The sequence below is a fragment of the Azolla caroliniana genome, unplaced genomic scaffold (genome assembly GCF_043228905.1).
Source record: "Azolla caroliniana isolate FFs.n. ecotype wild unplaced genomic scaffold, voAzoCaro1.0.p SCAF_9, whole genome shotgun sequence".
Classification (NCBI taxonomy): domain Eukaryota; kingdom Viridiplantae; phylum Streptophyta; class Polypodiopsida; order Salviniales; family Salviniaceae; genus Azolla; species Azolla caroliniana.
In genome coordinates, this window is record NW_028230444.1 from 4,333,287 (window position 1) to 4,477,465 (window position 144,179).

Below are 144,179 nucleotides of genomic sequence, written 5' to 3' on the forward strand. Positions count from 1 at the left end.
GAGACACGAGCTTTCCTCACCACGGAAGCATCCACCATAGCAGGCTGATCTGCACCATCCACATTCTTAATCCCGAATGCTTGCGATTCATTATCCTTATAATTATAATTATCTCCAGAATCATGATGATGATCATCCTCATCCAGCAATCCTCCACTTCTTCTAATTCTATTGCTGTTACTAATACTACCGTAATTAGTATGGTTATGATCATTATAAGCGTTCGATAATGTTGTATGACTCCTAATCTCACTATTAATGGCGACTGACTCATTCTTCTTCTTGTTTGCATTCTCTGCATCCGCTTCCATATTGTCGTTATTCTCAATATGGACGATTTCCTGATCGTTGTCTATAAATTCAAGTCTTTTGCTTCGTTTCGCCAAAATCCTTTGATTATGATGGTCTGCAGCATGATCTTCGTTCAGGTCCTTAATGATCTCCATAGCCTTATAATTGTCTGCTCTGTTTCCACTAAATTGCAGGCACTGCAGCAAAGCCAAATTAGGATGATGAAGTGCATGTTTGATCGTTCTTCGATGTATAAAAATCAATGAGTCTAGACTGGCACACAATCTATTAATCTGCAGATTTATGTGGATTAGCATAATTACGGATAGCTAATAATCGAGAGTTAAATCACTGATACGATTAGTTAAAGATGAGCAAAGAAGGTAATTCATTATTAGGTTTCAGTGGATCGACCTTAAGTTTTGCACTTTCTGCAGCTTGCACATGATTACTCCTTAAATCCGGATCAGTTGTTATGAGATTACTAAGATTGAGGTTAGGGTTAGGGTTAGGGTTAGGGTTAGGGTTAGTGTTAGGGTTAGGGTTAGGGTTTGTATTATTAGAAGCACTCATGCGGGTTGCTGTGTTCACTTGGTCTTGTAAGTCCCTGCAGCTCTCTGTCATCTCTTCTAAGGCTCTTCTCAGATTTGTATTCTCTTCACAGAGCTTAGAGAGCTCAGACCTCATATCATCGATTACCATGACCTGTCCCAAAACTAGTGAATCATTAATCTGCACGTTGATTCATGAAGCTCTTAAGACTGATTGATTAATGCTACTAATCAACTGCATCATCCTAATGAAGCAGTAAATTGATACGTAAATAGTTAATCACTAACTGCATAGCCATTAATTATCAGACCACTAATTACAAAACCATGACGAGTTGTTGAGCTTGACAAGATACATCCTCCTCATAATTGGTGATTATTGGCTGGTGATTAGTATATCCAGTCACCCATTAATTAATTTGGATTATTTCACAGACTCACTAAGGTAAGATTAACATGGTGGGCTCAGTAAAGCTACTAATTAGTGGATAGACAGTCCTAATTAGCGACCCCATTCGACTGCTAATCTCATCATCTTCATTATCGTTATACCTGCGGATCTTGAGGATCATCACCTGCACGTTGTATGAGTACCTACAGATCAGATTTATAGATAAATAAATAAATAAATAAGATAGAATATGGATTGAAATCAAAACATCGGACAAAGATATCGATAATAATGATAACAACAACAATTGAACATATTTTCTATATATATAAATATATACATATCTATATAGATAGATAGATAGATAGATTAGAGAAAAGGAGAAGGAGAAAGAAAAACTGATTTTCGATCGAATCCTTACGTGCTCCTTAATCCCAAACTGATTAGTCTTGAGCTGCAGGGCGGGGATCGTCTGATAAAAGTCGGAGAATATTCTCAGGGGGCCATGGGAGCTCATGCCGGGCTTGATCGCGTGGGAGGAATCAAGGTGGGCATCTGGAGGATCAGGATCAGGATCATGGAGTCCACGATCATGGCGTCGATCCTTATCATCATCATCATCATCGTTGTTGTTGTTGTTGTTATGATTTCCTGCACTAGACAGATAATCTCGGGTGATTACATCCACAGAGTTGAGATTGAGATCCAGCTGAAGCTCCTCCTCTTCCTCCTTAATGATCATGAGGCGCGATCTGCAAAATTAGGGTTTTTGAATGGATCTGATTGAATGGAAATTATAAAGGCGGAGGCAAGCGTCGCAGAATCCGCGCAGAAATTGGAAAGGAGAGAAGGGGGGGATCAAAAATCTTCCTTCTTCTTCTCTCTCTCGTTTTTTTTTTTCTCTGTTGTCTTTTAAGATCAGCAGTAGGGTTTACGAGTCTTCTTCTTCTTCTTCTTCTTCTTTCTTTTCTCATCTGCGACTTTCTTTCTTTTTTTGTTGGGGGCAGGGTAGGGGGGAGGGGGGGGCCCACGGGGGTGACGTCACCCCCCGGCGGATGACGTCACCATGGCGTGGGCCAATCAGAAGCCGAGATCCGCCTGCGTGGTCAACGTGGTAGACCATAATGTACGACCATTCTCTCTCTCTCTCTCTCTCTCTCTCTCTCTAGGAGTGGGCCCGGCCGGGCCTCTCTCTCTTTTGTCCGGTCCGTCCCACGGGGGGCGGGGACCAAATTTCGGTCTTCTATCTCTCTCTTTTGTCCAGTCCGTCCCACGGGGGCGGGGGCCAAATTTCGGTCTTAGAAGACGGTTAATATATTATACATATCTTTCTTTCTTTCTCCCTATTTTGTCCCGTTCGACCACCCTCTTTCTCGACTTTTAATAACGCTCGGCTTATAAGCGTCATCCCCGACAAAATTCGGCACCTCTATAGAGCCACGGCTATCGGATTAATTACTGCTCTTCTTCTGGGTTGTCTCGCCCATCTCATTGGGGAAGGCGCGGAGGAAGGGCCCCCCAACAATGTACACAGACTCCGAAAGTTGAATCGAGTGATTCAAATGTTGATGCCTTTACGACTATTAGGCACCAAGAGCGCAATTTGTTATCCCCAAATCCCCCCAATGCAATTATATGAGAATGACACATTACCATATTTGCTTTCTTCGTCTCTCTCTCTCATGGGCCAATTTTGGTCTTAGAAGACGTTAATATCTCTCTCTCTCTCTCTCTCTCTCTATTGTGACGGTTTCTATCACCCCAACCCTTAGAATATATGGATACACAACTTGCAGAAAAGTGCCTATGTGTGTGACCAGTGGATAACTTCACACCTCTTTCTTCACATCAAACTTGTTGGAATAGAAGGTGGTAGATGGGAGAAAGCGATAGTTGATAATTGCATGTTATGCCAACTATATGAGAGGAACATAGATAGCATATTTGCTCTAAGGCCAATTAATAGAGTACATGAGAATAACATAAGATTCCTTGATGATAAATATACATACTCATGGCTAGGAGATGCCTCAAAGCATCGAGCACCTGGGGAGAAGAATGAAACACCCTCTTCTCAAACATGTAACAACTAGCATTGGGAAACAACAAAGGCTTGATTTGGGACTCCTCAAGCATAATAATACAATCTAAATGAGGTGTCTCTTACGGTTTTCGAATGGGAGTGGACATGATCAAAAAGTTGCCTTTTTAATCTCTATTTCATGTTTGTTAATTCCCATTTCTTGAACAAGAGGTTTTGGTATCATGATCTACATTGTCTTCTATAGAAACATCGACCCTGCAAGTTGTGTTGTTGTTCTTTCAAATACAATAAATTTAAGTATGTCTAATAATGACTTTCTCTCAACATTTAAATATAAATAGTTCGAATTTTTCTCTCCTCCTTGTCTCTCTCAACATATAAGTATAATCATAGAGCCATTCTCCTTCCCAAGCTTTACATATAGATGCAAATATCTACATATATAAATCTCTCTCTCTCTCTCTCTCTCTCTTCCCCTTTTTCTTTTTTATAAAGGGGGTTTATGAATTCTATGTAAAGTCTTATCAGATTTGTCAAAGTGTGGCCTAAATTTGAATGAAATACAAAAGTTATTTTGACAAAAGACCTCCAAGTATTACAAAACCTAACAAATAAATTTGTAAACTAAGGGCCTCGTCACACATTTCCCAAAGGTCTATCTGAAAATACAATCAACAAAAAGGGTGATATGCAGCTTTGAGGAGTCACAAAAGGCGCAACAAGATTCAAGGCAAAAACAAATGCACCAACTCCGCACGTTATTCATGGGAATACCAAGAATAACTATAGGTGACTAGCTCGTTAAAAAAATGGTCATGGTAATGTGAGAGTTTGACAAAGAACGATGCTTGACTAAAGCAAGGACATATATAATTTGTAGAATGATCCAATGTCAAAGACTAAACAATCATCAAATATAAGAATATTGTTATTCTCCTCGAGGGACTTTGAACAATTAGTGTGGATCTTCACATTGTCAAAATAAAGTTGTGTGCGTACAAAGTGATGATCGAATGTAGGTCCGCCTTCAAAAGATATATTAAAACCTTAGCATATGTTTGACATAAAACCTTCTCTACATAAACTCGTCTATATTGTGTAGGGGAAGGAGAAGTTGAATTTTCACCATCCAATTGAGAAGTTAGCTTATGCATCTCAAAAGGAACATTCTAGAAAGTAGAGCTTTAGCTTTGCATCTCAAAGGGATTAGACAAATCAGTTCAAGTGACCTACAATAAGCTTAACTTTGTCATTTATAATCACTTCCTAAAATAAGTGTCGGAGTTGTTACTTCCATCTAGCTCTTAGGTGAAGGTAGTGGTGGAGTGGGAAGTAACTATAAGAGGGCAGGGAAACAACTTCTGTTGAGGAATTATGTCTTCTTCTTCTTCAATGTAGGACAATTCGGAAATGAAATACATCCATACATGAAATGATAGGAAGTTATGACATAATACAAATGAAGATGTACTTTATAGGAAGTTAGGACATGTTTAGTAGAAACTTTATAAATAATTTCTATTTGATTCTATTCCATTAACAAATATTCAACCTCGAAAGATAAACAGTTCAACTAGTTGAGGTTACCTTCCCATAAGGTTGGTGCCTCTATATTTAAAGATTATCATGATGGTGATATGATCATTTCCTTTACAAGCTCATGAATTAGAGTGTAATAATAAGTAAGATGCGTATTTTTCCTACAATGGTGAAAACATGTTACATCACCCTCTCTTGTGACCTTCCAAAAAGTCCTCATGAATGTATTTTTGGAAATCTCCTTTTGTGGCCAATTAAGATACCTTTACAAATTGCATGAGATAATCAAAATAACGAGAAGTCATGAAAATTTCCCACAATGTTATCAAGGGAGTTTAACTCTCTTTCTCTAATAGGGAGGGACATCGAGATGCACTAATAATAAGCCTTATCATTTGTGCACATTATGTCCAAGCAAAGTTCTTTATGATGTCACACGCAAAACTTTATTCTCTCATCCTTAGATCATATTTGAATTTGACTCTTCCACATTTTTAACCACAATGAGTCCGTTCATAGCTTTCTCTCCTAACTATTATCGTGGAATTTCAATAACAATGATCACTAATACAACCCTTGATCATCCGGATTCATTTTATCACCTCCACCACACTATTTGAGAAAGTTTTCGACCATAAGCAAGGTCATATTTGAGCTCTAGGGATGATACTAAAGTCCATCTAGCCTCAGCCTCTAAGGATGATAATAAAGTTTATTTGTCCCTCCTATCAAAATCGTTTCTTCTATCAAACAATTTGTTTCCTTCATTGAATGTGGACTCTTGCCAATTTAAAGAAAATTTAACAACCCCTCCATCAATTGAAGCAACTTAGTGTGTTACTTTTTTCATGTGTAATCTTCTCACCATACAATAGTCCATTAATGGTGCCGCGATGGTGGTAGTTAAAATCATCAACCTTGGTGCATGGGAGTTACATAATGTTGATAAACATAAACATGCACACATACTATGTCCATATACATTATGGAGGTAGAGAGAGAGAGAGAGAGAGAGAGAGAGATGACTTTGGAAATTATTCTTAGATGACCACATATATAGTCCACTTGAAGAAATAAACCCAATCATTACATAGTTCATTAAAGAGATTCATAAAATTATGCATGGTTTCATTTACTTTTGACTCTCTTTAGATATTGTACTAGTTAGTCTTGGAATTTGAAACCAATGATGAAATTAGTTTTCATTTTGGTTAACATATGTATATATAAGATGTCATCATGGACTACGATTGTTAAAACACCAACAACTTGCAAATAATTACAATTACTATTATCATAAACGTCAACTTGGTTAATGTTGGAAGGATGTCAACTACCCATTGTTATCATTGGCATGTAACATCAAATGCATGCTATCGTGTGTTACTAATTATTATTACCATTTTATAAGTATTTTACCGAGTTATGCATTGATACACAAAAGCGTTGATATCATGAATTTTTAAGGTATTGGCTAATTCCCCAAATCAACTTGCTCATTTTCATAGGAGAGAGGAATTTTGTACTCTATCGAAGTGATCTATTCCATTTTCACATCACTTAAATTATCTTAAATTCCATTTAGTGTGTTCTATTAAGGTTGTTAAGATGACCACAACATCAATGTTTTTCTATAATTGTTTTGTCATCCACATTGCCACATTGAAGGTCAATGTAGCAATATCATGCCAATGATGTATTCTAACACATGTTGTTAGTTCCTAGGATATTTTGGGAAGGATTTCAGCTATCATGGTACTCGATTCAATACCTTAACCACTTACTTCCCAAGGGCTTCATTTATTACTTAAAGGATATGGTTATTGATTTCATCCTTTTGTATCATAGATAATGCAGTAATGGGGAATAAATTGCTAGTGTTGGCAATATCCTAAACATAGATATGAATTGTGTTTGTAATAAACATGTTGCAACTTGCAAGGGGCAAGCTTTACTAATACATGACATGTTGGTATAACATTCACGAAAGATAACCTAGGCAAACCTAACCTACGAGACAAAAATGCAATGCTTTTGCCCATAATGTACTCTTATGTTTTAAGAAATTTCCTTTGCTAAACATCGAATTTTTGAAGTTTCTTTGATAACATGTTCGAATTGTCTCGAGATAAACCAAATGGACATATAATCTTAATCTTATTTGTTAATGGCACACAATTTAATGGAACATGTTAAATTTATTGAGTACTTGGTACTGGTCTTTCAAACTTCCAAAGGAGAATACATTCCATTATATCACAAGATAATCCTCATGATCCTAGTAATGCACAATATATTGATCTAATTTACTGCCACCAAGCTATTTGCTTTTTTCATTGCTTAGAAGTTAGTAGTGATCTCTTAAATTGTTAAATGAGTCAAACAAGTTACCACATGGTATATTCTAATTTGATATAATAATGTCAAATATTTTATCACCATTAGGGCCAAAATGAAATAATATATTATTAAATGACTTCGGAATTTCAAACATTAATTCATTTGTGGCATTGCCTTTGGAAACACAAATGATGAGGATTTGTTTAATAAGCATTCCATTTTGGGAACACTTTGGTAGTATGGAATCTAGACTCTGGACACATGACCTCAAAGCTATAAGTACATTGAATCTATTCAATGAATATAACATCAAAACCTAGGTTTTAACAACGAAATTTTATTTGTTGAAAAATTGTTGGTGTGTCTATGAACTCAATTTAACAATATTATGATCAATTTTTTGTAATGAGTTCAACATGTAATACATTACAAACCACAAGCTTTACCACTCCACCATCATGTTTATATCTTAACTTAAGATTGTTTGGGAGATATGAATAAACAATTTGTTAGATTTGATTCATGCAATGATGTGGAACGACAATGCTTTAATGTGGTGCTTTGACATGCAGTTTTGTAGTATGTACTATTAATAGAAAGCGAGATCACACCTAACAACACATGCAATTAAATCACCAAAGCCCACCGACATCTTTCAAAAGAGAAAAAAGTGAATGCATCTTCACACGTGAATATGCACATAATATAATAGTTCAAACATATGGTGAAGCATTGAATTGTGTGTGTGTGTGTGTGTGTGTGTGTGAGAGAGAGAGAGAGAGAGAGAGAGAGAGAGAGAGAGAGAGAGAGTAAGTTTTATTAAAGATATGGAGAAGTAGATGAGGTGTAGATAATCAGTCTACAATAAACAAGACTAGAGCCTTTACCTATTACATTAAAATACCTACAGGCTACGCCCTTAATTACAACAATGCCTTTTGTCATTGATGGGCCTATCACTACTTGTTCATTTGAACCTATGTGGATTTGAGTGTTTATTTGAAATTGAAAGAGCTCTTCATACCATCCTTTGATCTACTCATTTTAGAAAGCATTGGGCTTCCACATTGTCCCTTTTTTGTATACCTCAATCATCCTTTATAATACTACTTCAAAACTTGGCAATATTACTCCCACACCTACAAGTCGAGTCTGCAAATGGGATATACAAACATGGGACTTTCAAATGGTAAAAAGAAGTGGATATTTGCAACAAATTTTGATATCGATTCTTCCATCTCAAGGTTTGTTCGAGTTGCCATTAAATGCTCCTTAACCACCTGGAGCAAGTTATCGAAATTGTATCAGGATAGATTAAAGGATCCACTTTTGATGGTTGATATGAGGGAACTCTATTAGTAGGACACCCGATTGTTTTGGTTGCTTCTTTGACGATCTATATTTGGTTAGTGGGTTCAAAGTATTCATGGATTACTTCCTAGTTTAACCATACTTGATTTAATGTATTGACTACACATAGTATTATGTTTAACTTGTTCCAAGGCTTTACATTTTATGTTTTCAGATGTACTTCCTACACTTATACACTCATAGATATTTTCTCATCAATGTGTTTGTAATCACTTTTTTATTATTTTATTTAACAAGTGCAAAGTGAATCCAAAATTGTTATGCAACCATCAATATATTTTAATCTTACATGGGAATATAGAGAATGGCTATTAATCAAATACCCTTTGATGTGTGATTATTTGTTACAAAAATATTAGTAGCCACAATAGTTGCCTAAGATAACTTGCCTGGCCTTGGGTCAAGGGGATACCATCATGTTATTAACATCACAATTGTCGATCAAGCATTACTGAAACGCTAGGGTTACTCCCTTTGATGTGTGATTATTTGTTACAACAATATTAGTAGCCACAACAATTGCTTAAGATACTTGTCTAGCCTTGGGTCAAGGGCATGCCTTCATGGTATTTACTATTAACATCACACTTGCCAATCGAGCATTACAAAAAGGCTAGGGTTATTCTATTAGTCACATGACCTTTCCTATACATTGAGTTGACAATAGGGAGATGAATCAAAACATGTTAGATGATCTAACAATACCAAAAAAGTTAACTCTCTATTATCTAATACAATTAATGCTTCACAATGATGTGTAATTGTTTTTTCACAGAGGAGTTTGAGCACTCATTTTAACATTCATGTTACTCGATGTGTTCTAACTTCTTATGAAGGAATACACACACACACACACACACACACACACACACACACACACACACATGTGAAAATATTTCGTATGCATCACATCTCTAAGTATGATTACCTAAATTAGATACTCAAGTACAAAAACGACAAGATGATTGTAAGAGTAAATTAATTTATAGAATGTGCACTTGGACCTAAAGATTTTATGTGGAATTGTCGTTATCCCAATACTCTACATTCATGGTGTCGAGTTAATCATGATACCATGAATACTTATGTATTTGAGCTCCGATTTTATGAGTGAGAGAGCTTGTCTTTAGTGTACATTTGTAGTTGAAAAGGAAACGTCTAGGTTGACTAGTACAAGACTAAAGTCATTGCTCTTCAATCAATCGTATTCATAAAAGAGAAAATAGAGACAAAGGTGATGTTTGACAGGTAGTAAGAACTTAGGACCAACCATATCAAATACTAATAAATATGAATATTTAGAGTAAAACGAGCCTTGTTTTTCCGTTTTTATTGTTAGATTATAGATACATGTTAGGTTGGGAGGGATGGTCCATATGTTTTAATCAATTGTTGAAGTTAGAAAATAGTAACATATATATGTATAATGTAACAATGCCAGATGATTTATCAATCTTAACCTTTATGTAAGAATTATGACTGAGTGATGGTTACTTGGTCTCTGTTTTTATCGAAAATGCAACTTGACTCTATTTGTTAAAGGAAAGTCTACGTTCTAGACAAAGATATAGATAGAGAGCAAGAGAGCGTGGGTGTCACGGTTTATCGTTACAAGAATATCCCAACGAGATTGAGACAACAATGATGCACTTGTGTCAATTGTATGTGTGCACGTCAGTGACTAATGACCGAGAAAATTCTTTTCTTTAATCAAACATGGAGTCATGAGCTAACCTATTTTATAATTATGATTGAATGATGGTTACTTGGTCTCCGTTTTTATCGGAAATGCAACTTGACTCTCTTTGTTAAAGGAAAGTCTATGTGATAGACATAAATAGAGAGTAAGATAGCATGGGCGTCATGGTTTATCGTTGCAAGAATATCCCAACGAGATTGAGACAACAATGATGCACTTGTGTCAATTGTATCAGCGTGCACGTCACTGACGGGTGATCGAGAAAGTTCTTTTTTTAATCAAACATGGAGTCATGAGCTAACCTATTTTATAATTATGAAAACAGTGACAACTCACCAAATATTATTAAAATGCTAATGAGGTCTAAGTGCTTTCATCTCAAGACCACTAAATATATTGTACTAGTATAACCTTCTCATAACGATCCTATCCCTCCTTTGTGTGGCCTATCTCTCTTTGTTTCCTCTCGTTTTCTTCAACTTGTCCTACACTTATCTTATTTGACGATGGTAGCACGATATCATAAAAAGAATGCAACGTCAACATGATCATGTTTGTAATTCTACTTTTCTAAGTCTCCCCAACAAAAGGCTTTCAAGTTCCTACACTTTTTATAATGCATTTGTTTATTAAACCCCATGTTCGTGGTTGTTCTAGATTTGATTTATACACACAAGATATGCTTATTTTGCAATTGCAACTTATCATTGTCGTATGCTATAATTTTGAGGTATTAATTGGTTCAGAAGGTAATTTTGATATTTGAGGTTAAATAAAAAAGGATTGAGGGTATTATACAAGTGTGGTCTACATACCTACATACATAACTAGGTGAGAATCTCTATCAATCTCCTCATTGTGTCTTGTTAGAGAAAAAGAGTTTTGTTGAAATTCCAATTTTGATCAGCGCACATAAGATGCAATTTTATCACTAAAAGGAAGTGATCATGTGCATGCAAGTGTTATTTATACAATATCATCTAATGACCACTAAGACACTCAAAGAAAGTGATAGAGAGGGGAGAACGATGTTTTACTCAATCATAGAGTGATGGACAAATTGGATCATAGAAATACGACAATTTCAATATAGTAAAGTCATTTTATTAGGAGCAAAAAACCATACATGACCTATGGCAAAAGCGTTTTGGACATCTCCAACATAGGCCCATTGCTCAATGCTCGAAACTCACAACATTACATATTCAAACCCCAAGTTTTATCTTTGTCATGTTTATAATTGCAAACTTAAATTTTACATTAACATCTTGTTGGCAACCTTTTTCCACATGTGGGTTGTGGAAAGTTTCTCACCACCAAAGTGCTATTTTGTGTGTTATTAGATTAAGAATGCGAAAACATTAAGGCTTTTATGATAAACCCAATACTACATCATCAATTGATTGATTTCAATGATGACAAGACAACCGTGACCAAAATACTTGAGGATTTTAAGTCAATGACAATATCATAGTTATCCATACTCACACATGATGTTGTACAACCTACTAGTCCATACCCTAGTTTAACTTTGGACTCGTGAACCTATTTAATAGAGTCAATGTGATTGTATATTGTAGGATAATAGTCCAGATAAGAACGTGAATGGTAGGTATTCATATTCACACATGATGTTGTCCAACCTACTACTCCATACCCTAGTTGAATTGTAGACTCGTGAACTTATTTAATGGAGCCAATGTGATTGTATATTGTAGGATGATGGTCTAGACAAGAAAATGAATTGGATTTGTAAGCAAAAATATCTCAAATCATGGTGTAAGACCACCCATTTGAACTATAACTATTATAGGCACATGAAGGAAGGGATTTTTCTTTTTCCAAAAAAATATTCTTCATTAGTAGAATTCGACATACATGACGAAATGACTAGAATAAAAACATTACAGTGGTTGTAGCCATGATGACCTCTGAAAACCACAACTAAGGGAAGTGAAAGACCAAAAAGGAATACCATGTGACATCTTACATGTAATGAACATAGAAATTTGTCCTGTTTGAATGTGAGCATGTCCTCTTGTTCCCCAATGAAGACAATTTTCCTTTGCTTTCCTTTAACCTTTTCTCCACCTTGGAATAAAACGCGGTGGGCCGCCTTGGATATCCCACAACTATCCTCTTCCATGTCGAAATCGACCATCTCCTTCATCTCCACAACCATCGAGAATATACTTCTATGAAACCTCCATACCATCAACACTCCGCTTTATCACAACCTTCATGTTCTCACATCAGCCATGTCGACGGTTACCACCAAAATCCTATAACAACATGATGTATTGTCCTCATCTCCTCAAGAAAATATGCTTCAACCCCCACACCATCTTCACTCATCCGTATCACAAAACAAAAATGTGCTTCATTCAGTCCGCATCAACCATCTCACCGATTACTACCAAGGTCTTATACAAACAACAACACAATGGGTCTAGAATGTTTCCTCATCTCCTCATAATATGCGTCGCCCCCCATGCTATCATCACTCATACTGATAAAAACAGAAAATCTGCTTCGTTTAGTCCACATAAACTATCTTGCTCTCACCGATTATCACTGAAAACATTTTACCTACAAAAAACAAAATGAGAATCCTCTCTACCTCTCCTTATGGAAATATGCTTCAATCCCCGCCACCATCATCACTCATCCTAATGAGAAACATAAAATCTGCTTCATTCAGTCCACATCAACCATCTCTCTGACCATCTCCCCATCTCGCCGATTACCATCAGAATCCTGTACTGACAGCAATAAATGAGTCTAAAAAAGGTTCCTCACCTTCTCATGATAATCTATTTCAACCCCCACACTATCATCACTCTTCCTGATAAAAAAAACAGAAAATCAGCTTCCTCAAGTCCCTACATTGAACTTGAAATAGAGTATACTTGAAAAATTCACACATGTAAGTCAAGGAAGAATGATGACAATGATAAAAGGCCATTTGTTGATCCAACATTCCCTAGAAGACTGCACCCCACGTGAAAATAGCCAACTTATACCTACGAGAAGCCTAAGAATTCAAAACCTAAAAACTTTTAGCGGCAACATATTCCCAGAATACATGATGCAATGTCTTAGATGCAAACCCACACATAACACATGACCGATCACGCACTGATCCCCTCAACAATTCACCTACTGATAATGCGTAATGAATCATCAACCATCGAAAATGCAATATCTTGTTCATACATTTAATTGACCAAAACTGTTTCCAAAACATCACCATATGAGAAGATGAGACATTACCTTCTTCCCAATACTTTTTTCTAGTAGGTACCGGCTCGGTCTGGCTCAACAAAAAGTTGAATCTACCAAATGCCACCGAATATGTGAAAAAAGGAAGGAACTTAGTTGAAGTGTCAGACATGGACAATTTCCAACCATAATCCGATGGATCCCACTACAAATCGGCAAGTGGCCTAGAGTGTAAAACCCAAATATGAGATGAGTAGTTAGCAATTAAAGGACTAGAATCGATAAATATTTTTTTATCTAATCTAGCAATTACTCGCACTGGCAATTGCTTTGTTACAGACATAATTGGAAACTCCTCCTCCACTAGTATCAACCTACCATTGTCCAGAACTTCATAAAAATAGAGGCCGCCATTTTGATGATATAAATGAACTCCTATAAGTATATTGAGTGTCAAAAACATACCGTACCAACTCTGAAAATGATCGAACTACAAAGTTGGCATTGTGACTTGATACACCATGGACAATTGAGAGAACATTATCTTTGCCCCTCTTAAATTAGACAACATATTCCACTGAAGTCTGCAAAAACTTTATCCTATCCACAACCATACGGTGTCATGAGGATTTTTGATCATGGTGAGAAAACCAAGTGGGATGGATAAAATGGGGATGTGCAACATTGCACATGCACTTGGAAGATTAGGAAAAGAAACAAATGTAAAAAAGGAAGGGTAAATGTAAGGTGTTAAAAGTGCACTACGAAATTTCATAAAGTGTAAATGTGATGTGCACTTATGTGCACATGCACATGTAGACTAAAGGGAGAGTACATGAAGTATGGGTGTAGTGAGTAGTGGGCATAGTGTGTGTGTGAGGAGAGGGAGTTAAGGCTCCATCAATCTCTCCTCCAAAAATAAAGGCCAAATATTCCCCCATTGAAAGAAGGGGGGGTTGACCTCTTCTTTATGTAATGTGCCTCACCCCTTACTACTATAAAAGGGAGAGAGGGGCCATTTTTGAGGGGCTTCCACTTTTGGGTTTCTTTGGGTTGCCATTAGGGTTTTCGAATTTTGGGTTTTACAATCTCGTTTTAGGGGTTTCATTCGTCTTCTTCTTCGTCTTCTTCTTTTCCGCTATCCGGTTAGGGTTTCATCTAGAGGGTTTACATTCGGCCTACACGACCACGGTTGTAATTGGTGTGGTGCTTTCCATAATGTATCTTGTCTTGCTTAGATCTTATTATCTTGAATCTTAATCACTCGAATCTTAATCTTTCTCTTCCTTCTCGATTGAACTCCCAAGCTTCTCTCCCTCCTCTTGCTCCCTAGTCCAAGACCCTCGCGGTTCCGTCCTATCTGACATGCACGCGTGGATTTTCGCTGTCGTGAAGAAAACCGGCCTTAGGAGGAATCGACAAATAAGACGTTGTCGGGAAGTTTCGTGCATGTGTGTTACTTGGGCGGGACCACGAGGGTCTTGGACTAGGGAGTACTCAAGGGATAGAGAAGACTCGAGGTTTGCTTTACGACAATACTACTTCCCGACCCCTTCACGAGCAAGGGCTCGTTGCCCTTTGTTTTGTGAGGCCGATGGCTTTCGTTGATCACGACTCGTCGACCTTTCGAGATCACCGCACGAGCCAAGTGATCAAACGGGTACAAGCAAGATGAGCACACAAGATGAACACACAAGGGGACGATAACACAAACATGAATGCCCGTACATCTTTATGAGGAGGAGAGGTGCATGGGCACGCCCGAATGCTCCCTCGTCACAAGCGTCGAACGTACGAGGAAGACACAAAACACACGCACAAATCACGGTAATCCGCGAGTACGTGTAGGATCCGAGGTAGGACCATAGGGGTCTTGGACTAGGGAGTAGAGGAGAAGGAATAAGACACAAAATGGAAGCTTAGCTCAAGAGGAGAAGAGGAAGAATAACACATAAACATAGAATAGAATAGATGGAGGCAAGATACACCCACAAGACAAGAAAATCAACATGCTATATTAAGAGTTCACAAAAGATTACAACCAAGGCTGCATATGCCGCACCAAAAACGACTACAAGAAAATCCTCACCGGATGAGCAAGTAAAGAAGTATAGTAAAACCCTAAAGGAAACCCAAGAAGAAAACCCTAGAAGAAACCCTAAAACCGAATAGAACCCCTCGACCTAAGTGGTATACCTCTCTCACTCAAAATAGGCAACCCCAAATGAGCTCCCTCGACCTCCTTTTGTAGGAAAAAAGGAAGGGGGGTCGCCAATTTTGTCTTTAATGCAAAAAGGAATAAAATTCATTAAATCACATTGCATTATAAGACTAGATTTGAACCGTGCACCTCTAGCTAGAAGTCAATGTTTTTAGGAAACAGGTCCCTCCGGATGGGAAGTGAGAAGAACCGGATGTGGAGTACCCGACAATGGAAGACCCGGTGAGAACTGGATGACGAGTATCCGGCAACGGAAGACCCGATGAGAACTGGATGTGGAGTACCCGACAACGGAAGACCCGGTGAGAACCGGATGACGAGTACCCAGCAAGGAAGACCCGGTGAGAACCGGATGTTGCAGGCCCGGTGAGAACCTCTCATATTGGATGGAAGGGACATATATGTAAATATGTTCCAGAGAGCCCATTGGGGCTATATTTGTAAATAGCCCGAAAGTCATATTAGTATAAATATGACCTAGGGCAAACTTAATAGTATGATGTAGAGCTGGTTGTATTATTATCGTTGTTGCGATAATTCAGAGCGAAACTGTGTACAGAGAAGAGAGAGAGAGAAGAAGAGGTTGTTGCCTCTGTTGTAACCGCCTAGTGGCGAAGCGAGGGAGTAAGAGGTCGTTGCCTCTGTGCCCCATTGTTGTAATCTTGATATAGTGATATTTTGTAGTTTGAGGGCTGCCGTGGTTTTTCCTAGATTTGGGTTTTCCACGTTAACATCCTGTGCACTTTCTTCTTTACTGTTTCGTGTGTAGATACATCTTACCAGATCCCTGATTTCTGTGCTTGATCCGACGTCTCGGTTGTGGCTGAGCATAGAAAAGGAAACCATATTCCTTACAAATGTGACTATCCACTAGCCCATTAACTCTCTTATATATAATGTATGATTCTATCTCTATAAATTCTTAGCTTGTCCCCCCTCTACTTTTTACCTCTCCTCTCTCTTACTTTTTACATGAGCTCACTACTCATTCTACTCTACAAAGTGCACATCACATTTATGCCTCTACGAACTTCGTGGTGCACCTTTAGCACCTTAGATTATTACCCTTCCCATTACATTTTGTTTACTTATTCTTATTACACAAATTTACAAGTGCATGTGCAATGTTGCATATCCCCATTTTATTTGTTCCTCTCGGTTTTCTCACCGTAGCCGGAAATCTTCACGACAACGCATGAACCGGCCCTTATGCGCGGGCACAAGTATTGATAAGATGTACATAATTAGGAATAGGTCGGCTGATGTAAATATACTAGGTTGTACACGTTTATTAGCTAGGAAATCGATGCGTATCTCTGTCAGAAGGGACAGAGAATAAAGATGATGTATTCAGGATGTGACGGTCCTCCCCGACGGCCTATAAAAGAAAGGGGAAAATGATTGAAATGGTATCACGTTTTGGGAGGACGAAGTGCTGTCGGACTGGGAACCGAGCACTCTTCTCGTTTTTCCTCGTTGAGCTCTGCAGGTTTTGGTCGGTTGCCTCTGCTCGAGGGAGAAGCCCGTGCGCTTCGGCAAAGGCTCCACTGTGTGCTCTGTGTGTGTGTGTGGGTGTTTGCACATGGTCGCTCATCGGCTTGCCGGTTGTAATCTCGAAAGCTTTGTATTCGCCTAGTTGTCTTAATCGATTCCTTGTTTGTGAGTCCTTTGCGTATTTGTATGTGTGTCTCGACTCATTATTGGTACGAAATCAGACGAGCGTGTGTTACTGTTCATTCTTCGTACATTGCCGCAGTAGTCGTTGAGCCGACAAGCACGTGTCGAGGATCGTCCACCCGGTGAGCTCTGCGTACCTATTTGCCAGTAGCCGGTACTTGTCGGCCCATTGTTTCACCTTGCTCCTCCCTCTGTTTCGGGTTTTCCTCGGTCCAGGGCCCATGTGGTTCCGCCTGAGTTTCCTACGCGAGAGCATAACAACACGACACCGCGACAACGGGCTGGACCACTATCCATTGCAGCCCAAGATAACCTAGGGCGTAGACCCAAAACACATGCAACTTCATCAGTAAATAAAGGATTCCATATCCACGATTGCCGCATGAATTGATGACATCTTTTCGATGGCAAGAAAACAAGTGCTTGACGAGACTTTCCCATGCCCGAAAAATTCTATTAAAGAAACGTAACGATCCAACATTGGACTTAGGCAACGGAAAATCTAAATTAAAGAACCATCTAAGACTATCATTCCATTGACCACCTACTGATGGCTTGACCTTATGTAAGTGTCGAATCCATAGCTTTTTCCATAACTCCTCTCCATGACCTATCAATAAACTCCTAACAACATGTTTGGCACGTAAGGCATTACTTTGCATAAAGGGATCAATCAAACCTAGACCTCCTTTCTGTTTAGACTGTATAAGAACCGACCAAGCTACCTTTGCTACAAAATTGTTTGAAATAGTGTTCCACCAAATAAAATTACGTACTAGACGTTGGACTTTAAGCATTATTGACCTAGAAAACAACCATGTAGATGTTATATACCAAATCGAGGACAAAAGCACCGAATTAGCTACAACTATATGTCATGCTAAGGATAGCTTCTTCGTATGCTAGTATATTAGCTTATTCCTTAACCTTAACAACAAGGGCGCAATCATATCCTCTGCATTTAATCCCAAACCCACTTTATAGCCTAAATACCTAACGGATTGACCTTGAGGTATCCACATGAATCCCGAGGTAGGTACATTAAATGGTAGATCTCCAGAAGCGACCCAAAAACCTGATGATTTATCCCAATTTATCAATGCACTTGATGCATCTGAGAAATCATCCACAACTTTTTGCACCTGTAACAAATTAAATTGTGAGGCCTGAACATGTAAAGTTGTATCATCAACAAACTCACTATCCACGCCAACATTTGCCATTCGTAGTGCTAAACCTTTAATACATATTGAGAATGTAAATGTACGAAAAATGCTTCAGATACTAGTAAAAACAAAAAAGGAGCAAATGGACATCCCTACCACACTAATCTTGAAATAGAAAACCGCCTACCAATATCCCGTGCAAATAAAAGAGAACTATGTGCGTTACGATATAATGTTGATACTCCTCGTATCTATATGTTTGGAAAACCCATCCTAAGCAGTGTTCTCTCCATAAAATCCCAGTCCACTTTGTCGTAAGCTTTTTCAAAATCAAGAAATAACACTGCCAGATCTTGCTTATGCACTTCAACAAAGCCCACCATTTCCCAAAAAAGAATGATATTATCAAAAATACTTCATTCTTGCAGAAAACAAGTATGGGAATCATGAATCAACTCCAAAAGATAAGGTTGTAATTGTCTAGCTATCATTTTTGCTAATATCTTATAAATAACATTCAATAAGGTAATTGGTCTCCAATGACGAAGCTCTTCTAACTGTCCACTTGTTTTAGGAATTATATAGATTAAACCCCCATTCCATTCTTGTGGCATATTTCCCGAGTCTAAAATTTGTTGATAAGCTTTGGTTAGTCCATCACCTATCAAATCCCAATACTGTATATACCACTGGACTTCCAACCCATCCTATCTAGGAGAAACATCCTTTGCAAGGGCTTTTATCGCTTTAAGAACATCTTGAGGACTTAATGGTTGCAAAAGACATTTTGAAAGTTGTACAAACACCCTATTTGATGCATCTGACTAGAATCAATGGTATAAGAGCCATCAAGACATTTTAACCGAGAAATCCTAGCAGTTGACTTATGATGATTATGCATTGCAAAGAACAGTTTATTGACTTTATCTCCTGACTTTGCCCATGTAGACGATATATTATGATAATTAAAATCAACAGAAACCTTTTCTAATTGCAATATCTGATTCCCTAATTGTATCACTTGGGAACTTATATAACTCGAATATGATCTTCTCTCTTGCAGATGTTGCAAGGACCTCAATCCCCTACAAAGTCTTCCTATTTTAGTAAAATACGCATAAAATACTTGTTTAGCCTTATAGTGGAAAAATTGTTGTGTTTCACTAATAGCCTTCTGAACACTAGATAGTGCGTAATCATAAGAATAGTCATATTTATTCCAAATATTATACATAATAGAAGCACAACCTTGGCTAAGAAACACATGATTCAAAATTCTAAACCTAGAATTTTTATAATGCTCTTCCAAGACTATAACTAAACGAAGTGGTGCATGATCAGAAAAGGAAAATGAAGGTAGGATTCAAATGGAGCCTCCTTTGTCCCATAAAACTTATGAGAATAAAATCTATCTAACCTAGAAAAAATGGTATGTGACTCTCTTCTATCTGATCTTGAGTAAACTAAGGAATCATGTATCCTTACAAAAGAAGACACGTGCCACAAGTCCATTAAACCCAAAGAAAAAATCAAAAGTTCCCATTCATATAATTCTGAACCAGATAATGTCTATGATGTGCCTCCTAACCTATCACACACATCCTCCAACATATTAAAGTCACATGCAATTGCCCAATGGTCAACAACCGGTAACTGTGACATTATGCTCTTCCATAATATCGTTCTGTCGCTTACTTGATTCGGTGCATAGATATTCAACAAACCTCACTTATTCAAACCTATTTGAAGAATTACATAATGAACTCTACCACAAGTCAATACTCCGTAGTGTAAGAAAGAAGACCACCAAATATCATTTATTGCAATGCAAAGTCTTGCTTTCAAACTATTATCACTAGTTGCAGGCACCCAAAACCGTCTCCACTGGCCTGGCAACAAGTTTCTATATTTCTGAATCCTTTGTTCATTTAAGTGATGCTCTTGAATAAGAACATCAATCCTACCTATCAAATACTTCCTTAGCTGACGATGGAAAACACACCTTACTTTACAACAATGTCTGCCTCCTAAGCCCCATACATTCCATGAAATAATATTTAATCTATCAATCATTCATGTTTTGCCCTCCTACTCTCCTTTCGGTAAGTGCAACGTCTCTACCCTTCCTTCCATCCTTTGAGGCCTGTAATTGTCTCTTATTTGACCAAATGTCTTTCCCAGTCAACTTATGTGCACGCACTGACATATGTTTATCTACTATAGAAACCCTATCGGAAGACCTAGCAGTTGTAGTAAAAGAAATTATATTCCCACAATCCATGTCAACATGTGCAAGGTCTACCTTGAACACTTCATTTTTTTAAAACTTGGTTAAAGCTAGGTACCTATCAACTTGTTGTACTTGATCTAAAATAAGTTGTTTATCCTTATTAAATTGATTATTAACCTTAGAAATAGGTTCTACAGTTTGTACCTTCAAAAGTATGTCTTGCGAATTATGTTCCACTCGATGTTCCTTTGTGAAAACTAGGAGGGAAAAACCGTCATCCACTTTACTAATCCCCACATCCTTTTCCACTTCCTGCAAAGAGTGATAAGGGTTAGCTTCAAGTAATAACACTGGATTAACCATCGTACTAGTTGGTTTCAAAACATGTTTAAATTTGTAGAAACTGTAGACCAACCATCATTATTAACATCTGGTCGAGTAGGTGGATGACTTTCAACATTTGGATGTTGCTTCTAACAATCTTGACCTAAATGATCAAACTATCGGCACACAAAACATTGATCAGGGCAAACCTTGATAATACACCTTTTGCACAACCGGTGGTTTATTTATAACAAAATTAGGTAAATAAATAGTTTCCGGCAAACGAATAGATCTTGGTGCGATGAACCAAACAATTGGGACCCCACCCACTCTATCTGTCCCATAAACCTATCAATCACGCGTAGTAATGACTTTACCTAACAAAGCCCTAATGCAAGGCCGTAACAACCATACTAGACTCTTGATCCTGCAATATTTCATCTACCGTAACATTATGCTACCATTTATGAAAAGAAACCCACACACCTTCCACGCCCGCCTCCTTAATCACTAATAGCCTGGCGATGGACTCCTCACCTGCAAATTCCACATGATAACATCCTCGAGACATGAACTGAATGTCGCGGATGTTATCCGCTTCCTCCAAGAAAGCAGCGTACGAAGTATGACAGAGTTTCGATCTATTCAGTTGTGAACCCTGTCCCTGCGCTACCAAGGAGAAAGCCTCCAACCGTTGTACCTTGCCCAAGATTGTAGCTTTATCCTCCTTCGACAACACAAGGTCGACTGTCTCATCACACAGATGAGGCGAAAGTTGGGGGGGGGGGTGCACTAGACTCCCCTGCTCGCGTATATGGTCCAACTGTAGATGAAGTATGAGGCTGGTCTGCAGTCAACCTCCTGCTTGTACTAGAAGCACCTCTCGTTGTGGTCATGCTGTTTGCACCACACGCAACTTGTTCGTTTTCTGTTTTCTGCATCGTTTCTCATGAAGGAAGGGATTTGCCACTTGATTATACAAGATCTAGATCACATACATGCATGTGCTTTCCCCAAACTATTCATATCCCTTAGCCAACAATAACTTTCTATATTCAATGTTCACACATGATATCGGAGAACCCATGGCCACTACATGCCCTTGTTAGGTACATGCCTTTGTGCTTCATGAAGATATTAACCCTCAATTACATATATGAAGAATCTTGACCATCTAGCCTTTCAAATAAAGGCAGATTCTTATATTTTTATAATGACCCCGAAATATTGTGAAATTACGAAAATATGCCCCTTCTGGTCCTAACCAGGAAAGAAGAGCAGAGCGATCTCCATGTCGACGACAGGGGATCAAATGGAGGGGGATTCCATAGTTTCCTCAGATGTGGTAAACGTTGCAGAGTATGAAGCTTTGGCTGCCAAAAAGCTCCCAAAAATGGCCTATGACTTTTACTCTGCAGGAGCTGAAGATGAATGGACCCTTCGATACAACAAAATTGCTTTTTCTACCATCAGGTTAGTGTTATTATTGGTCCCCCTTCTCTTATGATCATTCTTCATATGTTTTAATGGTGTTCTTTCTGATGGGACATAGAGCTATAGAATCGATGTCAATGCATATAATGTTATGCTGCTCTTTTCTGATGAATCCATAAATCCCTAGAGTGTTGTATAAATGTGATGATCTTGTATATTGTCGTATTCTGGTCGAATCATAAACAACTACCGAGACTCCAAAGCTTTATATTCATTAACTAACCTCAAAACGAAGGAAAACTAAAACTTAACACATCATATACAAATATTATTCATTGAAAGTAAAAAGAGAAGAATCATAAAAAGTAAAATAACTTGCACTCTAGTCTGTATAAGCGTCAGAAAAAACAATGATTACATGGGCTCAAATCAGAGGAAACTAGAACTTCACAATTAATATCATCACATACATGCAAGACACAGGGCTATGAACTCATTGCAAACGACAACATCACATAAACTCAAACTTAGAAACATAAGAGAGGAAAAGGTGTTACATACAATCCTACACATTTTTAGGAGTAAAATGCACAAGGCCTTGTTACTACCTATGCGAGGTTGCATTTACTCGACTTTCTTGTGGATATGCATGCAATCCTTGGTACCCAAGAGCCACGAACGAAATTGTGGTTGTTTGATACACTTGTAACACCAACTCGTCTCTATGGAGTAGAAATTTGGGGATCAAACCTTCATAGGCACAATTGAAAAGATTTGGAGAGACCTTTTGTCTCGATGATTGTCAACATGATGAAGAACAAAGCATTGGTGCCCTATGATAGAATCTAGCTGGAGATGAGAGCATCCCCCATAGTGATCAAGGCATTATTCTGATCAGTAACTGGTATCCAATGGATTTGGGTGCTCCATAAGTAAAAGTACTCAAGACTATCATTCATGTCATCAAAACAGGTTGGTGAACATGGAGATGGTCTTAGTATCCTGAAATGCAAGAATGCTTCTAGTCACATGACATAATTATAAACGTATTATCTCTATTCCAATGTAGCCTGGATTTTCCATATGTAAACACGACCAAAGGGGAAAATAATAGAGTGATCTGAATTGACATAATTTAATTGGATATGCAAGAAGATGTATAAGCCCCACAATATCTCTTGGTAGGAAGATGGCTCACTACAAGACACTCTTTTTACACATCTGGCATGATGCATTTATTGTCATACCACCTTACATGGATACACATGTATCTTATGAACTTTGTAATATGAGAGGGCAACTCGGGACCTCTTCACATCAGTTGGAAATTGAGACAAGAAAATACACACAAATCTATGGAAGATGGATCTACCAATTGTGTCATTGGGGGGTGGGATCAAAAGAACATTATGTTTTGCCATTGTGTTTTTTATGAAATGAGAGGGAGATAATGACGCCTCTTCAAACAAGGCTTTGATTCACGGTGTAAGGTAATGGATATGAAGCTCAATGGTGCTTGGGATTGTTCTTGCTTGAACACAACAGATAGAGAGAGAAGTTTTTGAAGGACGACAATACAACCACAACTCATCAACAAAGAACCATCACAATTTTCTTTAGCACCATCACCCCTTCTCATGCTACAAGTCAATCAAGAATTGCACAAGTGGGATCTCGACCATGACACTTAAAAAGGGTTATAATAGATCAGGCGATAGCAAAGTGTTTGCAAGGGGCTAGAACAGAGTGAAGTTGTTGAAGGAAAACAATACAACCCACAACAACTCATCAACAAAGAACCATCACAACTGTCCGTAGCTACATCACCCCTTTTCATGCTACAAGTCAATCACGGGCTGCACAAGTAGGGCCTTGACCATGACACTAAAAAAGGTTTATAATAGATTAGGCAATAGAAAAGTGTCATGAATGTAAGTCACAAGCATTTGGACCATGGGCCCACCACCCTTGTCTTTGACAAATGAAGGCCATTATTATTGATTCTCTTGCTTTGAAGATCTCTCCATACTAGAGCAGCCCATGCAAGAGATTTTTTTGAAGACAAAAGTTTCACTCTATCTAACTTCAGACAATACTCTATGTGCAGTTAAATTTATTTTTGTGTGCTCTTCTAGACAACATTCCATTTGGCCTCTTAAAAGATGTTAGTATCTTTGATCTTTCTTTCTATTTCATTTTGATGAATATAGACCCCTAGAGTCTTGGTAGTCAATGGTCATGATGATGTTAGATCGTCTAGGTTCCTTTGTTTTCAACACATGCAATGTTATATCTTTGACATTGTTAAGTTTGAGTATATTTACTATCGTTTTCTTTGATGAATATAGTAACCTAGAGTCGTGGTAGATGGGTCTGAGATTATTAGTTTAACATATTCTATTTAAATTTGTATGGAATATTTTCCTTATGTTGTTAACATTGAGCCCATATACGCTGTTTTATGATGTTATGTTGAGATTATATAATATTGTTTTTGTGAGGAATATATAGATCTCTATAATAGATTAGGTGTGATAACGCTGATAACTTGAGTTATGTAATGTTTTTTTTTCGGATGAATAGAGAGCCCTAGAGCTCTTGTAAATATGATGATGTTATTGTTAGATATAGCCAATGATCACCCTTGAATTGTCGCTTTATCCCCACATGTATTCTTAGAGTGTGAAAACACCCCAAATGAAGAGTAGCTATTCTGTAACCTGACCATATGGGTTGATGAGGTGTCAATGTGGGAAATTGTAGATGATTTGACAGAATATATTTAGGAAAGAGGGAAGTAGGGTAACAAGATTGACTCATCAGGTTGTCTAGAAGAATATTCTCTGTTGGCAGGTTAAGATGTACTTAGTCTTGAAGTACGTGTCAACTTTAAGATGAGTACTATCTAGCAGTAGCTTGTATCTAGGGAGCTAGGTCGTATTAAATGAAAAGTCGGTTGATAGAAAAGGAATATTCCCACTACTATCAACTGAATTGCACATTCAATGTAACAATACAACCAAACACAGAATATAAATATCTACCCTCTTTCTCTTACATTGCTGCTGTGTCAATTATCTGTGTCAACTAGTCCAGATCCCATTTAAGCTCTACATTGTAAGCTACTCGCATATGTAATAGAAAGTTTGTATTGGCACATACATCTCTGTGAGTGTAAGTCTATACGCCTATCTAGTGGAATCTCAATATTTCTAACAGTTATCATCTGATTCGATCCCATGTAATGATGTTTTAAGTTTGAGCTTATGTAATATTGTGCTTGTTGATGAATATAAAACCCTAGAGTCTTGTAAATGTGATGATATCTTTTTTCATGCTGACTCAGTTTTGATATGATGTAATGTTGTTGCAGGCTTCTTCCTAGAATCTTAGTAGATGTGAGTAGGGTGGATCTTAGCACCACAATTTTGGGTTATAGAGTTCCCATGCCAATTATGGTTGCCCCCACAGCTTTGCATAAAATGGCCCATCCTGATGGTAAATCCTAATTTACAAATCATGTAATCAATATCAGTTAATTGATAGTTTATGTAATTAAAACAGATAAAAGTCAGAGTAGAAATCTACTACCCATTGGATTTTCCTCCAAGAAGAGTTGTGTTATGTGCAGACATAACATAGATTAGGAACCATAATTAGGCTAAAAAAGAGAAGAGAGGCTATTTCTATGTGATTCGTTCTGTAAATCCCATATTATATATCAAGTGTAGCTATGGTGTCAACTCAAGACCTGGGGTTTATAGATATATAAGAGCGTGCTACCCTCTTCAATCTTGTCCATTTTCTATTCATTCCTTCACTTTCCTTCAGTCTGGCAAGCTTGAGATATTGCAATCCCTAATCCAAGGTACATGCAAACACTGTGGTATGCAGTATAAGATGCACCTAGACATATTATCAAATTGATGGGTCTCAGCAATGGGATATGAGTTGGGTAAAGAGTAATATCTAACCCTCTTACTTTGTGAAATATATCATTTGCGTTAACTACTAGCTTATTTAGTATTCCATCCCAGCAAGCTTATATCAAAGACATAGCATACCCAATCCCTGCCACGAGTGAGGCTTAATCATTCACATATGGGGAGGAGAAATAGACATGCTAGGGCTGCTAGCCCTTTAGATAAATCTAAAGCCGAGGAACAAGCAATATCACAAAGACATAGCCTAGTCGCTGCCACCACAAGAGACCATGTCCATATCCGGAATATAACTATCTGCATAGTAGATGCCCATAAATCTCTAAATGTTGATCGATCTATCTTAGGATCAATTTGTCTCTTAAATCTCATATTAAATGCGTGGACATGTGTACTCGAGAACTGGTAAGAGATGCACAGTTATAGAATGAATTGTTTTGTTTGTTGATATGGCAGGTGAATTGGCTACAGCAAAGGCAGCTGCTTCTGTCGGAACAATCATGGTATACTTAATTCAATTTGATGTTTTGTGCATAATTTAAGGGTAGCTATAATTATGTTCTAAAAAATACACAAAATTAGAGATTTATAGTCTTCCATGAGATGAATCAGGGCTTTAATTTATGTTATTTTTGAGGACTACAATCAAGCACAAAGATGGAAAGAATGTTATTGCATTGAATGATTATAACAGAACACAGACTAGATAGGAAATTGTTTTGCACTCTAAAATTTGTTCCAATGCATACCTCCGAGTTAAGGCTAGACAGTGGGGGGTAACTCATTGAACAGTGGGGGGTAACTCATTGCAATGCAGAACATGTTTTTACTTCAGAAACCTAATTTAGATCATTGTGGGATTTGCATACAGGTTCTTTCATTCTCATCTTCATGTAGTGTAGAAGAAGTTGCTGATGCTAGTGCTGGTCTCAAATTTTTTCAACTCTATGTGAGTTTTCCTATTCCACAATAACCTTTCCTATATTGAAAATCAAGCACAATTAACTATCTGAAATAGGCTGCTGCTGTATAATCTAGTAGCATAAGTGTAATCTCAGAGCTGTTGGAAGTTAAGTATGCAGTCTTAGATATATTCACATACTTTGACTCCAGAGTAGTTTATTAGATTTTTTCCGCAGTTTTAAGTTTTGAGGGTATCCTAATTATTATGCATAGGCAACTTGACCAGTCTCCTAGACTAAGTACTTAATAATAATTGGTGAAGTAAGAGATGTTGGGAAAAGAAAGATCTTCTCCTTGTATTGAGATAGCCAGCATAGTTCGTGGGAATCCCTCAGAGAAATATCGGCTCTGGTGGTGGTTGATGAAGTTGTGCACCCAGAGAATCAACCTGCTAATTTGTATTATGACCGACAAGCAGAGAGTATGTTATGGAAGCAGAAGTATCAAACTTATGTGATTGGTAGCCTAGTCTAGTTTTGGAGGACAACGAAAGAGTGGAATTTCAAGATTGTTGGCGACATTGCGTGCCATCACATCCCATCTAATCTAGGCAGTAACTCAAGGATGCCACTACAAAGCTGTTACTGTTGTTTGCTTGATCTACCCAATCAGTAAAGAAAATTCTCTGATGGTATCACTGTAGGCATTTCTGGTACTATCAATTGCATGATAAATTTTGCAGGTTGAATGTTTATGTAATAAGAATCCAAACCTCAATTAAAAATTGTTGCCATAGTCATATAAAAGCACGTGAGTTGAGTGCAGTTTGACATGGCGTCAACATGGGGTGATGGATTTCAATTTTTTTCATTTGAAGATGATAATCACACTCATCACAAATATTCCTATTCTGTTTATGAAATTTCACATGAAACACATTCTTATGATTGCTCACAAAGTCTATAATCATTTATGAGCATTGATACTCATTTGTCTCTCCTTCCATTTTTCATTTTCTCTTGAATCTTACGAAGTGTACTCTATAAACTACACCATAGAAGAATATGCAAGTAGGATATCATCAAAATGTATGACTGATAGAATCAGTCATCAAGATCCAGACATTCCTTTCAATCATTCTGGGTTAGAGCAATATATCCAATGTTTATATGAGAAAACTGGAACTGCAATGTGAATCAGGGAATGGTCAACTGTCATATATCCAATATTTATATGAGAAAACTGGAACTGCTATGTGACTCAGGGACGAGAGTATATCCAATGTTTCTATGATTTTTTGCTCATAAAATCAGGAAATCCTTTAACAATGACCTGGCAGAGGATATATAATGTGCTGATATGATAGACATCTTCAATGCAATGGAAATAATGATACTGTTCTGTCTTCAGTGGAGTACGTTGTCCCTTGGGCTAACATCAGACTTGTCAATTGGACTGTTTTCTAGGCACCTAACGTTGTAATGGAAATGCTATGCTAGAAGATGCATCATATGGTATGATATCTCTGGAGTACTATTGACAAAACCACATGCTCAGAACTATGATACCTTAAGTGGGTTGATAAGAAACAGCACTAAACCACGTGATGTCAATGGGAGCAATCACCAAATGCAAATTTCTTGCAAGAAGGTATAATGAGAACCAGATATTTGGTAATAGCCATGTTAACCCTATTGAAAAAGGAGCAACAGAGAGTGGAGAACATTCATCATTCTAATGTCTTAAGATCTCATGATCTCATGAATTATGTTAAAAGTAGTAGCAAACTTAGATCAGCCTATGAATTTTGCTTTTGATTGTATCTATGGCTTATTTATTATTTTATTCTTGCATGTTATTTTTCCTCTTGGGTTTGGTTTCTGTTTGTTCCTTTGTTTTGACATTCAATCCAGGCCTTCATCATGGACAAGTTTACCTTCTAGAAAGAAAGAAAGAAATATTAACATCTTTTAAGAGGCCAAAATGGCCTATAAGAACAAACAAGAGATTACATCTTAAGTGTTGTCTCGTCTTTGAGAACAACAAATCAAAATAAAATAAATATTACTCCGTAAATATAAAAGTAAATAAGATAAAAAGAGATGAGGGAATCAGGCACTTGGAATCTCTTTATGAGCTAATCATACACTAGTCTTTTGGGCGTTGATGATGCGAGTAGTGATGGCATAACTTTTGACAATGTTATGCATGTCAAATTGACAAACTTTTAAAAGCTGTCACTCTAAGTGGGAAGTTCGTTTTTAGGGTTTGTTAATTTTGAAGACCAAACAAGAGATTACATCTTAAGTGTTGTCTTGTCTTTGAGAACAACAAATCAAAATAAAATAAATATTACTCCGTAAATATAAAAGTAAATAAAATAAAAAGAGACGAGGGAAACTGGCACTTGGAGTCTCTTTATGAGCTAATCATACACTAGTCTTGGGCGTTGATGATGCAAGTAGGGATTGTGAGAAAAACTGTTAATAGCAGCAGCGGAAGAGTTAGAACAAAATAGACACAGCCAAGTTGTGAGAAGGCTGTTAGACAACAGTAGAAAAAATGGTTGCAAAGAGTAGAGACACAGCCAAAGAGTTGTGCTTGTTTCTAAGTAGCAGCAGAAAATAATCTCCTTACAAAAGAGGCTGGTATAAGCCTATTTATACAAAATTGGGAATGGTTGTTTGGTAGTTAAGAGACTCTTGTACTACCAAACAGGTACAATAAACTAGGAATTAAAAAGGGAATATCTTGGAAAAAGTGGAAGAGACAAAAGGCATTTAAAGCATTGCAGATTCTAGAGAGAGAAGGCATTTAAAGAGTTGCAGATTCTAGAGAGAAAAGAATCTGGGAAGAGAGAGAATGTAGTACAGAGATAATAAAGATGAAAGAGTGTAGGTCTGGAGTTGCCACTCCTCTCAGCTCCAGAACGGCGGTCCACCATTGAGTCGATCGAGGAGCTGATCAATGGCTTGCCTTGGAAGCAGCTTAGTAAATAAATCAAGCACATTTTCTTGAGTAGGGCAATATGCCAATTTGATGACTTGTGATTTTACTAATTCACGAACAAAATGGTACACTTCGATGTGTTTTGTTCTACCATGAAATGCTGAGCTATGTGCCAAGGCACGGGCACTTTGGCTGTCGGTGAAAACTGCAATAGGAGAGTCTTGCAAAACACGAATGTGAGAAAACAATTGCATAACCATAGCAACTCACAGCAAGTATCCAAGTAGGCGCGGTATTCAGCTTCCGTCGATGAAGTAGAAACTGAGTTTTGCTTCTTTGATTTCCAAGAAATCAAGCCTGAACCTAACATAAAACAATAGCCAGATGTGGACCTTCTAGAATCAATATCACCTGCCCAATCAGAATACCTTCTAGCCAACAAGCTCAATGCCGCCTCTAAAAGACTGACCATAGTCGAGTGTGTTGGCCAAATACTGAAGAACTCGAATAGCTGCTTGCCAATGACTTTGTCTTGGAGCAGTTGAGAATTGGCTGAGAATACTCACGCTATAGGACAAATCAGGCCTGGTATAAGTTAAGTGAAGAAGGGACCCAATTAACCTTCTATATTTCGTGATATCCTCAAATATGGGAGAATTGTCTTCACGAGATAGCTTTGAGTTTGGATCCATTGGACAGGAGAGTGGCGTGCAATTTGACATGCTATAGGTCTCAAGGAGCTGCCTGAGATACCTATGTTGGCTGAGAAAGATACCACCACGTGATTGATAGACCTCCATACCTATGAAATAATGGAGAAGTCCTAGATCAATCATTTCAAAGATTGTTTTGACGTCAGCGCGGACCTCCTCGATTTTAGATGCAAGGGACCCTGTAATTAGAAGGTCGTCAACATATAAAATGATCAAGCAAAGCAAATTATCTTGGGAAAAAACATAGAGATTGCTGTCAACATTACAGTTTTGAAACCCAAGAGAGAGAAAGAAGCTATCAATTTTGTCATGCCAAGCTTTGGGAGCTTGCTTTAAGCCATACAAGGCTTTGTGTAACCTGTAGACCATGTTTTTCTGCTCTAAAATCTTGAAACCTGGAGGCTGTTCAACATAAACCTCCTCTTTCAAGTCACCGTTAAGGAAGGCTGACTTGACATCCATTTGAAAAATGGGCCATTTGTTGTGAGCAGCAAGTGCAAGCGCACATTGGATAGAGGTGTACCTTGCTGTTGGAGCAAAAGTTTCCTCGTAATCCACTCCTTCGACTTGTGAGTAGCCTTTTGCCACTAAACGTGCATTGTGCTTATCCAAAGTACCATCAACATGGTATTTGATCTTGAAAATCCATTTCAGTCCAATGACTTGTCGATGTGGAGGCCATGGGATCAGCTCCCATGTATGATTCTGCTCAATGGAATCTAGTTCAACTTCCATTGCTGCTTTCCACTTTGGAAAAACAAGGGCCTCTTTCGCTGTTGTGGGTTCTTTTGATTGCACAACAGTGCACAATAAGGCAAAGTTGCATGAGTGAAGAGGCCGTTGTGACTTACGTGTTCGAGAACCAGATGTATATACTTATGAAGTTCAGCATCGGAGAGATGAGAATCACGAATGGTGGTTGAAGCCACTTGGGAAGTGGTGGAAGCTGGTTTGTAGAGGGATGGGAAACAAGTGGAGTTGAGGGAGAGGATTGAATTGTTGGCGAAGTTAGAGATTGAGTAGGAGGAGATGGGGGGCTTGAAGATGAGACATCTTCGTCAAAAATAGGAGAATCCGGAGGAGCTGGGATTTCAACCATGAACTCAAGTGAAATCCTAGAATCATCCAGCTGAGACTCCACAAAATGAACATCCCTAGAGATGACTAGGGACTTTGACTCTAAATCCCATAACCTGTATGCTTTAGATTGTGTGCTGTAACCAAGAAATTTGCATTTCTTGGTTTTGGACTCAAATTTCGTCCTTCTATGATCTGAAATGTGAACATAAGCATCACAACCAAAGACTTTAAAATGAGATACTGAGGGCGTTACACTTGTAAATGCTTCTGCAGACGTCATTCCAGCAACTGCTTTTGTTGGGCAGCAGTTGATGATGTAGACTGCTGTGTTGACAACTTCACCCCAAAACGAGAGAGGAAGATCAGATTGAGATAGCATTGTACGAGCCATCTCTTGGACTGTCCGGTTCTTCCTTTCCACGACTCCATTTTGTTGAGGAGTATTGGGTGTAGAAAATTGGCGAGCAATGCCTCGTTGAGAGCAGAAATGGTGGAAAGCTTGGGAGATAAACTCTCCACCATTGTCCGACCTTATCTTTCGAACTTTCTTCGATGTCTCGTTCTCCACGAGAGCTACCCATTCTTGAAATTTTGTGAAGGCTTGCGATTTTTCTACAAGAAAATAAACCCAAACCTTGCGGGAGAAATCATCAATGATGAGCATGAAGTAGCGTGCACCACCAAGAGTAGTGGTTTTCATGGGACCACAAAGATCCATGTGCACTAACTCCAAGATAGATGTTGCACTGTGAGTGGTTTCATGAGGGAAAGGCTCTCGATGTTGCTTGCCATGAAGACAAGCAACACATGGGGTATTGCGAGTTTTGAAAATAGGAAGACCCTCAACTAGTTGGGAAGAGGAGAGCTTTTGAAGAGAATCATAGTTGAGATGACCAAACCTAGCATGCCACAACGTGGGATCTTCTTGTGCCACCAACGCATGAGAGCCTTGAAAAAGATGAAGAAGATGAGATTTGGACTTTTCCAAGGGGCTATGGGAACTTTTTAGGCGGTATAAACCCCCTTCTTGTGTGCCACTAGCTACAATTTGTAGGTTGTTGGAGTCAATGACTTCCAAAACTGAGCTATTAAAGAAGGCTCCATAACCTTGCTTGAAAGAGCCTTGTGCCACCAACGCATGAGAGCCTTGAAAAAGATGAAGAAGATGAGATTTGGACTTTTCCAAGGGGCTATGGGAACTTTTTAGGCAGTATAAACCCCCTTCTTGTGTGCCACTAGCTACAATTTGTAGGTTGTTGGTGTCAATGACTTCCAAAACTGAGCTATTAAAGAAGGATCCATAACCTTGCTTAGTGATTTGGTAGACTGAAAGTAGGTTGGCAGAGGTGCAAGGCACATGTAACACATCTTGAAGAATGACAGGTTCTTCATTTGAAGAATTGTTAAGAAACACATTACCCACACATGAAGCCTCAATGCTTGAGGCAGCTCCTATGGATATTTGGGAGGATCTAGGTTTCACATCATGCAAAATGGATTTGTCATAGGTCATGTGTGAAGTAGCACCACTATCTACTAACCACTCATCAATGGTTGAGGTAGTTGGTCCAGCCAAATGTGAAGTATGTTCCTCAATGCCAAGGAAAACTGTTTCTTTGGCTGAGTGGGGGGACGAGTTGGATTTCGGTGTAGCTTGATTTTCGGTAGAAGAAGTGTTCTTAGCATTGTGCCTTTTCTTTTTCCGACAATCCAGCTGAATGTGACCTTTGTAGCCACAATAATGACAAGTGAGCTCCTTGTAAGCTAGGTTGTTTGGTGGTCTTGGATTGGGTTTGTTGTAGGAGTTACCATTTTGCTTACACTTGCCTTTACTTGTCGCATGTAGAAGCGTCTCATTGGAAGTTTGAGCACTTTTCTTCCTTGTTGCCCTATCTTGTAGCATACCAAGAAATGTATTCATATCAGATGTGTTGGGAAGAAGATAAATTGTGTCACAAAATGCTGAGAATGACTCAGGCAACTTTATCATTAGACGATGCACAAACTCAACTTCAGTTGACTTGCTTCCCAAAGAAACTAGTTCCTTTTTGGAGAGTAACAAATTGCGTTATTTGATCCATGATGTTGGGAGTGTCATGAATCTTGAGATTAGCTAGTTGGTTCTCAATAGCTATCATTTGAGCATGATTAGCTCGATGTTACCTCTTTTTGATGGATGTCCATAGTTCATTGGCTGTTTCTTCATCTGTATCTTGAAATTGACGAGTGATGCTAGGTTTAATATTAAACATGAGGAAAGCATGGGCACGAAAATCCTTATCTAGCCACGCATCAATCTCAGCGTTAGATGAGCCAACAACTGATTTGGTTGAAGAGGATGAAGTTATTGGTGGTTTCTTGTCACTACCATTGACTACATTCCATAAACGATGGTATTGTAGCAAGGTCTTTATTTGTAGCTCCCAATCCAAGTAATTGTTCCCATCCAAGATGGACTCTTTGGGGAGTTGGGGAATGGTTGATGAAACAATCGTGGCATGTGAGGCCATGATATCCTCCTCTTGAGCTACAACTGGATAATTTACAGCAGTTGTAAGTAGATGCTCAGGGTCTTTCTACTTCTCCCTGGATGCTAGGTGAGGCTCAGATGAGGGGAAAAGAAAAAAAAAGAACCTCCTTTGTAGGTTGGGAGGGTGGCTGCTAAGAGAACCTCCTCTATAGGGTTGGGAGGGAGGGATAAAAGAAGAGAGGTCTGTGTGCTCTTTGGCAAAAAAAAATTCAGGCTGAGGATATGGAGACCTCACTACTCTGATACAATGTGAGAAAAACTGTTAATAGCAGCAGCGGAAGAGTTAGAACAAAATAGACACAGCCAAGCTGGGACAACAGTAGAAAAAATGGTTGCAAAGAGTAGAGACACAGCCAAAGAGTTGTGCTTGTTTCTAAGTAGCAGCAGAAAATAATCTCCTTACAAAAGAGGCTGGTATAAGCCTATTTATTCAAAATTGGGAATGGTTGTTTGGTAGTTAAGAGACTCTTGTACTACCAAACAGGTACAATAAACTAGGAATAAAAAAAGGGAATATCTTGGAAAAAGTGGAAGAGACAAAAGGCATTTAAAGCATTGCAGATTCTAGAGAGAGAAGGCATTTAAAGAGTTGCAAATTCTAGAGAGAAAAGAATCTGGGAAGAGAGAGAATGTAGTACAAAGATAATAAAGATGAAAGAGAGTGCAGGTCTGGAGCTGCCATCCTCCAACAGGGATGGCATAGCTTTTGACAATTTTATGCATGTGAAATTGACAAACTTTTAAAAGCTGTCACTCTAAGTGGGAAGTTCGTTTTTAGGGTTTGTTAATTTTTAATTGACAATTGTATTTTAGGATTTAGCCTGTTCCTTTGTTCCTTTGTGACTTTTGACACCCCCTACCTCCTTCCCCTTTTTTCTCCTCTCCCATTAATCTGGAAATATGAAGGTATCTTGATTTCAGTGTATGAAAGAATTAAAATTATATATTATTTAAAATTATCAGTTGCATGATGTTCCGGATCAAATTTGAACTGTTCCATGATCAAGATCTGAACTTTGATTCATTACTAGCATGATAAGCAGATCAAGTAAAGTGCCGATAGTTATGCCATTACCATATACAGTCATTCCTTTTTGGAGATATGATTGCAGTGTTTCTTGATTCAATTTTCTATACAAGTATTGTCTTTTTACAGGTATTCAAGGACAGGAAAATAGCAGAAAATCTGGTTCATCGAGCTGAGGCAGCTGGGTATAAAGCAATTGTTTTAACAGGAGATACTCCCCGACTTGGACGTAGAGAATCAGATATAAGAAACAGGTTGTGTATTTTATTCAAATCTTTACTAGCTTCAGGCGATGTCTTCAAAATGCATGATGATGGGTTCTCTCACAGATTTATACTGCCATCCCATGTGACAATGAAAAATGTCGATGGACTGATTAATGTACAAACACAAATGGATAAGGTATTTTAATTACTACTGATGCACAGGCCTATAAGTTTTGTCTGACCACTTGTAACTCGACTCTCATTCAAGAACTCAATTGACAGTGTACTTCATCAACGAAAAAAGATCTTAAAGCATACATTTCCTAAAACTCTACAAAAGTCTAGAAAAGATTTAAAAGATTTTTTGGCGTTTATATGTTGAACTTTAGAAAACATGTCTTGGTACATTTACTTCAATTACAGCTACTGATGCACAGGCCTAGAAGTTGTCTAACCACTTGTAACTCGACTCTCATTGAAGAACTCAATTGTCAATGTACTTTATCCACTAAAAAAGATCTGAAAACATACATTTCCTAAACTTTACAAAAGTCTAGGATAGATTTGAAATATTGTTTTTTGGTGTTTGTATGTTGAACCTTAGGAAAGATGTCTTGGTACATGTATCTCTGTAGTATTAGGAAGATATGTCACTTTTCCCCATCAATCTGTGAAGGTAATCTTTACACAAAGACATGTCATTAAAGGATACATTGGTTTCTCCATGTCTTGTGAGTATCCAATCCATGATATCTTGCACATATGCTTTGAGCGTAAAATTGGAAAATTTCTTAGATTGAGTTATCTTTTTCTCATTCAATAAATGAGAGAGTACTACATAGCATTATTAAACTTGAAGAAGATTAACGTTTTTAGATTTTTCTAAGTAGCAAATTTAGTGTTTTTTCAGTCCAAAGGATCTGGTTTGGAAGCATACGCTGCCAATACAATGGACAGGTCTTTAAGTTGGAAGGTAAACCTTTTTGTATTTACTTTTTTACTTAGTTATGTTTATTTTGGTTTGCTGATTGCAAAGATGAAACTACGTTTTAAGATGTGATCTCTTGATTTGTTTTATAAGACATTTTAGCCTCTTAAAAGATGTTAATATATCTTTCTTCTTCTATCCCAAGTGGAACTCGACCTATGATAGAGATCTTTCGGAGACAAAAGCTACAATATACCTAACGTGAGAATCTTGCATGTGCCAAAAACCAGATTCTCTTGTCTCTTCTCTTTTCATCTTATTTACTTTTATATTTACTGTGTAATATTTACTTTATTTTGATTTGTTCTCAAAGACAAGAAAACATTTAAGATGTAATCTCTTATTCGGTCTTATAGGCCATTTTGGCCTCTTAAAAGACGTTAATATATCTTTCTTTCATTCTTTCTTTCTCTCTCCCAAGTGGGACTCTTTCCGGTTGGGTTGTTGACATAAGGAAATGGTTTAGAAGATGGGGTGTGGATAATCTTTTAGTGCTTTTGGGTGATGCTATGCATTATGTAATGATTGAGGAAAGGATGGTCGAATCATTAAGGATGAAATGGGAAGATGCTAAGAGGACAAAGCGAGAATACTACATTGCAAATGTCAACCCTGAATATATCCAACCTTATCTCATTACCAATATGAGTAGTAATGCTCGTAGAGCCCTTGCACTACTTCGCACTTGATCTCACAAGTTAGGTATTGAAGTTGCATCATGGTATCAAAATGTAACGAATTTGAAGACATGTAAAGTATGCAATGAAGGCATGGTAGAGGATGAATGTCACTTGCTCTTCACATGCTCGACATATAGTGCAATTCGTTCAAGATATGCTGACATACTAAGAGGAAGTGATATTTTAAATGCCATACTTAAGACACCAACTAGAAGGTTGAGCTCATATGTGTATGCTTTATTCACACATAGAGACTTTGTGCTTCAATGTATGAATACCCCTTCTTAAGGAGACACATATCAAGAACACATGCATACTCTGGTTCCATAGGTCAAAACTGGCCTCTTTATGGACGATAAAAATTCTAATTTCCATTCTGGATCAACCTATGCTAGAGATCTTTCAAAGACAAAAGCTACAATATATCTAACTTGAGAATCTCACATGGGCTGAAAACCAGATTCCCTCGTCTCTTGTTACCTTATTTACTTTTATATTTACGGAGTGATATTTATTTTATTTTGATTTATTGTTCTCAAAGACAAGACAACACTTAAGATGTAATCTCTTGTTTGGTCTTATAGGCCATTTTGGCCTCTTAAATGACGTTAATATATCTTCTTCTTTTTTCTTTCTTTCTCTCTCTCTCTCTCTCTCTCAAGGGGTTTGGAATGGCTGCCGTTTAGCTGGACAGGGAGGCTTTCGGAAGGGGTTGACAATTTTGGATCACAGATTGACCCTCTGAGCCCTTATCGAGGAGGACAGAACCCACAATAAGAGGATTTATTGCTGTTTTGTGGATTTCTGGAAAGTCTTTGACACTGTGCCATGTGCTCGGCTTATGCAATGGCTAGAAGCCCTTGGTGTTCCTACAGATTTGCAATGGGGAATCTATGCACTCTATGAATCCTTGTCAAGAAAAGTGCGGTCTTTCAAGGGTTTGTTAGAGGTAGTGGCTAGCACAATTGGAGTGAAGCAAGGATGCCCACTATCACTCACTTCTATATAGATGAGATATCACATTACATAGAGAGATTCAGGAATTATAGTGAGTGATGGGAGGAAATCGTGGAGGGGAACTCTGGCAGAAAATGTTTCTAATAAGAGATGATGTAACGTTGACCTTCCCTCTCCTTGGAGCTATAAAAGGAAGGGACAGCGTCTGTTTCGGGGATCGATCATTTGGAGAGGGGAAGGTGCTGTCGGATTGGGAAACAAAGTGTTGTAGGCTTTCTATTCTGCTGATTCGGTTAGGCGGTGCGAGGCCTTTGCTCACGTAGGCAGCCTGTGTGCTCCCGACCAAAGGCTCACGAGTCCATGTGTGTGCGTCTGGAGAGCTCAAAACTCTACTAATAGGACAGAGGTCTAAACTTGTATTCTTTCTCTGTCTTTAATTGATTGTTGGGTATTGTTGTATCTGGGTGCTCTCTTTGTGGTCCCTGCTTTGGTCTCTCTGTGTCGTGTCAAAATCCGTATCTCGTTTCTGGTGTCCAGGGTGGTGTCGTTCTTCCCTCCTCTTTTCTGCCCGTGCTGTCTTGCGTCTGAGAGCCCGTGTGCTCAACATCCGGAATCCGGTGACAGAGCCGGATCGGATATGGTTCTGCAAGCTGTGCGCTTAGTATCCGACCTCGGGAACCAGGCCAGATAGGCCGCTGCAAGCTTAGCAGCCGATTATCCTTAAGCTCCTTGGTCCGAGACCCCAGTGGTCCTGCCCAAGCCGAGTCCGCAGGCCGTGGATTTCCACGACAATGCTCCTACACATACTTAGGAGAAACATTTACAGGGCCTAGGTTCTCCTTACGGGAGGATGCTTGTGCCTGACTTTCTTGTAGATATGCAGCCCTTGGTGCTCTCAAGAGACAATGTGCACATTTGCAGTTCCAAGAGCCACAAACTAAGCTGTGGTTATTTAATACACTTGTCACACCAACTCTTCTATATGGAGTATGGATGTGGGGACCGAGTCTTAACAGGCAAATCATTGGAAAGATTTAGAGAGACCTTTAGTGTCAATGATTGCCCGCATGATAAGGAGCAAAGCATCGGTGCCCCATGATATAATCCGGGTAGAGATGGGAGCAACACCTATATTCACCGATGGATTGTTCCGATCAGTTACATGTCTCCAACATCTTTGGGAGCTCCCTAAACGAAGGTATCCAAGGTTGGCACTTATGCCATCAATACAACTAGCTGAAAATGGTGACATTCATTGTTGGTATTCATTGTTGGCATAAGTATAATGTACAACCCCCGTTCCAATATAGCTTGGACTGTCTCCATCTAAATATGACCAAAGTGGAAAAGAATAGAGTGATCTGAACTGATATTATTAACTTGGAAAACAAGATAACATGGATCAGCCCCAAAATATCACTTGGTACAAAGATGACCCACTACAAGACACGTTCTACACACATCAGAGGATGGATTCATCATTAGGCCACTCTATATGGACATACATCTATCCTATGCACTACGCAGTGAGATAGGGCAGCTTTGAACTTCATCACATCAGTTAGAGATTGAGGTATGTAGATATATATGAATACCTCTAGAAGAAAGAATTTGCCAATTGTGTCATGAAGGAGTGGAATCCGAAGAGCACTATGTTTGTCACTGTAGTGTCTTTTATGATATTAGAGGGAGATAGCATTGCCTCTTTAAACAATGCTTTGGCTTGTTGCACAAGGTAATGGAATATGAGGACCAACAATGCCTTTCTTGCTAGACCTCAAAAGACATAGGGAAAAGTTGTTGAAAGACAAAAATACAGCCACACAAGCTCATCCACAAAGAACAATCACAACTTTCTTTGGCCCCATCACTCCTACTAATGCTACAAGTCAATTAAGGGATACACAAATTGGTTCCCGACCAAGACGTAACAAAGGGGTTACAATAGATCGGGCAATAGCAATTTGTCGTGCATGTAGGCCCCAGCCCCATGGACCATGACCTTAGCACCCTTGTCATCGATAGATAAAGGCCATTATATCCCACCACCGCAGGTACTTCCCTCTCATCGGAGACCTCTCCATTCTAGATCGACCTATACTCGAGATCTTTCGAAGACAAAAGTTATAATATATCTAACTTGAGAATCTTATATGTGCCAAAAACCAGATTCTTTAGTCTCTTTTTATCTTATTTTCTTTTATAATTACCGAGTAATGTTTATTTTATTTTGATTTGTGGTTCTCAAAGACAAAACAACACTTAAGATGTAATCTCTTGTTTGGTCATATAGGCCATTTTGGCCTCTTAAAAAATGTTAATATATCTTTCTTTCTCTTCGTGTGTGTTCTTGTACTCTGGATTTTCTGTAATGTCTGCCTAATCTTTGCACTCGTCCTCTGTGTTTTTTGTAATCTGCCTAATCTATGTTTTTGTCCTCTTGACTGTTTTGCAATGTTTGCCTAATCCTGCATTTTTTGCAACGTTTGCCGAATTTCTGCATTTTTGCCATCTTGCTTTTTTTTTTCACCTTTTGTAATGTTGGCTGGTAAAATCTTTGCGTTCCTCCCTCTGTCCTCTGCGTTTCTCCGACTTAATCATCGTACCCACTTTCGTAGCTACAAAACACCATGGATTGCAAATGGAGAGAGGATGAAGATATGGATTTGAACAACCATGAAGATGATCCAAATCAATACACGACTCCCATTTCAATATAGCTTCAATTGTCCCAATCTAAACATGACCAAAGTGGAAAAGAATAAGTGACGGGGAAACAAAATAACATGGATCAACCCCACATCTTAGAATACGTGTAGAATACTTGTAAAATACGTTAAATACTTCTTAAAACTTAAAGTTTTTTTTTCAGAAACAAAATTTTTAAATTTTTTTGAAATGATAAACACTTGTTAAATACGTAGAATACATGGAATACGTCAAATTTTAAAAAGCGGCAGTTCTAAAATGTAGAATACGTGTAGAAGACTTCAAAGTATTCTAAAACGTACTCTAAACGTAGAATACGCGTTTTTTAACAACTATGCATCAGTTAGAGATTGAAGTGGGCAAATATGGATGAACACATCTAGAGAATGTTAAGAATATATACAAAACTCTAAACTCATTATAGAGATTTGAACTTGTGACCACTTCAAAGAAGATGTGTAACCTTAACCACTAGGATTGATCATATCATACATGATATCATTATAACTTCCATTATATCACCGAGAATATATATGTAATATTATGGAATGTCGCCACCTCGTATATGCTAATGTGTGATCACCTAGTGTTATGCTTGCATGAATGCCAAGTAGCAATCATATACACCTGCGAGGTAGCGAGCGTGCATGTATCTAACCATGCTATATAAACATGTGTTCAAGTATTGACCATTCCTGTTCAATGCCAGTCTTCAGCATATTCTTATAACCCTTGTTGTTATTTCCCTCTTTTCAATCTCTTCTTCCATTCAATATTGTTCTTAGCGATGGCCCTGATAGAGAAAAGAATTCTAAGTATTACAAATGCAGAGAATAAGAGAATGAAGCACCCCAAATGGATATATAGAGGTCACATGTGCAAATTAAGTGGAACAATGTGAAACATTGTACAACTGCAATGTGGGGACTCTTGAAATCTGTGGAGCTACATGTTGAAAGAATTTACCATCAACATATGCATTTAATTGAATTTATATAACATTGAATGTATTGTATCTTCTATTAATATGCTATCAAATGTGAGGTAATGGTTTCATGGGTTCACTATGTATTTTGTAGATTCTCAATTTGACTCTTGCACATTCTGTCTAAGGTTCTTCCCTCCATAGACAAGCCTCATTCATTTTCGTTCATAACAATTGTACCAAAGCTGATTATTAATTCCTCCCGTGCTAACTTACCCTGCCCACATCAAATTGCCGATGACATTTCTTAAAACATTTAATCTTAATTGTCTAAGCCATCTCATTCACGCATTTCTGTAGTTCTTTTTGTTTCATTTTCAATTTTTATAGATAAAATCTTTTTTTTGAAGAACGTGTTTTTGGATGAAATAAAAATGCTGTTTGATCCAACAGTGAACTGTTAAAACTATGAGTCATTGTTCTAAAGTATAAAAATGGTGTATGTTTTCTTTGATACTGTTCTGACAATGTGCAGTTTTTATTTTGTTTAAGCCATTTTTCCTTGTTTAAAACTTTTTCATATGCCTAATGTGACAGGATATAAGGTGGTTAAAATCAATTACGAGACTGCCAATTATCTTGAAAGGAGTCTTGACTGCTGAAGATGGTAAACGGATACATTTACATGACTCTTGGTCACATCCTGACCTTTTTTTTTACTTGTATTAGCCAATTCATGAGTTGTTTTAATGCTTTTTGGTAAAGATATTTACATTTTTAATAAAGTTCTAATATATACATATATATATATACACATATATATATGTATGTATGTACTTATGTATATGTGTGTGTGTGTGTGTGTGTATGTATTATGTACAGCATCCCTAGCAGTTCAAGCAGGGGTTGATAGTATAATTGTATCGAATCATGGTGCCCGCCAACTGGACTATGTGTTTCCAAGCATACTTGCCCTGGAAGAGGTATTATCTTTTATGTCTCATATATGTGTTTTTCTTTTTCTCTATGTGCAATCATTTGTGCTAGTGGAGGGTGGGCATGTGAGTTTAACTCCTGGCCTATGTCTTACAAGGCAAAGACATATGATCATTTATCATTGACCTTTACCAAACCAAAAGCTTCCATGTTTGCAATATGGATAACCTAAAGCTACTGATATTTGCAGTCATCATTTGTTTCTTTCTCTCTCTCTCTTTGTCTACAATGTCTGATCCGCTGCGTTTTCTGCAATGTCTGTCCTCTGCGTTTTCTACAATGTCTGATCCACTGCGTTTTTTGCCAAATCTGATTCCCTGCATTTTCTGCCAAAATCTGTTCCTCTGTGTTTTTTGCCCAGTAGAAATTCCTGGAATCTATATTGTTCCCTCTGCCCTCAGTTTTTCATACCATGTACCTGCTGTCCTAAGACAACATGGAGTCTGAATGGACAGAAAATGAAATGATGGATCTTAACACGCACGAAGAGGGTCCAGATCCATGGAAGACCCCAAGAAGATACCATCGACGAAAAGGACGGGATGAAAGCACCCCGAATAGCGTTAGAAGGGCGCACGTGGCACCCAAAACTCAGGCCCCATTCGATATTCCATTTGATGTCGAAAATGGGAAACATGATCTATTACGCCATTTGATTGCACAAGAGATCAATCTTATTAAAGAGGATATAGAAATAGTACTAAAAGAAGAAATGAAAAAGGAGACAGAGAAACAGAAAATAGAGTTGTATGCCTCTCTCAAGACTGAGTTATTAGAAGAGATGCGGAAAGACATAATAAGCCATGTGAAGAAATCACACTTAGAGCTCAAGGATGACATGACACAAAACCTTAAGATATCCTCAAGTAAGGTTGAGTAGGAACTATAAAAGTGGATTTAGAAAAAGGACAAGAAGCAATGAGTCTAGAGCTAAAACCCTTATCATCCGCTTCATGGATATTGACAAGAAAAAAACTTTCCTCTCTAAAAGAAAGGCAAGGGTGAAAAATATACCTAGATGATGATCTCACTCCAGCCCAAGTGGCACACCGCAAAGAAAACATGCCACGAGTGCTTGATGCAAGAAAGGAAGGAAAATGGGCCATATATAGAGATGGCAAGGTCATTATTACAGAGAAGAGAACCGCATGACGATATATGGCCTATGAGAACCTACGCATGAACATATGGAATTGCAATGGCTCTCTACGGACAGATGTCAGATATTTTGAAGATACCTTGAAAAACATAGATATTGCTATGTATACAGAGACTCACCAATGCATGGCTTGCAAACTCCCCGAGGTACAAGGATATAGATGGGAGTCAATATGTTGCCCCCAACCTCGGACAAGAGGAAGCACTAGAGGTTTAGGAGGAGTGGCTGTGCTATACAAAAAGGAGCTTCATGATAGAGTGCATGTTGTTCATAAGGATGTAGATGCACGCTACATGTGGATACGAATCAAAAGAGGGGATCTTAGGGAGTTATATTGCAATTTTCTACTTTCCACCTACCTACTCAAGGTTTGCACCTCTAGGCGAATCACCATATCTACCATTATATGATGATATCATAAGATTTGCTACTATGGGGGACAATACTATTAGGAGATTTTAACACACGAACCAAGGATGAACAAACAACTATGTTTAACACCAACGAGGTTGTTTATGGAGAAGTTATGGCAGAAGAGGTTGTTCTAAAGCAACAAGCTCAAGATATGAGTGCTACAATTGAATATGGAAAACGCTTTCTAGCCTTGGGAAATGCGCATGGATTTGTGATATATAATGGCTTGTCACAATGGCCTGTCACAATGGCCTGGATCAGATGCTTTGACATGTTGGAACCCAAAAGGAGGTGCAAGCACAGTTGATTATCTAATGGGATCCCCATCTCTTATACCTGAAATAAAAGAGTTCACTATATCGGGTAGACCTATTGGCTTGGCAGTAGATCATGCATATCTACGCTTCGAGGTAAAGGATGGATGCACAAAGGATGTATATGCGAAGGAGAGTGGGCTGGCTAAGTATCTATTTACTCGCAAGACAATTGATATGTATAGTTGTGGTGTATACAATGGCTTGCTCGATTTGGATCCTTTCACACCCCTTGAAGAACTTACCCAAGGATTGTCAAAATCATTGCATAAAGTAGCCACAAATGTCTTTCCTCATACAACGGCCAATCCCCCCAAACACAGTAGAGTAATACAAAATAGTTGGTATGATGAGGAATGTCGCGATACAAGGAGATGCTTGCAGCGTGATGTAACTCGGGGCATTTATACACACAAATAAGCGAGAGCAACATTCCAATGCCTCGTAAGGAAGAAGAAGAGATTGTATTTGGCTGAAGATCATTTGTATCGCTTGTTTCTAGGACAAGAATGTAAAAGAGCATGGAAAATGTTTAATGAGAGGCAACCTACCACACAACTGACCTTGCGTCAGGTGTGGCATGAATATGCAAAGGTTCTATATGATATCCCAGGGCAACCTCCTCTTCCCCACCCGAATGCCTCACGCCCACATGAATCAACCTTCTTTACACCACAAACTGTAGGAAATGCCATTGATCAGCTACAATTTGGGAAGGCCCAAGATCATGATGGATTGGAGGTGAACACTTTATCTATGCCTGTGACACCTTGCTCCCATTGCTAGCACACATTGTTAATAGAGCCATGTGTGAAGGTTTCCCTACTAGATGGACTCAGCATACCATTGTGCCAATCCTCAAGAGTGGAAACCCCATGATGCCAAGCAACTATCAGACAATCATGATTGGCCATTACTTGGCTAAACTATATGGGTCGATTTTAGAATCAGAATTGAGTATATGGGCAAAGCAAAATGGCTGTCGTTCACTTTGGATCACATATTCACCCTCTGGGCCCTTATTGAGGAGGGCAGAGCCCACAATAAGAGGATTTATTGCTGCTTTGTGGATTTTCCGAAAAGCCTTTGACACTGCCACGTCTCGGCTTATGCAATGGCTAGAAGCCCTTGGTGTTCTTACAGATATGCAATGGGGAATCTATGCACTCTATGAATCCGTGTCAGGAAAAGTGCGGTCTTCCAAGGGCTTGTTGGAGGCGGTGGCTAGCACAATTGGAGTGAAGCAAGGATGCCCACTATCCCCCACTCTCTTTGGTCTCTATATAGATGAGGTATCACATTACATAGAGAGATTTGGGGGCTCCGGAGCACGCCTAGCAGGTATAGCTATACAAATATTGCTATATGCTCATGATATTGTGCTGATTTCTGACTCTCCGGAGGGAATACAAAGACATCTAAATGCCTTCAAACTATTTTGTACGGACAAAGGTTTGTCAATCAACATAGATAAAACTAAAGTGATGGTGTTTAACACCACTCAAGCATGGGTAACAAGATCAGAATCAGAATTCTTCTTGGGAGAGGAAAAGGTGGAATACACACGCTCCTATACATACCTAGGAGTAACATTTATAGGACCTAGGCTCTCCTTACAGGAGGCTGCTTGTGCCCGACTTTCTCGTGGATATGCAACCCGTGGTGCTCTCGAGAGACAATGTGCACATTTGGAGTTCCAAGAGCCACAAACTAAGCTATGGTTATTTGACACACTTGTCACACCAACTCTTCTCTATGGAGTAGAAACATGGGGACCGAGTCTTAACAAGGCAAATCATTGGAAAGATTTAGAGAGGCTTTTAGTGTCAATGATTGCTCGCATGATAAGGAGCAAAGCATCGGTGCCCCATGATATAATCCGGACAGAGATGGGAGCAGCACCTATAATCACCGAGGCATTGTTCCGATCAGTGACATTTATCCAACGTCTTTGGGAGTTCCCTAAACTAAGGTACTCAAGAGCACTTATGTCATCAAAACAACTTGGTGAATATGGAGATGTTCATTGTTGAAATGCAACAATGGTTCGAGTCACACAACGTAAACATAAATTCACTATCCCCTTTCCAATATAGCTTGGATTGTCCCATCTAAACATTACCAAAATGGAAAAGAATAGAGTGATCCAAATTGTTACTATTAACTTGGAAAACAAGATAGCATGGATCAACCCCAAATATCACTTCGTAGGAAACTTTTTATGCACATCGGAAGGTGGATGTATTATCTATGGACATACATCTATCCTATGCACCGCACAGTAGCGAACTTCATCATATTGGTTAGAGATTGAAGTAGGTAGATGTGCACAAATACCTCTCGAAGAAAGAATTTGCCAATTATCTCATCAGGGAGTGGAATCAGAAGAAAACTATATCACTGTAGTGTTTTTTATGAAATAAGAAAGAAAGATATATTAACGTCTTTTGAGACCAAAATTGGTCCATTTCCTCTTAAACAAGACTTTGGCCCACTTGGCAAGGTAATGAAATATGAGCACCAATGGTGCTTGGGGCTTTTCTTACTAGAACTCTAGAGACATAGGGAAAAGATATTAAAGGACAATAGTACAACCACACAAGCTCATCAACAAAGAACAATCACAACTTTCTTTAGCCCATCACACCTGCTTATGCTACAATTCAATCAAGGGTTACACAAATGGGCTCCCGACCAACACATAATGAAGGGGATACAATAGATTGGGAAATAGCAATTTGTTGTGCACCTAGGCCTCGGCTCCATAGACCATGATCTAAACACCCTATCATTGATATCATAGGTGCTTCCCTCGCTTTGGAGACTTCTCCATTTTGGATTGACCAATGCTAGAGATCTTTCAAAGGCAAAAATTATAATATATCTGATTTGAGAATCTTACATGTATCGATAACACAATTCTTTAGTCTCTTTTTATGTTATTTACTTTATTTACTCAGTAACATCTATTTATTTTGATTTGTTTTCAAAGACAAGACAATGCTGAAGATGTAATCTCTTGTTTGGTATTATAGGCCATTTTGGCGTCTTAAAAGACGTAAATATTTCTTTCTTTCATTCATTCTTTCTCTGTCTTTGGTATTGGGGCTGTACAATACTGTTAATTTATGTTAGAAGATTCCCTCAGCATTGATCATCCTTTAGATTGTTAACTCAGAAGTGTTGTGTAGGTGGTAAGAGCTGTGCAAGGTCAAATACCAGTGTACTTTGATGGGGGTATCCGGCGTGGTACCGATGTCTTCAAAGCCTTGGCTCTTGGTGCAGATGCCGTGCTAGTAAGTGCGACTATATTACATTTATAAGAGAATGTTGTACATTCTGGTCATCCTTATTAAATTGGTTAAAACACAAAAATACCCCTGGGCTCTGATTTGTTGGATATTCGCTAAAATACTCAAAACAATACCACAATATCCCCCTTGTGGAGCAACATTCAATATGACAAAGGCCTATTTTGGTAAAATTTCAAAACTTTGGGTTAGTTTATTACTTATCTAACGACGTAAATGGGTGGGTTTTTATGATGTTTCTCCCAATGAAATTTAGGGATTGTGGTGCTTTCTGTGAATCCATATTAAGGAATCTTATACTTATGGGCATGCATATCAATTTTGATGGGAGGCTTTGTAGCTTCTTGGAATACATAAATTTTAACTTGATACTTCTGGGTATCCATATTAAATTTGAAGGCACTGTTGAAGTTTGAAGAGAATAATGTGCTTTTTGAGTATATTCCACGACCCTGGTAAGGGCCTTGATTCATTTTATTTGATTCATTGACAGGTTGGAAGACCCATCATCTTTGGCCTCGCAGTTGATGGAGAGGCTGGAGTTAGGAAAACACTGCAAATGCTTCGAGATGAACTGGAATTGAGTATGACCTTAGCTGGATGTTGTTCCATAAAAGATATATCACGATCACATGTTCGAATGGGAAGTGGTCTTTGGGATTCTAGATTATGACTAATGATTGTGTGAACATTAAGTATATTGTGAATAATAGGTGAAAATGGACATGTAATCCTTTCCCCTATCACTCCATGTCGAGAGTCAGATTCATCATGGCTAATGGTCTTTTCATATTACTCATGAATGAGAGTTTTTTTTTCCACATTTAAATTGATTGATAATGTCTTCCATTTCTTTTCTTCTTTTGGTGTTGTAAGCCTAGCAATAAGCTTCCTACTTAATCAACTTACTAGTTAAATAATGTTTGGAGCATTGTCAAAGACTTGCATTGCAAGAGTCTCATAGTTAGGACATGAATATGGACGAGGTTGTTGCTGAAGACATTTTACTTACATGCGAGCTAGGAGAAAAAGAGCCTTATTGATCAGATAGGCGAAGACGTTCTTTGAGAATCTTCTAGAGAATATTAGAATTGACGTTGGTAAATAACTTGTGTAGGAATTCAATCTTTGATTAATTTCAGTCATGGGAGTGAATACCTTTCATCACATAGGTTATATTTGATTCATATACATGATTGGGATAGAGTATAGTAGGTCAAGGTCCAAAGGAACCTTCAACAAATTGTGTGAACATGTTGTGATAGTTAATAGCCAATAGAGCATATGATGAGCCATATGAAGTCATTGTCGGGAGGTGAATATCATCTAGTTACCTAATGATGTAAGAAATGAGTTTGATGAGTAGTTGACATTGATTTTTCCAATCTACAAAAAAAGAAAATCGCCATCCAAGTAGGATTTTACGAGAGATTTTCTAAGCTTGATGGAAGTGAGGCCTATTTCATATTCATGATAACAAACACTTTTTCATTTGCTCATCTCACTCACGATGAACACACATTGGAATGAATATTTATCCTTTTCGTTGAGTCAGCCAAGGCGGGGAATGTTCGAGAATGGCAAGGGCAGAAAACACAAAGTGCAATTAACTAGCCATGGATCAAGGGGTTCACAAGAAATCCTCATAGACCTTCTTGCTAATGATTAACAATTGGCAATGCTTCGGTTCGGTTTGTGAGGGTCAAAACTGAACCGGTTTGGAACCGAATTGTTTAAAATTTTTGAAACCTGAACTGAACCACGAAACCGTTAAAACCGCAGTTTCGTGGTTCAGTTTTGGTTTTCAACTTAGGTCAAATTTTAAAATTTTAAAATTTTAAAGATGTTCCTATTAAGGTATAAAAATGAAAAGATTGTTTAAAAACAATTTTTTAAATTTAAAAAAAATAATAAACCATTAAACCGTTTAAACCCTCGGTTTTTGACTGTTGAAACCGAACCTTGAAACCGTTGAGCTGTTAAGCCGTGGTTTCGTGGTTGGGTTTTGGTAGTTACTAATGATCGAGATCTTCGTGCCTCAACTGTTGGGATGAGGACAAATTGCACATGGTTCTAATATGCCTGACAAGAATTGGGGGTTTTAATGAAGAGCTGCCGCGAGTGAACAAGCGAAGTCTTTACTGGTTCAAAAGTGTGAAGACGAAGAAAGATTCCAGAGTTGCCGGTAATGCCGGATACAAAAGCACAAACTCACAAAAGCACAAAAGCACAAACTCACAAAAGCACAAAAGCACAAAAGCAAAATAGAAAAAAGAAAGCAAAAAGCAAAAAGAATTATACACAGTTAGGGAGGTATATATGTAAATGTGCCATTTTTCACGACAGAGTTTAGGATTGGGTCACGAACTCTGCACGATTAGGGTTAGGGTTGCGAAGCCTGCGCTCTTTCCTTATTAGCGAAGGAGACAGACAGACAGAGAAATGAGGAAAGAGGACACTGTGAAACTGATTAGCGCAGAAGGATTCGAATTCGTTATTGATAAATCTGCTGCGCTCGTCTCAAATACCCTTAAAAATATGCTCACATCTTCAGGTCCCCCCCCCCCCCCCCCCCCTCTCTTCCCTCCCTTTCTTTTCTTTTGATTTAGTTTTGTTCCATTTAGTGTCATGTCATTTCTTCTTAGTCCATCCTAAATTTCATTCGGTTTCATATGAATTCGGTGTCAGTTTTCTATTTTCATTTGATTAAATTTCATTTCAGTTTGTCTCATCTCATTTCTGTCCCTTTTCCCTGTCATCTTCCTTCTTTTTCTACGTTTTAATTCGTTTATTCTAACATCAATTTTCATTTTTTTCCGCCTTTTTTTCTGGTATTTGCTGTATCAATTCCTTTTTTTCGATTTCAGGAAGCTTTACAGAGACAGAATTTGGTGTTGTGAGATTTCCCGAAATTAGCACTCGCATTCTGGAGAAAGTTTGTCAGTATTTCTACTGGTCCCTTCAGTTTGCAAGGTTTGTTCTCATTCTTCATTTTTTCCTAATGGATTTGATTTCTGCATATGTATGAACGTACATACATGTGTGTGCTCCTTATATATCTGTATGTATGCTCCTCTTGTAATTTTTCCTGGCACTATGTATTGAATTGGAATTTAGCATGTGAACTATAAATCCACTCTTATGTCAAAATATAGATAGAATACCTGTCTTTAAATCAAAGATAGGTTTTCCATTTCAAATAAGATACTGTAAGTCATCTCAAATTTTTTATCTAATCACCATTTAAAATAGAGTTTTGAAATAGAGATTTGAGATATCATTTCAAGAATGGAGATTAGATTGTCATTTCGAGAATAGAGATAGAATCATCTTTACAGTAGTGTTGACCGATGATGGTATCGCATCATGTGGAAGTCGAAGCAGATTGAACCACTATGTCAACATAATGACATGATTGAATTCTTCATGTCAGAAACATTGAATTATGATGTCAAAAACAGATATGTGATCATGTGAAACATAAATTGAATCATCTTGATGTCGAAAAGAGATTCAATCATAATATCAAAGCAGATAGTTCAACCGATGAAACAGAGATAAAACAATCTTAAGGTCTAATAGAGATTTAACCACGCTATTATTATGCATTGCATGAGAGAGATTGAATTGGTGTGTCAACATAGAGATTGATGCAAAGCAAATAGGACAAACTGTGAAACAGAAATAAAATATTCTTAAGTTCTAATAGAGATTTAACGACGATGTGAGAAATGAATCCTTATGCCAATGTAGAGATCGAAGCAATATATGCCAAAATGATCGAATCATTTAGACTAATACATCCAATCTTGGAAATAAACAAGACCTTTATTTATTTATTACACTTTCACGAACTTGTTGCATTATGAGCATTGCAAAGAATAGATTGAATAATTTGATATTCAAATTGACATACAAGCATTTGGGGAACAAACTCGAGTATTTCAGAGTTATTTCTATTTTAATTCTGCTCTTCTGAACTTGACCCTTCTAAATGCAGTGGCAAAGAAGTGGAGTTCCACATTGAGCCTGAAATTACTCTGGAGCTTATGATGGCAGCCAACTATTTACACACATGAATGAAGCATTTTTTGTATTTAATTGAGGATTTCTATCTGTTCAGATAACACATGTCTGGATTTCTGAACGTGGGTTTTCTTGCACACATTGTATAATTTGATCCCAAGTTAAATGGGTATAACAGAATTTGAACTCTCTTGTTAATATAATCAAATAGCTCATGCATATTTTATAACCAGATTTGTTTGATGTGTGGAAACTACCCAAATAAATGAAATTGGATCTCTTTGCTATTTATATGATTTACGTTTAGTTTGAAATGGATGTTAACTCTATAAACAATTACAAGTTAAGAGCGGGATAGGAATCTCTTCGCATCAGAGTTACATGTCTGATGTTTTTATGTTGGTGTCATGCAAAATGACATGGTGATCTCATAGCTCATCTAGATAAACATTGGTCAGACTTGAAATGATAATATTTGTCTTGACCAATGTAGACTTGGTCAAATATTATGAGTTATCCTGATAGTTGTTTTTATACCATGAAAACATAGGGTGAGGTAAGTTAATAAGAGGTGTTTATGCTTATGACTGATATATTAATTTACATCATTAAAGATCCTGTAAGTCATTCAAACTATTTAAGCTGTGATTTCAAGCTTGATAAGTCATCAAAAGTTGAACCAATACAATTGCAAACCGATCCAGCTATTCACGGAAGGGAAATGATGAAAGTGACTGCGTTCCTACATGAGCATTGATAGCTATCCATCCTAACATACGCACAAAGTGCCATATATAATTCAGCAAGGCAGAAACAAATGCACCCAAATAAATGGCGGGTTTTTAAAGGGAGGCACATCCATCACATGAATCATGCATGTAGATAAATTACAGCAACCTATTGTTACCATGTGTGAAATGAATGTCCTACGCTAATCTATACAACTATTTATTCTACCCTCTTTGCAATTTTGGTATATGTAGGACTCTTCTCAACCTATTGTGACGCATGTAGATTGAACATAGCTTCAATGATTATTTTAGACACGAGCCCAAGCAAATCCAATCAAGCCCCGTTTTGTGGTTTGAGATTGGTAGAAGACATTTGATTTGTCAACCGTGTATTTTATTATTATTATTTCAAAACAAAAGTGCCAAAAGTCAACAAATTGAAATGTGAATACAACTCATACTATCCTCCCTTTATGGGTGGAAACAATTGGGCAAAAAGAAAACATTAGAGGTAGAATGTGGTAGGTATCCTTGAAGTTCAAACTCAAGTACCTGAATATGACATTTGTACACATGCCATATAATCAGTTCGGAGTTCCCTTTTGTTGTATGAATCAAGATTCAACAAACAAATTAGATAACATTATTTCATCCTCAAAGACCAGTTCCACAATTCATGAGTTGTTTATCGGTCCCAAACTCATTGGCATGTGGGGAAACATGTAATAAGTATCAAAATTTTGTCGAGCGGATTGACTAAAACGAGGCAAGGATGATAACAATGTTTAAGAATCGTCACATCATCATATTACAAAGACCAAACGATTCGAATGAGTACGTTGTCAATAGGCATGCAAACAAATAGATTCGTGAAAGCTCGCAATAGAAGTTACATAGGATGACATGCATCCCGCATATCCAGATGCACGAGGGGATCGAAATAACACATCCCAACGTAGCCTTGACCATAATCTGGCAGGTTTTTGTCCCTGGCAGCATTTTTAAGAAACTATGGGACTGACGTTTTTCGTGAGATTGTGTCGCCGGCACGACACGTTCTGTCATTTTTAAGGTTTCCATGACCACCCCAACATCACAAAGTTTTTCCACTTCCACACAAAAACTAATTCATTGTCAATTGAGATATGAAATGGTGCTCCTCACTGCATTTGCATGTGTGGTGGACAAAATAATAATAATTTCAAATAATTCTAAAAGCCCAAAAAAGGAAAGACAAGATTCCCAAATAGGAAAGTGCAGGAAGAAGCTTGCAGAAAGAGGAAGAAGAAGAAGCATCTGGAAAGCTCTGCAACTTCCCCCCATAAATTTGGATTCAGAAAAGACCGAAAACCTCAGAATCGGAAGGAGAAACAGAAATTAAAGAACGAAAAGAAGCTCGAAAGAGGGAAAAGGCTCGAAATTTCTCTGTGTGAGTTAATCTCTCTCAGTTTTTTCTTCCATTTTGTTTTCTTTTGGTTTAATTGTTCGCGAGTGTTTTTCTGGAATATGGTTATGAAGCTCCTTTTTTCCCTGAATTCGATTATGATGCATTGTATCTCTCCCTTTTCTTCATTTTCCTTCTCCGCTGTTTCTTAAGATGATTTTTTCGTCGACATTATTCTCTCTACGGTTTTGGTGAGGAGTTATTTCTCGCTAACTAGATGTTTTTCCTGCTTTCTGGCTAAAGCAAATAGGTAGAGGTAGTTTGTTTTACATGTTCATGTAATTGGCGAATAGTTGTCTTTATTCGTGCAACTCCTTAATTTGTGCAGTTGATTTGTCTTCTTTTTCAACATACAAAGCATGTTTTTGATTTTTTGCTGTCTCTGAGAGAGACCGAGACCGAGACGAAGAAGAGTGAATACTCAGACCAGTGGTAAAAAGAGCAGACATGAATTGCCACCACAAGCACTCATTTTGCATGTGCGTGGTGGATGGAACTTTAAATATATAATAAAAATATGATAGTTTCGTGAAATTTTGAAGTATTAAAAAATATATATAATAGAGATATAATCTGGTGGTACCTTTTTTCTTTTTTCTTCAGCTCTCTCGCAGTGTATTCTTGTGTGTCTGTAAATGGCACTTCTTCTCGGTGGACCAGATGTTTTTGATCCTTTGAACTTTGATTCGTTGCTATGGGGAGATAAAAGAAGCTCTTCTGCCACTCCTCGTGATGTGGCTACAGTGCCCGTGGATTGGAAGGAGACATCAGATTCTCACATATTTAAGGCTAACCTACCAGGTCTTGTTATTTTTCAACACTTTTCATCTCTTTCATGTATTGTCTCATATGAGTTATGCACTGATGCCACTCAATTCATAGTAGAAGCAGGTTAATTCGATTCATAGTAAACATAACTAAAATCATATCTGAGTATGTGAAGTTTCTTTTGACATCACTAAAAATGCTCTGAATTTAATTTAAGTGAAACTAAAACTAACATCTGAGTAAGAAGTATCTGTTATAGGGGTTTAAGATATCAAGAAAACTAACAATGATGTTATAACACAATACAATTGTTGTCATCACACAATCCTCTCTTTACACAGGAGTCTCAAAAGAAGAGGTGAAAGTGGAGGTAGATGAAGGGCGCGTGCTTCAGATCAGTGGCGAGCGGAAAAAGGAAGAGGCAGCAGAGGGTGATAGGTGGCACCGTACTGAAAGGACTTCGGGCCGCTTCTTGCGGCGATTTCGCCTACCGGAGAATGCAAAGGTAGACGATGTGAAAGCAAGTATGGAGAATGGGGTGCTCACTCTTATTATCTCAAAAATCCCAAAGCCTACCCCCAAGACCATCGAAATTTCTGGTTAGAAGTTGTGTGTATGTGTACAGATTAGATGAATAGATTATAAAGAATTCTGGTTATTCAGTCTATGGATGAATATATATATATATATATATATATATATGTATGTATGTATGTATGTATGTATACAGATTAGCCGAATAGATTTATTGATCCGGAAAACCTCCATGAAAGCGAAGATATCATAAACATAACAATAATATAATGTATGTATATTAAAAACTGTAGCACACAGTACCACGGGACAGGGGGAGCTCGTTATAGAGATACAGATTTTGTTTTTACACTGTTGTTCGAAGCATGTGCACTGCGATTTGGCAGACATTTCTTACTTTGTAAGAACCGATCCAAGAAAGATTTTGTAGATAACACCTATTTTGGAATGACATATTTTAAGTAGTCTTGGTTATGTTTCTTGACTGCAGTATTTATCTCATTAAATTGTCTGCTTGTTTTTGTCTTTGTACGAACCAGTCCAAGCAAGATGATTTAGGAATGACATGATCTTTAGTATTTATATCATTAATTTGTATATGACATGTGTGATAAACGTAAATATTCTGTCAACTATTTGCTATATGTGGAAAATATTGTCTTTTCGGTCTCTTGTGAACTCTTATTTTATGTGCATGTTGTCTTGTCAACTATTAGCTATATGTGGATTCTGGAACATATTGTCTTTCGGTCTCTTGAACTCTTATTTTATGTGCATGTTGTCTTGTCAACTATTTGCTATATGTGCAGCATGCTTGTCTCCGTGCTCATGCACTTGTTCAGAAGGGGTAAATAAGATAATTTTGGAATTGACAGTTCGATATAATGGTTTAGTGGTTTTTATATCATTAATTATGCCATTTGTGAACGTGACCATGTTTTTTTCTCTTTCAATCTCTTCAAAATCAATTATTTGCTGTATATGGAACATATTGTCTTTCGTTCTCATCTTCGCACTGGAATTCATAAAGATGCTTGTTTCCGGTGCACAAGGCGTATAATAAATCTTTGTTAAAAGTAGGGTAGGGATAAGATAATCAAATTGACTAGAAAACATGTAATTCCTTCTGCAAGATGACATTAGTCTTGTCTCTTGGTTTTTTTCAGAGCATTATCAAAGCATGCTGCCAACGTATATTCAATAAAGTGTCCAATTGCACATACACAATTGGTTGCTTGTGCTGTCTAGTTCATTTTCTCAGAGAATGCATCCGCCATTTTACACGTACATAATCAACACCAATTGGTTGCTTTAGCAAGCGTATGTGACTTGTTAGCGTCACGAGCAAAAATGGAACTGGCAGAAAAAGACTGCTTACAAATAACATAAAGTCTACAAACAAGATCTAATAGAAGAATTCCCCTCTTAGGACAAAGCTGATCTCAGAAACTCATGCATTGCAGGATGCAGGATGCAAGTTGGCAGAATGGAACTGAAGTTTCTAGTAATTGCTGGTTGGTAAAATAAATAGCCCTTGTGCACAGCCAGGGAAGTGGAGATAGTCCTAATTTAAAATCTGCCGATTGAACATCGCAGAACACAATTCCAGGAGTTCAATAAAGAATAAATCTTTGCCATCTGATATGAAACAGTAGTTCAGTAACCAGATAATGAAATTTAGTTTAACTAATCAAATTAGTTAAATCGAGGAAATGATATATATATATATAGGTCAATAACCAAATATTACTTACAAAAATTGCCTTAGGTAACAAAAATTAGATCTCCAACGATCCAACGAAATTATCACATGGGAATTATTCAAAGAAATTATTGATATCCAAAGAAATTATGGAAAGATATTATGAAACATCCTGGTTCAGATTTTAACGCTTTACCAGAAACCCATCAGATCAAGATTTATGCTGGAAAACTATCATTCTTTCCTTTTCATATACATGCTTACCTACTCAAAATGGAAGGGGACTCACTTGACCAGAGATCTCACATGAAGTAAAAAATAAATAGATAACCTTGCTTAAAAAGGTCATCTTATGTAATTTGAAATTTGGCAATGAGAACGTACACATAATTGAACCTAGCTGGTTTTCAACATGAATTCACTGTTCTCTTACATTTATAAGTTGGTCATGTACTATTAACTTCTCTCTTGAATTTATGAGTATTGAACCCACTTACATTTATAAGTTGGTCATGTACTTTTAACTTCTCTCTTGAATTTATGAGTATTGAACCCATTGTCTATTATAGACATTTGAGTATGGAAACTATAATTTGTATTATTGTATTAAGCCCTATAATCATGGGCTCTGCCTATGAATTCCTGTAGAGCAATGAACCTGGTCATGTGGCATATGAGCCAGAGCCATGTGATTGTTCATTGAGATTTTATTTATATATATGGAAGCAGGAGAATGATGATACTGCCTTCCACTTACAAGTTTGACGCAAATGCAAAGAATTTACTTGGACAATACTGTCCAAGACATCTCCAAGGGATGTTCTCGAAGAAAATGATTTTTCTTAAAAAATAGACAAGAACTCCTGTTCCTTGCTCAAATTTCAATGACCACATCCTGTACTTGCTCCTCAGATTTGGGTAATGCAAACGTGACAAGCCCACTTCCAGCATCATAGAGGATGTCTATCTTCCTAGAATCTACCAAGCATCCACGTGGCTTTACAGAAGAATATACTCCAAACTCTCCACACCCATGCACTTTCATATGGATGGTAGCAACAGGAAAAAGGGCTGTGACTCCTTCAGAATTAGCAAAATCTAAGATGTCCATCCGCTTCTCTTCGAACTCCATATGCTGATCATTGTTGTCATGTAGCCGATACTCGAGTGAAATTATTGCGCCACCTGAATTAAACATTTTAAGGAGACCAATTGGAGCAAATGCCTCCAAACCAAGTTTCTGTGGAAACATTATAGAAATTTGTTAGTGATTGATATATACGCTTCTTGAATGGCTATTCATTACTTCACCCATGAAATCATTATACTTGTATTTCTTAGGACCTACAATTTTTAGGATAGGATATTCTACAATGCATCTCTGAGAATGGGGCATGGAAACTATCTATCTATACACATTAAATAGATATGTGATTAGGTTTACCTTAATATATGCATTATATATATAAAGATAAAGATAAATATATGCTGCACAATATGAAAAAGATAATACCTTCAATGGAGAAATAGTAAATATCTCATATTCTAAAACCTTAAGAGTCAGTGGAAGAGCAGCATTCTTTGGCAAGCATATTAATTCACCTACAAAATCATGAGATGTATCACAATACAAGAATGAATGCTAAATTTATCATAAAAAGGGGAACATTAATTCCTTGAGATGATGAACCCTTTTGTAAGTTTTTAATGAGAATAAATATACCTCCTTTATGGGTGAAAACAGCACAATCACCAGTCCATCCCTCGGGGCAAATATTACTGATCAAATCAACATCTTCCGCACGGACACTTCCAGTGATCGTCACTGGTTCTTTATCATGTATCACGTTTGTCTTTTCCTCCTTGCACCAACCTGCACCCTGGCAATTGAAAGTACCCAGTACTCCTGTATGCTGATTCATGTTCCAAATCTTCAAGAGGCTGTATAGAGGAAAATATGATCGAAGTAAACAATGGGAACAAGAAGTCCATCTGGCTGGCTTAACACTCTCTTAGCATACCTTTTCCCATCCCTTGCTGGATCAACAAACAAGCTGTCTCTACTTGGTTTACCAGGAAGTTGTGCACGCAATATGGAGCCATCCGGAAGTACCAATTTCTTGAGCACATTGAAATCATGCTGTCCAGGCCTGTCACTGTAAGAAACCAAGTAAATACAAAAATTCTGAAATGGGTTAAGAGGTTCCATGCTGAAATGGATTAAGAGGCACTGGTTATCATTTAAGTTCAGGTGAATGGATTTTAAAGCCATCAGTTTACACGTTATTTACAAACATTGTTCATGGGTTTTGAGTGTAATTTATACTTGAAAAATCCACAAATACCAAACCATAAATATATAAGCAGAGAATCTTTGAGATCAGCATTCCAATGTCACTTGTAAACAGGCAATGAAATAAAATCTCGCACTAAACTCGTTCCCTCTTCAACTGTCAATTGTCACTTGGGAGTAGAATCCAATTCTAAAGGCATTCTCACTTCAACTGTCAATTATATAGGCAATGAAATAGAATCCACTTCTAAACTCGTTCTCACTTCAACTGTCAATTGTCATTTGGGAGTAGAATTCCAATTCTAAAGTCTCACTTCAATTGTCACTTGTAATAGGCAATGACATAGAAACCATAGTTCTTGTTTTAACTATTGTCACATCAATACACAACAGAATAGAACCCCATTAAGTCACTCATTTCAACTGTCACTTGTATAGGCAAAATAAAATAGAATCTAGTTTTAAACTCATATTCTTGTAGGATAGTAGAAACTATTCTCAAAAATAGCTTGAGATTTGTCACTTGGGAGTAGAATTCCAATTCTAAAATCTCACTTCAATTGTCACTTGTAATAAGCAATGACATAGAAACCATAGTTCTTGTTTTAACTATTGTCACATCAATACACAACAGATTAGAACCCCATTAAGTCACTCATTTCAACTGTCACTTGTATAGGCAAAATAAAATAGAATCTAGTTTTAAACTCATATTCTTGTAGGATAGTAGAAACTATTCTCAAAAATAGCTTGAGATACACTTTTTCTACATATCCCACAAATATTCTATCGGCTTCTGTAGTAACGTGCCAGTCTTACAGGGCCCTAATACCCATGTAAACATTTACGGAAACCACTATCAGAATTCACATATCCCAGGGTATTATAGCACACGGGAGTAGTAATACACATAATTTACAACGATTGATTTAAGCCCTTCACCATGGGGTATACACATTGAAAAGATATTTACACATGAATAGATTTATGAGGATACAGATTGAACAATATAGTTATTAAGATGCAATGTTTTGAGAAATTGCAAAGTTGGCTTACCTTACGTATACAGGACACCCACCAACAGCTCTGGCTGCAGCATGATATTCAGCAGCAGGATGAAGACTCTGAATAAGATTTCACATGTTAGCATTATAAGCTAAGCAGGATGCAAGACTCTGAATAACATTTCTCAGGTATTGTAAGTTTTTCAGCTTACAATACCTAGGATCACCAGAAATATTCATTTTTATGTGAAAAGAGCCAAAGAATATCAAGAATCTACATGGAACATATCCCAATCAGGCTGCATGAACTCCCCAAGGAAGATGCTATTATATGCCACCGAAGCTATATGAATAGTATGTGAAGCTGGATCTCGCGGCCAAAAATCATCCGATGCTCTCACAACAGCAGTTTGCTTGATGCTACAACGGATTGAAGGCCACATAAAGAAAATAGAGCAGGACAAAAATTCCAATGCAATTATATTTACCTAATTTTCCTACATAAATTACCTGTATAGCCCATCGGTGTTATGACTCATGCAAGCAATGCAACCATTATCAGGAAAATTACGAGAAATGGATGCTTCCAATGATTGATGATAGAGCTTTGTCAAAGAGACACGACCTCCAAAACCAGCACCCAAAGTCTCGAGAATGTTTTGGACATCCACCTTTACACCATCTACACCAGCATCAGCCAAGTAGCTATGCAATTCATCATAAAACTGAAAGACCTTGGCTGGATGAACGAGACCAAGTCCATTCATTGTTATTTTCTCTGCTGCAAAGTCCAGTGATGCCTGATTTCCTAAGACTCCTGGCGAATGCACCGGATACTTAATTATAGATTCATATTTCTGCATCTCAGCACCACTTGTTCTCACACCTCCCCAATATCCTGTTAGTGCATGCCAGACATACACATATCTGAGACAGCACAAGATAAAAATAGCCTTTTAGATGCATATTTCAACGCATGACAATACAAATGTCATTTATAATTCCACATGATATTTTGGTCTTGTGAAATATATAACTCAAAAAAATTGAGAGGTTTGAGAATATGTACTTCACAGAAAAGTGCTCCTTGATTTCATTCACAATGTGCTTCAGGCTAATTTCTGAAACTTCTCGGTTGCTGCCATCTTTTGAATTCTTCGTCGAGAACTTATTGTTCTCTTTGATGTCAATCAATCTTCTAAAGAACCTGAAAAAATATTGATGGCAGAATTTTGAGTTTGTGATAACTTTTTGATAAAATAACAAAAACATAACAGTCCACATACTGTGTTCCTGCAGCAAAGTCTTCTCCTGCATCATCCATTGCTGCTGATTGCCAGCCATCATCTATTATGATGAGCTTAGCAGGTGTACCTCCCTCTTTCAAGCTACAGTTCAAAAATCAAGAAAAAAAGTAAATTTTCCAACAGTAAGGTGTTCATGGTTTATTTCATACCTTCAAAGAAGACAAAGAAATTCCCTACAAATACCTTTTCAATCCCTCCCTTACACCATCAGGAGTCACGTCTGTATAAAATGCATCCCATGTACACCATCCAAACCAATTGAGTATCCCTGGCATCTGTTGAATGAAAATCCAAAACAGATTAATCTGGACTTTCCCTTCATTACATGATATCCATGAAAGAATGTGTCAAGTGCGTCACCTTTTTAACTTCTCGCCTTTTGAATGTTTGCAAATGCATCTCTACAGCTCTGGGAAACACATCATTTAAACAGTTTATCCATTAAACTGTATTATCAAGATATAACAGGAATGAAGCAACCTTCACTACTGCAAAGAAGTTATTTTCTGATCCCATACAAAATAGGGCATATGATAGCAAAGATGAGAAACAATCCCGTGTATGAGAGGGTTATGTTATATTTTCTTATTAATGAACTTGATGTTTAAAAGAACTTACTGCACTGCATCAGCAACAACTTGGAAAGGATCTGTCCCGGAATAAATGAAAACAGAGTGTTCTCCACCAGTCATTTGAACACCTGGACAACCTGGATAAGAGCAATGAAGATCACCCCTCCATAATTTCTGCACAACAGCACAAATCAAAGACAATCATAAAGAAGGTGGAAGAAATTACCACTCTCCATGCATAATTGAAGTTCATCATCCTCATTCCCTTGAAGACAAGTCCGGAAGGACCCATCAAGTAAAGGGAGAAAAACAATGTATATTCTGTCATTAATTCCATTTGACTCTCTGTTTGTTGTTCTAGAGTGCTTAGAGCCATTCTGCCCTTCCAACAGAAGGAACTGGGTTTCAAAAGGGACATCTCTTCCCGATGAACCTATTCTCTGAGTCATCCACCATAAGTTGAATCGGAAACAGCACATAAACCTTAAGCCCCTGTTCCAAGTTGAAGAATACATGTTATCATAGATACTACACAATAACATTTATGTATTATCATAGTCACTCTTTAGATTTAGCAAAACACAGAAAGAATATTGGGCAATCAACAGCATAGCATTAAAACACCATATAGCATACAAATTATTGTCGGCTATTACAAACACAGATTAATGAACTATAGGAAGAAATAATCATGGCTTCTTATCGGCGAGACTGTTAGCTTAACCATAGAGCACGAATAATTCTGGTTTATCATCGTATTCATGCTTTGGTTAAAAGAGGCAGAAAATACCATGAGTTATTATTATAGCCACTGTTTATATTAACGTAGAGTAGAAAACATCATGGGATTATCATCATAGCCACCTTTCTGTCACTTATAGAGAGGAAACCATGATGGTTTGTTCATTGACAAGTTAAACGATAGAGAATCTTTGAGGGTTATCATCATCATAACCACATTGTATTCACATACAGCAGAAACTACAATGGTTTCTCAAGATTGTTTTTGTAACATATCAACTACTACATCATTGATTCGGTTCTATTGTTGACAATAACAAGAACCAAACCGTCTCTTCGCACTCCTAAGGTTAACCAAACAAAAGAAATAATGGAGAGCTAAAAATACCCATACTTACTTCAATATCCCAAGAGGAAACACATGTCGACTACTATTTTCCGTAGATGAGGCCCCAAGGAAAACTCCTTGTGTAACCATGCCCGTGGTTGCAGTCAGAGCAACATTTTTGGGCACATGGGTGAGTATAGTATGTCCTTTCACAGTGAGCTCTGCATCCACAATGTTAATCTCTGAAGTGATGGTCATTTTGAAAATTCGTCTGCGGTGCTGCTTGGCAAGAAGCAGTGGAGAATAACTCGAGAGCAAATTCGTGCTTTGGAAGCCTCCTATTATGCGAGATGTTGAATGCCAAAATATAGCTGCATACCATTACAGAGTTCAACTCAGAACAAACAAGTCAAAACAAGGATAAAAGGGAGAAAATCCCAACGCAGTCCCAGAGTTTCCATTTATTTCCCCAAAGATCCTTGAGTTTCTATGTTATTTTCCGCAAACCAGAGTATTTCAGAGGACAATTCCAATAATGCATTGCAGCTTCCAAGGTCAGCACAAGCACATTAATATGCATTGAACAGAGACATGAATATATAGGAAATGAACGCTGATGAATCAGCAACCATGATAAAAGAAAATGCATCATTGAGCAGAGACATGCACATAGAAATTCATTCATCAGCATGATTCTAACCAATCACTGATAAAAAAATGTTTCAGAACATTCAAGGAGGACAATTCCAATAATGCATTGCAGCTTCCAAGGTCAGCACAAGCACATTAATATGCATTGAACAGAGACATGAATATATAGGAAAAGAATACTAATGAATCAGCAACCATGATAAAAGAAAATGCATCATTGAGCAGAGACATGCACATAGAAATTCATTCATCAGCATGATTCTAACCAATCACTGATAAAAAAATGTTTCAGAACATTCAAGGAGGACAATTCCAATAATGCATTGCAGCTTCCAAGGTCAGCACAAGCACATTAATATGCATACAGAGACATGAATATATAGGAAAAGAATACTAATGAATCAGCAACCATGATAAAAGAAAATGCATCATTGAGCAGAGACATGCACATAGAAATTCATTCATCAGCATGATTCTAACCAATCACTGATAAAAAAATGTTTCAGAACATTCAAGGAGGACAATTCCAATAATGCATTGCAGCTTCCAAGGTCAGCACAAGCACATTAATATGCATTGAACAGAGACATGAATATATAGGAAAAGAATACTAATGAATCAGCAACCATGATAAAAGAAAATGCATCATTGAGCAGAGACATGCACATAGAAATTCATTCATCAGCATGATTCTAACCAATCACTGATCAAAAAAATGTATCAGAACATTCAAGGAGGCTAGACCACACCCTTCAAAGAAGGGTTTGCAAATGGATGAAATAGAGGAAGAGGCATATAACCGAGGATAGAAAGAGAAACTTTGGAAATCACCAAAAGCATACCTATAGTTCAATAGCATCAGAATAAGAATGCAGAAAGACAAAAATGAGGATATATTAAACCATCTTAACGAAAGCTTTGAAACAGAGAACTGTCGGACATTTTTATGATAAAAATCATAAGAGACCATATCAAAAACTATTCTATGATGAAAATCTACATAACAAATTAGTGATGCGCAAACTGATCAGAATCCTTCAGAAGCTCAATTTTTCAATGAGAATACAAGACCACTGCTAAAAATTCTTTTATCTTAAAGACCCACATATAGGAACAGTCCAAAAAACCCCTATTCAGAACCATTCAAAAAAACAAACCTATTAAGAGAACCCAGTATCCCAAAAGAATCTATGAAACCCCATGATTCAGAAAAAGAAACTATGGTGAAGACCCATGATCACCAGAAGCATCCGTGTTGAAAACACCCATGATCCAAGAAGCGTTCAAGAAGGGAAGCTAAATATGTTGAAAAAACGTGCATTATTTTCAAGAAGAATTCAAAGGAAGGAATCATATATGAAGATTCGCCAAAAGAAAGACAAACGAGATGAGATGAATCTATACAGAGGAAGGGATTGGTACTCACTGAAACAATGAGCAGGAGGAGGGAGGGGCCCTTCTCAAATTCCTGCTGAAGAGCACAGTGAAGAAGAGATTGAGGGGGTCTTTATACACATCGGTGTTGAGAAGGATCGATAGGCTGCAGAAGGAGGAGGAATCTTCGGCGGAATCCATGTTTTGAATCGGATGCTCCTGCCGACAGAATCTACCGCCGCAACAGATTTAAACCCAGAAGTAGGGATTTTTAAACATATATACCCTTAGCTTTCCCGATAATTACAAATGTATACCCCTCACACACACACACATTTGTGCTCCGAAGACAATAATAAAATGTGTCTGTCTTTAGTGGAAAGTTATCAATTATATTAATAGAAGTGTGAAAAAATACTACAAATGAATGGTAGCGAGACATGTTAGCATCACCAATAGTAGTAGGAATGGGCCCGGTTTTTTTGGCTCGAACCGAACCGAACCGTTAAGCCATGGTTTAAAGCATAGTACGTAAAATTCGTGTTCGTCTAGCATAACATTCGTTTTTCTACGTTGGAAAACGAATGTGAATGTTATTCAAACATTCTTGTGTTTTTTTTTTTTGTTTTTTAATGTTTTTTTTGTTTTTTCCCATTTTTTAGGCTTATTTACCTCCTAATAAATAGTTCATCCAAAAGTATGGTATTTATCATTCTTTGAGGGTGTTTTTCTTACGCGAATTATTGAAACATTCGCGAATGCGAATGCACGTATGGTTCATACTATGGTTTAAAGGTTTATAAGTTCCAAAATAATTAAATGGTTTGGTTTGGTTTTAACTATTAATAAACAGTTCGGTTTTAGTTCGGTTTGGTTTTGAAATTGAGGTTTATCGGTTTATAGGTTTAAGTGGTTTGGTTTAAAGGTTTATAGGTTTTTGGGTTAACTTTTTTTATCCCTTCAATGTTTATGTAATGTAATGGTTTAATAAATGTTTTTTGTTTATTTAATTCACTTAACTTAAATGTTTATTTAAACTAATGGCTTAATATATATGCTTATTTATTTAATTAATTAATTAAACATAAATGCTGATTTAATTTAGTGTATTTTTATTTATTTAATTTTTTAATTAGTTTGGCTTAAATGTGATTAGCTTTAAACTTTTTATTAAATGGCTCGGTTTGATTTTAACTTTTCCCTAAACGGTTTTGGTTTAAATAGTTTTGTTTACCTTTTCTTAAACGGTTTGGTTTAATGTCTTGAAAGTTCATAAACGGTTTGGATTTATTTTTGTTTTATATAAATGGTTAGGTTCAGTTCAGTTTGGTTTCAAGGCAAAGAAATTGAACCAAGCCCGTTGCTAGCCAATAGGCAAGACAAACACTCCATGGAGCAAAGAATTTTGAGATGGTCCACTAAACAAAATCGACACATTGATACTCTCTTCAATTTTAGTAGATATGCTCTAGGTCCATGCCAACCATCAAATTAGCAAACACCCCCATTGTCTTTGTGACATCAACGTGAGAAAACCTTTAAATTTGAGAAATACAACCCCAAACTTACCAAGAAATCAAACATTTGTACGAGATGGTGAGTATTTATCTTCCACTAAAATGATACAAAACAAATAATGGCATGTTGATACCCACCCATGTCTCGTTAGAGCTAATCCCAAAGGTACAACCCCCATCATTATTTTCTAAACGAAGACCTTTGTGAGAAGTGACAATTTAGAATGACAACTATCAACCACGTTTCAAAGCTACAAGTCTTTCATTTTGTTTGGCCTTTGATGATAAGCCATAAAAGAGATTACATGGAGCAAAGGTACAAAAGATAAGTAATCACTTGTAGAAATTGAGTTTGACCACGTAAACACCAATTAACTCATGGTTGCTCTTCGATTTGTGTAAGCAAATGATACTAAATCAATGTTATACTACGCAGTTATTGCAAAATAAACCCATAACTAGGTGGGATGCATAGATCGAGTATCAATTACATCTCCCACCTCATTGACCCCCAAACAAAACAAGTGATTAAACTGAGAGCACAAACTCTCATTTACATGATAAGATAATTATCGAGAATACATGAGTAACTCTTTTTGCAATGAATTATGATGTTATTTACTTGGCAATATCATAAAAATATAGAGATTGCTTTGTGTCATGAAATGACCAAGTGTTGAGCACATGGAGAACAACAAAGTTTCAACGGAGTATGAAATATGTTAGGTGCAAGGCTCAATCAAGTGGGGAAATATATTTTCGCTATCATGGCAGACCCCAATTGGCAGATACGAGCATCAGGAGGAGGGGATGACTTTGGTGATAAAAGCACAAGAGGTTTTTTTCTCCACCATCGGCAATGTCCACTCAACTCCTCTTAATGACAAATCTCAAGTTGTGTTGGAATTGGTCAGCCCAATAACTCTTTGGATTCCATGGAAACAACGGTGTAGACATGTCTTCTCCAACCAAACTGCGCATCCAACAATGTTACTACAAGAGATATGGAGTGAAATTGTAGCCACTCTAAAGAGCCAATATGATGGCCTCAAGGGCAGCTCCGATGGAGTTGAAAGACAACGAATAGCCTTCATCCAACAATGGTCGTCCTCTCCCTTTCTTGAGTCAGTGGGCATCCACATAAGATGGAATTATCGCGTCCCTACAGGGATTTGTACATAATCATCTCATTTGTAAAATTTTATAACTAATGGAATGAGTTTTTTTTGGAATATATATATATATATATTATTTCACTAGATGCCATTGTAGAATGTAGGGGTTGAACCCATGGCCACCTGCTCTACATTGGGCGACCTTACCATCTGAGTTGCATCCATCTGGGCTCTCTCTCTTTCTCTCTCTCTCTCTCTGCCTGGAAGTTCCTTCAAATCATAGATGGAATGAATGTGTTATAGCTGCTTAGAGACACGAAAGAGAGCATATTACAGATTTGAGAACACATGCAATCATGGAGATATTAAGTGTTGGGTTCTCACACTAGTGCTTCTCTGTGGATGGAAGTATGAGGTGGTAGCATCCCAAAATATACTTAGAAATAGTTTGATTCAAATGTTCAAAAACATTTTCTTGCAAAGTTTCTACAAGTTATGAAACAAACGTCATACACCCGCCTCCTCCTTGAGATGAAATCATTTCCCATTGAGATCATGGATTCATGGCCATGAAAAGGGTTGTTGAATACATGCTTAAGGTTCAAAAAGGTCTCTCACATCAACTTCCTAGAAATGCATGGTAATAAGCAAAAAGATACAAAAGACGCATATAAAGCAAAATTTTGTGTTCCAGTTGGATGCAAGATATAGCAAAATGGTTTGGTAGATGGGATGCAACACACTTACTTCATGATGCATCACTAGATCCCTCTATAAATGAGGCCTTTTTGCAACGCCAATGTATTATGACATGGGGCAAATGTGGAGGATCACACTTCACACATTATGCTACACATGTTGTACCTAACTACAAAACCATATTCTTCGCAGAACAGGCAAACCGTACACATCGATACATATTAGAGCCCTTCACATTATCTGCCATTCAACCCATTACTTCCATGTGACTTAGCTCACATACATTGCAATGTGAGATGGGGCGTTGGGGCAAGTGATGAGAATGGTCGACTATGCACACTTCACCCCAAACAAGCTCTAGAGTTTGACTATCACACTTTGATACAATACTCTACTTTTGATCATATTCAACCAAGTTTTCCATACATCTTCAAGGACGCCCAATCCTTGCACGAATTTCTCTCACAACCACAATGTGCACTCTCGATTGCAACATTCATTGGCAAAGGTCTTGAACATCAAGAGTCATTACTCTCTTTCAAATGTGTTACGTGAAATATGATATTTTTGGTCTCATTGGTCATGTTTGACTTCCAAAGATGATAACATAATCTCTCTCTCTCTCAAGTTCAATCCTCCCCATGGGCTACACCCTATCTTATAGATTGCCACATCTCCTATGGACATATATCATAGATTTTAATCGGTCTCCTGTGGATGTTAAGAAGATTTGTATCTATTTCATTCACCATATTCATAGTAGCCAAAACTACAACTCTCTCTCTCTCTCTCTCTCTCTCTCTTCAATAATTAAAACACTATTAATGTTGCAACCTAGGTTGTTGCCTTGAGGTATGTACATTCTTCTAGTCAAAACCTAGAGAGGTTGTACTCAGTTGTAATCATTGTTATTCTATCCACCCAATTGGGTGAAGGTTGTAACCAAGGTTGTTGCCTTGAGGCAAAGACATTCCTCTAATGAAAACCTAGAGATATTGTATTCGGTTGTACTCAGAACATAGTGAAGTTGTTTGGAACCTACGGTTCTCATGGTTTTTCCCTATTTGGGTTTTCCGCGTAAAATTTTGGTGTACTCTGTTTTTTTGTTTATGTTATGTCTTTCTTATATCGTGTTGGAAGTCTAAAGCTCATCGTGATTCAGATCCATATTCCTAACAATTAACCCAACAATGTTTGTCCCTTTCAATGTCAAGGACAAGGGACTCGAGAGAGAATGTCCAATCAAAGTAGTGAGTCAAGATGATTGCTCATGGGCTCCTAAGGAGCACTTCCTCCTACAAACATTACAAGGCTAATACTTGCAATAAGAAGAATGTATATAAACATGTCACTTCCCAATTCACTCACTAGAGAAGGTTAATTGCGCTTATGCTCACACCATATCCTCCACAACTTAATGTTTTTGTTAGCATAACCACATGAAAGAGGAAGCCTAGTATCTTGAGAAAGCTACCTTTGTGATTTCAAGATGTTTGTGACTTTTCTAAAGCTCATATTTCGAGATGTTTGTGATTTCCCTTCTATTCAAAATGATTGGTTGTCTATGTGTACATAGATATTTTTGGCTCCAATGTTTTTTTAAATAATCTTAAAAAACACGATCAAAACAATAAAGTCATTAGGTTTATACATTCTTGAGAAGGCACATCATTTCCTCTTTGTTCACCAATCTTTACATATCGATAAATGTGCAGTGCAATGCAGTGTCCTTCAGGTTATTAGTTAGAGTGACCACTTATTTTACAAAGCACTGAAAAAATGTATTATACAACCACACCCATAATTACTCATTGTAGAAATTTGTATGGTTGTGGAGCATATGTACATATCACGTACAATAATGGATATGCACATCGAAGTGCTCATCAACATGTGCACCTACATGTGCAAAATGCTTGTCTATCCCTTGTCACGTGGGCTTTTTTAATTCCATGAATATCATGTGGTTTATAAACTGTGTAGTTTACATGTTCAAAGTCTCAATACCATCTAGGTAAAGAGAGACTGGAAACGATTGACACCAAGGAAGGATTTCCACTTGAATGGCATTTGAAGGTGATGCCACTCCATAACATTGTTTTGTGTTACTTCCTTTTCTCCCGATTATATACCAATGCTGTCATACATGGGCAATCTGATTGGATTTCTTTCCTGTTGAAAAATACAAAATCCCAGTAGAGAATGGTCCAAAGATACAAAAACACTTGGCTTCTGTAATGGTACACATATCAACTAACATTTTATAGTAGTTCTCCTTCTGGACATTAGCATAGAATCATTCTTTTTCTACCATATTCATTTTCCATTCTCCATTGGTTCCACATCCGCATATATATTGGACAACATAACAAATGCTGTAGCGTGATTTTCATCAAGATCCATGACACATTCAAAAGCATATTTCCCCAACTCAACATTCCCCCACTTTTTACAAGCTGCAAGAATGATGCTCCACATTGCTAAATCGGACTGAAATGGTGTCTCTCTCATCATCAAAATAGCTTCATCAAGTTGTCCTGCTCGACTAAGAAGATCAACAATACAATTCCGGTGTTTTGTATTAGGCGAAATCCTATGCTCGATGATCATATCTTTAAAGTACTCTAGTCCCTTTTCAACCAGCCCTGCATGGCTACAAAGAGTAAGGATAGTAAGGAAGGTGACCTCATCTGGCTTCACAACTTTCCTCATCCTCTCGAACAATGCAAAAGTAAGTTCACTCTCACCTTGACGAGCATATCCGGCAATCAATGCATTCCATGCTTCAACCTCCATTTCTGTTTGATCGAAAACCCTATGAGCATCATCCATGCATCCACACTTGCCATACATGTCAATAAGTGTAGTCACAAATGTTCCTTCAAGCTTTCCAAATGTGGTGATCAAAGAATGGATCATTTTTCCAGTTTCAGAATCGGCTGCTTTACTACAAACTTTAAGGAAGTTCAGAAAGGTTATGTTATTAGGTAGGACAGCTTGTTCTTGCATTTGCCTGAAGAGAGAGAGGGCTTTTTTGCTTTCACCATGTTCAGCATATGCGGAAATTGTGGCACTCCACGAGATTACATTTGGTGATATACCATCCAACTGCATGTTGTTAAGACAATTCAGTGCTTCATCAGGAAGACCATTTTCAGCATAAGCCGATAGTAGTACATTCCATGTTACTTCATCCTGAACTATTGACTCATCAAATAATACCTCTGCTTCAGTAAATGAACCAAATTTTGCATACATGCCAACCAAAGCATTGCAAACAAGGTTATCTTTCTCATATCCCTTCTTCACAACTTCGAGGTGGAGCCCTCTGCCCATATTTAAGTCATTCATACCACCACATGCTTTTAAGACATGAGAAAGTGTGACCCCATCTGGGGAGAGACCCTTGGATTGCACATTTGTCAATACTCTGAGAGCATGTTCATTGTGCCCTTGGTCAACATAGGCTTGAATTAATGCATTCCATGGCACAATATCCTTAATCGGCAAGTGCAAGAACACATCTTCAGCATCTTTGAGGGAAGCACATTTAGCGTACATGTCAATCAAAGAACTTCCAATGAGGAGGTCATTTTCCAGGCTATCTCTAGCAAGTTTGGAATGTATTTCTTGACCCTTTTCTAGAGATTGTGTATTCCCACATGCTTTCAGACATCCTAGAAAAGCAATTTCATCTGGAAATATGCCTTCTAGCTCCATCTCTTTCAAGCACTCCATACATTCCTCAACTAACTCTAAGTCAGCATAGCCTGTGATAAGTATAGTCCACGAAACTAGATCTCTTTCTGTAAGGCTATCAAAAACTTCTTTTGCTTCAGCCATTGAACCACATTTTACATAAAGATCAATCAAAGTATTGCCAACAAAAACCTCTTGTTCCAAGCTAAGTTTGGAAATTTCCATGTATATCTCTCTACCTAAAGTTATATTCCCTAAATTAGCAAATGATCTCAATATGCAAACAAATGTGATAACATTTGGCAAAATGTTATGTGCTTTCATTTCTGCATAGCAATTCATAATATTTTCATCAAGCCCATGATCAGAATACCCTGTCATTAATGCATTAAACGAGACCACATCCCGGCTTGAAAGGTTTTCAAATATGTCTCGTGCTTCTGTAAGCATACCCCATTTTGCATACATGTCTATGAAAGTGTTTCCAATGAATGAATCCTTTTCTAGTCCTAATAGGACCATCCGCATATGCAGTTCTTGACCCTTCTCCATGGCTCCAGAGCTACTACAAGCTTTTAAAGCACTAGCATAAGTGAAAATGTTTGGACAAATACCTTCAGTGTACATTCTATCCAATAAGCTGCTCACTTCTTCGCCAAGTTGTTGGTCGGCATATCCCGATACTAGTGTAGTCCATGAGATTACATCTCGTACTAGAAGTTCATCAAACACATCTTTTGCTTCTAAGGGTAAGCCACACTTGAAATACATGTCCATCAATGCATTACTAACTAGAGTAACATTTTCCAGGCCTTCCTCAACAATCTCAGCATGTATCTCTTGGCCTCTTTCTATGTCCCCTGCATTCCCAAAAGCTTTCAAACTACACGAAAATGTCAATTCATTAAGATATACACCTTCCTCTCGCATCTTCTGTAAGCACTTTACCACATTATTTACAAGTTTTTGTTCAGCAAAGGCTGCTATGAGTACTGTCCATGAGACCACATCTCGAACAGATAGTGTATCAAGTATTTTTTGTGCTTCGGAAAAGTAACTACATTTGGCATATATATCTAGTAGAGTGTTAGCAACCGAAGAGTCCCTCTCAAACCCCTTCATGACAATATGTGAATGTAATTGGAAACCCACGTCGAAGGAAGTCAGGTTGCCACAAGCTTTTAAAGTGCATATAAAACTGATAGCATCAGGAGATACTCCTTGTGATTCCATGCACTTCAAACAATCGAACGCTGCTTCACCATATCCATGTTCAGCATACCCAGAAATAAGTGAATTCCAAGTGACGACATCTCGGGCTTGAAATTCATTTAGTGTGTCCTGTGCTTCAGAAAAAAGACCAAATTTTGCATACATACCCACCAAAGTATTGATAACCATGTGATTATTGATGTATTCTCCTTTGGCAATCTCGGCATGTAATTCTTGGCACGTGTGTATAGCCCCTGCAATACCACATGCTTTCAGGCCAGCAATGTATGTGACATCATCTAAAGTTACCCCTTGAGATTGCATCTCATCGAAAAGTTCTAATGCTTCAACACCGAGACCACACTCAACATATCCAAGGATCAAAACATTCCATGAGACCACGTCTTTGAGCATAAGTTCATTAAAGACTTCATATGCTTCTACAAGCAACCCGCATTTGGCATACATGTCCACCAATGTATTGCCTATAGAAACGTCTCTTTCAAACCCGTCTATGACAAGTTCACAATGTATACGTCTTCCTTTATCCTCATCTCTCATGTTTCCACATATTTTCAAGCAACAAACAAGAGTAATCGCATCTGGAGATATACCCTCTTCTCGCATTTGGTTGAGACAACTCAAAGCTTCGTTATTGAGTCCATATTCAGCATAACTTGATATAAGTGCAGTCCAGGATACCACATCTTTTATCGATAGTTTATCGAATACATCTCTAGCTTCAGCAAGTGCACCACATTTAGCATACATCATCACCAAAGTGTTTCCAATATATTTATCACTCTCAAATCCCTGTTTTATAACCTCATTATATATGTCTTGACCTCTTTGCAAGTCTCTTAATCTGGTGCAAGCCTTGAGAAGAGCCACTAAAGTATGAGGACTTGGGAGTATACAATCCTGTTGCATTTTAGCAAACAAAGAAATTCCATCCATAGGATCGCCATTTTCAATGCTATTTTGTATAATTGATGTCCATGAATGCTCACTCCGATGAGTAACACGGTTCAAAACTTGATCTGCCATTTTTCCTCCACCACACTCTACAAACATAGGAACTAAATAATTCCCGATCTCTCTGTGATTTTCTAGTCCATTGTTACACAGATGCAGATACATGGACTTTGCGAGCCCTAATTTTTTCTTTTTTCTGCATTGTTGGAGGATGTAGATCACGTTGTCAATTGATGGAAGCTCTTTCATACATTGTAAAGATACAATCCCAGCCTCAATGTTGAGATGGTCAACTTTTGCTTTTTCTAGCTTTTCATTTGCTTTCTGAATATGATCTAAATTAGCATTTTCTTGCTTTTCATATGCTTTCTGGATATGATTTGTGGATCTTAACACGGGTGCCCATTTAGGGTTTGTATCCTTAAAACCTGTGAAAGGTGTGTAGATATGGGCCCCATCAACAGATATTCTGTTTTCTTTCATTTCAAGGGGAACCCATCATCATCATCATCTCTCTCGCTCTCTCTGCAGAGCTGAAGATGCTCTGTGGTTACGAGCTTCTTTGTGATTGCAACGAGTCATTCTGACCTCATATCACAGAAACAATTAACCATATCCATTGAATCTGTTTAAGGTCAAATGTGTACAAGTAGTACGAGGAGCATAATTATAAATTTATATGTATGTGAGAAAAACTGTAAAGAAGTGGTCAGATCCTTCCTGACCGGGGTCGGGGTCATTCGAGAAATAACAAAAACTTAGAAGTGTTCGAATGAAATGAAGAGAAAGTTTATGAGCATGCTCTCCTCGAGAGCGATAGCTTCGCCTATATAAGCTCGAAATCGAACCACACAGTCCAAAATGAAAATGCAAACCCCTAAAAACCAAAATTAACGTTATCTAATTCCGACCTTCATGACCCCTCTTCTTTCCTTCATCAAATCATTGTGTTGTATGCAATTACTTCTCCGTTATGGCCTCTCCAAATCCCAATGATTCTATGGTTTGACCCCATTTGTATGGCATCTGAGACGACTTCTTCATACATGGTTTACATATGATGCTATGGCTTGCATATATAGACTAGACTAGAGAACTTTGATCTAGGATGCTTTCTTTCAATTCCTCACATTGATATGCTTTTTCCCACGAGGGACATTATTTTCTCCTTGAAATCATGAGAACAATACCTCAACCAGACTCAAAATTGAAAAGAAATAGGGATCTAGTTGTAACTACCAAGGTACTTAGAACAAATGAGAGATGTTACTTTCTTTACTAAATTTATCGAGATTAACCAATCAGTTCTTGGAGCCTTGTAAAACACAATTAAGGATATTGGAGGGGAACACATTAATATGCAGCACAACATCAAAACATAACACACCATGTTTTCATGGTTTATTAGAGCTAAAAATGCCTTCAAATCATCCCACAAATAGTCAAAGAGCAATTGCATTCAGGTCACTTAGTTACAACCTCAATGAATGCAACTAAAAAAGCTTATTTTTTGGAACAACCTTCGAATTTAAGCAAGACGGTCAGGCTATAAGAGTCACACCACCTTTGATGTACGTATGCATATATATAATGTATGTGAATTTGAAGATAGATTATGTACATACATACATTATGTGAATTTGAAGATAGGTTATACATAATCTTATCTTCAGATTCACATACATTATATATATACATACGTACATCAAGGGTGGTGTGACTCTTATAGCCTGGCCGTCTTGCTTAAATTCAAAGGTTGTTCCAAAAAATAAGCTTTTTTAGTTGCATTCATTGATATGTATGTATGTATGTATGCATGTATGTATACATGTTATATGCTTTCACCATACAAACCCAAGATGTTGATAGGTTGATGGTTATCATGTTATTCATATGAAGTGCAAAGGAGTTATACGCTGTTGATTTCAAGTAGGAAGAGGGGTTTCGATTAAATAAAATAAATGTGGTGAGGAGCTATCGTTACAATTGTTAATGTTCAACAATTCCACGCTATGCCACCACTTTCAGTGGCTGTGCTCAGACTGATCTAAATAAGCTGTATGTGACTTCTAAATAGCCGATGTTATTCGTTACAAGGTTGCCTCAAATCATATAGTACAAGACTACACCAATTTATTTATTTATTCTTGGGGAGGGCCAAGGGGAATTGTCGTAGAACCCTAATCTTCTTGTTCATTCTTTTGCACAGCACAAACTGAACTGAGAATTGGGTTCTTCCATGGAATTGATGATTTGGCTGAACTGTGAAGCTGTGCAAAAACTTGAAAACCCTAATCTTCTTCTTCTCTCGCACAAGGCACAAACCGAACCAAGAACCGAGTTCTCCTTCTTCTTACCCCATGATGTTGTGCCTATACAAATTCATTCGAAGCATAAGTCAAGATGAGAATGGAATGTCAAAGTTCAAATACAAAGAAGCAATTTCTAGTGTAGCTTGTTGTATTAAATTTTGAATAAAAAGAAAGCAACCAAATGAAAATTGCTTCTATTTGGGATTGTTAACAAAAAAAACCTTCAGATATTTGACACATTTGTTAACAAATCACTTCGACACGTCTACCTGAAGGTTTTTCAAATCATGTTTGGGTCAATTTATTTTTCGAGCCCTCCCAAGTAATGAATGATAGAAAAATCAAAGCTTCATAGAATGGGCTGACAAATAATAATGGCTTTAAGTAATAAATAGACAGATTAATTAATCTATTTTGTTTCACACCTGATAAATTTAGGACCTTTATTTTCTCTCTATTTTAGCAACACGTCTGTTACCTCAGTGTGAGGTAAAAACCCACGAAAAGATATACAAAATTTCAGTGCTTCGTAGTTTTGTTTCTCTCTGAAGCTACTAAAGTTGGAAATTTAATTCGTTGGTAGCTTTTATTTCAACTTTAAAATATGTATGAAAACCCTCTCTCCTTTTACTTTTCTTAATAAATTCTGCAGCTTTTTTGTCTGAACACAAATCCTACTAGGACCTTTCATAGTTACATATTTTAATAAGCGTTTATCATTCTTATTTACTAAATTTCTAAAAGCTCACCTCTGTATTGAATTTTTTTTAAAGTACTTAGTTTTAACCAGGTAAAAAGTGGAAAGTCCTTTTTTAATATAACATCCCAATTTTTTAGTATGAAACGATCATTTAAAACTTATTTTTACTCTCTTTTTTTCTCTTTTTTCTCTTTTTCCTTTTCTTTTAAAAAATTTTAATCCACTGTTTCTCTACATTTTAGCTTTTATATGATCGATAGAATTTAAAACTTTTCGGGATAGTCGAATGCTGCTAATCTTAGAAGAGAATTTAAAGAGCATTAACTAACGTAGTCCCGACATTCTAGGTAGAAAGTGGCTATATATTTTAATACAATTCTCTATTTTATAGCCTAAATTTATGTTTTGTGAGACTAGAATTTATAGCATTCAGTAAATTTCTTTACTCATGCTATTATTAAATTTGTGGGAAGTAGCTTAAACATCATAATCATGGATGAAGTTTTTTACCAAATTCTGGATCTCTATATGCATAATATATCCATCATTCAAGCATGCATACATAAAAATACATTACATACGTCCATGCATACACATATACATACATAATCTCAGCCCACAAACATCAAGTCATTTAAGATCTGTGTGCCATGTAGAGATCATAAATGCATATCAACGATCAGCTTTTATTACCTTATCATCTTTCAACGACGTCGACCGGGCACCTTTCCAGCATAGAAGTCCACCGGGTGCATATCTCTCCCCACTCTCCAAGTCGCTATAACGACATATGACATTAAATAAATTTATCTTATAAGAGAGTTTCAAGGCTCAAGGATCATAAAACAAGTCAAAAAACATCTGCAGATTTAAACAAGCTTAAGAAGGTAAGCTAATCATATAAACAATTAATATTTTTGCAAAAACATTTGCCAGACGCATACAAAAATATTAGAAGGTAAAGCTTTTTGGGTCTGGCATGGGGATCCATAGTTATGACCTTCAGAAACTAAGCTAATTTATAAGGGAATTTTACAATTTTTACAAAAGAAGTCATAAACAAATCGCCATATTTATGAAACAAGATTAAGAATGCAAAACAAGTTGAGGGTCTAGCATACTGATCGATACTTACGAGCTATAGCCATCCAAATCATCCCTCGAATCATTCCACTGTAACGATATCGACTTTGGATCATCCAAACAATGAGTTTGTTCTTCAGTTTTTGTATGTGATTCAATATCATATTCACCATTTATCGGTTTGTCAAATCCGTTCGAGTTTGTGTCTCCAGGTCGTTTGTACATTCTCAAAAAGTCATTTCCACATCTATCACTAGTCTTTTCACTGTTCATCTTGGTCTTTTCACTTGCTTCTTGACCAGAGGGAGTCTTCCTTTGTTCTAAGTCATGACACAGAGGGCTCTTCTTCCCAATGGAGCTACAAGACTTTCGGAATGAGCTTCTTTCGGCACTCTCTTGACCTTGTTGTTTAGTTCCTATCTGATAGTCTCCTGCTGAGTTCAGTGCTTTTTGTGCAAAGCTACTTTTACATAATTGTATCTCCACTTTAACAGGGCAGAACAGAGCAAGCTGGAAAGCATTCGAAATGCTCTCACGTGCCTTCTCTGCCATTGCTTTATGCTCAGGTGACTTATATTCCAGCCTAGCAATAGCAAAGGCTGCAAGAAAGAAGATATGTTAGCCATTGGAAGAGTAATATAAACAAGTAGAGAGACGTAAGCTCCTTGCACACTACAACAGTCCCTTTCTCTTCGCTCTCTCTACACAACCAATCAAAACAACAAAACTATACCATTCACTCAGGCACAAAATGATCTGGCTGAAAGTACAATAATAGAATTGTTTCTTCTTTCAAATTCTGGCAGATCTGGTTTGATTTTCTCCTCTTCATTCCAATAGTGTGAGAACAGCCTTAAAAATGTAGCATGAACTTTGAATATTTACCTTCTGTGACGGAAAGAGAGACCAATCTGCCCTCTCCTTGGAGAAGTTGTTTAAGGCTATGGGGCTGACATGCTTGCAATACCTTTCTCCAAATATTGTCCATTGTGCAAGGACTCATGATAGTAGCCTTATTGCCACCACCACCACCATATATAGGTTCAGCAGTACCCAAATGAGGAGAAAGATCACAAGGGTAGACCCTCTTGCCCATAGAAGGTCCGCATCCATCTATGTTTTTCGAGAGTGGTTCTCCAGGGGCATACTCTAGCTGGAAGGGAAACCGAGAGTCCCTTTCTTTGCCGCCCCAAGAGTGTCTTCTACCAGAATTTGGTGCATCCTTGTCACTCTGGTCTCGGAAAGCTCCAGGACTCCGAGTCACACTCGTTCCTCGAGACGAAGGGAGAGAGAGCGAATCAGGATTTGCAAGCTGTAGGAATGCCGCCGTCAACCATGTTGTGCGATCACTGCATGATCGAAGTTGCTTTTCTACATCCGAAAGAACCCTTAGAGCTCTCTGTAGCTTTTCTTGCCAATGATGATCTCGTCGCACTGATGTCCAAAAAAGAAAAGATATGTATCATGAATAAAAACGTATTACTGAAATCATGCAGAGTAAAATCTTATGGTTTACAGCCTGTACAGTTGAGTGAAAGCCTTAGCTTCGTACATCACAAGATTTTATAATTACAATAAAAATGTATAAATATGATGTCTGGTGGTAAACTTAAGGTTAATCAGTCTGATCACATAGCCTTTACAAAGTCCATAAGGAGTTGTATTTACAATAAAAATGCATAAGTGTAATGTTGTAGTGATAAGCTTATGATTTATATAAACTTATGGTTGAGAGTTGAAATCTAAAACAATGATTTGAATGCCAAGCTCATCATAAACCGCATATACATCATTTGACACAATTGCATAACGTTAAAAAACAATAGTCTTATAGAAAAAACACTAAAAATGCATAAAGTTAAAGATGCAGAAAACTAACATGCCTAAAAAAGAAGAGACCTTACCTTTCATGACTGAGGTTCTACATCGTCCAGCTAGAATATCAGTGATCAATGTGGCTAGCTGAGATACGAGGGCTAAGGGCTCGAATCCTGCCCCCATCAATTCTCTGATATTTTCCACTGTGCTCACAGTGTCTGATGCCAAGGCAGAATCGAGGAGGTTGAAAAGTTCTTGATCAGGTATCAACCCCATCTAGCAAAAAGCCAAGCTTTACAATGTAAATCTATCCAATCTTTGAGAAGGAAGATAGAAATTTTTCGAGTATGATTTCCTCATTAGTATTTTATATATTGAGATTTAGACTATTTCCAACAATGATTTCCACATTAATGATTAGTATCCAGAATTATGATATAAATGTGGCGAGCATGAAAACCCTAGCTTGAAAGTGGAGCCCTCAAGAAGTTTCTAGAATATTCTGAATTATGATCTTTGTCTGGCTAGTGTGGTGAAGCCAAATATTCAAGACGGATGATGCCATCTTATCTTAGTTTGGTATATAATATTCTAGAAACTTCTGCAAAACTTTATGAACTTCCAACCTAAGGTTTCCATGCCCTTGACAATGAACTTGGGTGAGTGAACTGCAGCATATCTAATAATTAAACAGCGTATGAATACTGCAGTCATTAATTTTAAGAACAAATCCACAAAGAAAACCATCTTACCATCTCTCGCACAACACCTAATGTCACCCTCTTCCCCCGCAAACTCAACTGGTCAAGCATTGTTTCAGCATCTCGAAAGGAACCATCAGATTGGCTGGCAATAAAATGCAACGCATCCGAGTCAATCTCAATCTTCTCTAATTGAGCTAGCTCGTGTAACCTCAAGATTATATCCCCATCCTTGACCCTCGCAAACATAAACTTCTGACACCGAGAAATCGCCACCCTCGGCAGCTGCTCAAGGTAACTAGTAATGAGTATAAAAACTACATGATCTGGAGGGTCTTCTAAACTTTTCAAGAGAGCATTCCATGCTTCAGGAGTTAACATATGGCAGTCCTCCATGATGAACACTTTATATCGAGATAGAGTTGGAGGTAAACAAAGATGTTTGAGAAGAATCCGCATGCTCTCAATACCGCAATTCCCAGCTGCATCCACTTCTTTCACATCATAGTAAGTACCGGCATTAAATGACATACATGCATTGCATAATCCACAAGGTCTAAGCTCTTCAATCGACAAACAATTCATAGCACAAGCAAATATCTTTGCTGCCGAGGTCTTTCCAGTGCCTCTGGGTCCATGAAACAGATAAAGCGGAGCAATCTTGCTCCGCAGAATAGCATTGGATAGAGACTCAGCCACCATGTTCTGACCAATGAGATCCTTGAAAGCCTTTGGACGATACTTTCGGCTTATACTCCGATTCTTGTTGCAGATACTAATTTCCCGCCTCTTTTTGAAGGGAATATTGGATCCAGCTTCACTCACATGATCCCCTCTAAAAATATTGCATGGACGCTCGTTGTGCCTTAAGATCATTTGTCCATCCGATTCTGAAACCGAATCTTCAGTGTCAGAGACCTCAGTCATCAATGGTGCTGTCTCAGCATCTGAATTGTATACATTTGTCTTTCGTATTTGTCGGTTTATTCTTGGTCCATAGAAACAACTTCCAGCATAATGTAGGAGCCTCTCATTCTTTGCATTATTACTACAATGAGAAGGCCATGGCAAAGACATACCACATCCTGACCTATCAGAATCACATGGATTAATGCCATCGCCGTCGCCATCATCCTCATCATCCTCATCGTTATCATCATCTTCATCATCATAAGTATGATTATGATAATGTGCCTCTTCATAGCTATGGCCAGAAAACTTTGAATGAAGAAGGTGCCCATCTCTTGGGTTGGCATGAAGAAAAAGGTGACCATTATCCTTAAAAAATTTCTTGTTTTTCATCATTAAGTTTGATACTTGACTAAAGTGAGAGTCTTCTTCTTTATGTTCAAGAATTTGACCCCCACATGGAGTTGTTCTCTCCTTCAAATACTCTTCTAAATTCATCAAAGGATACGATTTTTTAGGGCTATTAGGATGGTTCTTAGATGCTTTTTTTGCACAAGCTACTGCCATGGCTACTTTTCTTCTTGTTTGTAGATCAGAAACGTTATAGCCTCTCCGTTTGGGCCTTACGTAATTAGACTTAATCTCTCTCCTCATCATCGTCTTAGGTGGGGAAGTCGATTCTTTCATCACTTTGCCTTGGCTTTTGAGGTGAGCTTTCTGAGAGCTTTTCTGATCAGAAGAAGAGGCTATGGTGGAATCCAGGGGGAGGTTCCCATCATGACCCATGTCTGCAAAAATCCCCCATAAAGGAGTCAGGATCATTATTATCCATTAATGATGGGGAGAAGACTTTAATTTCCATAGATACTAGGGAGAAACTGAGTGTCCGAAGGAGCATAGATAAATAAATTTAATGGATATAAATAGGTTATGATGAAAAAAAAAATATTCAGGTCTCATAAGAACTTAGGAGACAAAAAAACAGTTAAGAAGAAAAAATATATTAACTATGATGGAAAAAGAGTGAGTTTTTTCTTAGGGTTTTAACAGTCACACCGCAGTTTATGAAATTATGATGGGATAAAAGAAGAGTTACCTTGATGTCTTCAATGGCCAATTTTGATGAAAACCAACATTCATTATATGATGAATGAACTGGGTTATTTAATGTTTCTATTAGGGTTTATCAGGAAAAACAAATAGTTATTATGATCAAACAATTACCTTGAAGTCTTGAATGGCCAGTTTAGAATGAACTAGAAAACAAGTTCGAAATATAATGAGAAGACAGAGTTTGTTATTAGAATATTATTAGGATTTAGCGTAAAAGGGCCATTTATCATGAACAAAAGAAACAGAATTTAAGCATTATTATTAAAAAAAACATACTTTTGCAGAAAGGCCAGCTTTAGGTTGAAGAAAAGAACATCAAAAATATTAAGGAAAATAAAGCAAGATTTGGCAAGGTTCTTGTTAGGGTTTAGCAGAAAACAAAAGTCAGAGATGATGAGAAAGAAATGGCATGTTATGTCTTCTTTTTTTCTTGAAGTTGCGATGGAGAGAAAGATTAAAAAAACTACCTTGAAGTCTGGAGAGGCCAGGTTTTGGTGTGGTACAGAGAGGTTTCTTCAGAGGGGCAGGGGAAGAGGAAGATCTGCATTGCCGAGAAGAAGAAGAAGGGCTTTCTTTCATCATAAGAGCGGAGGAACAGGTTAGGAGAAGACGATGAGAAAACAAGAAAAACAGGGGGAGGGGGGGGGAGGAGGTATATAGCTACATTGGTTTTCTTCTTTTCAGAAAAGAAGGAGAGGAATAATTAGGGAACAGTTTAGGGTTTCAAGGAAACAGAGAGAAGGATATATAATTTGGGCCTTTCCCCTTGGAACAGGTGTTGTTCAGAGAGAAACAGAGGAATTGGAGTTATGAAGAAAGAGTGATTAGGGTTTTCTACAAAGAAATGGATTAGGGTTATAGTTTGAAGATGGGTTATGTGGAAGAGAGAGAGAGAAAGAGAGACAGGTAAAAACAGAGGAATTAGGGTTTTGTCTCTGACTATGGAGTGAGCTTCTTCTTCAGAAACAGCTCAAAACAAAAACAAAAATTAGGAAAAAAAAACAAGCATGGAATGGCATGGCAGATCTGGAGTGGATTGAGTTTATTATTGATTTTATTTTAGAGAAATAATAATAGTAATAAATTAATATGATACTACAAAATCTAGTGGGAAAAAAGAATAAATAAATAAACAGAAAAAAGAAAAAGCTGCCACCAAAAAATTGAATAATTGTTTTCTGTTTGTTTTTTTTCTCTCCCCCATTTTTCCTTCTTATTATGTTTTTCTTAAACAAAAAAAGAAAAAAAAAAAAAAAACAGCAACTGTGCCCCCCATATTTTGCTCATGTTCTTTGCTTTTTTGCTTTTTTGCTTTTTTGTTAGAGAGAGGGGGCAGCCTTTCCTCCTTTTTCTCCCCTGCTTTTTTATAATTTACTTTTTTACTCCTACTTTTCCATTCTTCTTTTTTCTTATTCTTTTTTATTGAAAGTTGAAACCCCCCTCTCTCTCTCTCTCTCTCTCTCTCTCTTTGATTGACCTAAAACTAAACCCTAAATACACACCACCCACCCACTTCCAAAATAACACTTGTCATTAGACCCACCCCCTGCCCCAAAAAGAAATTTATATCCATATTTAACACCTCTCTCTCTCTCTCTCTTGTGTATTTAAGGAACACAAGTTATTGCAACTCAATCCTCTACTAAACATTGAGCCACTCAAACACCTATCTACCCTACTTCATCCCATGAAATGGACCCATCCCCATCCCATCCCATCCCATGAACCCATCCATCCTATGGACCCATCTCGACCCTCCCATGTCTTCGAATCCAAACTTTCGGTCGCCTCCCAACCCACCCTCCTACCTCCTCCTCCTCCCATGTCTTGGACATTCGCAAAGCGTCTATGCCCATCTATGTTACACCGATGAGCTTTTCAGGAACCAATCAAGTCTGCATTTGGTTTTGTCACTCGAATTGTTGGACACAATCCCGGTAACTGAGGTCTACACAGTGACATGTCTCAGTTAACCTGCCACTCACAGGCTTTATGTGTGTCACTCTTCTTCATTGCACTCAAACTTCGAGGGAAATATCACACCTCAATGGTGAATGAATTGCATGTTAATATAATGTAATGTGTATGTGGTATATTGGTCACACTATAAGGAATCAAGGAGGCTTGAGATTAGTCCATCAGATTGTACGCTCGCACATGTTCTAGATAGTTGCGGTTTGCACACGGACCTTGTATTCATGGTTATATTAACTTATACAAGCTTTCTTTATGAAAGGGGAGTTATATCTTCCTACCTCCATTATGAATGTGACATGAAAGCCTCCACGCACGCTCTCCCCCTCACCACAAAACGGTGTTTGAGAGGAAAGAAACACTAGAGAAAGAGAGAGAGAGAAATGATCAATTGCTTATTTTTCATTGCACTACAATGTGCACCATTCTATGTCCCTCTTAGAACAATCCTCACAAAACATAAGCATACAAGCGGGGATCATCTCCCAACTACATTAATGTGTTGGATTACCTTAATGTAAAATATGCATATATGCTAGTGTTGTTTCTAGAGTGTGAGATCTTACAGTGCATAAACCTAAATGGGATGCATTCTACACTAGTATTTCTAAATTTGTATGATGTCAATCAATAAATGGTGTTAAGATCACGTATTTCCACGGGTTTGCTATGCCGTACATGATAGAGTTTGTCAAAACTTGATACATTCTCATTCACTATGGCCTTTGCAATAGAATTGAGATCATCTTTGAATTTTGAACGTTGCTACAATCGATGCTAACTTCCTGTACACGAGTTCAGTGACAAATATAACTGTACAAAGGGTAAAAAGCTATTTTTTCACTTTCTATTACTTCCTACATGAAGAATGTGATTCTAAAGACTTCCTTTCGTCATGAAAATTCTTTAGGATGTTCTCAAATTGCATTTATGTGGTGATCGTAGCACATAGAATAATGAAAGGTGTACTCCAATATAAGAAAAAACAAAGGCACAAGTCCAAGTAAAAGAAAAAAATAACTACATTGACTAATTGGATTTTTCACTGATGTGAAGGGGAAAGTTCTAAATCTTTTTCAATGTAGACAACCAAAATGTTGTCGGGAGGATGAATGTCAAGCTTAAGTCCAACATGTTTATTCTGCTATCGTGTTCAAGAAGTGTGAATGGGGTAAGGATCTTCTATTGTTTATCATATAACCACCATCATAGATTTTACTCACCTCTACAACATACATATTGGTTCTCTTCTTTTAATCAACCTGAACGTAGCCTTCTCATCTTTTGATGACTCAACAATTTTAAAAGGATTTTACCGACAAGATTCTAAAGATTGTTCTCAACTATAAAAAATGATTGCTTTATTCTCATTCTTATGATGTCTACTAGAATTTGAATGTTGAGTCTATCTAGAGTCTAGGACCCTCAATCTACATACATACGTATGTACAAATATCTCTTTATATGATGTTTTAAAAAAGCAATGTTGATAAATATGTTTTTTCTATGAGAAGGCACTCATAAGGCATTTTAAGCTTGGTTAAAGTAAATAGAAAAACAACCATTGGAATCAAATCTATACATTGTGAAGGCCATGTATCTCATCTATTTCATAGTCATCCTCTCGTTTTTATTCAAGCTATGAGAGGTATGGTTTTTTGTCCGGATAAGAATTCATGAATGGCTTACTAAGGATGCTTCCACCCCCACATGCCTTCAAATAGACGTTCAAACAATGTGTAAAGGAATCGATCTCGAGAGATACACTCTTTCATCTTCTTTGATTGTCTAAAATCTTTCTTAGCTTTACCTCCAATGAATATTATAAAACAATATAGGGTGTTTTCACTTTATTTCCAATCAACTTTTTCACAATAGGCACATTATTAGATGGACCTATAATTTATAAAGCCGTAGTTGTTTCTACATATAGTAAACAAAAGTTTCCCCATAAAGCTATTATTCATGTATTGTCTCTCAACACAGCAACTTCATAAGACTTTCCAACATTTTCTATGAATATAAGGAGGTTGTATTTCAATAACTAGTTTCAGTAAATTCCCGAATATTTTACACCAATTAACCCACTTCCACCATCACATACACATATTATCTACCTCGAGCACATCGTTCGTCATAAATTTCCATTCAATAAACAATTTATTTGACCACAAAATCTAGTATGTGAAACTTCTGTTTGTATTGAATCTTATTCATGAGAAGGCTATCAAAACTGTTATAAGTGGAGTATATACATATGGTAAATAAGTTTCCAAGTATTGTTTAAACGTTTTGAGCTTCCATACGTAGATCCAAGATCCATATGGCAACTTGCAACTCTTTCACGTGACACAATATTACCCCTAAAATTTGGCAATATGAGAGTGCATATAAATGGCCGAAATATATTTTCGACCATTATGATAAGTAAACTTTATTCAAGGAGCCTAGGTGTAGCCAAAGGAATTTTGTGAGGTAGGAAGAAAAGTATGAGAATATAACTAGTAAACAAATTGGGTCCCGTCTTGTCTCTCTCTCTCTCTCTCTGTGCCCTTGATTCAACTATTTTCTTCGATTGAAATTTCAAGTTTAGTTGCGGACCACAGTGTTTTGAATCTCAACTTATTTTCCCCTACTAACCCACCTATCTTCCTCATCATTGTCCCATCATCATATATTGGTCTATATATTGTCCCTTCATACATGACATGGCTAGTCATTGGGTCATGACAAGAGTGAGAGAGAGAGTGTGTGTGTGTGAGAGAGAAAGATATAATTTATCTACTTCAATCAAAACTAAACGCCACTTATCCTTCCTAACTAATGGGAAAGTAGCTTTACTTTGAGAAAAAAAAAAAAAAAAAAAAAAACTAAACGCCACTTCACACACATGAATCACCCCATCTCCCCACCATGTATGAAACTTTGAGATAGACGTGTATGAACTATGACAACATTTGTTGCATAAATTATGATTAGCTATATCACAAGGAAAGTTTTACCTAAATGTTTTGAATATTACAAAATTTACCACAATATGCTAGTTTATTGTAAAAAAATTCAAGGTATGCTTGATCAAACTTGAGATTCATAATTATGTAGAATCTATGTAAGTAGAAGGGTATGAAGTATATTTAGATACATATTAGCTTAATCCTCCTAGAATGGGCGCCTTTTACATAAAGCATACATTTTGATTATTTAGCTAGTATATACTCAAAAAATATGCCTCGTGTTCTTAAATATGTGGCTAATCTTAATTTTTACATGATTATGATGCCTCAACTTTTATAAAGCACATTTCGACATTCCTGAAAAAAAATGCATACTTTTGTAAATTTCGTAAGCATATTGAGATAATTTTCCCTATATTATATCAATATGTACCGTTGTTTCGAGAGAACCTAAAGGTTGTAATTAGGCCATGACAATGCTGTTAACAATGTACAATGTTAATTCATTCGCCATTTCCGTGCAAATCTACTAATTGCTTTGTTGAAGAAATGCTAAATGTATCATGTAATACCCTTGAAGTCAAGATTTTGAAGGCAAGCATGCGATTAAATACCCTTGATTGGTCCTTGTATTGCACAAAAAACATTTCCTTGTTAAATGTCAATGTCTCATAGGCTCGGCTCATGGACCTACCATGTTTGGGCCTCTGTTTTTTATGACTTTGCCTTCGAGGAATGTTGAATCTCATGTTTGAGATTTTCTTGAATTTCGCTTAACTTTGCACACACCCTATTGACATTGAACACAAATAATGAGTTCTCAATTTTTGCTCAAGTAAATTTTTGTGGTTTCCATTATTATACAATACACATAGAAGTAAGCACCGGAACAATTAATGCTCTAGCAACAATCCATAAAAAATAGAACAAACTATCTAGGAAACACCCACGACTATGCGTTGTTAGATACATGAGTTTTGATAGGAATGCAAATTTATGACATAGGAAAGGGAACATGATTATGTTAGATGAAATGCATTAAGAAAGTCAAGGAAATAACTAAATTTACTTTATCCATGGAAGGATGAAACTACTATAAATTTTGTAACTTGTTGATCTCCTATGCCTTGTTACAGTGAATGAACATTATGTTTTGGGTTTGAACTAATTTAGAAAGCGCATTCATTCAATTCATAATGACCAATTGTACAATTTATAGGATGTACAATTACTAGCAATAGTCATGTGAAATAAGTAATGCTTTGAGTAGGGTTATCGATTTTTATGACTTTGAGTAGGGTAATGCTTTGAGTAGGGTTATTGAGAAAAGGGCATGTTGAGATATCAAGCTCAACTAGATTTAGTTAGTTAGTCAACACACGTAACTTAGTAGTTACCTAGATAGAATCTAGTTAGTGTGTAGACCTTAAATCCTTAAATAGGATTTTGTACTTGAGTGGGATACATTGTAGATCCTCTACTCCCATGTTCATTTAATATAGGACTTACACATTTGTACCTATATTCCACTCACACATGTGCACCTTTGATGATGCACATGGGTATTTTTGTATTTGATGATGCTTTTTTATATACACTCTTGTTAATCATCCCCCATTTATATTATTGTTCATAAGTGTATCTTCCTCTCTCTTCCTCTCACACACATACCACATAACCTTCCGTTGCTTAACTATTCACATAATTAGTCACTAATTAACCCTTATTTAATTACCTAATTATTAACAAATGTTAAACATGAAACTTTGTTTTTGTTATAATACTTGTATTGCTAGCGGGAACCCTCAATGTGAAGTGAACACCCACAAAATAACAAAGAATGTACAAAATATCATGACACAAGTTTTTAAAAGAACTCAACGTAAAGCATGTACGTTGACGTAGGATGAGTCAAGCTTGTCAACATTAGTAGAATAAAAATAGTTTGAGAATTGCTTGATTGGGAACCCTATAATTGTTGGCCATCTAGATGGCCCAAAGTGCCCAAAATCTTGTCCATGAGTATTGTTAGATTGGCCAAGTAGAAACTCTCCAAATAAAAGTAACTTTTCCCAATGCCCTTACCAAGGAAATTCTACTTGTTACTCTTTATAAAAATGTTTTGGTGAGTGTATAGGTCCATAGTAATTGAAAGATCGTTTAAGTTCTCCTCAGCTTTTAAAGATTCAACTCAATGGGAAGCAAACCCAATAAGAATCTTTGTTGGAATACCCATTGCTTAAGAGGAAGATCAAAGCTCCATAAAATTGCAAGATTTTTTTCCACCAAGTTTCTGCTTTGTATAACTTGGGCCACAAATCATGTACAATATGCCCAAAGCTTCTAATCCTTGTTTGTGTGATGCTTAGCCCAATTCTTCTTCAAAGTGGTATGTGAACACTTTGGATAAGAGCTCCATTGGGCAACACTCAATTAAGGTTTGACCAACTCGAGTACAAGGACCACCTCAACTAGCGTGAGTGTGTCACAACGTCTCAATAAGCAGAGAAATACTAGGAAGAATCAGATACACCTAATAAGCCATGAACATGAGTGCATGGTGCTATATGTGAGTTGAATGACTTGCAAGCTACTTTGATTAAGTTTTTGTGGTGGAGAGGGAACTCAACGGAACCGACCAATTGCTTTAACACGGATGTTGGATCAACTATTCTGGTAGGATAAGGACTTGGAGCCTACTTGCAAAGCAACCACAACTAATCTACAGTAATGACTCGCCACTCTTTAGAGAGAAATAGTGGCACTAGTTGAGACAAAGCCAAATTTGCTTGAAGAGAAAGCTCATTGGTGCCAATGACAAACACGACGACCTAATGAGTTACCAATTGTAAAGAATTGTAAGTGATGTAGGTAATGTTGTGTAGCGGAAGTAAACTCTATGTGTGTGTGTGTGTGTGTGTGTGTGTATGTAAGACAAGCAAAGAGAGAGAGAGAGCTTTGAACAAGAAGCTATATTAGAAAAAATAGAATTACATCCAACAGTAACTAAGTTACAAAAGGTTGGTTTAAATACCAACTAGTCTAGGGCAACTACCCTTTCTACTATTTACAAAACTAGCCTAGTATGTCCTATGGCTAGTGTGAAACCATTTCATTGGGGAAGTCGAGTTCAAATGTCAACACGCCCCTTCAAACACAACTTCTTGATGCCGAAAAGTTGGTTTGGTTTGATCTTCAAAAATCTTTGATTCGATTGAATCCGCATTTGGAAGGTCAATCGCATGGATTTGACTGTTTAGGTGTTGCATGCTCCTTGTTTGGCTCGATTATCATCGTACTTCGACTCCTCTGGTTAGCTTCGATCGACGGTTCGACATCGGTGACTACTGCTAATTTTCGGTGCTCCCCCTCAAGCGCGGTTGGTCGGTGATCAAGAGACCAAGGTTCGTCGCGAACTGCTGCAGCTTGTCGATACCCAGGGCTTTCGTGAAGATGTTGGCCACTTGAAGATTTGTGTTGATGTATTGTAAATCGACATCTCCAACTTGAATGCGCTCTCGGATGAAGTGATAGTGCACTTCGATATGCTTAGTCCACGCGTGGAACATGGGGTTCCAAGCCAGGTAGATATTACTCCTGTTGCCAAAGTATAGGAGAATCAGATCCTTGATGGGAATGCCTAGATCCTTCAATATGCCCTTCAGGAAGACGACCTCGTATGCGGTGACCGCAACGCCCCTGTATTCAGCCTCTGTGCTCGACAATGCGACTGTCGGCTACTTCTTGTACTGCTCCAGGAGATCGTGCCACTACCGAGAGAGAAGATGAATCTTGAAGTTGATCGTTGATCGGCCTTATAGCTGGCCCAGTCTGCATCTATGTACCCTTCGAGCCGAATGATCGTGTCAGACTTATACATGATGCCATAATCCATTGTCCCACGAACGTACTTGAGTACCCTCTCAGCACAATCGAGATGGATATCTCGAGGTTTCTACATAAATTGGCTAAGTAGACCGACCGAATAGTGGAGGTCGGGTCGCATAATGGTTAGATAGATTAAGATGATGATCATTTGACGATACTGAGTTGGTTCACAATCTTCTGTTCCCGAATCGGCATCAAGCTTGAGATTTCGATCGAGAGGGGTCGACATAGGTTTGCACTCAGTCATCCCGAACTTGTAGAGTAAGTTGAGAATGTAGTGCTGTTGAGAGATCAATATCCTGACTGGTGTCTGAATGACTTCGATACCGAGGAAATAATGGAGCTCCTGCATATCTTTCATTTCGAATCTGTCGGATAGGAGTGATTTGACCTTAGTAATGTCAGCTAGATCCTTTCCTCCGATGACGAGATCATCCATGTACAGGATGATGACAATCGGGTTGGTTGACTCGTTTTTTAATTACAAGGAGTTGTCCGATTTCAACATTCAGAAACCGATTTGGTGAAGATACTGGGTGGCCTTTGAATGCCAAGCACACGGTGCTTGCTTGAGTTTATATAACGGCTTCTTGAGTTGATAGACTGGTTTCGAGTGTTTGCTCGATTCGAAATCGGGTGGTTGAATCATGAAGACCTCCTCTTCTAATTTTCCTGGTAGGAAGGCGTTCTTTACGTCCATCTGGTGGAGGTGCCACTCTTTTGCAGTCGCGAGAGCAATGACTGTCCGAACAGTCATCATCTTTGCCACCGGGGCAAAGGTCTCCTCGTAATCGACTTTGTGTATTTGAGCATATCCCTTAGCTACGAGTCGTGCCTTGTAGCGATTTACCGAACCGTCGACATTATATTTTACCTTGAAGATCCATCTACAACCGATCTCTTTTTGATGTGGAGAACAAGGAACGAGATCCCATGTCTCGTTTTTGCAAAGTGCCTGCATTTCCTCGTTCATCGCTTCGATCCATCGTGGTGGCCGCCTCAGAAAAGGTTTCCAATTCTCAGACAATCGCCACCTTCATTAGAAAGACATAATGATATACTATATACTCGTCATAGCCGAATTGGTTACCCGGGTTTTTCTCTCGGGTGGAGCGACAGAGCTTCTCGTTTGCAGAGACTAAGTCTTTCTTTGCTCCATTCGTCTGGATGATTGGGATGTTCAGGCCTTCGAACTCACTGTCAAGGGAGTGAGTTGACTCGTTGTCGATCGGATCTTCGTATTCAGGCATTTTGGCCTTTCCTTTATCTAACTCCGGACTTGATTGAGATGTGCTTTGGTCACTCGGGGGCACTTGTGGTCTGCTTAGCCTTGTTGTAATCGGACTTTTGTTGTACATTTGCTAGAGTCGACTTTCGTTCTCTAGCTCTTGGTCGACCAAATTTGGGCCGATTGTTGTCGGAATCGGAGTCGTCTCTGGTTTGTACTAGGATGCCAACTTGTCGAAAACGACGTCTCGACTCACCTGAACTTTTCGGGTGGATGGATTGTAACATTTGTACCCCTTTTGTTCGAGTGAGTACCCTACAAGGATACATTTCTCCGACTTCGGATCAAGTTTTTGTCGCTTCTCGTCGGGAATATGTACATAGGCGATTAAGTTGAATATCCGGACATGGGATAAATCCGGCTTCTTTTCGAAGAACTTCTCGTAAGGGGTTACGTCGTGTACTCCGGAGGTTTTACATTTGTTCATGAGATAGACAGTTGTGTTAGCCGCTTCTACCCAGTACGATTTCGGCAAGTTCTTCTCATTCATCATTGCCCTTGCCACCTCTACTATGTGCCGATTCTTTCATTCGGCTACTCCATTTTGCTAAGGTGTGTGTCGGCATGAGAATTCTCGTCGAATTCCTTCCTTTGGGAGATGCATTGAAAATTAGTCCGAGAAATATTCCTTGCCCCAATCCGATAGAAGGCATCAGACATGTCGACCGATTTCCTTTTCAACTCCATTCTTGAATTTTTGTAAGTGTCCGAACACTTCGCTCTTTTGCCGCATACCGTATACGGTAAATCTAGGTATGCTTGGAGAAGTTGTCGATGAACGTCACGTAGTAACGACAACCACCAAATGTTGCTGTCTAGGCCGATCCCCATACATCTGAATGAACTACATCCATGATTCCTTTGCTCACGTTCCTCTCTTTTGGGAACGGTTATCGGTGTTGTTTGTCAAACTGATAGGTGTCACATACACCTACCATCTCCTTTTCGGTAAAAATTGGGAGTTCGATCACGACTCCTTTCGACTGCATGCCTTTGAACTTCTAGAGGTTGATTTGGCCAATTCGTTTATGCCACAATTTCAAGTCGGTTTCGACTTTGAGGCCTTTGGCGAACATGGCTGACTTCACCTCATTCAATTCGAGGATGAACATTCGGCCTTCTCTTCGACCGTGAGCTACTAGTCGGCCTTCCTTCTCAATAAAGCACCCGTCATTATTGAATCATACTTGCATGCCTTGTTCGATAATCTAACCGATCGACACTAGGTTTTTCGTGATGGTTGGGACATGCAAGACGTTCTTGAGGTAGGTTTGTCTACCGTCATTCCCGAATGGAACATTTCCGATATGTCGAATCGAGTGAGTTGTATCATCTCCGATTTCGACATAGTTGGGTCGATCAGGCTTTCTCAGCTCTCGAAACCAATCTTCGTGAGATGTCTTATGATTGGATGCTCTCAAGTCGACAAACCATACATTATCGGATGAGGAGGTACTTGTCTGGCCTTGTGCCAACATTGAATGTGCTTTATGCCTCATCATGAACATACCATCATGATCGTCGTAATAAGAATTTGTAGCATAGTTAGTGAGTTGTCGGTTAGTTGAGGTTGATTCTTGTTTTTTGTTTCAGCACTCCTCTTCGTAGTGGCCGAGTTTTCCACAATACTCATATTCGATCAAGCTGTTTTGGTGGCTCGGTTCGAAAGGATGGCTCCCCCTTCTGTCGAACTCTCTAGGAGTGTTTTTGGCCTCTTGCCAATGATGGGAATTGTGTTCTCAGGTCGGCTAACCCTGTCGGCTTCTGTTTCCTCGGCCAAATCCTCTTCCATCATCCGACTGGGAGTAGAGCATCTAACCATTGGGTGCATTGCTCCTTTGTCAAGCATTATTTTCTTCCACCAATAGTATCGATTGAAGGTCGAAAAAGGAAGGAGGATTCTCCCTTGCGAGAATGGTAGATCTAATCGTGCCGAATCATGGTGCTAAACCGTCGAGGCATATTTGAACCATTTCATCATCGTTGATGATGACATTGATCAAACCGAGGGCATCGGATAATTCCTTGATCTTCAAGGTATAACTGGTGATCGAGAAGTCCCTATGTTGTATATTGTTTAACTCCTGTTGGAGTTGGAGTTTTTGTGTAGCCGTGTTGGCTGTGAAAATCTTCTTGAGATTACCCCAAGCTTCTTTTGGCGTCTTTGCCTCTCGAATATAGCCGAGCATGTGATCATGAATAGATGATGCAAGGCAATACAACACACCGCTTGCGGCTTGCTCCCAAGCTGGATTGTCGGCGTGTGTTGGGTTTGGTTGCATTTCGTGAGCTCCCTAAATGTAGCTCCAGTATCCTTGACCGACAAGGTATTGATGCATCTTGTATTCCCAAGATGCAAAGTTTGTTATGTTAAGCTTCTTTGTAGGAAGAGCGCTTCCCATCTGAGTATTCATGACGTCGATTTCTTCTCTGTTGCTTAAACCGGTTATGTTGGTCGTCAGTGTGTAGCACAACACAATTGAATAAGCTCAATTAGAAAACCACACGCTCCGATACCATGTAAAGAATCGTGAGTGATGTAGGTGATGCTGTGCAGCATAAGTAAACTCTGTGTGTGTACGTAAGACAAGTAGAGAGAGAGAGAGAGAGAGAGAGAGAGAGAGAGAGAGAGCTTTGAACAAGAAGTTATATTAATAAAAATAGAATTACATCCAACAATAACTAAGTTACAAAAGGTTGGTTTAAATACCAACTAGTCTAGGGCACTACCCTTTCTACTATTTACAAAACTTGCCTAGTATGTCCGTGAAACCATTTCATTGGGGAAATTGAGTTCGATTCTCAACACCAACATTCTAACATAATGCTTGGAGGATCAAACTTTGTGCAACCAATCTACAGAAATGATTTGCCACTCTTTAGGCATAAATAGTGGCATTAGTTCAGACAAAGCCAAATTTGATTGAAGAGCAAGCCCTTTGGTGCCAATGATAAACAAAACTATATAAGGAGTTGTTACCACCGTTTTGACAAAATGCTTGAACCTAATGTAGGAAGATCAAAATTAAAATAAAATAAAATACAATACCGTAAAAAGATTTCTACAATACCATAAAAGATTTGGCATTTAATCCTTGTTGGAAATTCTAGTAATAATTGAAAATTCCAAAATTATAAACACTAGTTTCAAACTATTGAACATTCCCACATTTACAACCTATAATGGAAATAACGACAAAACTAAAGTGCTAGGAATTTCTAGCACAAGTGGTTTTCCATTGGTTTTTTGGCAGTTTTGAGAAAATGTTGAGAACTCCCACACTTAGAATATTCTATCGGAAATTTTGGTACTTCAAAATTCCGATAGTCTTAAGAAAGTTCAAAAATTATAGAGAAATGTAAATTTCAAACATTTTGCTATTTTAATAAAATTGATAAAGTGTCAAAAAGTTCTGTAATTTATGAAATTTTGATCGTTGGCTATCTTATTCAATTCTTTTCTTTTCTTTTGTTCTATATGTGTTATATTTTGGGTGTGTTGCAGATATGACAAAATGCAACCTTAGTTAGATTGTAGGTTGAAAATGATGGATTTTAGTTGATGGACCTAGGAGAATAAGAAAGGTAGTGTTGATCATGGTCATACAATGATGTCATTCATGAGCTTCTTTCAACAATACCTTTTTGAATCACCATTGTAGAATAGGAGCATATCATCACTACACTTGACATTAAACACAATGTTTTTGTGTCGTGGTAAATGTTGTGTTTAGCGTCATGGTGTCCCGATCTGATGAGCGCACACGAGGAAATCATTTAGACTTCATATGTAGCGCAAAAGTATGGAAAGAGGGTCATGAGATGAGATAAAGTTAATAATACCAAAAAGATATAGCTCAATTGGTAAGCGCCTACATTTTATTGTTGGGACTATGTCAATGTGGGGCTCTTGTTAGCTAAGTATGTGTAATCCTCGCAAAACCCAAGGTTGATGTCACGATACAATGACATAAAATACATAGTTGGTGAGTAGTGAACCCACAACTGTTGAGAAACCTAGGTCCATAAACTAAAATCCATCATTTTCAACCTACAATCTAACTAAGGTTGCATTTTGTCATATCTGCAAATGTTCTTTTGTTCTTTCTAAAAACATTTGCAGATATGACAAAATGCAACCTTACTTAGATTGTAGATTGAAAATGATGGTTTTGAGTTGATGGACGTAGGAGAATAAGAAAGGTAGTGTTGATCATGGTCATACAATGATGTCATTCATGAGCTTCTTTCAACGATACCTTTTTGAATCACCATTGTAGAATAGGAGCATATCATCACTACAGTTGACATTAAACACAATGTTTTTGTGTCATGGTACATGTTGTGTTTAGCGTCACGGTGTCCTGATCTTGTGCACACACACGAGGAAATCATTTAGACTTCATATATAGTGCAAAAGTATGGAAAGAGGGTCATGAGATGAGATAAAGTTAATAATAACAAAAAGATATAGCTCAATTGGTAAGTGCCTACATTTTATTGTTGGGACTATGTCAATGTGGGGCTCTTGTTAGCTAAGTATGTGTAATCCTCGCAAAACCCAAGGTTGATGTCACGATACAATGACATAAAATACATAGTTGGTGAGTAGTGAACCCACAATTGTTGAGAAACGAATCGTCAATCCACAAGAAGAGGAATATGTTGAAATACACAACTTTGAAACACAGAAAATAGTGTACACAGATTTAACGTGGAAGCCTTAAAATGGGAGAAAACCACAAAGAATGGAGCTTCACTATACAATGGATATACAATAACGAGATTAGGGTACAACACTCTCTACACATAATGTAAACAGCCTCGCAGGGCTCTTAACGTATGCTGTTACTGAACACAGCTATGGTGCCACCCACTCTCTCTCCTCATGTTCACACTCTTCCCTATTTTCCCTTCTCTCTTTTTGTTTGCCCTAAGTGTATTTATACTTATACCCTTTATGGGCTATTTACAAATGTAGCCATTGCTACTGTCATTCCTATTATTATCTAATATTAATAATGATCTTACTAATAAGCCGACTCATCCGTCGACTGTCGGGTCGGTTCGACTAGTCGGCCTGGTCATCGACCATATGGTCGACCCGACTAGGTGGTCGTGTCTTCGACCTCGATAAACTCTCTCTAGGTCGACTCCTTAACCGTCGACCCTTATCCAACTAGTTGATTGATCCTTGTCTTCGACTGTCGGCTCTCTCCGACCAGTCGGCTCCTCCCACTGGAGGGACGTATTCCTAACAACAATCTCAAGCCAACAAGATGTCATGCTCAACCATCTTGACATGAGCATGTATTTATATATGATGTACTTGATCTAAAAACATTCTCTAGTCACATACCTTTAGATAGTTCTAGAATATTCTCCAGAATAATCTAATGCATATACTTTAGCTCACAATATGAATACTTGTAACCTCCTTGGTCCCTTTCAAGGGATTCAACACCAGTCATTGACACATAAATCTAGTCTTCTTGTTCCATTCCATCTTGTCTCCTTCTTCATCTTTATCTTCATGCTCTCTAGTTAATCCTAGCTTCCTAAGTTCAAAGTCTCATCACTCCCAACTTCTAGAGTTCCTAGCCTCGTCACTTCCAGTTCCATGTTCGTAGCCTTATCGGTCATATCCTCGTCATCCGTGCTCCGTCCATGGTTGGTGTGTTCGTGACAATCGAGGAGGTTTGGGTCCTTCTCAAACCATCCTGAGGGGGTGATGGTAGGAATTGGCAATGACTTGGCTCAAGCCTAAACCAAATTGTGGTTTGGCTTGAGCTTCCTTAACCGGTTTGAGCTCGGTTTGGGATTGCTCTAACCGGTTAAGCATAAACCGGTTACCAAGCCGATTAAGGCTTAATTGGCTTGGCTAAACCGGTTAGCCTAACACGGTAAACCGAACCATTGTCAATTCCTAAGTGATGGGTGGTTTGACACCCTCTTTCCTCTCTTTGGTTTATTATTCCATTTTTCTTATTAATAAGTTAGACTCTAGCATGCAAGTTGGAGAGCATGGTGGTGAACCACAAAATTTAGGTCTATGGATATAATTCTATCTTACCTTCGAAATCATAAGGTCGACAAACTAGGTGGTGTACGACTGTTTGCTAGGCCGACCCTAAGTTGAGTTAGTTAGTTGGTCATGAGCTTTAGAAATGATATGATTCATATGCCAAAAACCAATATAACTAACCAAGTCCACATGTACACCCAAAAAGTCCACGAGCAAGAAGGACGTCCCCTCATGGATGATAAGCGAGTCACAACTTAGTTTGAAGCCGGTGTGCTTGCATGTAACCCCGAAGACAATTGGGAACTTATTCGAGACATCACTTAGTGGCCCAAAGGTCACAACAAAGCATAGTCTATCCTCAACTCTTCATCATATATGAATTGGATTCACACGCTAGCCATGGTAGTTGTAATGTATCCCACTAGTTCTATACGTAGTGATGAGGATGCATGAACGATGTTGTTTTTCAACTTGACCACGAGGCTTGTGTGAAAGAATAGACATGTGGTAGCTTGTACAAAACCCCATTCCTACACCACTAATAATGTAGCAGGCTTCGTCGACTCAACACCTCAGGTCTTGTACTAGCTTTGCTACCATAGAATGGTGCAACAATCGGTTTTAGTAGACATCAAGGCAACATCAACCCTTGTTTCTGTTGGGAAACTTGTCCCTTTGCATGGGATCAGGTGATCCGGATCAGATCAGAAGAAACCGGAAGTAGGGACATATTAGTAAATATGTTCGGATGCGCACGTTGAGGCCATATTTGTAAATAGCCCTAAAGTTATATGAGTATAAATATAACTAGGGCAAAACCTATTATGTGTGTAGAACTGTTAGTTAGTAGTTGGTCATTGTACAAAGAGATAGAGGGAGTGAGAGAGATACAATAGGTTGTATCTGTTGAAACCGCCTATGTGCGAAGACATAGAGCTGGAGGTTGTTGCCTCTCAGTCTATTACTGTATCCTTCCTCCCTCCCATAGTGATCCTATTCCGAGTTAGCGAACTCCCATGGTTTTGCCTCTCGAGGTTTTCCACGTTAACATTATGTGTAACTGTATTAATCTCTATTTATATTTTGTTGCTTCCATTGTGCGTTTGGATCTCGGTTGTGGCCGAGAATGATTCCTCTCAATTTCCTACAAAAGATGGGTGATGCTCGTTCCCTTATTTGAATGATGGGTGGTGCTCGTAACAATACTATGGCGAGTTCGATCAATGAGATGCTACATTGAGTCTTTCTTCTACACAATTAAAATGGCCATAGCCCCGACCTCTATCCAAGCATAGGTGTGACCTGCAAAAGTCATGAAACAATTATGTCTTTTGGGACAAGATTGGTGTCAAAAGAGTAAGTGCATGGAAGCCCCAAGTGTGCATGCCATTAACTTTCTGACCACCAATGGACTTAAAAACGAAATTTTATTTGAAGCTTCAAATAGGCGTATTCAACAAATTATCGCACCCTTGGCCCTAAACAAGGCTACGGAACTAGACCAAGCTATAACATCAATTCGGAACCCGGGCCCAATTCTAGACCAGCTTCAATGTTGACTTCCAACTTACTACACATACAAAAACATTGTGGCATGACCAAACTTCCAAGGGTGGAATGGTTTCCAAAGAAAAACTCATTGGCCCCACCAACAATAGACACTACTTCGATACCTCCCAAAGGTGCTATTATACAAAGGCCAACCAAATGTACAAAGTGGGTTAATATTTGTGGCATATTATTTGAAGATAAAAACAAGGGTATTAATGCCACATTGCAGATTAGGAAACAAAGGACGCCCTGATCTCGTTCCCTAAACATAACAGGTTGCATACATGCCGTAGAGAATGGAGCACAAGCTAAAGGGGGAATAGGATTGGGCCACCCAATTTTTATTCCTAAACATAGAAAGTTGTGTTTCCCTACTAAAAGAATGCAAGTTATAGGGGAGAAGACAATATCTTGTACGAACATCTAACCTATCAGTAGAGTAGGGTGTCAAATTAGAAGCCTTGAAAAATTCTTAAAAATTTCCATGCTTGAACTTTGCCCTACACCCCCATGCACGACATATGTAGACACATGTACACTACATATGGTAGATATGGTGTTGGTTGCCATGAAAGCCCAAATGGCTTCCAAAAGTCCTTTCTTTCCCATCGAAAACCAAGACAACGATGGCTAGTAAGGGATCATCTCATTACACTCTAGAGTCTAAAACATGTGTCAACATCTTTGCAAAAGCTTCACCCGCTCACACTAATTCCAAAAATTCACCTATGTCAGACATTTCCACATGCAGTATGAAGAGGCCAACAAGAAGCTATGACAACTTTATCACTTTGTATTTTAACCTTCGAAACTTCACAGATTTCTCATGCCTCCAAGTCCAAATGGCCCCTCCGATTAATGTGTGGTTTCCATGCACACATGATTCGCCACAATCTCATTTGGTTGGGCCACGAAATGTTGCAGACATGTAAAATTAACAACTCGAGTAAGTTTTTGGTTCTAGCCATCACAAAGTCTTTATCTCTTTATTTAACTTGTATATGCACATCCTTCTCTTTCGACGACTTCTTGTTTCACATCCACCTCCAACCTCAATTCCCAATTTCTGTTGTATATATGTTCATATAGCTTCTTGTTTTCTTTGCCACTCCTATTTTTCTATTCTTTCTTGCTATCTCTGGCATTCTCTTTGCTACTTTGATATTCTATGATTCTTTCTCTCCTCCACCACCTTGATACTTCATTCACATCTACTTGCTCACTCTCATTGTTTTTTCCCCCCAAATTACGTGCTTGTCAACCCATAGGTTCAACAAACATGTAGGAAAACCTTGGACTTAGTTTCTCACATACACCAATTTCCTCGAATAGTTCTCGACAACTTTACTTGACCATAATTCCCAATGGCCTTTGTCGAAGGGTATCCTTACACGGGTTTAATACGCGTAGGATTGGTCTTCTTGGACCAAATGGCAAACATAAGATATTTGCATAATCACATCAACAAATGTGCAAATAGACCCCTTGACACCTCATCAGCCAACTGATTCCCTGAAAGGTTCTCTTGAGACAAATACGTGTATATCTTGAATCGGCACCCTAGACAAAACACATGACGACGCATTACACGAGAGGAGTTCTTTAACACATCATGTGAGGCCATTGCTCGAGCCGAACACACAAAAAGCGATTTTTGCAGTGTCACCTTTTGAAGGCATATTTACTTGAATGCTCGAAAGGTTGTGACTTCCTTAAGACTTTCACTCAAAGGGATATCACGAACTCAAATGCATGAGTACTCCAACCCCTAAAAGAACTCCATGTGATCCGGTTTTTCGAATGAGACAAATTTCCAAAGACTTGGACCAAGCTTACTTCTAAATGGCTTTCTTGAATAGAATATGCCAAGAGTACCTAGAGCCATTAAATCAATCATGATGTCTTTAATAAAGGAGAATGAGAAATGTAATAGCAACAATTTTTAATCATAAACTAATAGTAGCTCATAAGACTACTCATTGTAATAATAAAATAAATATATACTAGTAAATACATAACCACATAAACCTAAATCAAAACACAATAATATTAGCCAATAAATGCAAAAAATGCAAACACTTGTGTGCCGTTTGCAGAAGGTGTTACTATACAACTTGATCCTAATGGGCCAGTTTGGGCTCAAATCGAACTGAATCGTTAAGCCATGGTTTAAGGGTTTATAAGTTCCAAAAAAATTAAAAATGGTTTGGTTTTGTTTAAATTATTAATAAACGGTTAGATTTTAGTTCGGTTTGGTTTTGAAACTAGGGCTTATTGGTTTATAGGTTTAAGTGGTTTGGTTTAAAGGTATTTGGGCTACATTTTTTTATCCCTTAAATGTTTATGTAATTTAATAGTTTTTATTGATTTTATTCACTTAACTTAAATGTTTATTTAAGGGAAAAGTACCAAGATACCCCTAGAAGTTCGTATATTTACCAGAATGCCCCTGGGAGTTCCAAATTTACCAAACTACCCCTATGTCCAAAAAAATACACCTTATAAAGTAATTATACACTTACATCTACAAGCCCTATTTACCAAAATACCCTTCAAACACAATTTTCTTTACTTAAGGGATTCTTCCCGGTACTTATTTCTACGTTGTAGCAGCTCTCACACATTGGGAAGAAGCTTTCCATTTTCACATCATTAGTGATACTCATATTAACACTAACAGTTCTCACAGATTAGGAAGAAGCTTTTCATTTCCATGTCATTAATAATACTCATAATAACACTAACTCCGCCTCCTCTTCAACTTGCTCTTCTCCTCATGATCTCAGGAAATATAATCAGCCTTTAATCCACATGAATAACAACAATATAGACAACCTGGGCAACTTTAATGGAAGCTTGAGTGTGAACTCTCCCGCCAATGGTGGAAGCGCATCTCCCTCGCCCATGCCCGCCGCCACCTGTACGTCTCGCCGCCTATTGTGATCCCATTCACAAACTGCTTGATACTCCTACTAGGGCATCGACTGATACCTTCCAAAAGATTCTTCACCATTTCGTCGCCCCATTCAAATCAGGTTCAAGACCAGGTCCTACAAGATCGAATTGTAATCCACAATCACAGAATGGATTAGGGCTGCCCTGATTTGCAAGGCGAGGAAGACGTTAATTCCCATAGCACAGGCATGGAGCCAGCTACAACGAAGATGACGATGCAACGATGGAGGAGGAGGAGGAGGTGCCTGAACTACAACATTACCATCACCATCATCATCACCATGGCCGACCTCATGGGGACGAATTCACCGGCTCTGACCTAAATGACGAGGAACATTATGCAGAGGAGCATCAGTACTAGAGCTTGACTATGAAGATTATGGGACCTCAAGGAGGATGAGCTCAGGCCGTGCGAGTAGTCGAAGCTCTAGCCGACCTAGGCGGCATTAAGGCAACGACTACGTTCAAATGTCTCGGAGAAGACCCGATATTTTCTTCCATGGAACTACCTGGCACCTGCATTGATCAGTACACCAATGGCGATCTTGCAGAGCGTAACAATTTCCTGCTTGAATCAGAATCTATGTGTGCAGAAATTGTTGCCATGGATCCTCAGAGGTGTAGAGAACGTGGAGGCGGAAGTACTGAGGAGGTAATTATGGAAGGAAAGGATGATGATTATGATGAGCAGATGAGTTGCAGGAATAAGTACCAGGATACCCCTAGAAGAATCCCTTAAGTAAAGAAAATTGTGTTTGAAGGATATTCTGGTAAATAGGGCTTGTAGATTTGAGTGTATAATTACTTTATAAAGTGTATTTTTTGGACATAGGGGTAGTTTGGTAAATTTGGAACATCCAGGGGCATTCTAGTAAATAGACGAACTTCCAGGGTTATCCTGGTACTTTTCCCTTTATTTAATCTGATGGCTTAATTAATGCTTCAGCGACACCCAACATGTGAAAAGGATGCATAAGGATATTGTGCTCAGCTTGGAAAACGATCATGAAGTTGAAAGTACCCGTTTATTTAATTTAGTGTATTTCTATTTATTTAATTTTTTAATTAGTTTGGCTTAAATGTGGTTAGGTTTAAACTTTTTATTAAATGGATCGGTTTGGTTTCAACTTTTCCCTAAACGATTTTGGTTTACTTTTTGTTAAATGGTTTGGTTTAATGGCTTGAAAGTTCATAAACGGTTTGGTTTGGTTTGAAGGCAAAGAAACCGAACTGAACTGGGCCTATTGCTACAACCTGATGCAACAAACATGATCACGTGCATGGTATTGTAAGTTGATGGGCACTTGGAGGAATATTAGATAAATTCATGCATTGGACATGATATGGTCTTCATATAAAAGAGAATATGCAATAGAGCTTGTTGAGGAACTACAAGATGATACAGTGGAAGGACATGCCTACTCTCTAGAGAGCAAACCATGAAGAGCTGAGTGAAAAAACTAAGTGAAGCTCAAGGATCTTGCCAATGGATAACATGCAAGTTGTGGATGAACTTCTTTATCTCGCCATCACTTGGCCCAACAATTTAGTTATACAATAGAGCTCATGTTGTTAGCACATGCAAATGTCATGGATAGAGAAGGCGTGTCCGTGATAGCAAACTCCATGCAAGCCACACCTTGATGTGAAGTTTACAACAAGCTTTAAGCTACTTTATAGTGTATCAACTCAAAGTTGAGCTATGTAAGGGGCTACACACAATACTAGCATATTTGAGCAACAAGAAGCGAAGTAGTAGCATATTGGAGCAACATGGAGCAACAAGAAGCAACTATTGTTTCCTCTTAGCTATACTATAGAAGGGCAAGTAGTAATCGGCTTGTGACGTTACCTACATTAAGAGAACCCTAGTTGATCTTGGGATCAAGGCAATGGCAAAGGCAGAGATAGAATGTGACAATATGAGCAATATTCAATTAGCCATGAAGAACCATATGTTTCATGCTCCTATGAAATGCATAGAGATAAAATGTGACTTCATAACAAGGCAAATTTTTGCTTTCCACATCAATCTTGTTTGGGTGAACAAAAAAAAGTGGATAAGGTATGTGTTTTACAATGGCCTTAGGAGAGAGGAGAGAACAAGCATGAGAGTTTAAGAGTCCAACAACTAGGTCACAATGGTAGCAAACAAACGAAAAGTGGATATTGCACCAATTTTTTATGTATTATTTTTTTATAGCTAGGCTAATATTTGTGTTAGATATGTAAGCCTAATATTTGTGTTAATGTAAACACTCTTGTATGAGAACCCTTAAATGTTTCCTCTATATAATTCATGCACTAAAAGGAGAATATGATGTTATCAAGGGTGATTAAGATGTAGTCTTTCGAAAGCAAGAGGTTTTTATGAAGAGATGGAAAAGGATGAATGTCTTCTTCATGGTTAATGGTCGTATACATTGGAGGTATTAGCCACCTCTCTGGTTATTTCCTCCATTGAAATCAAGCATGTGGCCATGTACAATTGTTCTTGGCAATGCTTTGGGGGATGTGTATGTCCGTGGTAGCCTAAGAGTAGTTGAAAAGGTAAAAAACTGTGTTGAAGTATCATGTAAATCACTTTAGACATAATATAAACCATTGTTGGCAAGAAGAAGAAGAAGAAGAAGAAAATATACATACCAATTTGTGTGTTAGTATAAATTGTATTGAATGTAAGAATATCTTTGCAAAAGCTATATGAGCAACTTTCTTGAGTAATATGTAGAATCACTTCTCCCTTTCTTTTATCCTCACATATTGAGTATACATCTCTCACACACACAAACACATACACTTATTGTATATCTCATACTAATCCCACACGCTCACGTGCAAGCGCGCGCGCACACACACACAAATCAATCTCTAATTATTGTAACTTGTTTGGTACTAAATGATGTGATTTATTGCATAAATGCCATCTTTGAGTCACCACAAGTTTCAACCTATCCTTCATCCGTTGAGGATCACACCAACGTAGTGTCCTCCATTATCCAACAAAACAATACCATATCTTAGCATGATCCTTATGCTTCATTATAGACACAATACATTCCATTGACTATTGAAATTACTGCATACATTTTATCTATCATAACACACAATCACATTCAAGTCTCTCTCCACTTCATTAATTCCCAAGAACAATTGACCTCAAATAATAATACCCAAGAGAAAAAAGTGAACACACTATCCTCATACTATGCTAGGAAGTGGTTGATTAATGATTTCAAGGGGAATTATATTCTCTCCCTCTCTCTCACGCACTAATATCCAAGACGTTACCTTACAAGGTTAGTGAGCACAAACTACAAACGAATCTAGACAGGATGTTGAGGTTTGGTTTGATGTGGTTTTTAAGAGATGATTCCTTTGGGTTCCATGTGAATTAGCATGGAACATTTCATAATAAACAATCAATGAATCTTCGATCACATTCCAAACTCTTGTCTTCCGCAAATATAATCATATTAACATAATTTTACTCAACAAATTCACACATGACGTATGGGTGGCCAAAACTTCTATATAACATGTACTACTCATTTGTGTGCCTTGTTCTAGCTCCATTTATTTGAAGCCACACAAATGACTAGGACTTCTTCAGAGACAAAAAATGCCCCTTGTAAATTGGCTCATGCTCCACAAAGAAACATATGCAAGAAGGTAATCAAGTTCCCCTTATTTCTCATCACGAAGGAGAATAGAGCTCCCTGAGTCGGAAAATGTGTCCTTCTTTACTTGATTGCCACAAAATCTTGAAAGCCATAATAACATGGTAAAGGTGGTGGCACTAGATAACATTACCAAAGTTATCCACACAATGTTGATGGATCTCTTAAGAGGCGCACATTGTTCCCTTGAAATAATGTTGAATGACTCATTGACAAAAGAGCAATCCGTAAGATTTTCAACCTCTGGGAGCATAGTAAGCAACTTTTGGGTGGCTGAGACATAGGCTACAGAAACATTATAGAGCCTCCTAGGAATACATGTTATGGTAGAAGAAGATGAATTCGTTGTGACACTTTCATTGGAGCATTTGAGCATGAATAAAACCTGTTCAAATTACGGAAGTGTTAGATATACTTGTAGGCCTATATAAAAATATGTCTGTGCATGAAAGAAAGAGATTGCCTTTGGAAGCATAGAGACGGATATTGTCCCATTGAGACATTGGGAGACTGCAACATAAGCTGGGGGCCCAGAGAAAGGATTGCACACTTGAGGTATGTCCTTTTGATCCTCCGTGCTTTGGACTTGTTTTCTAATAAGCAGCTTTGTAATGTTCTTGTTTGCCTAATTCATACACAAACAAAACACAACGTTACTGAGAAAGAAAGAAATTTGTATTAATGCCTCTTCAAGATGCCAATTAGCTAATGAATAAGACTTAGAGACTAGCTCTACACCATCCTTGGAAAGAAGGATTTGTAGACAAAGGTAATCCTTGTTGGTAAGAGCTTAGGGTATTGCATCTTCATCAACATCAATAAATAAAGGTTTAGATACAAAACTAATCCTTGTAAAGAAGAGTTTTGGGTCCAAGGCAACCCTAGTAGATCAGGGTACCGATTTTTAGTGTAGGAACAACTAATTGATCTATACTGCCAACCTCATTAATGCATGTTTTAGGTTTTAAGCCAACAATAGTTCACAATCACCACCTTGAAAGTACTTAGCTTAGTATTGAATGACCATTAATTTTACCTCCAAGATATACTTGTAAATTTGTTTCCGTAACTTGAAGATAGTTTTGTTTCCCATGGCAAGATCATTGCATGGAAGGACGTAGTCTAATGTCGTGTTACCTGCCATGTTTTGGTATTCTTTGATAGCTTCACATGTGTCATCTGCAAAACTAAAAGGTTGCTTAATAAGCATATGTACCTAGAATTAAAATAGAAACTCTATCATACGAAGGAAACAAACAAAAATGTCTTCGAGTTCAGAAGAGCTTACTTGCTTACCGCAAACGTGAAACCAAAAGCCACCCAATTGAGGAAAACTAAGAACCAAGCGAATACAATGGCACTGCACATAAATACTATTCCACAATAAGGCCATCACAATGTTTTAACTTATATTACATGAAAGGATATCGACGCTTACACATTCGTAAGTAACTCATTAGAAAATTAGAATATAGCCATCACTTACACAAGGAATAATCGCTTTATCTTGGCAGGGAAGATGGGTAAAAGAAAAAAACAAACTGCAAACATAAAACAAAAGCCAACTAACTCAATGAAAAAAGCCAAATAGTTAAAGATAACAAAATCAAGCAAGAATGCAAGCAAAGCACCTTATACCTAGTCCAAATGTCCAAAGGACGATGTTCGATATGCAAATTGTTACAAGACCAATATTCCTACGTAAAAAAATGTTAGCACTTCATAACTACAAAAGAAATGTCAAGCTCCAAACATTAAAATAATAAGGCTTGATGAATTGGCCAATTTAGGTTTGATCAATCACATTCTATTTGTTTAAATGAATTACTACACACAATCACATTTAACCTTCCAAGGCTAAACAATAACATGAATAATATCTAAAGAAACAAAAGAAACTGATCTTTTCGACACTCATGGAAGATGCGTCGAACTTACAAAGTTCTCAAGAATGAATCGAATAAGCTTTTATGATCATGAACGGCGTCGAGAAGTGTAATACTTGCTTTATTCAACTTTGTGGTCGTGTTATCTAACCTTTTCGCCACACCTTTATCATAAGGTTCTATGTCCAACTTCATTTCCCCAATTGTTTGAGTCACGTTGTAGATTAGCCTAGTTGCATTCTGTGCGCCTTCCACCATTAGAGTCTTTTCCACCATTTTTGTTGTATTGTTGAACCTTCTACTTCCGACGATGCTCAATGTGCAACAACCTCTACATATATACATATATATAGTTGATAAGATCAATATGCATCAATTAGGCATTCTCTAGAACATCAACTTTGGTTGTAACAATTGTAAGTGTATTGGATGTATTGGAGAACTCTATTAATCAATACTTCTATGCGGTCTACAAAGTTTCGGCAACAAGAAAAATGTATAAAACAAATAATTAGTGACAAACGATTCCTTTGAACTAATCAGTTAAATCAATTCACAAGAAATTCGGGTCGAGAGGAACATTGAGCCCCGGACTTACATTATGACGGAAGTGAAGAGGGTGCAGGCGATGAAGGGCAATATTAGGGCCACCGTGCCTCGGCAGCAATAAGAAGGCATTCGCATTTTGCTAGCGATAGTCCTCGATAGGTTATGCAAAAATCGGCTCGAGAATCCGCCGCTCCGTTTGTAGCTCTTGCGGACAAACCATTGTATGGTAACGGTAATCACACCGCAAAGAAGCCACATTGCTCCGAGGACATAGCCATGAATCCCAGTATATAAGGTTGACTACAGCCAAATTCACATGCTTCCCAGATTCAACCATCATAGGCATGCAATTATATATACATACATATATGTATGTATGTATGTATGTATGTATGTATGTATCATGTATGTATAGTTAAGCATAACATTATGTGGATACATTTGTGCTTTCGACAGACTAATATTCTCTCTCGAATCGAATCGAATTGTCGAAGACAAGAGGTGCACACAATCTCGAAGACTTACCGCGAGATAATGCCTTCCTTTCAGGTTGTATCCACCTCTATATTTCTTGAAATGGTTTAGCGGATCGACACGGTCATGCTTGACAGCGAGCGGGTGTGCTTTGCCGCTCGTGACCGCGTGGGATGATTGAATGGCACCTAATCGACACATAGCGGATTAACGAATTATATTAAGGCCTAGATACAGATTTGAACTCGAGAAAGTTTCGACCCACAGATTATTATTATTATTTTGAATGTTCAGATCAATCTACCCAAGTTTCACAACAAAACACATTATCGGCCATTTCATATCCAGAAATACCCCTATTTAACTAACAAAACATATTTATCAGTCATTTCATATCCAGAAATAACCCAATTTAACTAACTCGATGCAAAATTCACAACAATCTATGATCAATTTTGATAACTATTATATCGATTTATTTCTTCGACAATAGGATTAATTAAGAACCTTTTTAAGTTCGATTTGACCAATCATTGAAATATACGATATGATTAATCAGTTTGCATAAGAAGATTGCTGTAATTTGCGGAATCATTATATAGTAATCATCGACATCATGTGATCAAATGAATGGTTTACCTTCGTAATTAAGATGAAGTCGAAACACTGAATCGTGATCGGGCGGGCCAATCTTCGATCCCAAGGCCGCGATGGGCATGTTGGTGTCAAACGAATTATCGAAGAAGAGGAGGGTGAGAGAGATTAGCATAAAGGCAAGATAATTGATGCATAGCTTAATGGAGATTAAGCTAAGGATAGGATTAATCATGGTTGTCAATAATAACCAGAGGGAGATAAAACAATGAATTCAGAATCTAAACATAATAACTATAATTAAAATGATCAATCATTTTAATCCCTCTGTTTTCAGAATTTGTAACGTTAAGAGACCCAAAAAATAAAATGCATGAGGAATTAGAATGCCAAGAGTTTTCTGAGTAAATAATAATAATATTTTTATTATTATTAATGGCATTTAAATTCATCCCAATTTTATTCTAAATTTAACACTCCATTTGTGTATTTGTTTTCACCTGAATCAACATTTTAAATTTTGTTTCATGTTTCAGTCCTACAAAAACTAAATTAAATAAAATTGCGCAAGAAACTGTTAATGTAATTACTTATCTACAGAAAATTATGTTTTTTCTTCTAGGATTCTTACCGAGAGCGAAATAAATCGGTACGTATAAAACTACAGAAAACAGGGAGGCAGGAATTAGAAACAAATTTGATCGATTAAGTGAAATATAAGGTTAAATTAAGGGATAACCAATGAAATTACTAAGCTAACTATTACTTAACGAACAATTAAATAAACTTTAATGATTAAAACAAAATAGACCGTCTACAAGCTTCACTTAACTTGTGGTTCCAACGTGACACATCAACATAAATACTATATAAGAGCCACAGAAAAAAGAAAAGCAAAAAACTGAATAAAACTAATTTTAATTCATTAACTTGTTTTTATTTTTCTCCTTTCCTCGACTTATGTTTCGCCAAATATGACACAAGGATTCATTCGGGATTTCTGGTAAGGACGAGAAATTTGTGTTTGTGAGTTCACATGACAAGAATTGTCTTCCAGGGTTTTTCATTTCCACTTTGATGATGATAAGGTGTAATTAAATGGCATGTCATGTTTGTAAGGGTTTTGGCAATGTGTACTCAATTTGTGTAATGTCTGCAATGGGACTGACATAAATCAAAGCCGGAACTGTAACGTTATGTACGCATATGTATGCTCATCCCATGTTGATGACACCATAAACTGACTGCACTCAAAGACGCACAGTTAGTATGGAAATCCTTTCATCGCTTGCTAATACCAAGCATACATTGCCAAACAATTCATTAAGTTTGATTGTCTCTCCCTACATGATAGTGAAGCATATTTGAACATGTCCGTCTTTGCATTTCATCCCCCTCTTTACAAACACCTTTCAATGCGCTGATCCTTCACCTTTTAACTTGTTTCTTTATCTCAATCTTATTTAAAACACTTCCAAGGAATGTTCAAAGACATCTATGTGGACCGTCAACTTCTAGATACACCCTTATATGTCTTTTTTATGCTAACAGTTAAGTATAATGGAATTTGAGCATTTTAAATTCTGCAGATTTAACTTTGATGCAGCTTTTCCACACATTTAATCCTAACATTAGGGAGCTTCACCAATTGTTGTTATTGACCTGTTCATCCCAGCATCATTATCCTACAATTTTATTTTGATGCAATGTATTTTCCTAAGAAAACAAATGCTTGTTTAAACATTCATATACAATAAGCATGTTCAAATGAGTTTCTCGTTTCCGAAGAGTTGATAAATATGTTAATCTAGATATTTTTAAGTTACTTGACATACTCTAACAAATTGACACCTGGACCAATTTGGTGAGCATTTCACTGAGGTCCATTCCAAGTTTACGCCAACTGAGATAGACAATGAAACAAGAGTAATATTGAAGGAAACATAAAGCCTTACAACAAAGTACAGATAGTTTCTAACAAAATAATCCATTCAGCTATCTGGGCAAATACTACAAATGAGGTTCAAAACCATTGGTAACAACAATGGAACAATGGAACAATGGAAACATTGAATCCTTTCAGATATCCTGCTGATCCAAGGTCTGCGGTTGTACGATCATGTCCATCGAACTGTTAGATTCAGGTATGGGTTCTAATGATCGACACTGCAAACGAACACTATCTCCATTGTCCGACATTTTGAGCAAATACCTAGCACATCAAAATAAAATGAAATGACATAATCTAAATAATAAATGCCATCAAAACTACATTAAAAGTTTACACCAAGTAGACTAAAATTTGATGTAAACTAGATAAAATAAAATACTCTAAATTAAATGAAAACATTACGATATAAATAGAAGAATAATGCAATATAAATGAGAACATTACGTCATTAAAAAGCAAGTCCTAATTTATATATTATAGCAGAATTACCACCCATTGGGCGTTTTCGATGTTACAACCGCTTCTCTTCCTACCAGTTTTTCCGGCGTTCTCTTATTTCCCTGCACCCATGGGAGAGAGATTTCTTAGGATATGATTTCTTAAGAGTGGACGACTCTAAAACTTTGGATAAGACACTCCAAGATAATATTTGTTTACCTTAATGAGCACCTTCTCATTCACAGTAAATGGGTACTGTACTCCCCCAACGTGCTCAGAGATAACATCGTTCTTTAATGAAGAACGCCGCCTCCTTCGAACCTGCCAAAGGATTATTTCAAAGAACATGTTCTAAAAATCCATCATAAATAATGTTTTGAATATCTATCATCAAATATAATGTTCAAGTATAAAGTTTCAAACATCTACCAAATATAATGATTAACCACCTATGAAAATGTGCTGTTTTAAATATACATAGACCAGCAAGATGACTGCCTACCTTCAGTGTTTTTACAGTTTTTAAAGTTTTTAGCCTCTCCCCATTCTCTCGTAAATCCTTCCTTCTCTTTCGGGAACCAATTTGTCTCTTTCGTGTCTTTGCTATTTTACTGTATGCTAGGGCAGCAGCTCGTAATGCTGGAAAAGGAGCAAGGATAAGTCATTAGAAGAAAATCTCTGTACTTTAAATACAAATGGGTTATCCAAGATTAATAATTTGGAAAATGTTCTCTTGTAGGGAAATAATTGTGCAAAATTTTTACCCAAGTTGGGAATCATGGACTCCACATGAACAGCAGCCCCACAAGATGTACATATTCTCTGCAAAATCAGATGTAATTGATCTGTCTCTTATATTCGATGCCAGATCTAAAATTGGTTTCATTGTTTATATTGGCTTCCTGAAGATATTAATACTCCATTTCATTTCATTCAACCGTGCCCTCCCAATACACCATAAGCCCCATTATCAAAGAAAACGAAATGTAACATTGTGCTCATGTCAGACTCACTGGAGGAACCTTAAAGCAACCTCAAAGAATTGTAACCATTCTGTTGTGATTGAGACATTAAAGTCGAGCTAGGGAGGACCAACATTACTGTCTTTATCAAAAATTCTTCCCCTTGGATCAGCAAACTTCATTTAGAGCTTTCCTACATGGGAGTTTGTTTATATTGTGCCCATATGTGTATGCTTCAGGGGTAGACTTAAAATTCAGGCCACTTCCAAGAACCTAAGTTTTGTTTTTCCCCTCTCAAGCTGCAAGCTATGATGAGAACAATAGTGTGGATTAAGTAAGAACACTTTGACTGTAGGTAGCAATTGTTCATAATTTGAAATGGACCTAGGTGGCAAGAGTCAAATTTGTGTGATTAGCAAGGTCCTCATATGGGGAGTTGGAATTTCCCTCATCCCTGGAAGTCATGGAATTTTGTTTCCTTGAGTAGTGTTTAAGAGCACAGGAACCCGGCCATGTTGAGGACCATTGATGAGGGATGATTCAGAAACACCATGATGTTTTTAATATGATATTCTCATCATCACATTTAGCTTGACTGTTAAAATGATATGTTTCACATTTTTTAATTATTAAAATAATACATTAACAAGAAACCATACCGTCTCTTTCACTTTCTTTAAAGTTTCACCACCAAAAGTATGCCCGCAATCCGCTGCAGTATATGCATCCTCCAAGGTTGCCCCCCTACATTACAAGATTGCACACATTTCATGTGATATGAACAAATGATTTTATCTAGAAGAATGACATAAAGAAGGGTATATATAAGGCATAAGAAACAAAGCTGTAAATATGCGAAGTCAGATGTAGTTCTGTGAATATATAAGTCAAGCTGTAGAAATACACCACAAATCAGGAGGATAAATACAGACAGGGCAAGGGAGATTTTCAGACAGGACAAGGAATAAGGTAACAGTCAAAGGGCCGAGACAGGGTAGAGAATTAAAATACACTGGAAAAGTGGTGAGACTACTGTTTCTCCACTGTAATGTGTCCATTTCTAATGTGCATTTGACCCCAAGTACAGGCAGAGCAAGGGAAGCCTGAAAGGTTTCCCTTCTAGTTCAGACAATTACTCAAGCACAGTGATGCATCAACATTTCTTTCAGGTTTCATTTCCTCATTGAGAGTTTAATTCTCAATGACCATATTCTATAATATTCTTGTCAAGGTTCCAGAATCTATATTACTCACAAAACTCTTTTCGGTTTGGAGTAGAGCGCCATAGTGAACACAAGATTATCCCAGGCGAGAGAAACACGAACGTAAACATTTGGACAGGATGCTTTTGAGATGTTAACTCTAAATCGTCTTGGATAGTCTCTCTGCACCAGATCATGGTTTAAAAAACGACCCAATAATCTTTATTGATAATAATACATGACTATAGTAAGTAGTGCAACTCTTCTCTCAAGATCTAAAGAGAGAACCAAATACCTTATGAGGGAACTCCGGTGATTGAATGCATGAATGAATGCGCAATGCAGGAGGGATTTCAAAACAGCAAATTCAGACATACGAACTCACAATGCTTGGGGATGGAACTCCATAAAGGAGACAATCAAAGATAAGGAAAAATATACGAAATAACCCAAGTTTAATGAAACGTGGAAACAGCGATAGGAAAAATTGTAGTAACAGCAGAAGACTGCAGGGTAAGATATGTTTCCAGGTTCGAAATGAATGTATAAACACATATAGGCATTTAAGTTTGGAAGAAAAGAAGGTGATTGTGATGTATGCTAGATTATGTATGCTGTTATTGGACTGAATTCAATTCGCACTGATTCTTGGTGGTGATCTTTCTTTACATATTTTGCTACTTCAAAATTGAAGTGAACCTTTTGTTAATAAGTTTTATAAGTATCCTGTTTTTAAACTCGTAATATAGGAACTTTATAGTTTTTTAATATTACAGGAAGCCATAAGAGCTACACATTTCCAGCAATACAAAAGTCCTTTCATACAAGTTGAAATATCGTAATGAACAAATAGCTAGAATTACAAAGACTCTAGGCCTGTTTCTAAAGCTGCAATTAAAGGGGAAGGCCCCTTTTTCTTATCAAGATTCATTTTGCATTTCTATCCTCTGAATCAGTTATTCAGATAGCCTTACATAAGTTCATTACTGCCACAATGGAATGAGTTTTAGCTCTGTTTCTACTTTTTCCCATATGCATGCTTTGTTCTTAAAGTTGCTCTTTTCGTCAAATACATTAACACTGAAATGTAGTTTTGTAATACTCCTAGATCAGTAAAGCTTATTTGAGCACTTCTGCTAAATCTTCTAATATCTTTCAAACAGTCCGTTATGTACACCTTAGCACAGATTTATGAAGAACAATCAAATATTCATAAAAAGAAAATATGACCACTTGAAACAACACTTACGTCAGAGTATCACTTAAGAGATTTCTCAAGGTCTCTTCGGTACTATCATGTCGCTTTCTTTCCTAAAAAAATTGAGCCATCATCAATTAAGGGAAATAGAATACTCGTTCAATATTCTAACTAGCATACAAACAAGATCCTTTTCTCTTCATGGTACAATACCAAAGTAATTTACCTTAGAAGCCATTGCTCTCATCCCAGCTCCAACATCTAATACACTCATGTCCTCAAGAAGCTTTGAAAACAGTATGGGACCAAACTCTTGAGATACACTATGCCCAGCCTCTCTCATCATAGAGCCATCCAATATTGCATCAGCACGTGGCATGAGACGAAACATCAGCGAAACTCTGTAGTTTGTTGAAAGCCAACGAAATAAACAACACACTTTGTAGTATCATATATATTTATTTTCAAGAAAATTTTAGGAAGTTCAGAAAAGTACACGTTCACAAATCCTAGCTTTAGATTCTAACTAACCTCCTACTGGAGCCAGGAACACTTGAAAATGACAGTGGAGTTACACGATATCCACATGCATAACACAATCCTGCAGTCATGTATTGGAGACCCTTCCCAGTCAGAAGTAAGAGGTCCCCTTTCTGTAATCCAATATCTGCTAGGTACCAAAGCCCATTTGTATCACAAACCTGAAATACATCAATTTTGTTGATTAAAAAACTTCTTGGACTTGAACTTCAGAGAAGGTATTCACAACAGAAGTATGAATCAAACATCCCCGTTAAAGATTATGAAGTTTTTGAGTGCCTTATTTAGACTTGGTAATTAGAAAAAGGAAATGCTTTTAAATTGTAACAAATGCCTCTAAAAACAAGACGAACCACAATGCATGAGCATTATAGCAGATAAATGACCGCCAAAGTTATGGTAGAAAACCCAATAGATAGGCAGGGGTTTAAGGTATTAGATAGTGCCTGAAACAACTACAATGGAAAATAACAATTGGGTGCACAGGATATCAAATGCAGCAAGGCATGGAAAAAAAACAAAGCAGAAACTAAGAACAGAACAAAATTAGGTTTGGCATCCATTCTACTCTAAACATGACTTCACACTGATTAAAGAAGAAAATTTTGGCTTCATCTTCACCCTACAATTATTCATTGTCAAAAAGAGATATATTCTTTCACTTACCGTTCAAATCCCTCAAATAACCCTGAGAAAGAAAAAACAAAATTAATCAATATTACCTGCAAACCAGGGGAGTCGGATGTGATCAATGTAAGGAAACCATCCTCAAACTCCTGTTGACACCCATCATCACTCAGAGACGATTTTCCAACTGGTGTAGAGTTGCGAAAGTGTGTTGCAACTAAAACAGATTCAGAGGACTCATTGCTTCGAAGTGGACAATCATCCAAGAGAGAGTAGAATGCACTGCCAAAACATTATACATGCTAAACTATGAAAACCAACACAGCCATACAAAATCATGTAAAAGAATTTATTACCTGAATCAAAAAGAAAAGCCAGTTGAGCCCAAGACAGCTTACTCGCTTCGAAGTTGAAAATGTCTGCAGATTGCTCCAAGTGTGATTCGTGATGCTTTACCCATACATCGAAAAATCTCTTCCATACAAGGCGGACACTCTGCATCTACAGAATTTCTGAAATCCACCAAAAAACTCTTAATCTCTTCACCACTCCTCTCTCTCTCACATGTTTCTTTCTCCATCTTAGGTTTTCTTATTGCATTTTAGGATCTCTGTGTTTTTAGGATTTCTTGCTGTGCTTTAGATTTTCTTGATACATTTTAGAGCTGCAGTGTTTAGGGTTACTTGCTGTGCTTCAGATTTTCTTGATACATTTTAGAGCTGTAACATGTTAGGGTTTCTTGCTGTGCTTTAGCATTTTCTCTTGCTTCCTTTCAAGGTTTTGTTAACATTTCACTTTAGGGATTCTTTCTTGTCTGTATTTAATCTTCTTTGTTAGGTTTATTCCATTTTGGCAGTAATTTTTTACTCTAAAAAATGTAAGAAACACAATTGATTGGTAGCAATTTGGGAAGGTTCAAAATCGCAATAGATGGGTATGTCAGCACTTTATCTATGCCCGTGAAACCTTGATCCCACTGCTTGCATACATCTTTAATAGACCTATATGTGAAGGCTACCCAACTGGTGAGATAGAACATATGATTGTGCCAATCTTCAAGAGAGGAGACCCCATGATGCCACGCAATTATAGGACAATCAGAATGCGCATATCACGGGCAGAGCCCACAAAAAGAGGACCATCGCTGCTTGATGGATTCCTAGAAATCCTTCAACACTATCTCACCCTTAGATCATGCAGCGGCTAGAGGCCCTTAGGATCCCTATAGATATGCAATGGGAACCAATATATTCTCCCTCTCCTCCTCTCCAAGTGAGATGAAAAATATATACATGATAAAGTCATAGGTTGATGTATGTGATGGGATGTTGTATCTAACTCACCTATTATGCATGCGATGAATTAATAGAAGCATGTAGAGAGCATTGATGTCCAAGAATTGAAAGAACGTGAATGTCGATCAAAGAACATTGTCATCTGCAAAATTGAAGAGGAGAGTATGGAAACAATTGCATCCCTCGGAAAGGTATTTGGTGAATTCTTTAGTATGCATTATGGTATGTCAGATATGAATGTGTATAGGAAACACGGTGTTGCTTATTCAGGAGAAAGGCCTATTGTATGTTCAATGGCAGACAATAGAAAGGGAAGCATCGCACTCAAAAACAATTGGGTGTACATCAGAGGCGCACAATGTTTTGTGAGTGAAGATCATACTATCTCACAACAAAAAGCCCATAGTAAAGCATATGAAGAGAAATTGAAAAATAAAGTTAAGGATGTGCCTAAAGATGTGATCGATGGCACTAATTTATGTCTTCTGTGACTATGCTTTTGGAATTGTAATGGATAGCCATGGAATGCGGGTATTTGCAATACATGAGTTCACCAATGAATCAGATATCATATTTCTTGTTGAAACATGGGAGCGTGACCTCAAAATTCAAGGTTTAGGCAATTACAACATAGACTCTTTCATATGGGTAAAAATTACAAGAAAACGAAGAGGACAAGGAGTGGCATGTTTGATTAAGAGGGAACTAGAGAAATATGTGTCGATCATAAAAAATGATGAACATAAATGCTACATATGGCTCAAAATAGAAACAGCAAATGATATGCCCATTTGTGTAGCTGGATGCTACATTCCTCATCAAGATTCATGTGCAACAATCTTTCATGCAACATATCTTGAGGATGTAAGAGGATACACAAATTTATAATCACTCTTCTATCAATGAAAAAGATCCAGATCAATTTGGGAAGTTACTTGCATACACAAATTCTCAGTTGGTAACTGGACACATGAATCCGATCATAGGACTTTATGTATTGCCTTCGAATGTATGAATATGTTTGATTGTGAAAAGGCAATTGAAGATCATAAACAATCGCATGTGCGGATGAACCTTAAAAGAGCGCCCATGTATTCCAAGATGGTTAAGGATATGTTCCAAACTTGGTATGATGAGGAATGTCATGATACAAGAATATGCTTGCAATGCAGAGTAACTCAGAGGATTTATACATGCAAACAAGCAAAATCAACCTTCCAACGGTTGTTCAACCTATATAGATATTGGTGCTAAAGAGAGTATATAGATACATTACAAAAGGTCAAGATATGCCAAACCATAGATTATCACATCTTGCTTGGAATGTTGGATGTAAACTACAAAAGAATCACAAGAGAAAAATTCTCTCATCCATTTGGGTAGTTGACATCAAAAAATGGTTCAAAAGATGGGACGTGGAAGATCTCCTAGAGCTTTTAAGTGATGCTACGAAAAATGTAGTTATTGCGGAAAGATTAATGGACCCACAAAGGAAGAAGTGAAAAGATGCTAAAAGAACAAAATTAGAATATTAAATCGCAAACAGCAATCCTGAATGTTGGGTTCTATTATCTATATAAGGCAAGAAGGTCCATTGATTGTATTCAACCTTACCTCATTACTAGCATGAGTATTAACTCTCATAGAGCCCTAAAACTCCTTCGTAGTCGATCACACAAACTAGGTATTGAAGTTACATTATGGAATCAAAATCACCCAAATATGAAGGCATGTAAGATTGTCAAGGAAGGGCTAGAAGAGGATAAGTATCACTTGCTCTTTACATGGTCTGCATATAGTGCAATTCGTGAAAGCTATGATGATATATTAGGAGGGGGTGATGACTTGAGTTTCACACTAAAGAGAACACCTAGAAGGCTGAGCTCATATGTGTATGCCTTATTCACACATCGAGACTTGGTGCTTCAAAGTATGAATATCTCTTCTTAGGAAGGAGACACGCATCAAGATAACTTTTGTACTTGGGTCATATGGGTCAATATTGGTCTCTCTATAGATGCTAAAAATATCTATCTATCTCAGGTAGTTGGCTTGGTGGTTTACATCATAGCATCAAAGTTATAAAATTGCGAGAACCCAAGCTTGATCCTCACTATAGACTAGACCCCATCTCATATACTGCAATTGATCTCTCATGGACATTAAAAGATATTTATCTATCTCTCTGTAGAAGTATTAAGAAATTTTTTCTATAATAAAATACCTCAAAGCAAACAATTGGAACACCAAGATAATGTTATCTATCTCTCTCTAGAAGCACTAAGACTTTTTTCTATAACAAAATGCCTCAAAGCAAATAATTGGAATACCAAGGTAATGGTGTTTAAACAACCCACTTGCATGGGTTTCTAAACAAGAACCTCAATTCACTATTGATGCAGAGCAAGTGGAGATGCAAATCTGTGTGTATCTATCAAATAGAAATCCTATTTAAGAGACCATGAATCTCCATGAAAAAAAAACAGGGACAAACCTATAAGGTAGTCATGCACGCATGGATCTTTAGAAAAGACAATATGCTCAAAATACTATCTCAAGGACTGTTCCACAGAACACAAGTTTGGGGACTAGGTTGTGCTACACAAGAAAAGGTCCAAAGAGAAACGTCTATGATAGTTTGCGACCCCTGGGAAGACGTTTAGTATTGATGATCGCACAAATTATTAGGATCAAGACATCAATACCCCACGAAATAAGGAGTATGACTAGGAGCTACAGAAACCAGCTTAATCAATGGTATTACTAGTACCAAACATAAGCAAAAATATTATTTTTAACCAGACTACATAAAATTTCAACTCTCTTCCCTGCAATGGTACTAATGCTAATATCAAATCTAAGAAAAAGTACTGCTTTTAAACCAATTATATACATTTTAGAGACGCACCTTCTTCCTGCTCTGTATTGGTATGATTCTCTCCCATTTTCATCAATGTAAGTGGCCAAAAATTTATGGTCCAAATCCGGGTTCAAACTCGAAACATGAGATTCTGAAACAAGAGACTGGTTCCGATTCCCATCAACATTCAGGTTCTGATTCCGGAAATAAATCTTTGCCGATTCGAGGCCACATCTAATAAGAGCAGAATCTTCTGAATTTAGCTCGATAATGGCTGCACCATGTCTAGAAAGGCAACCAGAAAGTTCTTCTACAGCTTTCATATATGCATCTGATGGGGTTCCATATTCAGGAAGTATATCTAGAAGCTTAATTCTAGTTAAAGAACTTGCAGGTTCAAGTGACGATGATAAAGGGTAACACGATTTGAACTCCGTTTCTGCCTTTTTGCTGTTAGATAGAGGGATGGTGAAGCTTCTTTCAGGGTGTTGTAATCCGATCACAGACATGCTTCTGATCAGATCTGAACTGTGAACCTTAGAAGAAGAAGCTTGAATTTTTGTATGTCTATTTGGTTTTTAAGGGCTAGGGTTTCAATTCGTGTGTCTGCTTCGTTTAGGTATGGATGGGGCTCCCATACACAAAAAACTGCTGTTTGTTTCTTCTCGGGGTTAGGGTTAGACGCACGAAAATTTCGTTGTCTACTCTTTCTAGGGTTAGGGTTAGGGTTAGGGTTTTCAATTTTGGTGTATAGTCTTCTTGTTTTCAGGATTAGGGCGACACCAAGATGCCTGTCTGTCTAGGGTTGTTGTTTCCCGGTTTGGTAAAGAAAAAAAATTGAAGGTAAGTTGTGGCCTAAAAGAAGCGAATCGGGCAGTTGTTTAGGGTTTGGGCGGACATAGCTCGTCCATATGATCCCAAGAAGATATTTGGGCACTAACTGGTTGATTAGGGTTTGAGGAGGGCCACATGAGGTGAGCCCATCCGAGAGCGAGAGACACAACACTCACATGTCCCCGATCTCAGGCAGTTAGTTGTTTAGGGTTTGGGCGGACGTAGCTCGTCCATATGATCCCAAGAAGATAATTGGGCACTGACTTGTTGATTAGGGTTTGGGGAGGCGCCGCATGAGGTGAGACCATCCGAGAGAGAGCGAGAGAGAGCGAGACACGACACTCACATGTCCCCGATCTCACGCAACAGTGATATAGATATACCATGCATTATCTCATTAGCATTCGATCCGTCCTTCCACGTTCGAATCCTTTGCTTTATGTGGACGTACGTGCGTCCGACTCACCAGACCATGCAAGGATTCATAACATGCAATGGCCTAATAAATAGCGTGGAAACCCAAACTCTCTCCATTCATAGAACTTGGTTCTAGTATCGTGTTGCCCACCACACACAATGTAAAACTAATTATCTATTTTAAAATGATATTTTAGAGAATGTAAATATTGTTACAAATTATATATAGAAATATGTATGAGGGAGTTTTAAACATTCGACCTCAATATGTATATGAACATACGTGATTGCCACTAGGGTAGCTTACTTAATAATCATAACTCATTGTTATATCGTAACACGAGACTGTTGGAAAAAACGATATGCACAAAACCATGGGTTAAGAATCAAGACCATGGTTTTTGTGCATGAATAACCCATTGTTTTCCATACATAAAAATGATGAAAAGTACATTGAATCTAAATAAGATTCTGTTGCGAGAGATGCACTATATAAATGTGTGATTCGAATGTAATAGGGAATCATATATTTCCTATCACAAAAACCTCAAGGATAAACCGTACAAGGGTTCGACACATGTCCAGGGTCAAAGAGCATGATGCTCTGAAACCCGACATTGTAACCTCTCCTTATTCATTGATATGATTCATATTTTCTATTGTTGATCTCATCTTGCGTAGATCTATGTATGAGATTTCATATTCACCAACAAAGTTATACCCACCTAGCAAATAGATGCACTATGCTTGTCTGCCCACACTACACAATTGTCACGACATAAATTTGGTGACAACATGAAATGAAAATGCAATCATCAATTTGGAGGCCAATATGAGAATCTCTAAATCTCTTGAAACCGTCATCTCCACCCGCAACATTTCACGTCAGCTTTACCATTATTTATGTTGTGATAATCATGTTGTATGTATAGACAAGCACGGGGCCTTGATTTGCCATGTTGTATCTAACTCACCTATTATGCTTTCTCGAACCCTAGTATGGTTTTTTTCCCAAAAAAGAATAGTTTAGAAAAGCCATATTGGCAACAACATATAAAGTCGGTAGAAAAGAAGCTAAGTTATTTACAAAACTCTATTATGAAAGTCTGTGGCCAACCATAGATCCTTCCCTTAACAAGCTAAGGAGATGGATCTAAAGAAGTAGAGAAAAACCAACAAGAAGGAGAAAACTACCATATCAGCTTACCATCTACCAACTGAAAAACTCAATAGAACTCCAAAGCTTCCAAAAAGCAAATTGTATAACAATGTAGAATCCATATGTGTAAGAATACTATCATATTCAACTTGTAATGAGCTCACCTAGTATGGTTTATCCTTGACTTTTTTTGTGATAGAAATTATATGTTTCCTTCTTACATCCAAATGTCACGTTTATATACTTTCCCCCAACAAGATAGTTTCTATATTCAATGTACTTTCCATAGTTTTTATGTATGGAAAAACATGGGTATTCATGCACAAAAACGGTGGTCTTCCCCATGGTTTTGTGCATATTATAATAAGATATTATTTATTGTTTCTTATTAATATTAAGTGTACTATCCTAGTGGTAGTTACATATGTTGTTATAGTTGAGGTTCGAAGTGGTTACACATTGGGTGCCACACTTGGAACACGACATTGACGGACCTCAATTTACATTCTCCACACATAGCCACACCTTTGAAATGTCGATTTGCAGGCAAATCTCGTAAAGTATTAATGTATACAAGGCATCATGGAAACATTGAATTGTATTTTCTTTTCTTTTTTCCAAAAAACACTACTTCGCATTAGTTAACAAATAAAATACAATAGAGTTTACCCGAATCCACAGTGGGATCAACATATACAACTCGGAGGAACAACTCCAAAACTATCAAACAAAATACAACAAAAACTCACACGACCCTTAACTCCAACAAAACTAAAATAAATCCCATTTTACCCCGACTCTACTTCTCCCAACTAACTCTTTTATAACAAAGTTATCCGGGTAACATGACTATACTAACCCACTAGTGCTTCAATTATACATACATAATTACAACCAATGTACAATATTGGGAGCCATCGGCGAAAACAGCCACCTAGGCACCTGGTAATTCCACTTAAGCCTCAACGAAGGTTTGACCATCATGGGAGAACCACCCCATTTCAGCAAGAACTTTGACCTTGCCCTTTCTACTTTATCTGATTCCCCCTTAATCAAGTCATATCGTCCGCGCAACCAAGCCACAAGCTCAAACCAGATATTTAACATCACCTCCCCGCATGAGAGCTTTTGCTGCTGAAAAACAAACTTACAGCGCCTAATCTAGATGTGTTAGATTGATAAACATGCCACCAAAAGCCAAATCTCCTCAAAAAATTTAGAAATTGTGCCAAGTCTCACCCCATCACATTGGAACATGATACCACCCTACACTATAAATCCATGTCCTTGTGGGTTTAACTGTTCCCCCCAACTTTCCCCTTTTAGAGATAGTCCCACACAACGTTGTCGTGCCTTTTGGCGCCAAATCGTTGCGTGAGTCGAGTGGGAACCGCCGGGGTTTTGGACTAGGAGGAGGAGGAATTTGAGACAAATCTAGTTATGAATAGATTTTAAGAAAGAGATATAAAAACCTCGTTAATCCCATGAGTATAATGTATTTTATTAGATTAATCAATATAAAGATAAGAATATGAATTTGAATTGAAAGAGAAAGATATAGAAATCTCGTGAATTCCACAAGTATAGTTTATTTCGTGAATCCCATGAATATAATTTATTAATTGGTGTTTTTAGAAATATATCAAATTTCCAAAGTTTTCCCACCCCTATTACATTGTGCTCCCCATCCTTATATAGTGATGAGAGAGTCTTAGCAATCCATGCTTTTTCTCTAACTATAGACTATATGTTTTTTCTAACATGCTTCTTCTAAAAGTGATCATGCTTTTTCTAACCTCATGCGTATTTATCGACTATAGTGTTCATGCACGCTAGATGTGCATGTGTAGCTTTTTTTTCTATCATGCGTTTTTATTCTAACTAAAGCTTTTTCCCAAAAAATATGTGTGGAAAAAACCTTTCTATGTGGGATATCTGCTTTTTTAATACTTATGATGTGTTAGTGTAATGGTAAGGCTTTACATTATTAACATGGAGGTACAAGGTTTGAATCTTGCACTATACATATTATATATTTTGATATTTCTTTCTTTTTCTTCATATTTATTCAATCAGTTATTTTATACGTTTTTCACGTAGTATACGAAATACACTACGACAACGTTCCCATTTTTATTTTATATTTTCCTAAACAAGATATCCTTCCATGAGTTTTTAAAAACATATCTACTACAAAATACAACCAATAACAAGACCCCGCTCGATGCGACTAGCCCATGAGCTCCCCGATCGGCGACTTGGCAACAGAACGCTGTTGTAACCTAACCTACCTTGGTTCGGCTCAAGGCCGGAGTTGTACCTTGTTCTTGCATGTAAATAATGCCCAACTCTTTCTTTTTCTCGCTTCATTACACCAAGTACCTGAAAACATTAGGTTTCTCCGTGTCTCTCTCCAAGTATTCCCTTGCAATCAAGTCTTCAATCCTCTTCTTGATATTATCTTGAAATCAGGCTTGAACATCCGCCCAAGTTGTCACACATTCTAGCATTAGTTGTTGATGTGGTACCACTTTTCTACTCTTCATTATTCTTATAATAGATGCATCAATTGGATCAAAGTCAAATCAGTCACCATACCCTCCAATTTTGGAGGTAAAATGACCTTCACAATGTTACTTTAGCTTTGTGAGAATACTCTGTTCATGATCATCATTTGCACTCTTGTCAAATAGAAGCCTCTAATCAAGCTTCTTCCTGTAGAATTCTGCAAACATATCCTTATCACTGATGTTTGCAAGAAGCTTAACAACCTTCTTAAGTGTTTCCCAATCATCCAAAAAGCTCAAATAGCCATCTAATGAAGTGAGATTTACACACACAATTAAAACACCTAGAAAGTTCACTACATGAGGTTTTGTATTCTCCTTCTTGAAAAATATGAAAGTGACCTCATTTGGCATTACACTTTCATGTTGCAATTCAATAAAAACATGAAATGCTTCCTCTTCTTCCCCTTGTTTGTTGCTACTATATGCTTCGCTTAAAGTATTCCAAGAGACTAAAGTCATCTCACACATATCTTCAAATGTTGATGGAGCTTCTTCCAAAGCACCACATTTGCCATACATATCGATGAGTAAAGTACTGACCATGACATCTTTTTCAATCTCATCCCAAACCACATGTTCATGAATAATATACCCATCTCTCAATGATCCTCAAGAAAATTTGCTTCAACCCCTACATCTTCTTCACTCATCCTTATAACAAAAATTATTCATTTAGTCCACATCAATCATCTCGCCGATTACGCCAAGTCCCTGTACAACTAAAAATGAAATAAATCTAGACTATTTCCTCCTCCCTCATGAATCCTATACTAAAATCTTCTTCATCCAGTCCACATCAACATCTTAATGAGCTGACCATCTTGGCATCTCGCCAATGGCCACGAAAATCCTGTACTAACAACAAAAAATTAGTCTAAAAGTTTCCTCACCTACCCATGGTAGCCGGCTTCGACCCCTCACCATCTTCACTCATCCTTATCACAGAAAAAATTTCTTCATTCAGTCCACATCACCATCTCGTCGATTACCACCCAATTCATGTACAAATAACAACAAAATGAGTCTAGAATATTTCCTCCTCTCTTCATGATCTGCTTCAGCCTCCACACCACCATCACTCATCCTCTCATCATAGCAATATGCTTCAATCTCTACTGTCATCATTACTCATCCTAATGAACAACAATATATATATATATATATAGAAATCTCCCAAACATTGTACCTATGTCAACAAAATGATATTATAGTAACCTCATCACCGCAAACAAACAATGCTTCATTTAGTCCACATCAACCATCTCGTCGAATATCGCCAAGTTCCTCTATAAATAACAACAAAATGAATGTAGACTATTTCCTCCTCTCATGATCTACTTCGGCCCCCACACCATCATCACTCATCCTCTCGTCATGTTACCACATCATCATCGGTCATCATAGTGAGAAACCGAAACACTTCTTCATTCAGTCCACCTAACAAAGAAAAGAGAAAAACAGTCTCCAAATCTGAAAATTAATAAACACATAAGCAATTCTCCCTTTCAGTCAAAGTGACACCACTCTCCTTTTTGCTCATTAAATTAGTTATAGCCCTCAACACTTCACCACTCATCCTTTTCCAAAATTAGAAGATGCTTCATTTTCCTCATCCAACATCTCACCCTTGTCACTCCACATGCCTGCCCCTATCACATCCGCCTCTCTATGTCCTTCCTCACAATTATCTTTGAAATAAGAAAGGACTAGGAGGAGGGAATAGCCAACGTGGTGGAGCATAATTCCAACGATCTTCATGTGATTCATCCAGCTAGAGAGGTATTGGCCACCATATTTTACGAAGTTTTCGCCTTTTCTTATGCACCTTTTCCAACGTTCCTTTAATACTATCATACTCTCCCTTAATTGTGTGGACCAAGTTGTCCCAAAACATCTTAATCATATCGACAACATTGTACTCGATGCCTTCATATTTCTTGCTACAACGACAATTCCACCACACCCATAAAGCATTAATTGAGACAATATTCCAAACAAAAGAGTTTTTAAAATATTTACCACCAACAATGTTAAGATAGATTGCTTCAATTGTACTCTCTAACATACGTAATGCTTCGGCGCCTTGCTCTGCCTCATACAAAGATACTTGCACATTCAAAGACCCCCAGAAAACAGCCCCCCATGTAAAAATTGCTCCCTTATATTTACAAGAAAACATCCTCAATATTCTTGAATCCCCAATACTTTCGAGCTACACTACAAGTCCAAAATAAATGTTTTAAAGTTTCCTCCTGTACTTGGCAACACACACAACAACGATCATCGACTTGCCCTTTTAAATGAAAACCTACAAGTAAAGCATAAGCTTCAATTGTATTCTCTGACATATGTAATGCTTCGACACCTTGCTCCGCCTCATACAAAGATACCTACACATTTAAAGACCCCTAGAAAACAGCCCCCCATGTAAAAATTGCTCCCTTATATTTACAAGAAAACATCCTCAATACTTTCGAGCTACACTACAAGTCCAAAATAAATGTTTTAAAGTTTCCTCATGTACTTGGCAACACACACAACGACAATCGTCGACTTGCCCTTTTAAATGAAAACCTATAGGTAAAGCATAATGAATCATTAACTACTTAAAAGAAATTGCTCTCCGCATACATGGTAAAGCCCATAAAGTTTTCCAAAATGTCCCCATATATTGATGTGATATAACACCTGACTCCCAATGCTTTTGTGCAACAGGATTTATGCATTGCCGTTGCATCAAAAATTGTCTCCCATATGCCACAGAGTATTGGAAAAATGGGAGAATCCTACTCACTTGTTCATTTGTCGAGGAACAACCAACCAACCGCCATGCATAATCAGTTGGGTCCCACTTAAGATGTGCCACTAGCTTACTTTGGAATACGTATATTTGTATTGCATGATCTACCAAAAAAGAGCTCGGATCTAAGAAAATCTTCTTATCTAATCGAGCAATAACCCTAATGGGTTTTTCAGAGGCTAACTGCATAACTTCAACTTCTTCATCCACTAAAGATAAAAGACCATCATCGCAAACCTCATAAAATCTTATTTGACCCTGATTAGAATAAGCTCGAGCACCTATTAAAACACCTAAGGAAGAGAAAAGACCATACCATGTATAGGTATTAGCCAAATTAAGTTACCTTTGACTATTCTGAAAAGGTTGCTGAATCTGCTCAAACATCAAACAACCCCCATGCAAGGAAGATAAGAATTGTTTTTTGTCATCCTCCGAGAGAATTTGAAACCGCACCCAAGCAACCAAAGAGATAGCTGGTCTTGAGTCCATTTTTCCCCATGATAAATGCGGTCTGATTCCTAAAACCAACCAGAGCTATTAGTAAACAAAGGATTCCATAACAACAGTTGCCTTAAAAATTGGGCTTCTGTCGTTGGCAGTTGAAATAGGAGAGCCTCTCTAATGTCCTTCCATGCCCTCACAATACCTATAAAGAATCTCATAGAACCAACATTATGAGCCTTAATTGGAAATTCAAAGTTAAACAACCATCGAAAACTATCTTGCCATTGTCCTCCTGTAAAAGAATAAGTTGTGCGGAAGCGTATGCAAAACACAGAGTACACAGTTTGGAGGAATAAGACAATTCGGTAAAACACAAAAAACGCAGAGATGGAGATGGAGAGGGAGAGAGAGAGCAGACAACAAAAAAGCTCAGATTCAAAAATAATGACACCTTGTTCTGTACATACTTCGTGCCCGGTGAGCACCTTATATACAAGCCCTGAAAATCGGGCTGACACAAGTACTGACAGTACTTGACACTCATAAATGAGCCGCCACACTCACTCCCAAAATTATTCCTTTCAAGGAATATCTTTCCAACGGCCTTTCGGTTTACGCACCGATACGGCTAGGTAGTGCGTACTAACTTACGCGTCCAGTTTACGCGCTGGGTTACGCTGTCGTAGTGTATTTCGTACACTATGTGAAAAAGTAAAAATAATATAACCGATTTAATTACATATAAATAAATAAAATAATATATCAAGATATTTATCACGTGCATAGGGCAAGATTTGAACCTTGTACCTCCACGTAGCCAAACTTCAACTTTACCATTATGCTACCTTATCTTTAGTGTTCTATAAATAGATTTAATAACTATAAGTGCTTTATTTGCGCCTACCTTTATTAAAAGGTAAATCATGCATTTTTAGAGTGCGTGAATATTTTATAGAAAAACGCAAGCAACTAAAAAGTGACTCATGCACATCTAGCGTGCATGAGCACTATATTTAGCAAATAAAAGCAAGGATTAGAAAAGCATCACATGCACATTTAGTGTGCATGAACATATTAGAAAAAAAGCATGTAGCTATGCTTAGTCTCTCCCATCACTATATAAGGATGGGGAGCACATTGTAGTTTTTGTTGATTATTTTTATATAATGATCAATCAATCTAAAATATTCGTGGGATTCACGAATTTGCTAAAATAATTCTCTCTTACTACCTAAATATTGACTAAATATACTAAACTCGTGGGATTCACGAGATTCTTATCTTATAACTCTTTATACGTATTCTTTACTAGCCTTATTTGTATTTTTCTTTCTCCTAGTCCAAAACCTCGGCGGTTCCCACCCGACTCACGCAACGATCCGAAGCCGAAAGGCACGACACAGTTGGTGAACCCGACGTGAAGGCGGGTGGCAAGGAGATGGAGAATCAACAAGAGGCGATGAACATGATGATGATGATGTTCGAGAGAATGCTACAAGAACAACGCAAGATGTTGGAGATCACGACAGTAGTACAACGACTCGTGCAACAGAACGGGCAATTCAATGGAAAGGACGTGTCACGCTATCTACGTGACTACAAGGCGGAGATGATACGATGTGGGATACCAGAAGGATTGCAAGTGACATCCTTCAATCGGGTGGCCACGGATGAGCTACAAGAGAGAATCCACAAGATACGGCAACAAAACTCGACATGGGGATCATTCGAAGAAGCTTTACGAGAGTCATATGATTACAAGAGATCGAAGGGACAAGATCGGCGAGAATTCGACGAATGGGTGGCATCGGAGAAGACCCACCAAAGTGCAACACAAGCATTCCTAGAGTTCGAGCATCGTTTTGCTCGACTCTCGGAGCGAGAACAACGATTGGTGGGGGAGGATAAAGTCCTAATGTTCGTAAAATCGATCGATCGAAAAGAAAGGATGGACATCGGGATCGAACTCGAAGACGATGACGGTACGAATGGTCTTACCGAAAATTGGGCTGAAGTCCAAAGGGTATGCCGGAGACATGATGAGAGGAAGATGAGAATCTTGTCAACGACATGGCCGATGAAGGATGGTCGATTGAAGACAAACGATGGAGCCGATATGAAGGCCGAAATACAACATGATGGTGCGACGGAAGAGGGTGTAAAACAAGCTACCCTCTTGTCTTGCGAAAGAACAACGACGAAGGATAAGGCCGATAACCCAAGTGTAGAAGAAGATTTCAGAATACAAGTGTCCGAAACATCGGGTGAAAAAGGGGTAAGCATAATTGATGCAGTGAAAGAGAGCAAAGAGGACTTGATTGAGGAGATCGCCACGAAAGATGACATCGAATCAAAGGTGGCTATGGACGAATCAACGACGGATGGCCATATCGAGACTTCCCCACCACTGATTCTAGAGACTCCGGCGGTTGCGTTCGAAAGGCAACGTGAGACCGAAGAGACGGAAGGTGGCGGAGAGAAAACAAAGGTCGAAGTCGATGCATACAACGCAGAGATAGCCGAGAATATGGCTATGGGTGAAACAATGGAGGATGATAATACCGAGGATTCCTACCCACTAATTCTAGAGACTTCGGCAGTTGTGTCCGAGAACCAACGTGAGACCGGAGAGACGGGAGGTGGCAGCAAGAAAGGTAAAGTCGGAAGCCAGTTTGGATGGAAGGTGATCCGGACGGGATTCCGACCCAAAAGAAAGCCGAACCGGGCGAATGAGGATTCGACCGAAAGACGACCCGAAAGAAAGCCGACCCGAAAAGGGGTCGACTCGGTCAAAACCGATCGACTGAGTCTGACTTGGCCGAACGCGAATATGGATGGGAGCCGACCTAGCCGAAAGCCGATCGGACGAGACCAATCCGGAAAGAAGCTAATCCGACTCAACCGGAGGTTGGACCGGTCGAGACTGGTGAAAACGAGGAAAAGAAAGCCAACCGAAACCAAAACCGATAGATCGAAACCGGGCCGGAAGGAGACCGACTCAATCGAAACCGAACAACCGATTCCGATTCGGCCGAATACGAATCCGATCGGAAGCCGATCAAACCGAAAGTTGATCGGACGAGAGCGATCCGGAAAAAAGTCAAGGTTGATGAAGACAAGAAAGAGGCCAGTAAAAGACACTACCACAAATGACAAGGGCCAAGAATATGACGAGAGAGAACAAAGAATATGGTGGATCGGATGGCGACAATGGTTCGGGTGGAAAGAATGGGTCTACTCAAAATGGAGAGACAAAGTTGACATAGCGGGACAAACAGAGAATGAAGGGGAGACAACGAGCATCGGCAACTTCGGCACATACCGGAGGATGTGCGGGTTCGGAGGGGGCGAGTGTCGTAGTGTATTTCGTACACTATGTGAAAAAGTAAAAATAATATAACCGATTTAATTACATATAAATAAATAAAATAATATATCAAGATATTTATCACGTGCATAGGGCAAGATTTGAACCTTGTACCTCCACGTAGCCAAACTTCAACTTTACCATTATGCTACCTTATCTTTAGTGTTCTATAAATAGATTTAATAACTATAAGTGCTTTATTTGCGCCTACCTTTATTAAAAGGTAAATCATGCATTTTTAGAGTGCGTGAATATTTTATAGAAAAACGCAAGCAACTAAAAAGTGACTCATGCACATCTAGCGTGCATGAGCACTATATTTAGCAAATAAAAGCAAGGATTAGAAAAGCATCACATGCACATTTAGTGTGCATGAACATATTAGAAAAAAAGCATGTAGCTATGCTTAGTCTCTCCCATCACTATATAAGGATGGGGAGCACATTGTAGTTTTTGTTGATTATTTTTATATAATGATCAATCAATCTAAAATATTCGTGGGATTCACGAATTTGCTAAAATAATTCTCTCTTACTACCTAAATATTGACTAAATATACTAAACTCGTGGGATTCACGAGATTCTTATCTTATAACTCTTTATACGTATTCTTTACTAGCCTTATTTGTATTTTTCTTTCTCCTAGTCCAAAACCTCGGCGGTTCCCACCCGACTCACGCAACGATCCGAAGCCGAAAGGCACGACAACGCGCCATATTACGCACCCAATGTTGAGCTTGTCACTCAACACTCCCCCTCAAGCTCAACTTGAGGTTCCTCCTGCTCTTCCGGATCTACACTCCGGTCCCTTCTGGCTTTACGCCTCGCTCGTCCTCCTCAACCTGTTTGATTCCGCGTGCTTCAACCTTTTCGGTCGACTTGTCTGCTCGTTCGGGCTTCTCAGCTCCCTTGCTGTCGCGGTGTCGATCCGTCCTTCACTGCTCTTTTCTCCGCATGGCCTTCAATTGATTCGGAGTATCCAAATCGAACATTCCGATTGAATCTAACGCTTCCGATTCAATTCCGCTCTCATCCGAATTGGTTGTCTCTAATTCGTCTTCTATCTTTAGGCCTTTGACCACATCAAACCACGTCTTGGTCTTGGCCTTTACGCCCTTCTTGGTTGTATCTCCCCCTGATTTGGTTGTCCTCGGCTCTTCCCTACGATTGCGGCCCTTGCTTTCTTCTCCGGCTTCTTCAACCGGTCCGAAATCGAATCCTTCATCCGATTCGTCATCACGGTCACTTCCGCCGTGATGAACACCTCCGCTCCTTTCATGCTCTTGCTCCTGTTCGTCTTCCTTTCTCCCCCTCAAGTTTGACGTGTCGAGGTAACACAACCCAAGCTCACCCGAGAAATGTCGTAACTTGTAGAGACCAAGAGGCTTGGTGAAGATGTCGGCAACCTGCCGATCAGTCGAAACATGCACTAGTTCGACTTCACCTGAAAGGACCCGCTCGCGGACAAAATGGTAATGCACCTCAATGTGCTTGGTCTGGGCATGGAAAACGGGGTTCTTCGCAAGGTGGATACTATTGAGGTTGTCACAAAGGATCGTCGTCGGATCAGACACCTCTACCTGCAGATCCCGTAATAGCCGTTTCAGCCAAATGACTTCGCACGTAGCAACAGTCGCCCCTCGATATTCGGCCTCCGTGCTCGACAGTGCTACTGTCGGCTGCTTTTTGCTGCTCCACGCGATCGCCACACTTCCTAATGAGAATACGTATCCAGATGTGGATCGACGATCGTGGGCATTTCCGGCCCAATCAACATTCGTGTAGCCGACTAAATGTTCAGCTACGCCTGCTCAATATAGCAACGCCATGTCCTTCGTGCCGCATACATATCGCAATATCCGTTGCGCGCACTGGAAGTGTTCGGCCATAAGCTGCGACATGAATTGACTGATCATGCCAACCGGGTAACTGATGTCCGACTGAGTAATAGTCAAATAGATGAGGCTTCTGACAATCTGTCGGAACCGTGTCAGGTTGCATGCCTTTCCCGAATCTTGACGAAGCTTTACTTTTCTATCCAGAGGGGTCGAGATGGGCTTACAGTTTGCCATCCCGAACTTGAAGAGCATATTCAGCGCGTAATGACGTTGGCTGATCAATATGCCTTCGAGGGTACGGATCACTTCGATCTCGAGGAAGTAATGAAGGTCTCCGAGATCCTTCATTTCAAACGATGCCACAAACTGAGACTTCACGTGACAGATTTCGTCAAGGTTGGCACCGGCGATGACTAAATCATCCACGTACAAGAGCAGGCTGACCGGTCCATATTGACCTTGCCGAACAAATAGAGAAGAGTCTGATTTCGACGGCACAAACCCCATCCTACGCAACTGTTGCGTAATCTTTGCGTTCCAAGTGCGCGGGGCTTGCTTTAGTCCATATAAGGATTTCTTCAATCGGCAAACTGCCGAGGTGTTTTGTTCGGATAGAAATCCGGGGGGCTGTACCATGTATACCTACTCCTCAAGATCACCTTGCCGGAACGCGTTCTTTACATCCATTTCATGTAAGTGCCACCCCTTTGCCGTTGCTATGGCTAGTAGGACTCGCACGGTAGTCATCTTCGTGACAAGCGCGAAGGTCTCGTCATAGTCCACGTCATGCTTTTGCGCGTAGCCTTTCACTACCAACCTGGCCTTGTATCAGTTGACTGAGCCATCGGTGTTGTATTTCACCTTATACACTCATCTGCATCCGATTGGCTTTACACCCTTTGGTGCGTCAACTAGGTCCTAGGTTTCATTCTTCGATAATGCGCGCATCTCTTCCTCCATTGCGGCACGCCAGTTCGCATCTTTTGCCGCATCTGCGTAGCTCTCCAGCTCACGCACTTCCGCCACTCGCGTCATGTACGCGTAATGGTGCGCCATGTACTCATTATACCCATATCTCTTTACGGGGTTCTTGAGGCGAGTAGCGTAATTCGTAATTACCCGATTTCACGAGCTTTTCGGCTACTGTCGACCTCTTCAGGGGATGTTCCTTTTTAGTTTGCCCGTAGTCAAACTCACTCCGATCTGACTCGGTGCTGCCGAAGTCATAATCCGACATTTTCTTCTTGCCTTTTTCCTTGCGCGTAAGCCGTCTCCTCGGCTTCCTGCGCGGGGAGTGCACGCCGAGTCTCCACTACTTGCCGTCTCATCATCTAGTTGGCCATCACGGCTCAACCCCTCATTCGGCCCGCTTAGCTGAAATGAGATCAGACTCTCTCATAGCTCCAACGTCCTCATCATGCGGAGGCATTACAGACTCGCTGATTTCTTCTTCAGAAATCAGAATGGAGTCATGAGGTTCTGAGGGAGAAGGCAGGTACCACGAAGCGGACTCGTCGAACACAACGTCGTGGCTTACGCGTACTTCCTTTGTTCGAGGGTCATAACACTTATACCCATTTTGCTCATTTGAATAGCCGACCAAGATACATTTCTCAGCTTTAGCATCTAGTTTCCTCCTTTTCTCCTTCAGCATGTGCACATACGCGATGTTGCCGAAAATCCTCAAGTGTGCCAAGTTCGGCTTCTTCCCGAAATACAACTCATGTGGTGACACTCCTCCATTAGTAGAAGTCCGATTCTGCAGGTAGACAGCCGTCTTCACGGCTTCAGCCCAATAGAATTTTGGCATATGCTTCTCTTCAAGCATTGCCCTGGCCACTTCTTCGATTGTTCGATTCTTCCGCTCGGCTACGTCGTTCTGCTCCGGCGTATATCTACACGAGAATTCATGTTGAATTCCCTCCTTCTGTAGATAACTTGTGAACTAGTCGGAGAAGTACTCCTTCCCGCCATCGGACCGTAGGCATTTGATCTTACACCCCATTTCCCTTTCCGCAAGGCTCTTCACCTTCAGGAAACATGCGAAGACTTCGCTCTTCTTCGCAATTGTGCATACCCACGTGTGCCGAGTGAAGTCATCGATGAAGGTTACAAAGTAACGGCTTCCACCGTGACTCACGTTCTGTGCCGGACCCAACACATCTGAATGGATCAAATCCAGCGGACTTCGTCTACGATTACGCTCATTGGGGAATGGAAGTCGGTGTTGTTTTCCCATCTGACAGGCTTCGCAGACTTGGCCACTTCGGCCACGAAATTTCGGCAACCCGAAAACAATGTTCTTCATGTGCATTTCACGAAGCCGTGGGAAATTTACGTGGCCGAACCGCTTGTGCTAGAGGTCAATATCCAATTCGACCTTTTGTCCTTTCGTGTACAACGCGGTTCCGAATTCATTAGTGTCGAGGATAAACATCCTCCCTTCGCGGCGTCCTTGCGCGATTACTTCGCCTTCCTCTTCTATGAAGCAACCGAGATGCGTGAATCGAACTTGCATTCCTTGGTCGACGATATGATCGACCGACACTAGGTTCTTCGTTATTGTGGGGACGTGCAACACGTTCATGAGTTTCCCTTTCTGGCCTACGTGGCTGAGAGGAACTTTGCTGACATGTTCGATGGTATGCAGAGTGTCGTTTCCCGTTTTGACCACTCCTTGTGATTCCGGTTTCTCCAAGTACGAGAACCATTCCTCGTGACTCATCATATGATTTGACGCTCCGGAATCAACATACCATACCTCCCTTTATTTCGAGGTGTTCACGTCCATAGAATTGGCCTTATGCTTCATTACGAAGGTTGGGCCCAATTTGTTTTCAGCTCGATCCGGCTTTGTCCGAATCGGCTTGCTTTTTCCAGCACTCGCTCTCCTTGTGGCCTTTCTTGCCACAGTACCAACAATCCGGCACGGTCTTCTCTTGTCGTCTTTTGGCGCCGCCATGACTCCCCCTGCTTGCGGAGGGCATCTCGATTATGCCGTACATTCTGCTCTTTTCAGCTGCCTCCATTGCGCGTCGATCCGCGTTGTCCACCATGACCACGGGGCTTATTATCCTCCGTGTAAAGCATCTTGCCATCGGCGTGCGCACTCGTCGACGCACCTGCGTGGTTTTCTTCTACAAGCAACATTGAATGAAGCTCAAAAAACGAAGGCATAATCTCCCTCGTGCAGACTGCCATTCAGAAAGGTCCGAACTTTGACGCCAAGCCACCAAGACAAACCTACACCATTTCATCTTCCTCGACGTTCACGTTGACGGAGGCGAGAGAGTCGTAGATTTCTTTGATCTTGGTGGCATAATCAGCCACCGACATATCTCTTTGTCGTACATTGTTGAGCTCCTGTCTGAGCTGTAGCTTTCTTGTCGTTGTACTGGCGGCAAAAATCCTTTTGAGATTCGCCCATGCGTCCTTCAGCGTCTTGGTATCCCGAATATAGCTCAAAAGCTGACCGCTCACACAGGACACGAAGCAGTACAACACTCTGCTTGCCGCTTGTTCCCAAGCCGGATAGTCCTTGTGTGTCGAGTCAGGTGCCACATCGTTTGCTCCTTCCACATAACTCCAGTAGCCATGGCCGAGCAGGTACTGGTGCATCTTGTAAGAGATGTCATGAAGACATACATCTTGGCTTATCATGACATTCATCTTGGCGAACCAGGAATCGAACCCATAACCTCTTGGTTTACATATTGTACTTTAACCATTGTAATAACATATGTGAGATGTAATCATAATAATTATATGTTTAGTTATTACGAGATATTTAGAACATTCTAGATTATTCTAGAATGTTCTTGAATATTTCATGATTATATTTATTATTATTATTATTCATAAATATCTAAAATATTCTAGAACATTCTAGAATACTCCATAAGGGCCTATAAATAAGAGTCCATACACTCATCACAACTCATAATCGAACCCATAACCTCTTGGTTTACATATTGTACTTTAACCATTGTAATAACATATGTGAGATGTAATCATAATAATTATATGTTTAGTTATTACGAGATATTTAGAACATTCTAGATTATTCTAGAATGTTCTTGAATATTTCATGATTATATTTATTATTATTATTATTCATAAATATCTAAAATATTCTAGAACATTCTAGAATACTCCATAAGGGCCTATAAATAAGAGTCCATACACTCATCACAACTCATTCGGTTCAACACCAGTCTTTAGCCCTTAGCCTACTCCTTGTAATCTTCTTTCTCATAATATAATCTCATTCCCATTTCTTATCTCTCACTTATACTTTTCTCTCTTTCGCACTCTCTCCCTTTTTCACTCTCTTTTGCTATCACTATCGCTATCTCTACCGCTCTCGCCATCTCTATCGTTATCGTTATCTCTATCGCCATCGCTCTCTCTCTGCTTCCTACTCAAGAGTCACGACAAGAGACCAATATGCGTAGTTGCTTCTGTCAAGCTTTTCCATCGGAAGTGAGCTTCCCATTCCTCTGTCCATAGTACAGTCTTTTTCTTCTCCGAAGGCGAACAACTTCAACTCTGTTTCGTCACAAACTTTTCTTGTCGGCTGCAGAGGACTTCAACCCTCGCATTGTAATACCATGTAAAAGAATACGTTGTGCGGAAGTGTATACGAAACACAGAGTACACAATTCGGAGGAATAAGACAGTTCGGTAAAACACAGAAAACGCAGAGATGGAGATGGAGAGGGAGAGAGAGAGCAGACAACAAAAAAGCTCAGATTCAAAAATAATGACACCTTGTTCTGTACATACTTCGTGCTCGGTGAGCACCTTATGTACAAGCCTTGAAAATCGGGCTGACACAAGTACTGACAGTACTTGACACTCATAAATGAGCCGCTACACTCACTCCCAAAATTATTCCTTTCAAGGAATATCGAATGGCCTTTTAGTTTACGCACCGATATGACCAGGTAGTGCGTACTAACTTATGCGTCCAGTTTACGCATTGGGTTACGCGCCATATTATGCACCCAATGTTGAGCTTGTCACTCAACACCTCCTATTGTAGGTTTAATATTACGAAGAGATAACAACCATAACTTTTTCCACAACTCATTCCCAAGCATAAATCCTCTCGCAACATGCTTTGCAAGACGGGCCTTACTTTGGAGCAAAGCATCTATTAAGCCAAGTCCACCTACACGTATTGGTCGTATTAAAACTGACCAAGCAAGGCTCCTGAAGCATCACAAAAATCAGATAACACTTCGAAGATTCAACAAGTTCCCCTCATCAGCCGAAACATATAAAGCGGTGTCATCAGCAAATTCTGAATCAATGGCGGAGGCTGCATATCCTTGTATAGGTAAAGCTATACCACGAATGTCAACATTCCTACTCCTAAGAAAATAAAAAAAGGCTTTAGAAACTAAAATAAACAAAAAGGGAGCAAGTGGACACCCTTGTCTTACTGATCGTGAAAGTGAAAGTCTACCACCAACATCACCTGCAAACAAAAGAGAACTATGAGCGGTCCTATACAATGCTACCACCGCCCTAATCCATTGCATTGGAAAGCCCATACACAATAATGTCCTTTCCATAAAATCCCAATCCACTCTATCATAAGCCTTCTCAAAATCTAAAAACAGAATAGCTAAATCTTGTTGTTGCTGCTATGCGGTAACCACCATTTCCCAAAACAAAAAAATGTTATAAAAAATACTTCTTTCTTGAACAAAACCTGTCTGCGAATCATGAATTAGTTGAGGTAAAAACGGTTGTAATCTCCTTGCTATTGTTTTAGCTAAAATCTTATACACAACATTAAGTAATGTTATAGGCCTCCATTTTCGAATATCATGCAAAGGGCGATGCATCCCCCTTTGGAATCAAATATATTAGGCCACATTAGTTAAGACAACATCCTTATCATAAAGATGTCGAGACCAAATAATTTGAACAGAATATTTACAATCTTCTCTAAAAAAACATAGTTAGGAATTCTAAATCTATGAGTCCTTTTTACCGATGTTAAAAAGAAATTGAGTTTTAGAGGACAGTGATCAGAGAAAGAAAAACCAGGCATAATTCTTAATTGATCACTTCTACCCCACATAAAAACATCCCCATAAAACCTATCCAAACGAGAAAGGTTGACCCCTACCAAGCGTCTATCAGATCTTGAAAAAGATAAGGATTTCGGTAATCTATTAAAGGAAGGAACTGACCAAAGGTCAACCAAACGAAGTGACATACATAATATTTCCCACGCCCTATGTTTTGATCCAGAGGTAGTGTGTAAACTACCACCTTGCCTATCTTGCACATCCTCTATCCTATTAAAGTCGCCAACTAATGCCCAATGATCAATCTGTTGTGGTATTTCTGATAAAATTCTACTCCAAAAATGAGTCCTTACCGCCTCCGAATTTGGGGCATAAAGATTAAGGAAACCCCACTTAATCTCTCCTATTTGAAAAACAATATATTGTGCTCTTTTATTAGATAGCGATCCTGACATAATTACATGTGAGGCCCAAATATGTGAAACTGCAATACATAAACCCCCTTGAATATCGTTTGGACCAAAGGTTGGCAACCAGAAGTGTTGCCACCTCCTAGGGAGAAGATTTACATATATTAAGAGATGTTGTTCCCCTAAATGATGTTCCTGAATCATGAGCACATCTATTGTGCCCACGTAAGGTTTTCTCAATTCCTGTCTAAAAGCCCCTCTCATTCGTCGAAACCAATTACCTCCTAATCCTTGTACATTCCATGAGATTATATTTAGAACATCCATAAATAGACTAGGAATTATGAAACTATCCTTTTCTCTGCTAAAACAAGACCTCTACGTTTTCCTTCCTCAGCAACACGTAATTTTCGTCTTGTTGTCATCATATCTTTACATGAATATTTGTGTGAACGGATAAGGATCGGCTTTTCCAATGTAGGATTATCCCCGGTACCCAAGGATAATGCCAAAAAAGAGAAATCATTAATACTCTAAGGACTTTTCTTTTCCAAAATCGAGAAAGAGTTCGATTTTGATGTATCATCCTCATAGGTTGTCACAATTCATGTCAACACCTGAACAGTCAATCTTTTGCCCATTGTCCTGAGACATCGGATGGGACAAGGAATGAATGATATGTTTTCCTTTATCTCCCAATTGATTACCTTTGACTTGCCCCATAGAAAAAGCCTCTAACTTATCCTCGTATACGCTCATCATCTTGTGAACTATCATTTTTAATAGTTATTATTGTGCCTAGAAGAGAGCCAATTTGAGTTAACACTTGACGCCATTCTTTCTTCAATCCTAGGAAAATGGTAGTAAAAATAATATGGGCCTCTTTGTTCTTTAGAATATCTTCAGCAATCACATTATGATTCCACTTATAAAAAGATATCCACGCACCTTCCAACGATGTATGCTTGATCTCCAACAATGGGCCAATGGACGAATGATCGGAAAACTCCAAATGATAACATCGTTTGCCCATAAATTGTATGTCTACCACATTATTTACTTCTTCCGGAAAAATCGCATACAACATATGACGTAATTCAAGCCTATTCGGCCTTAATCCTTCCATATGTGCCGCCAACGAGACAGCCTCCAACCGTTGTACTTCTGTCAACACTAGGGTTTTTGCATTGTCTGACAAGGAGAGTGAGACGACCTTACCTGAAATATGAGGAGAGATGATAGGTAGGTCGAGGGAAGATACATCGGAACTCCCTCTGTGCGTTGACTCAGGTGCCGCTCGATGCTCAGCCATCAATTGTATCTATGCTCACAATTCAGCCCTTTTGCATTGTCTGACAAGGAGAGTGAGATGACCTTACCTGAAATATGAGGAGAGATGATAGGTAGGTCGAGGGAAGATACATCGGAACTCCCTCTGTGTGTTGACTCAGGTGCCGCTCGACGCTCAGCCATCGATCGTATCTATGCTCACAATTCAGCCCTTTGCGTGTTAAGTCTTCACACAACATTCCCATTCACACCATAGGTTGCCATGATTCGAAGGCTTCTACCCCAAATGCTAATCGCCTCTGTACAATTCCAAAAACTGTGAGAGATTGATTCCAAAGCATGTCCACATAACTTACAACTAGCCTCGCCACCACGGGAACTCAACCACTCCCCTACAGGTACCGCCTTGTGGCTAAGAAGCTACAACCAAGCCGTTATTTTTTCTGGTGTATCCAATTCCCATAGTCTCCTCCAAAACGACT

At 38.2% G+C, this 144,179-nt stretch overlaps 9 protein-coding genes across 11 annotated transcripts in view; 3 read left to right on the plus strand and 6 right to left on the minus strand.

Moving 5' to 3' along the window:
• The window catches only part of LOC147859947 (uncharacterized), a 6,303-nt gene extending 4,248 nt beyond the window's left edge, over nt 1–2,055 (minus strand). Inside the window, exons 1-4 of the mRNA XM_087325017.1 lie at nt 1,655–2,055; nt 1,395–1,436; nt 706–996; nt 1–488 (exon numbers count right to left, since the gene is read on the minus strand). The exon at nt 1–488 is cut by the window's left edge and continues 28 nt beyond it. Of these exons, the coding sequence (XP_087181143.1) occupies nt 1–488; nt 706–996; nt 1,395–1,436; nt 1,655–1,975 (1,142 nt within the window). The 5' untranslated portion in view covers nt 1,976–2,055. The remainder of the gene's footprint in view (nt 489–705; nt 997–1,394; nt 1,437–1,654) is intronic.
• Nucleotides 2,056–22,304: 20,249 nt separating this feature from the next.
• On the plus strand, nt 22,305–49,044 carry LOC147859948 (glycolate oxidase 1-like). Its single transcript, XM_087325180.1, has 11 exons — nt 22,305–22,539; nt 25,874–25,998; nt 26,898–26,944; nt 27,313–27,390; nt 35,773–35,897; nt 35,973–36,045; nt 36,760–36,822; nt 42,706–42,775; nt 42,991–43,091; nt 48,183–48,287; nt 48,796–49,044. Exons 1-11 carry the CDS (start codon nt 22,358–22,360, stop codon nt 48,973–48,975), a joined length of 1,149 nt encoding a protein of 382 aa, XP_087181306.1. The 5' UTR covers nt 22,305–22,357; the 3' UTR covers nt 48,976–49,044.
• A 1,579-nt stretch (nt 49,045–50,623) lies between these two features.
• On the plus strand, nt 50,624–52,560 carry LOC147859949 (BTB/POZ domain-containing protein). The gene is made up of 3 exons (XM_087324178.1): nt 50,624–50,856; nt 51,170–51,275; nt 52,303–52,560. Exons 1-3 carry the CDS (start codon nt 50,745–50,747, stop codon nt 52,379–52,381), a joined length of 297 nt encoding a protein of 98 aa, XP_087180304.1. The 5' UTR covers nt 50,624–50,744; the 3' UTR covers nt 52,382–52,560.
• Nucleotides 52,561–54,281: 1,721 nt separating this feature from the next.
• Nucleotides 54,282–55,933, plus strand: LOC147859950 (18.1 kDa class I heat shock protein-like). The gene is made up of 3 exons (XM_087325040.1): nt 54,282–54,486; nt 55,107–55,304; nt 55,613–55,933. Exons 2-3 carry the CDS (start codon nt 55,139–55,141, stop codon nt 55,873–55,875), a joined length of 429 nt encoding a protein of 142 aa, XP_087181166.1. The 5' UTR covers nt 54,282–54,486; nt 55,107–55,138; the 3' UTR covers nt 55,876–55,933.
• A 2,071-nt stretch (nt 55,934–58,004) lies between these two features.
• LOC147859951 (putative galactinol--sucrose galactosyltransferase 2) lies at nt 58,005–66,044 on the minus strand. 2 transcript variants are annotated; one of them, XM_087324445.1, is made up of 15 exons: nt 65,830–66,044; nt 63,823–64,123; nt 62,910–63,175; nt 62,730–62,820; nt 62,472–62,520; nt 62,295–62,386; nt 62,091–62,192; nt 61,874–62,002; nt 61,315–61,731; nt 61,083–61,224; nt 60,857–60,924; nt 59,529–59,663; nt 59,231–59,448; nt 59,021–59,109; nt 58,005–58,747 (listed from the first exon to the last, which is right to left on the minus strand). In XM_087324445.1, the coding sequence occupies exons 2-15, from the start codon at nt 64,008–64,010 to the stop codon at nt 58,382–58,384; spliced, it is 2,352 nt and encodes a 783-aa protein (XP_087180571.1). In that variant the 5' UTR covers nt 64,011–64,123; nt 65,830–66,044; the 3' UTR covers nt 58,005–58,381. The 2 variants fall into 2 exon arrangements, with proteins under 2 accessions (XP_087180571.1, XP_087180570.1); XM_087324444.1 differs by having other exon boundaries at nt 61,874–62,011.
• Nucleotides 66,045–70,760: 4,716 nt separating this feature from the next.
• Nucleotides 70,761–75,655, minus strand: LOC147859952 (pentatricopeptide repeat-containing protein At3g09040, mitochondrial-like). Its single transcript, XM_087324396.1, has one exon. The coding sequence runs from the start codon at nt 75,475–75,477 to the stop codon at nt 71,425–71,427; it is 4,053 nt and encodes a 1,350-aa protein (XP_087180522.1). The 5' UTR covers nt 75,478–75,655; the 3' UTR covers nt 70,761–71,424.
• A 1,262-nt stretch (nt 75,656–76,917) lies between these two features.
• Nucleotides 76,918–84,278, minus strand: LOC147859953 (protein STICHEL-like 3). 2 transcript variants are annotated; one of them, XM_087324410.1, is made up of 7 exons: nt 84,098–84,278; nt 81,660–83,305; nt 80,994–81,183; nt 79,975–80,523; nt 79,142–79,688; nt 78,690–78,784; nt 76,918–77,359 (listed from the first exon to the last, which is right to left on the minus strand). In XM_087324410.1, the coding sequence occupies exons 1-7, from the start codon at nt 84,210–84,212 to the stop codon at nt 77,286–77,288; spliced, it is 3,216 nt and encodes a 1,071-aa protein (XP_087180536.1). In that variant the 5' UTR covers nt 84,213–84,278; the 3' UTR covers nt 76,918–77,285. The 2 variants fall into 2 exon arrangements, with proteins under 2 accessions (XP_087180536.1, XP_087180537.1); XM_087324411.1 differs by having other exon boundaries at nt 76,918–77,366; nt 78,700–78,784; nt 84,098–84,277.
• A 23,529-nt stretch (nt 84,279–107,807) lies between these two features.
• Nucleotides 107,808–111,098, minus strand: LOC147859954 (uncharacterized). Its single transcript, XM_087324600.1, has 10 exons — nt 110,906–111,098; nt 110,430–110,680; nt 109,884–110,162; nt 109,794–109,802; nt 109,584–109,642; nt 109,432–109,486; nt 109,234–109,318; nt 108,982–109,161; nt 108,409–108,570; nt 107,808–108,330 (listed from the first exon to the last, which is right to left on the minus strand). Exons 1-10 carry the CDS (start codon nt 111,053–111,055, stop codon nt 107,953–107,955), a joined length of 1,608 nt encoding a protein of 535 aa, XP_087180726.1. The 5' UTR covers nt 111,056–111,098; the 3' UTR covers nt 107,808–107,952.
• Nucleotides 111,099–113,359: 2,261 nt separating this feature from the next.
• LOC147859955 (uncharacterized) lies at nt 113,360–123,130 on the minus strand. Its single transcript, XM_087324479.1, has 12 exons — nt 122,570–123,130; nt 118,765–118,878; nt 118,462–118,648; nt 117,731–117,900; nt 117,426–117,600; nt 117,251–117,312; nt 115,459–115,543; nt 114,602–114,659; nt 114,340–114,476; nt 114,057–114,158; nt 113,889–113,959; nt 113,360–113,660 (listed from the first exon to the last, which is right to left on the minus strand). The coding sequence occupies exons 1-12, from the start codon at nt 123,028–123,030 to the stop codon at nt 113,528–113,530; spliced, it is 1,755 nt and encodes a 584-aa protein (XP_087180605.1). The 5' UTR covers nt 123,031–123,130; the 3' UTR covers nt 113,360–113,527.
• Between the last annotated feature and the right edge of the window lie 21,049 nt (nt 123,131–144,179).

What these genes read in the sequence shown, in the direction of transcription:
- LOC147859948 (XM_087325180.1), top strand. Translation starts at nt 22,358, where the DNA reads ATGTCGACGACAGGGGATCAAATGGAGGGGGATTCCATAGTTTCCTCA. An exon ending in TACAAACACAAATGGATAAG is followed by an intron (nt 36,046 to 36,759) that starts GTATTTTAATTA and finishes GTGTTTTTTCAG; the next exon opens with TCCAAAGGATCTGGTTTGGA. An exon ending in AGTCTTGACTGCTGAAGATG is followed by an intron (nt 42,776 to 42,990) that starts GTAAACGGATAC and finishes TATTATGTACAG; the next exon opens with CATCCCTAGCAGTTCAAGCA.
- LOC147859949 (XM_087324178.1), top strand. Translation starts at nt 50,745, where the DNA reads ATGAGGAAAGAGGACACTGTGAAACTGATTAGCGCAGAAGGATTCGAA. An exon ending in AAATATGCTCACATCTTCAG is followed by an intron (nt 50,857 to 51,169) that starts GTCCCCCCCCCC and finishes TTTCGATTTCAG; the next exon opens with GAAGCTTTACAGAGACAGAA. An exon ending in TGGTCCCTTCAGTTTGCAAG is followed by an intron (nt 51,276 to 52,302) that starts GTTTGTTCTCAT and finishes TTCTAAATGCAG; the next exon opens with TGGCAAAGAAGTGGAGTTCC.
- LOC147859950 (XM_087325040.1), top strand. Translation starts at nt 55,139, where the DNA reads ATGGCACTTCTTCTCGGTGGACCAGATGTTTTTGATCCTTTGAACTTT. An exon ending in ATTTAAGGCTAACCTACCAG is followed by an intron (nt 55,305 to 55,612) that starts GTCTTGTTATTT and finishes CTCTTTACACAG; the next exon opens with GAGTCTCAAAAGAAGAGGTG.
- LOC147859951 (XM_087324444.1), bottom strand. Translation starts at nt 64,010, where the DNA reads ATGACCATCACTTCAGAGATTAACATTGTGGATGCAGAGCTCACTGTG. An exon ending in TCAATTATGCATGGAGAGTG is followed by an intron (nt 62,821 to 62,909) that starts GTAATTTCTTCC and finishes GCTCTTATCCAG; the next exon opens with GTTGTCCAGGTGTTCAAATG. An exon ending in AACACCGATGGGCTATACAG is followed by an intron (nt 61,225 to 61,314) that starts GTAATTTATGTA and finishes AATCCGTTGTAG; the next exon opens with CATCAAGCAAACTGCTGTTG.
- LOC147859952 (XM_087324396.1), bottom strand. Translation starts at nt 75,477, where the DNA reads ATGAAAGAAAACAGAATATCTGTTGATGGGGCCCATATCTACACACCT.
- LOC147859953 (XM_087324410.1), bottom strand. Translation starts at nt 84,212, where the DNA reads ATGATGAAAGAAAGCCCTTCTTCTTCTTCTCGGCAATGCAGATCTTCC. An exon ending in TAGGTGTTGTGCGAGAGATG is followed by an intron (nt 81,184 to 81,659) that starts GTAAGATGGTTT and finishes GCTTTTTGCTAG; the next exon opens with ATGGGGTTGATACCTGATCA. An exon ending in GATTTGGATGGCTATAGCTC is followed by an intron (nt 78,785 to 79,141) that starts GTAAGTATCGAT and finishes ATGTCGTTATAG; the next exon opens with CGACTTGGAGAGTGGGGAGA.
- LOC147859954 (XM_087324600.1), bottom strand. Translation starts at nt 111,055, where the DNA reads ATGTGTCGATTAGGTGCCATTCAATCATCCCACGCGGTCACGAGCGGC. An exon ending in TTCACGTTTGCGGTAAGCAA is followed by an intron (nt 109,162 to 109,233) that starts GTAAGCTCTTCT and finishes TTTTAATTCTAG; the next exon opens with GTACATATGCTTATTAAGCA. An exon ending in CCGTCTCTATGCTTCCAAAG is followed by an intron (nt 108,331 to 108,408) that starts GCAATCTCTTTC and finishes TAATTTGAACAG; the next exon opens with GTTTTATTCATGCTCAAATG.
- LOC147859955 (XM_087324479.1), bottom strand. Translation starts at nt 123,030, where the DNA reads ATGTCTGTGATCGGATTACAACACCCTGAAAGAAGCTTCACCATCCCT. An exon ending in CCGACTCCCCTGGTTTGCAG is followed by an intron (nt 117,901 to 118,461) that starts GTAATATTGATT and finishes GATGTATTTCAG; the next exon opens with GTTTGTGATACAAATGGGCT. An exon ending in ATGAGAAGGTGCTCATTAAG is followed by an intron (nt 113,960 to 114,056) that starts GTAAACAAATAT and finishes CCATGGGTGCAG; the next exon opens with GGAAATAAGAGAACGCCGGA.